Source organism: Hippopotamus amphibius, chromosome 8 (genome assembly GCF_030028045.1).
Source record: "Hippopotamus amphibius kiboko isolate mHipAmp2 chromosome 8, mHipAmp2.hap2, whole genome shotgun sequence".
In the NCBI taxonomy this organism is placed as follows: domain Eukaryota; kingdom Metazoa; phylum Chordata; class Mammalia; order Artiodactyla; family Hippopotamidae; genus Hippopotamus; species Hippopotamus amphibius.
In genome coordinates, this window is record NC_080193.1 from 77,997,519 (window position 1) to 78,123,099 (window position 125,581).

Here is a 125,581-nt window from a genome sequence, read left to right on the forward strand (position 1 = left end):
CAAGACAGTATGGTAGTGGCACAAAAACAGAAATATAGATCAGTGGAACAGAATAGAGAGCCCAGAGATAAACCCACGCAGATATGGGCACCTTATCTTTGACAAAGGAGGCAAGAATATACAATGGAAAAAAGGCAGCCTCTTCAATAAGTGGTGCTGGGAAAATTGGACAGCTACATGTAAAAGAATGAAATTAGAACACTTCCTAACACCATACACAAAAATAAACTCAAAATGGATTAAAGACCTAAATGTAAGTCCAGACACTATAAAACTAGAGGAAAACAAAGGCAGAACACTCTATGACATGTATCAAAGTAAGATCCTTTTTGACCCACCTCCTAGAATAATGGAAATAAAATCAAGAATAAACAAATGGGAACTAATGAAACTTAAAAGCTTTTGCACAGCAAAAGAAACCATAAACAAGACAAGAAGACAACCCTCAGAATGGGAGAAAATATTTGCCAACGAAGCAACAGACAAAGGATTAATCTCCAAAATATACAAGCAGCTCATGCAGCTCAATATCAAAAAAGCAAATAACCCAATCCAAAAATGGACAGAAGACCTAAATAGACATTTCTCCAAAGAAGACATGCAGATGGCTAACAAACACATGAAAAGATGCTCAACATCACTAATCATTAGAGAAATGCAAGTCAAAGCCACAATGAGGTATCACCTCACACCGGTCAGAATGGCCATCACCACAAAATCTAGAAACAAAAAATGTTGGTGAGTGTGTGGGGAAAAGGGAACCCTCTTGCACTGTTGGTGGGAATGTAAATTGATACAGCCACTATGGAGACCAGTATGGAGGTTCCTTAAAAAACTAGAAATAGAACTACTGTATGACCCAGCAATCCCACTCCTGGGCATTTATCTGTAGAAAACCATAATCCAAAAAGAAACATGTACCATAATGTTCATTGCAGCACTATTTACAATAGCCAGGACATGGAAGCAACCTAAATGCCCATCAACAGATGAATGGATAAAGATGTGGCACATATATACAATGGACTATTACTCAGCCATAAAAAGGAATGAAATTGAGTTATTTGTAGTGAGGTGGATGGACCTAGAGTCTGTCATACAGAGCGAAGTAAGCCAGAAAGAGAAAAACAAATACAGTATGCTAACTCACATATATGGAATCTAAAAAAATGGTACTGATGAACCCAGTGCCAGGGCAAGAATAAAGATGCAGATGTAGAGGATGGACTTGAGGACGTGGTGGGGGCGAAGGGGAAGCTGGGACAAAGTGAGAGAGTAGCACTGACATATATACACTACCAAACGTAAAATAGATAGCTAGTGGGAAGCTGCTGCATAACACAGGGAGATCAACTCGATGATGGGTGATGACTTAGAGGGCTGGGATAGAGAGGGCGGGACGGAGTAGTGGGAGGGAGGGTATATGGGGATATATGTATAAATACAGCTGATTCACTTCCTTGTACAGCAAAAACTGGCACAACAGTGTGAAGCAATTATATTCCAATAAAGAGTTAAAAAAAAAAAGAGTCACTAAGGAGTAGGCAGAATAACTGTCATTATCCTTGTTTTATAGATGAGGAAACTTACACACTTAACTATTTAAGAATCTTTCACAAAGTCATATGGAGAATTAAAGGCAGAGCCAGGACCAGATATCTGACTAGATGCCAGATCTCAATTCAGCAGACATCTGTTTCCTTTAGAAGGAAGAAAGAGAAACAATAATCAAACACATCTTCAAGTGTTAGTTGTTACAGGATTTATAACTTTTATTAAGCAGCTACGGTTTCTCTTCTACGGATTTTATGAACAAAATTAATTTGGAAATACACATTAAGTATCACAGCAAATAAGAAAACTCAATGTCAAAGTGTACATTTTTTCTACAAAAGATTCATTTGAATTTTTTGCTTTATTTTTCATAAGCAAAAAACTAAATTTATATTTTAGGGAGTTCCCACCATCTGTTTTGGACAAATGTATAATGGCTTAAACACTAGAAATCTATTTGTTACTCATGGAAACAGGTTCTGGGTTGGCAAGGGAGGTTGAGTGGGCAAGTAAGGAAGAAGGGGAGAGGGCTCTGATCCACACACTCATTCAGGGATCCATGTTCTGATGTTGCCCTGGGCAAGAAACAGAGGTAGAGGACTGGATGGATAAAATGGGAAGGATAAGACACAGAAAAGTGGTGTGTCACAAAAGGCAGAACAAGACATAGCAAAACTGCCCATCTTCAGTGAATTTTCTAGGCTTCTGCTGATTGTGACTAAAACAACATTAACCTAGGGGGTCAGTGGGATTAGAAGAACAGATGAGAGTGCAGGGAGTTACATGATTTTCCCTGGTCTTTCATAGTTTTCTTAGTAAGCAGTTTCCTCCTATGTTGGCTTCTTGGCTGCACACTGAGACTTCCAAGGGGTCTGATTGCTTTGTATAGAGAGTAGCAATGACTGGAAAGGAGGGCTTCAGAGGAGACCAGGAGCCTCTAGGTCACCACCTAGAATTAGCAACAGGAAGATCAAGAGCTGACTTGACAGCCTTAAGGAACAGAAAAATATACAGTTGGTAAAAAGGAATGTCCAACTAAGATGCTAAATTAGGTACATAACTGGTTAACTTTCTACAGAGGAAATAAAGAGCCATCTTCTGGGCTAATTTCTCTACCAGGCTGTGAAGTGCTAGCAAAGTATCAATTTCTGTAGTTTACTGCTAACTTTACCAGGCTGTTAACTGTTTGAGCCTTTATAAGTTGCAAATTATTGATCAAATATATTGTAATATTCTCCAAGAGCGGCAGATTAAGTCAATCAGACTATTAAGAAAAATTATCCATCCTTTGCAATGAGGCAAAAAGATGACTGCATGTCCTGATTTATTTACTATTAATTAGGGTCCAACTTTGTGAAATTACGTGTTTTATCTTACAGATATGTGTCCAGCAGAGATGCAAATCTTTGGTAGAAAAGATAACCCCAAAGATTATGGTTTTATTGCCTTGTAGACATCAGCCAGTTTGGGCTTTAATTTGGGGACATTGTTTCAGTCAGCCTGCCTTTCCTGGCTAACTTTATAAACCTTTGTTCCTTGAACTGTGTTGGTGGGTCACACACATTGCAATTAACAAGGAAATTCATTCATTTATTCTGAGAATATTAGTCACGACTATTTGAAAACAAATGTAGGAAAAGAGAACCAGGAAGCTTGTAGCTCATCCTCCAAAATTGGGTCAAACAAGGCAGGCAAGTCTTGGGTTTGAGGATTCCAGGAGTGTGAATTCAGAGCTACTTTTTCCTGATGCTTTTTACTCTGAGTGCCAAATACATGAAAATTAATCAGTGATATCAAAATCCCATTCTCTGTGTTTCCTTTACTACATGTGCAAAGAAATCATTATACATTCATTTTAACAGTACAAGCACTATTGACTGAATAGATGTACTCATATTTTGATGTTGTAGAAATAGGCTCATAATTGAGATCTCTTTGATTACCTGTTGTCATGCCTAAGCATTCAATACATACAGTAAATACTGAATTTACACAGTAATTTTCACCCAATATCTTCCACTTCTTTATCTTTTATGGAGCACAGAAGGCTAAGTATTGCTTTCTAGGGTAATAATATTGTTATTATTTGGTCAAAAATTTGGAAAATCTCAGAAGTTCCGTTATCTAATTACTTTCTTTAAAAATATTTTATTTATTTATTTATTTCTGGCTGCATTGGGTCTTTGTTGCTGCACAGAGGCTTCCTCTAGCTGCCACTAGCGGGGGCTACTCTTTGTTGTGGTGCTTGGACTGCTCACTGTGGTGGCTTCTCTTGCTGCAGAGCATGGGCTCTAGGTGCGTGGGCTTCAGTAGTTGTGGCTCGCGGGCTTTAGAGCGCAGGTTCAGTAGTTGTGGGGCTCCGGGGATCTTCCTGGACCAGGACTCGTACCCATGTCCCCTGCATTGGCAGGCGGATTCTTAACCACTGGGCCACCAGGGAAGTCCTCTAATTACTTTCAGAGATACAGGGTTCAGATCAACCCCTGGCAAACTCAAGTTTTAGATTTTGATGGATGGCTTCCAGCAAGTTGTCTTACTTCACTGAGTTGAAGTTCACCAGGGACAAACACGCCTGGATAGTCCAACAGTCATGTTTATTGGCTCATTGCAACACAGAAAGGAATACACACCAGAAGACCCGTGGGATGCTTGGCCAAACCAAGATAGATAGAGGTTTTTTGTTTGTTTGTTTGTTTGTTAAGCTCTTTATTGGAATATAATTGCTTTACACTGTTGTGCCAATTTTTTTCTGTACACCAAAGTGAATCAGCTGCCTTTATACATATATGCCCATATGCCCTCCCTCTCCCGACTCCCTCCCACCCTCCCTATCCCAGCCCTCTAAGTCATCACCCATCATCGAGTTGATCTCCCTGTGTTATGCAGCAGCTTCCCACTAGCTATTTTACATTTGATAGTGTATATATGTCAGTGCTACTCTCTCACTTTGTCCCAGCTTCTCCTTCACCCCCTGCCCACCCTGTGTCCTCAAGTCCATTCTCTACATCTCCAATATATAGAGTTTTTATAGCTTTTGGGGGAGGGTGAAGTTGTCATAAAATTTATAGAAAGCAGTGATTTGATAGGTTCAAAGCAAGCCAGAGCTGTGCACAAAGAGGTTAAGATCAGGTCTGGATTGTGAGATGGATCCAGGGGTCCTGTTATTAGCAAACCACAAAGTTAAGAAAATGTGGAGGGACTTCCCTGGTGGCGCAGCGGTTAAGAATCTGCCTGCCAATGCATGGGACACAGGTTCTTTCCATAGTCTGGGAAGATCCTACATGCTGCAACTACTGAAGCCCGAGGGCCTAGAGCCTGTGCTCCGCAACAAGAGGAACCCGTGCGCTGCAACAAAGACCCAACACAGCCAATAAAATAAAATTAAAAAAAAAAAGAAATAGAAAATGTAGAATGTTATATTCAGAAACCCCATATTGGAAGCTCCACACCTGGACTGGAAATCAAGATTCGATCTCTTTCAAAACAACTTAGATCCTCTAAGCTTTATTCTTGCTGATATCATTTCAAACAGCAAGTTTCTGACAGCGTGAGAATTTTGACAACAAAGTTTCTAAGTGAGTAAGAAAGCAGTAGTCATTCAAAGAAAGGTTGTTATGACAGGTCCCAGCAGCTGTAAGTTCTTAGGAGAAATATTGTTTCCTAGTAAATCTGCAGTTGGCTTTCTCCGTATCTGTTATTAGAGCCCCATGAATGTCAGGGCAGTTTTTTGCTTTCTCAGACTGAGCTGATTTCTACTTTCTCAGTGTCATTGAGTATGTACTGATTTATCAAAGGGCTTTGCTAAAAAAGTCTTATTTTAACTTTACAGCAATCATGAGATCTCCTGGTTTGTACATGAGGAAACCAAAGCACATAAATGTTTAAGGTTCTCCACTTCTCTGTTCATATGCCAAATAGAGAATGAAAGGAAGGGCTAGAATTTCTACTCTTGGTTTCTAGAGCTCAGTCCCACAGCTATTTTCTTTAGAAAGGGAGGGGGAGAGAGAAATGATAACCAATACACCTCAATTCCGACTGTGAAAATTACTGTTTTTTTCTCTCATTTCTTTCAGATCCCATGGTATTGGAAACACTTCTACTTGGGACATATATTTTAGGAAAAGATATACATGCAAATCCAGAATTCTTAGTATACAAATTAATCTTTTAAAAATCTACAAAACATTAAATCCAGTTGTTTTCTAGACCATTTGAAAGTAATAACACATATATGTGGAATCTAGAACATTGGTACAGATGAACCTGTTTGCAAGACAGAAATAGAGACACAGATGTAGAGAACAAATGTATGGACACGAATGGGGGAGAGGAGGGGAGGATGAATTGCGAGATTGGGATTGACGTATATACACTAATATGTATAAAATAGATAACTAATGAGAACCTGCTGTATAGTGCAGGGAACTCCATTTCACTGTATGGTAGAAACTAACACAACATTGTAAAACAACTATACCCCAATTAAAAAAAAATAAAATTTAAAGAGTCCAGATTAATTTTTTTTATTAGTTAAGGTAGGTTGTATTATATGAAATAGAACCTAAACATTTGTAATTGCTAAAAGGATAAGTTGTTTCTTGCTTGCAGGAACAATCTACATGTTCCAGGTCATGAGTGGGAGAAGCGGTATTAGAAAGAGGATAGGGTGCCTGTGCCCCATGTAGTCATTCAGAGACCCAGGATACTGGAGGCCATGTCATCTTCAACACTTGTCTTCCAAATTATCCTGGTGAGAGACAATAAGAGCCAGAAGAGATGTATAGAGACAAGTAGGAAAAATGAGAAACAGAATGACAGTGAGGTGTAGGAAAGTGAGACAAAACACAGCTGCCCACTGTAGGTAAAATTTTCTGTCTCTGGCAGTGGTGCCGCAGCAACATTAATTTCTGTAGGTGAGATGCATCTGATAGTCATACCAGGGTACCCTCAGGTGGGCATAGTCCTACTCCTGAGTTGTTGGAGCTTCCCAGGTCATACCTCGTCTTCTCGTTATATGATTTTCTATTGTATTGGCTCCTTGGTCACACATTAAGCCTTCTAAGGGATTTCATTTCTCCATTTAGAAGTCAGTAGAGATAACTCTCTGAAATTGAGTAATAGAGAAAAGCCCCAGGAAGCCTCTAGCTTAGCACTGAGAAGCGGTCCAGGTAAGGAAGATGCCAAATGTCCATCAATGGAAGCTTAAAATCAGACGTGCGCAGGGATGCACACACACACACACACACAATTTGTAATTATTTGAAGTGATGGATAACAATTATTTGAAGTGTTAACTAACCTTATTTTGGTAATAATTTTGCAATACATACAGTAAATAAGAAAAATAATCTATTGTCATGGTCACATGGTATTCAGAGTCTCTTTTTCACTGTCAGCCTGAACCCTCTATTAAGTAGCCCATGAATGGGCTGACATTCCCCTTTTCCAACTGCACTGGTCCTCTGGCAAAAGGCTTCAGGTCCTTTTGGGGGAAAGATTGGGGATTATTTGTTGTACATACTTGTGGAATGCAGAGTCTTTCGGTGAATGGGCTCCAAGTGTGTGAACTAGCTTAGATATAAAATCTGGGTGAGTAATCTCAGTTTCCCTTTGTGGTAGTGGACATAAGCTTTCTTTCTTGGAATACTGTGGTTGTGTTTCTATAGACCCTCATGAATCAAGGTGTCCCAGTTGCCACTCTGCCTTTGCTGCCCATTATTGTAATTGCATCCACCTTGCCCCTGTTGGTTGTGTGGCACTGTCATTTCCCTTCTGGAATCCCATCAGTCCCATTCATACTAGGAAGTTTCATTGCATGGTACCATATCCTAGTGTCAACTCCAGTTTACAGAGGACCAACAAAAGTGCGCTTCTCAAAAATAACAGCACTCCCACACAATGCATTTCTTGTTGCTTTAATAAAGGGAATGTTCTTTGGCTCATATAGGTAGCAAAATTGTATGGCATGTTTTCTGGTCTCAGACGATATACTCATTTTAATATTCCTACTTCCCTGAACCTCCTGACCTCTTTTTCAATGCTATGTCAAAGCTTTGGGGGCATCTCCACCTCTTTTATTAAATGCCATTCTTTTCTCCTGGCTTCAAGGAGCCAACACAATCATAGAAAGTACCACCTCCAGGTTCTCTTGTTAGTAACTTATGTCCTGATTCAGAGGAGAGGGCCTCCATGCCAATGGACTCTCCATTATTCAATCTTATATTCTACCCTTCCTAGTCCTGCACCATAAAAATCCACTCCTACAGGCAATTCTCTGTCATTTCCAACTCATATGAGCCAGATCTTGCTAGGTTATGTTGTGGCAATAAACAACCCTCAAGTTCCAATACTGTAGCTTACACAACAAAGTTTACTTCTTGTTTAATCAAAGCAGCCCCCAGTGTATCTGGGAGCCTCTGTGGGGTGGTAATGAATACATGTACCAGGCTGTGTCAACCTTTAGGCTCTGTCATCTCCATAATCAGTGTAGTAGAGAAGGTGCATGAAGAATTCTTAGGGCTCTTCTATTAATCAGCTTGCAAATGACACGTACCACTTCTGATTATAGCCCATTGGTCATATTAGTCATTTGGCCCTGCCTAATGCAAGGAGCTGGAACATTTAGGGGGATAAATGTGATATTTGGTCAACATTACTATCTCTGCCAAAAATAAAAATGGTAGACTGGAAAAGGGCCAATTTTAGATAATAATGAAATAATGAAGTTGCACTACTAAATCCCCCTAATCCAACAAAACAAACAAAAAGGAGTTAAAAAGAAAAGAAGGTCAAAATTTAAACAGTAAGTTTAAATGGAAAATATAACTATTACAGGGAAAAGGGTTGAAAATAGAAGACAGAAGATGCTACAAAAGAGAGCTTCAAAGGTAAAATACTTTGCTTGGTCTGTGATGGAATTTATTCAGTTGTGCTAGATAACTGTAGTCCTAGAAAGGTTATTTTCTTGCAGGATGCCTGAACTTTTTACCAGTTTAGGAGACCATTCTTCTTTCATTGATAAGTTCAGCAAAGGTATACAGAACTTTGCTCACATTTATTTATGAATTGTCCCTAAATAATTTCAACTATAATAAGAAACTTTTTTTGACTAGAAGCTATGAGATCGAAACTGCATTTATTACCTAAACCTCTTCTATTACATATGTCATCATGATATTTTAGGACCCCAGGATTAGCTGAGGGTCAGAGTTCAATAATCCTTTAAGGACATGGGAATTTTCCTTCTTCCAGAGCATTGTTATACCTTTGAAAATAGACATAGATCTCTTTGGGAAGGGCTAGGAATGATATCAATACTGGTTTTTATGGCCTCCATTTATCTCCATTTCTACCAGCTAGCTAAGTAGATAACTAGAATTGCTCCCTTTTGCTTGAATTAGCATTTTGAATACAGAATCCCTACTACATGTAGCCACAAGGATACATTCATGTGTTTCAGACATGATTTTAAACACTTCACATTCATAAATTAATTTCCTCTTCAAAGTTATCCACTCCAACAAAATTTCATTGTTGAATGGTGAAAAGATGTGTTGGAGATTCAACTTTGGAACCAGCTGGAGACAATAATTCCTGAGGTTGAGACACTTCCTTGAAGGTTGTAGTGTATGCTCTGAACTAAGTACCAATATATGATGCCCTTTCCTATAATTGGAACATATGGGGTCTGGGGAACTGTCAAGAAAGGCTGACTTGTTTGGCTAGTAAAGAAATAATACTTCCTTTTTGCTAAAGGAACTTCTTTAGATGGGAAAGAGATCAGCAACTTAAAACAGTCTTATATATATATAAGGGAATAGCAAACCCAAAAACTACAATAGATACACACACATGAAAGTAAAAGCAACCCAAACACAACACTAAAGATGGTCATCAAAGCACAAGAGAAGAGAACAAAAGAGGAAGGGAAGAAAAAAGACCTACAAAAACAAACCCAAAACAATTAAGAAAATGGCAATAGGGACATACATATCGATAATTACCTTAAATGTAAGTGGATTAAATGCACCAAGCAAAAGACATAGACTGGCTGAGTGGATACAAAAACAAGACTTGTATATATGCTGTCTACAAGAGACCCACCTCAGACCTAGGGACACATACAGACTGAAAGTGAAGTGTTGGAAGAAGGTATTCCACCCAAATGGAAACCAAAAGAAAGCTGAAGTAGCAATACTCATATCAGACAAAATAGACTATTTACAGACTATTTACTTGTGAGAAGATGAACCTTCATGCCTTGTTTACCATTGATCCCCAGTTCTTTGAAGGGTGTCTGATGTATGACAGGTGTTCAAAAAAACACTTGTTTAAAAATGACTTGTTTAATCATTTTGCTATTGCTGAACTCAGAAGTTAGAATGTTTATAAACTCTATTATAAGATTATAATAAGCACTGCTCTGATAAAAATATTTGCACATAAATAAATTTGTGCATATTAAAAAAAAGAAATAAAACTTCCTTTTAAGATTTAGACAGTTTATTACTTACATAGATAGCAACAGCAAGACGAGCATAGGTGCCAACTCCCCATGTCCTTTGTCCCGTCGGGTAGCACCAACACCAAAAGGGATGTGGATGAAATATGACGAAACATGAGGGATGCTACACATTCATGTTACAGCTAAGCAATCTTACAGCCTGCAGCTGTGCCCTAAAAGGAGGCAGACAGCCTCATACCTTATCAGAAATTGGAACGTGAGGACAGTGTGTCATGATAGCCTCTGGAAGATAAGGTTGTGAGTAGGAAATGGCCTTGTGGCAGCTCCTCACAAGCTTCCCAGGCTGTTATGTTCTGGAAAGATCATAAGGCATTCTCAAGACTTAGAGCAGCTATAGGTAAGTCTTGCCTATATGGCCTATGTGGAAACATGCAAGGTCCCCAGGATGCCACGGCAGGATCTATTCCCCAGTGGAACCAAGAATTGTCAGAGGTGAGGAATGCTTCCATCAGCTGTACCAATTATGACTGTGCGAACTGAAAATTAGAAATGCTGTGCATCTACTACAGGCTTCCTGATGCCACTGGGTATGAAGCCAAAAAGGGTACTATCCAGTATTCAGTAAGGTAATCAATGACCAAAATATATGTCACTGTAGCTTTCCATAATAGGCAATAATCAGCAATAAAATGCATTGGGAAAAATGTCACTTTCACAATAACAAAATAACATTAAATACCCGAGAGTAAAATAAGAAATGACTAAGACCTGTGTGGGGAGGAGAAAAGAAGAGAAAACTTTACTTAAGAACCTAATAGAAGATTCAAGTAAATGAAAGCACATAATATGATCCTTTATAGAAAGACCTGATATTTTCTTTTGTGAATTTCACCCCAAATTACTCAATAAGAGGATCTGAAATTTAAAAATTTTATTTAGAAAAATAAATGATCAGGAATGTCAACAAAAAAAGTTTGAAAAAGAAGTGTGTTATTTGCACAGCAACAAGCAGATGGTCAGTGGGGCCACAGGCACAGTATCATATAGCTCTGGAGACTCTGAAGGGGGAACTAGAAATGGGCTATACTATGAAAGATTGGGCTCAGACTGAATGCTGTTTGTACTTATTTCCTGGATGCCAAAAATGTTTCTGAAATCATTCTCAAATTCAGCCTCTAGTTGAAATCCCAGATTGATGAATTTCTTGTTGTTCTGAAAAAGCAAAGACAAAAACAGTAATAGCCATAGATTGCTAATGAGCTTACACTCCCAATGTTTCAGTTAATCCAGAGCTTTATTTTAGACTATCCCAAATGTTAAGTGAGAATTAATCCAGTTGAGTGTAGTTTATGTTCTCTGATAACTGGATCATTTCTCTTATCTGGAGGACAGAGGAACAAAAGTGGCACTATACTGAAGTCTAATTCTTCATCAGAAATGTATTGATTAATTTTAAAAAATTCTAGTTATTTGATTTTGAACACAGCTCATATTCCCTGTGACGCCATGATAGTACAGAAATGTCTAAGGCAAGTTCATGGTGTCTTCCTTTATCCTTCATTCCCAACCCTTGAGTTAATCCTTGTTAACTTTTTGATACAACACTAGGAAATTCGAATGTATGGAAATTCAAGATTTTGAAATTTGAGAAATGTGATTTGGTATCTTCCTTTAGAGATGAGAAACATGAGTAGCCTTTAAAATGTGCTTCTAGCAAATGAGAGACCTGGCCCCACTTCTCTGAAAGCACCAAGGCCATGAGGGTTCTGCCTATAAGAAGCTTTCCATGCTCTGAATCCCGAGTGCAGGGCTGGAACCGCTGGAAATAGGGAGATGCCCAGGTGTGGGGGGAGGCCCCTGTCCACACATTCCTGAGGACCCCAGAGGGCAGGTGCGCAGCAGCAAACTGCACATGGACATACTCTGTGCCTCGGCATCCAGTCTCCCCAGGATAGTCCCTAAATCGGGGCTGAGGAAGGATAGGAGCCTGGGACAATGGCAGGGACTTCTGAGGCACACACAGAGCTGCCAGGTGCAGTAAACAAATAAAAAGCACTTCCATTTCCCTGGAAGGGAATACGTTTGCAGTCCACTGTTCTCTATGGGCAAACTGACTATCTAGAAGGAGTAAACTCTGATGTCCTGGGGTAATGCTCCCAATGATACGTCCTGGTCTGTTATTATTTCCCCCACCATAGTCCACAGGGCTTGGAGAACACTGCCAGAATTCTTACTTGTGTGGGCTTGCCACATGATGAGGGAAATTGTAACATTTACCTGATATAAGAAGATGAAAGGCAAAATGACATAACTGAAAGAAAAACAGAGGCAGGGAGAACCACTTACCTTGTAAAATGCCCTGTAGTTCTGGAAGATGAGACACATGTCCTGCACAAATCCCTGCACTTGGTGGTACATGTCCTTCGTCAGCTTTTCCTTGATTTTGTTTAACCGCATGGGCTCCTTCATGCCCTGAGATGTCTCTTTACTCTGTTGACAAAAGTGCCAAAGGGCAGGCTATTAGCATGGTTCCAAGTCTACCTCTTATAGGTTCCCACTGTTATGGACTGAGTGCTTGTGTCCCCCAAATTCATATGCTGAAATCCTCACCCCGACTGTGATGGTCTTAGAAGGTGGGACCATTGGGAGATACTTAGGTCGTGAGAGTGGAGCCCTTCTGAATAGGATTAGCACCCTTATTAAAGGGACCCCAGAGACCTCTCTTCCTCCCTTTCTACCATGTGAGGACAAAAAGAGAAGTTGGCTGCCTGCAACCTGGAAGAAAGCCCTCATTAGGACCTGACTGTGTTGGCATCCTGATCTTGGACTTCCCGTCTCCAGAACTGTGAGAAATAAATTCCTACCATCCCAGTCTATGGTAGTTTGTTGTAACAGCCTAAGCTTCAAAGGGCTGACTGAGGCATCCATCAACAAGGCAAAGATAATGGCAACGTGTACCCTTTGGGTTCATATCACAAATTTGACAAATGCCAGTTTGGGGTGTTGCTGCTGTTACTTACATAGTATGGTTCTGAGGCAAAAAAGGGGCTTTTTGGAGAGCAATAGACCTTCAAGAGGAGGAACGCACACTTCTGCAAAAAATAGAGGAGATTTTAAGTGAAAAGCAGCTTGAAAAAAAAAATGAGCTCTTACATATGCTTGGATAAATGCACAACTCCCAAACCTGTAGACCGCTGAAACAGACATGGAATGGGAATTTCCTGTGGCATACAAATTTTGGTGTCAGATGATGTGATCAGAGCACAGCAAGGGGCAGCAGTTTGCCTTGGGCACCATTCCTCCTGCCCCTTGCAAGGTGGTGCTTCTTCTCATGTGTAAACAGAAAGGAGGCAGCTTAGGTTTGCATTTCAACTCACCAACTTCTCTTTAGGCAGCATCATCTTCTTCAGGACCTCAGATTCCTGATGACATGGCTGGCTTTCTGGGCACCTTTCCTGAAGAGCCTTTATCTTGCAGAAGATGCAACTCCATGGGTTCCTGAGAGGTCGGATATAAGGTCAGCAAAGGCGGGTTCTCTGTGAACCCACCACTGTTTCTATAGCTGCTAACGTCCTCTGTTCAGGAATGACTGGTAGTCTCTACCTGTACCCAACTTCTCTCTGACACCCCTCTGCACTAGAATCCCATTTGGGCTCAACTGCCAAAGACAGTCCTCCCATCAATTGCTGTAGAAGGCTGACAGTCTACGTGACACACCATGGTGGGTAAGGACGCTCATTCACCTCAAAACTTAGGGTTCCCATCTGAGCCACTGTGAGTTTGGTGATGATTTCTGCCTGCCAGAAACAAAAACTGGAAATCAGTACCTGAAGCACTGGAGTCTTGGGCCTCCATGAGCCATCAACTCACAGTAAAAATCAGGAAACCAGCCCTCCTTCTCAACTTTGCTGAATAAGCACAGAGCATAAGCCATAGGTATTCTTTTTTCTGGCATTGTCATTTCTGTGTCTAGAATCTGTGCTGCAGAAACTTCTTGGAAAGGAAATCTACCTATGCGTGCCAGCTACCTTCCATTTGCCCCTAGATCTCCACTACCAGGTACTCTGTGCTGGGGAGCTCTCAATAACCTGAGAGGTGGCTACAATGATCCATCTGTTGCCGTAGAATCCATCTAGGGAGTGGATTCGTGATCTCCGAAGGAAAAGAATTTCTCCTCGGGATCAATAACAAGCCGTCGCTCAGGTTTAAGCCACAGAATAACAGTTTCTTAAGAGGAGAGTACAGCAGCTTCTGGCACAGACATCAGAAGGGGGTGGAGAGACCTGAGAGGGGGTCTTACATGAGTAGGTTTTATAGCATCAGCCTTTGCCTATAGTTTGGCGTTTCCTTAGGAATTTACAATCATGGATAATTATCAGAATAAAGACTTTCGTTACTCAGTGATCTGTGACATCCCAGGCAACCACCACCCTCGTTGTTAATCGAGATCACAAGGGAGAGTCCTAAGAATCAGTCTTAAAGAACGAATGGGGTTAAGTCACGTTTTTCCAGGTCTTCCACCCCTCCCCCAGCCAAGTCAGCCCCTGGAACTCTCACATCCTAGAGATGTCATGTAGCCTCTCTCCTTGGCCACCCCAGTGCTTGCTCAAAGGGCCCATTACAGTGTCCATGGTGCAGGGGTGGGGACTACACATGAGCTCAATGAAACAGTGAATCTTTCTGCCTCTGCAGATGGCCCAACTGCAGAGGTTGATGCGGACTCCCGAGGTGGCACATTCTCTAGGACCTACATGGGAGCAGAGGAAGCACATCAGACTCCTCCCGTTATGGAGATGCAAGGCTCTATCCTCGTAGCGACAGACATAATCCTGGTACAGATCATCCTGCTTGGCCACAGCAATTCTACCACTTCCAGAATGCCTTATCAATCTATGTGTCATCTCACATGTCATCACCTCTGACCAAAGATAAACTTTACAACAAAGGAAATGCAGCAGTGGACTCATACCCACAGAGTTCAGGGGTCTTATCATGTAGTCTGTGACTCAGGGTCAGCTGACTTGATAAGCTGTTGTGATCACTGTATGAAGGCTCATCACAGTCCCAGCTTTGTCCGTGTTGTGATGTTCCCATAGCAGGTGGTATATGTTTTAAACCAGCAGCTAACATGTGGCATTATCATCCCGTCACAGTGTATGGGTCTGGGAACCAAGTGAGGGAGGTGGGAATTACTCCTCTGTCTATTATACCTAATCACCACTTGAAGAGTTTTCTTCTTACTGCTGCCAGCACTGCTAAACAACTCTGTATCTTATTTCTGGATCCTGATACTCAAGGACTCTGCTTCTGAATCAAGACACATACAACCAGAGACAACTTTGCAGGCTGAGTGCGCATGGTGGGAGGAGCTGTATCACAAGAAGGAAGGCAGAAGGGGGCCAGGTCTCACTAACCTGTCAGCACCTTTAGGTGGGATGTGGCATTTCTCATGAAAGAACCTTGAACAAGTATTACAGGAGAATAGCTTGGTCTTCCCATGGCATACCTTGCATTCCTTTGAGTTTTCTGGCTAGAAGGGGAGATAATGTAGAAATTATTGGGATCAGTAAGACCCTGGAAGGTCGACACATTGGCACTCTAGAACACAAAGCCTTTGTTTGTACCATAGTGACACTTGTAAACCTTTCTCCTTAACCTAGTAAGGAACAATATTAAGTGGAGATTTCAGAAGAAGACATTCTGGCTTGCAGTGACATTCAGGAGGAAGTGGCTGTGTGTTAGACCTTTAAAGTTTTCTTTATAAAGACAGAGATTCTGACACAGAAAGGCTTTGCAACAACAATGAAAAAGAATGAATTAAAGATAATCTGAGAAACTTATTATTCTGCAGGCAAACCCTGACTCAGGAATACAGTGTCTCATCTAGTTGTCTACATTGTGTCATCTAAAATTTTTTTATGTGTATTTATTTATTTAAAATTTAATTTATTATTTTATTGTTTATTTTTTTGCACCAGGTCTTAGTTGCAGCATGTGTGCTCCTTAGTTGAGGCTGGTGGGCTCCTTAGTTGTGGCATGTGAACTCTTAATTGTGGCATGCACGTGGGATCTAATTCCCTGACCAAGGATCGAACTGGCATTCCCTGCATTGGAAGATGGTTTCTTAACTACTGCACCAGCAGGGAAGTCCCATGTGCCATCTAAACTGACTCATTGAAGAGTGATTTACTGAGAATTTAATATGATAGAATAAACATCCAAGATAGCACTGCATCCCATTTTCTTGGCCATAAATTCTCCATGGGTTGAAGGGCCTGGGGAGGAGTTTCTGGACTATGGATTTTGTGCCTAGAGGGCCCCTGAGCCTGTGACAGTGCCTCTGGTTGAAAAGACCATGGGCACGGATAACCAGGTGGATGCCAGGGAGGACAGAGCTCTTTGGCTCTAGGAGCATAGGGAAAGCTGTCCCATGACTTAGCTTGGCAAGTAAGGTGTGGAGATGCCATCCCTCAATGGCTAGGGAGTGTGGTAATGGCAACCACTGCAGTTGAAGGCCAAGGCTTTACCCTAACTTTCTGAGCCCGTGGAAGACCTGGTGTCCTATATAAGGAAGATGGAGGGGGCCACAAAATTGACTGGTGCTGGATTTTTCATCAATCTCAATATGTGGGACCTTTAGCCAGATTTTATTTCATTTAGTGAAGTTCAAAATTTGACAGTTTTGCATCTAAGTATTGTGGAGTAACAAACACATGTTAAAACAACAGAATTTATAGGCCAAAATAAGAATTGGTCAAGGAATGAGCCCATTGGTGGGCAAGGGGAATTACATTTTTTCTATCTTTTTTGGTGATAATGTATATGGCAGTAACATGTGAATCCCTATATACTACAATTTCTATGTATAAGAGTCATGTGTCTGTGCTGGAGAAATGGCCAGAGGATGGGTATCTGGCCCCTCTCCAGGGCCACCTGAGTGGAAAGAGAACCATATGGTGGGGAAACATTTCATCCAATGGGTAGCAGCTCTTCATCTAGATGAATCTATCCTTTCTACACCATGCGTTGGAAGAAGGAATTCACATCCTTGTGTGACAATCTAAGTACAAAACAATGCACACATTTGGGGACTGGCCCAGCCGGTGATGGGTAGCTGGGACTCTGGTGGGTGGTGAGGAAGTGGGGAGGTGGCAGGGAGTGCCATTCCACCTCTTCCTTGTAGAAATAATCTTTATGCTTTCTTCCATGACACTCAGTTCTCTTAGATATTTTTCTAACATTTTGCTTCTTTTTTTCAGCTTCCTCACTTGGAATGTTGAAATTCTGTAGGGCTCTGTCCCTTGTCCCCTGCTCATTTTACTCTTCTAGATGACCACAACTACTCCCATGGCCACACCTACCACATTTGTCCCTAGGCTTTAAGACCTGTGTCTCTGGTCTCTCTTTGAGTCCCCGAGCATCCAAATGCTAATTTCCATCATCTCCAATTAGTTGTCTTTCATCACCTCTAAAACCACCTTCCCCCAAACAACAGTCCTTGTCTTCCTGTCTTGAATCTGCTCCTCTTTTGGTGTCCCCTCATCTCACTAAGCACCCCACCATCCACCCAGGAGCCTGGAAGTGGACGCGGATTCCTCCCTTTCCCCATCCCAGACAGCCAACCCATCACCAGTCCTGCTGATCTCAATTTTTAAATATCTCATTTCATTCTCACTGCTTCTGTGAGGTCCACTGCTACAAGAGTGCAGAGCCCCTACTTATAATACAATATTATGAGCCAAAGCAAAACGGCCTTCTATTTCCAAATCATAACACTCAGAATATCATCCCTGAGCCCTATGAGCTGAGGTGAACTGGAACACACCTCAATTTGTAAATTCTTTTCATCTATAAATTCAGTATAAGAAGAGACACAAAATTCACACATGGGAGGAAATTCTGGGCTGTAAGATGTATCTTGTCCATGTGCTCCCTTTCAATAGCAGGACTTGAGGAATGGCCTGTTAGGGACATCCTTGGGGACATCCCCACATGTGCTTGAGTGGCCCTGGCATGGGGCCATGTAACTGCTTTTCCTTTTTCTCATCTTCATGGATACTTACCACTGTTTTTAGGCTACTTGGTCAGAGTTTCTTATGCCATTTGGTGCTGAGAGGACACAAACGGCAGAGGCCAAGAGGCTGGGAAAGCAAGGGATGCTCTGGAGAGACCCTCTGAGAACTGAGGTGGTCACATCTTAAGAGCTATAAGCCCAGAGGGAATGGAGAGAGGGCACCTGTGATGAAGGGTGGGCGATGGCCAACTCAATTGATGAACCCAGACTGAATTACCCTCGACTTGACTCCTGGTTTGATAGAGATGACCAAGGTCACCACTGTCAGAGGTTAGGAAAATGGAAGTTTTTCTATTTCCTTTTTTCACTTCACATGTTCTCTCTCACATCCAGTCTTGGAGAGGAAGGCATCAACCATCTGACTGCCTTCCCTGAAATCCACTGGTCCATGAACTTCACATGCTATTTTGAAGGAGAGAAAATTTGTCTTCATAGACAGAACTGAGGTCTGCAAAGCCCCTCTGTTGGGGCCAAAGGGCCTCTCCAGAAAGGAAAGAATTTTCCAGGCCAGCAGCCTCTCCCACAGGGCACATTTTCTTCCCAATCACTCTGTTCTCTAAAGGATCATCTCCATAAAGGAAATAAAATTTCCCTTGAAAAAGGATCCTTTGAAGAAGGACTTAGCGTGAGTGTGTGTGCATGTGAAGGAGTGGTTTGTTTGTTTGTTTTGCTTTACCAGGTGACATATGGCTATATATGCATTCCACAGGGGGATTCTACATTAGGTCTATATTAGGTCAGCTAGAGTGACCAAGAGATATTTCTATTTTGCTCAATTCTTATTTCATTAAAGCTCGAACCCAGAAAACCAATGAAAACACAATCAGTGTTGCAAAAGCAATAGTCATTAAATGCACTTTTTTGTGCCTTTCAAAATCATGCCTTTCCAGCTCCAGTTCCATCTTTTATGTCTAATTTTAAGACATTGTGCCCTCTGTAATGGCCTACATGGAAAAAGATTCTAAAAAAAGAGTGGATATATGTATATGTATAACTGATTCACTTTGCTGTACACCTGAAACTGACACAACATTGTACATCAACTATACTCCAAAAAAAGTTTTTTAAAAAAAGGCAGTACAGTAAGTTCCCTACATATCAATGAGTTCTGTTCTAAGAACATGTTTGCAGCTCCAATTTGTTTGTAAGTCCAACAAATTTAGCCGAGGTACCCAACTAACACAATCAGCTGTACGGTACTGCACTGTAATAGGTTTATAATACTTTTCACACAAATAATACATAAAAAACAAACACAAAAAAGTAAAGAAAACCTTTTTAATCTCACAGTATGGTACCTTGAAAAGTCCAGTAGTATAGTACAACAGCTGGCATACAGGGGCTGGCATCGAGTGAACAGGCAAGAAGAGTTATTGACTGGAGGAGGGAGAGGAGGTGAGAGAGGGTAGAGCTGAAGGATGATCAGCAACAGGAGACGGAGGGTGAGCTGCAGTTTCCCTCACGCCTGACGCTGATGGCACAAGTTCTGGTTCCTTGCTGGATTCAATTCTATCTACCCTCTTGAAAAAATGATCTAGTGTTGTCTGGATGGTAGCTCTTTTTTTCTTCTCATAGATGACACGGTAGCTCTGGATTGCATTCTGAACAGCTGCTGCAAACTTCAGGTCCTGTGTCTCAAAAACTAACCGTGCCTCCTCAAACAAAGAAAATCCCCTTGCCATTTCCTGCATCATGAATCTCTTTGGTTCTTCAGTTACTCCTTCCTCTTGTTTCTCTTCATCCTTTCTCAGGGCCTCCCATTGCTGGCTCTTCTTAGCTATACCAGCCACATCACCGCTGCTTGTACCCTTGCTTCCGGACATCGTTGGCTTGAAATGAAGATATTGTACTATTGTACTCTATACAGTGCTGTACAGTAAAGTACACAAAAGCACAATCACTTGTAAAGGATGCATGCACATGACAATGTACAGCAGACATGGGAACTAACTTATGTGATTGGAGATTGGACTTGTGAATGTACATTTGCATCTTTGAAAGCTCTCAACTTGAAGGTTCTTATGTAGGGGACTTATTGTATGCCATGCATATATTTTTCTAAAACAAATGTACAAGTTCAGTTCTACCTTATATCTATTTTAAAGGATTACTTCACCCCTTCCCCCCGCATCTCAAATGTTTTCATGCTCAAAGAAGTCCTGGCCTCACACATTGAAATGTTTGGAAGTAGCAAGTACAAAAGCACCATATTATAAAATCAAGTTTCATCATAATTGGTTAATTTAGAAACTATAAAATAAAGCTAGAGAGATGGAAAATCAACAATATGGTAGATGAGACATGGCCAGAAGGTCATGTGATAATTACCATTTTTCTTTTTCTTGAAGGGTCTGGTAGAAATGCTCTCTGAAAGAAAAATGAGATTCATGATGTGATGGGTCCTTGTTTCTACTTTGTGAAATCAGTAATTCCACTGCTTTCCACTCATATCCCATGGCCAACACAAACTCAAGGGGTCTGCATGGAAAATAACCTCCCTCTGCAAGTCTGTAACATGCTGCTCTCTGTTATCCAGACAGCTTTAAAGTCAGCTTTGAAAACTGCATGCTCTCTCTTGCTTTCCTTATAAAGTCTTGCCAGATTTTCCTTTACAACTACTTCTACACCCACCACTTTCCATACCCCCAGTACCCCTCTAGCTTTTGTCTTTATGCTTTGCATACTACAGCTACTCTGTTGGCACACACCTGGTGAGTGATTGACAGGTGGCAGGCCTTGAACACACAAAGGTATCCTGGCCTTTTGGGAGACAAGCGGGAAAAGCTGGCACAAAGTGGGTAAGGATGATAAAGTGTAAACTGTGCTCTCATAGTGTATTTTGGGATCCAGAGATAGGTGAGTATAATAGACTAAATAATGCCCCCCCCCCCCCAAGATGTTCATGTTCTAGCCCCCAGATCCGTGAATGTGTTAACTTATGTGGTAAAAGGAACTTTACCAGTGTAATTACATGAAGGGGCTTGAAATGGGAAGATGCTTCTGATTATCTGCATGGGACCAATGTAATTACAAAGCTCCATACAAGAGGGGGCAGGAGGGTCAGAGTGAGTACAGGAGATGTGATGACAGAACAAGAGTTTGGAGTGATGTGAGGAAGGGGCCAGGAGCCAAGGAATGAAGGCTGCTTCCAGAAACTGAGAAAGGCGAGGAACAGATTCTCCCGGGAAGGCTCCAGAAGGAACCAGCCCTGCTGACACGTTGACTTGAGTCCAGTGAAATTGATTTCATACTTCTGGTCTCCAGAACTATAAGATAATAGATTTACATTGTTTCAAGGCACTAAGTTTGTGGGAAATTGTTACAGCAGCAGCAGGAAACAAATTCAGTGAATTTTAAGGGACTTCAGCAGAGAGAGTGCTGCTTGAGCCAGGCCTTGCAGGCTGAGTAGGGTGGAGCCCGCAGAAGGGTGGTAAAGGTCGCTTGAGGTCTCCATGGGTTAAAGCACTCCACCCTCTAATCCATCCTGCATTCCTTGATTGGATTTATACCTCTCAAATACTCTTTCAACTTTGTCAGTCAGTCCCTAACGAAAACTCCTACGATTCCCCCGTGATTAAATGAAGGGTTCAGCCTCCTTCCTGGGGGCTCCAGACCTCTACAACCAGCCCAGCTCATGTATTGAGCCTTATTACCCACAACCTCTTGACAATCATGGGGAGGATTTTCATGCCGTCCTTTCTATGTAGAATTCCTCATTCTGACATTTCTGCTGTCAGAACTATTCTTCTTTTAAGACCCAACTCAGTGCAAACTGTTCCATGAAACTCTTCTCAACCTCAAAGACAGAAACGACCTTCTCTCCCCTGAGCGATGGCACCCCTTCCTGCCAGAGAATCTCATTACGGCATCTATGAGCTGTGCAGTTCTGTGCTTATAAACGTGCAGCCTTCCTCCTGATGAGGGGCTGGGGGGTCACATCTTACAGTCCCTGTAGCTTTAGATGTATTCGATAAATATTTGCTCCTTATTGAAGTGGCACAAGGAAGGGCCATCTGGGACATACAACAGAAAGAATCAGAAGGCATGGGTTCATCTGTGACAGAGACCTGGCCTGTTTTGTCCACATCAGGGGGCTGATATGAGGACCAAAGGGATATTTTTAAGTGCATTTGAAGATATTCTTTTTCAGGAATGAATTTCAGAATTTCAGATGAATTTCAGAAGACACTCATTCTGATGTATTATTTTCAGATACATAGTTCTATTATTGTTACAAAAAAGTCTAATACCCTCCCCCGCCAAATTTAATTTACTTTCCTATGACCAAATTACACAGTGGCAATTATTAGTGGTAGCACCAAGGCCACAATTTACTGTCCTATCTTAAAAAATGTAAGTGTTTGAATACTACTCAGCCATAAAAAAAAATGAAATTTTGCCATTTGCAGCAACGTGGATGGACTTGAGGGCATTGTGTTAAGAGAAATAAGTCTGAGAGAGAAAGATAAATATTGTATGATATCACTTATATGTGGAATCTAAAAAATATAGCAAACTAATGATTATAGCATAAAAGAAGCAGACTCACAGATATAGAGAACACATGAGTGGTTACCAGTGGTGGTGATGGTGGGGCAACATAGAGGTGGAGAGAGGGAGATACAAACTCTTGGGTGTAAGATGGGCTCAAGGATGTATTGTACAACATGGGGAATATAGCCAATATTTTGTAATAACTATAAGTGGAAAGTAACCCTTAAAAGTTATATAAAAATTAAACACTTTTTTTAAAGTGTAAGAGTTTATGCACTTAAAGGATTAAGCTGTAACATAAGCCAGCAAGGTTAACACCTACATGGAATGTTAGAGACAATATACACATTGCGACCCAGGCAAGGGGTGTCATGATGGTTTTCTGGAAATTCTGCTAAAGCTTGAAGTTAGTAACTTGTGGCACTAAATCCTTGACTGCAGCGTTTTGTTGCTAGAATACCTGAATCAAGGTTTTCAGGGGCCATCCACCGCAGCGCACACTCAGCTTCCAGTTCTTGGATGGTTCGTGGTCTCCTTCAATTTCAAATTCCCTGAGGGTGAACCACGTTCCGTGTTCATCCTGTACACACTTCTCCGAGGTGCCTGTGAGACCAAGACAAGCTGAGCTCCCTTTTTGGCCAGGGCGTGCCTCCAACTGTGAAAACCCCAGAACTTGACTTCCCACCACGTGGATCTGGGCCACTCATTTTGGGTTCAGAGTCTGCAGCCTGATAGCTGAGTCCCCTCTCCAGGGCCCCACAGCAGGCTGAAGGGCGAGGGCAGAAGCCGACTTCCTGCCCTGTATGCACACCTTGACCTTCATGCAGTGAGAAGGACAGTAGGTACTACCAATAGTTACTTTAAAAAATATTTCACTATATTCAAAAGAGAAAAAAATGGATGACTCTAAAGAAGAATAGGCAAGATTCTCTCCCTTCCCTTCTCTGAGACCCGGGATAGAGCTGGGCTGAGCTTCTGAGGGGGCAGATGAGGTCACACAGGGAGCTATGTGGCCACTGTCACCACAGCCACATCTGCCTTGTCTTGTACAAAAGCTGCTCATCCAGTGAATGGCAATCAATTATTTATCATGTTTTGGACTCATAGCTATTTTATGTTAAAAGCAATTATGGAAATGTTATTAAGTGGGAAAAGTTAAATTACACATATGCTATATAGTCATTGGGCAAACATTTACACTAGTTGCTGCCTAAAGAACCATATTTTGGGAAGGGGCAATCGATGATGGTAGGTGAACTTTTGTACTGTACTTTAACAATTATAATTTGCAAGGTATTTTATATCTGTTATCTCCTTTTTCTCATAAGAAAGTTTTATTATTATTCCCATTTCATAGCGGACTCAGTTCAGGATGAGAGAGACTTAATAACTTGGCCCATATGAAATAGACACTCTTGGTATAGCTGAAACTTGAATCCAGGTCTTTTGAGTCTAAATCCTGTGTGTCTCCCAGTTAGTACAAGGCCATACAGATGTTATAAGGAATGTGTATGTGACGGTTGCTGTTGGGTTTCTCAAATGCTTACATCTTCCATCCTGTTATTGAAGCACTTGCTCTTGTATTGGGTGCTGGATGGACACCTGTGGACCTTTCCCATGGGGAAAAGGGAGACAGCCTGATAGGCTAATGTTTATTAATTTTAAAAGTGTGGAAATGCCATCTTTCCTCCAGCCTATCTGGGATGCTGCGCGGAAAAGAGCTAACAGAGTAGAACTGAGGCTGCTTTCTTTAGAAAGTCTGCTTGTGAGGTTGGTCCTTGGCTGGCGTCTGGGAACTTGGATTTGGGGAGGGGGGTCTCACCATTCTCAGAACTTAAGAGTGGCTCGCTGTGTCTGAACTGTTTATACAAACAATATGGCTTATGTGGAACACCTGCTTTTCTTCTGGGAGTTTGGAATTTTGGCATGTGCTAGACAGAGGGTACTTATGTAACTAACCCCTGATAAAAACCCTGGGCTCTTAGGCTCAGGGCAGCTTCCCCAGCAGACAACATTTCCCGTGTGTTGTTACAATTCGCTGCTGGAGAATTGAGTCCTGGTGACCCCACTTGGAGGGGACTCTTGGAAATTGATACCTGTACCATGTGCCTTTTCCCTTTGCTGATTTTGCTTTGTATTCTTTCAATTTAATAAATCACAGCCATGAGTTCAACTATATGCTGAGTCCTTTCAGTCCTCCTAGTGAAGCACCAGACCTGGGGATGATCTTAAAGACCCCCAACACAAGTGTCTACCCGCTGTACAATATATTATTCACATGGGAGTTTCCCAGTTGAAAAGGGTAGAAGACCATGAAGCCCACCTTTTATCATTTTCTCCTTATATAAAATCCCCTTTGCCTCGCCACAAGTAACAGGAAGTTGAGGAAGTCGAAAATTCACATCTGTTGCTTTGGGAATTCTTGGACCTGCAAGGAAGCATTGGTTTCTTCATTCCAGCTTGCTCTAAAACTCTGCATTGTCTCTCCTCACCCATCTTGAGATCCTTCTTTATAACTTAAAAAGTAATGGAAAGATTTCCCCCATGTATTAGGTACGTTTCTAGGTCTTTCTTTTATGGCAGGTTAGGCACATAAAGATAATGTCACCCTCCACCCCCAACCTCTAGACCTAGAGTCTGTCATACAGAGCGAAGTAAGCCAGAAAGAGAAAAACAAATACCGTATGCTAACTCACATATATGGAATCTAAAAAAATGGTACTGATGAACCCAGTGACAGGGCAAGAATAAAGATGCAGATGTAGAGAATGGACTTGAGGACATGGGGTGGAAGGGGGCAAAGTGGAAGCTGGGACGAAGTGAGAGAGTAGCATTGACGTATATACACTACCAAATGTAAAATAGATAGCTAGTGGGAAGTTGCTGTATAACAAAGGGAGATCAACTTGATGATGGGTGATGACTTAGAGGGCCAGGACAGGGAGGGTGGGAGGGAGTCGTGAGAGACAGAGGATATGGGGATAGATATATAAATACAGCTGACTCACTTTGTTGTACAGCAAAAACTGGCACAACAGTGTAAAGAAATTATATTCTAATAAAGAGCTTAAAAAATCCTACATACAAACCTCGTGTGGAAGGATCTAAATTCCCAAGCTTGCTGGCCCCAACTAGCTAATGCTTGATAATTTCCCCCCGCTGCTTTGAAGGAAGATTTATAGTCATATTATTGCTTTGAAGTTATGCAGATAGAGAAAAAACCCTCAACTTTTAATTTTTCCTCCCCATTTGAGGGCCCCACTGGGGAAAAAAAACAGGATTGTAATCGGGCCCGCAGCAGGGTCAGCCTCTGCCTTTCCATCTTGCTCTCTGCTCTGTCTCAATTTCTTTCATGTGAGCTTTCCCTGTGGCTAGAAGGTAATTTGCTCTAGAAGAAAGCACAAATTGCTCAGGGAGAGCAGCTCTGCACATCCTTGGGTGAGGGTGCTGGGATCTGATTCCTCAGAAGCAGGTGTTGAAAGTCTTAGAAAGAATGTCAGTAGCGGGGGCACCTTCTCTTGCCCTTTGGGCCAACGTTAAGGAGGATCCTTTAAAGACAGATATTGGGGCTTCTTTCTGGATGGAGAGGGTAGGCCGTCCACAGTCCTTCCAGAGTCAGTTAGAGCTGGGGTTGGCAGAGGAGGCCATTCAGTCTAATTCACCTGCCACCCACCAATTTACAGAGGAGGAAATTGAAGCAAAAAAAAAAAAAAAAAAAAAACACCAGTTGACAAGCCAAAGTTACATAGTCAAAGGAATTTCAGGAGTTAGGACCCAGGTCTGGTGTTACCACCCAGAGTCCCCCCTTGGTGGAGAGCCTATGGCTCTCTGTATGGGCAAGAGAAGGGTGAGCTAAATATCATGTGAGTCATAACTTTACATATTTTTCTTTATATTTCCCTCCGCAGAAGTTATCAGTGCAGTGAGGGGAGCCCTGCACAGGCCCAAGGAGGCCTGGGGGTCTCTCACAATCAACTGACTAATCAGTGGAGTGGGTGACATCACCATCCTGTCACGTTGTTGAAATTGATCAAGACCGAGGACTAGCCTCACATTTGTTATTGGCTCTCAAAGCCAATGAAGAAAACTGATTGATCACTAAAAACATGGATTATAAGATAAAAATTTAGATGTTTGATGATTAAAAGTGCATTAATCATTTATTTTTACCTCTTTTTCTGCTTTTTTTCAAAGGCCCAGTGTCGACAGCTTTTCTCCCTGAGAATGTAGAAAAATATCATAAATGTCTCTTTTCATAATATTGCATTGCAAATAGTAGTGTTTTGCAAAAATACCATTCAAATGTCACTTTTTAGGAGTCTATCTAGTCTATCAAGAAAAATATCAAAAGTTTAGATCAGGAGTTAGGAACTTTTCCTGTAAAGGGTCAGATAGTAAATACTTAAAGTGTTGTGGACCACAATCTCTTTTGTGACTACTCAACTCTACTGTTTCATTGTGAAAGCATCCATAGACAATTCATAAATGGAAAGATGTGGCAGTGGCTGCATTCTGATAAAAATTTATTTACGAAAGAGTTCATGGGCTGAATTTGCCCTGTGGGCCATCATTTGTGGAACCCTGGTCTGGACCCAGTTAACAGAGATGATGCTTAACTGAGATATATCCTGTATTTCTTTTACTAACATTTCCAAGTCATGCCAAATAAGACTGAAACTGTGTTTTAGGTATTTACCAAGCAACAGAGCAGCAAGGTGAGAAGAGTAATGAAGCTGGACACCTGTTGAGTCCTTGTTGTATGCCAGAAACTATCCTTAGACCTTGCCTCTATTACTGTAAACTTAGAGCAAATTTACCAAATAGCCACTAATACTATCCTCCTCTTACAGGTGAGGAAATTAATATGCACAGATATTAATACAAAATAAAAGTATTGAAGATTTACTTTGATAAAGAGGCAGAAATATTAGGTCTCAAGGGAGACTTCATGCTCAGCTCTATAGGTCAGATAGCTGCCAAAAACCTAAACTTGAAAGATTTTTGTACCAACAATAGTGGCAAAAATGAGCAAGGATTTAGAAACTAGCCCAATGGCCCAATGGAGGGGAGCTTTTAAAATTGATGCCCAAGTTCTAAAAGTTGTAGGGTTAGAGACAGCACAAAAGGTTGACTTAACAGATGTTTCAGGAAAATGTGGTATCTAATTTAATTGTTGATTGTGTCCAAAAAGATTAATCATGTCCATGTACATGTTTAGGCCTGAATGTTGAAGTCAGGGATGCTTTCTTGCTAAAGGTCTATGCCCATCATTCTGTTCCCATGGCTGGAATCCTGGGGTACTAATTTGGGCAATCCAGGAGAAAATCCCCTCCAGAAAGTCAATCATGACTAATCTTTCCTTTAAGCAGATTATGACCAGATGAGACTGGAAAGGAATCTTTCCTTCAACCAGACATAAAAAGCCTTCAGGTTGATGATGTCATCTCATATTCTGGGGCTTTGCCATAACAATTACTCAAGTTTAAAAAAAAATTCTCACCAAAATAAAAATGGCCCCATGAGACATTTATTGGTGATTTTCATCCCAAGAGAAATCACACCCCAAGATCAAGCATGTTCTACCTTACAAAATGTTATCCTTAGGAAGTTTATCAAGGTATTATGGAGGTACACTGAGAGGGGAGATTACTAAACCTGCATAAGAGAATCATAAGCATGGCTATGATCTTGAAGATGTAAGAGGAAGAAGTGAATGAGGAAAATGTAGACCTCAAAGTAGATGAAGATTTCTTTAAAAATTGCTCTGGATGGATTGGTTTCAAAGAACATTATGGTGCCAAATATGGTAGTTAGTAGTTGCCACGTATTAAAGCTTATCCACACAGGTGTTGCTTTTGGTGGAATAGTCTTCTCCTGTCACTAATGATGCTGAAGTGGAAAAAGGCCAGTTCTGATTCTCTCTCTCTGTCTCTCTCTCTTTTCCCGCAAGGAACAAGGCCCACTGTCCCACAAGAAGACACTTGTGTTCTCTTGGCTTCCTCCTTGCTCTTCTATCCCATATGGTGACGAAATTGAAATCCCAGCCCTGGCTATAACTTGAGTCTGTCCAACAGTAGCCCTTATTGGCATGTTCTTGCTCTCAGTTTCTCTCTGTTTAAATATTTCTGGGACTAGTTGGTGAGCTAGACTTCTATTTCATCAAAGCCTGTTGAGGACAAACAGCTTCATGGCAAACAAACAAAAACTCATTGTACTCCAGCTCAGTTCTCAGAAATTTGGTCTGGGGACCAGACCGTATGGAACAAAATGCTGCTAAACTTTACAGGGGTTATTTGTGTTAGCTAGCCCCAGCACTTTATTATCTTTTAGATCCAGAAGGTAAAATGCCTGGACAAAGTAGGATTTAATTATTCTTGGGTCTACCATCTTAATAAACAACTACTAACACTACATTAAAACCCTACATTAACTCTTACAAATGATAATGTGGTCAGAAAAATTAAAAGTATTTAAAAATAATTTTCTTAATACTTGGAACTAGTCATTAGGGGCAAAAAAAAAATATCAGGATGTTTAGGTGAGCTTTTGGTTGCCTCGGAGTATCAGAGAGTCCTCAACGTTTAAGAAAAATGGAATAGGAGCCCAGTATGCCTAGACTCTAAAGCAAGGTGCTAGTCTAGCCCCGCTGCACAGAACGTGGTAAGGGATAGTGAGCCTGGTTTTGCCAGCACAGTCCTTCCCCACCTCTAGGCCGTATGAGGGAGGCTACATTTCTTATGAGAGAATCATCAGATACCTCCCCTCAAGTCAAGAGAAAATATGTTAAAAGATCCACACAGGAGATGAACTCAGTTCTTGGGACATCAGGGAAGCAGAGGCTATCAGACTCATCCTTAGCAGTATAAAGGTGAAGGTCATGGCCAGAGTGTTCTCTGGTGGGAGAAGGGCAGAGCCAGGAGCCAGCAAGGGAATCAATGAAGGAGGATGATTCCCTTGGCCTGGTGGGGGGCCCTGTGGATGGGAGTTGAACTGGGTATTTTTGAAAGATACTCCTCCCAAAAGAACCACATAGGGCAATGAGGTAACTGCAGCAAAGTTGCTAACCTTCCAGAAAGACCGTCCAATGTCTTCATTCCCAAGCAAGTTGGCCACCACTCATTACTGAGAGGTGGTAAAATATATTGCTTCTGCTATACCAGTGGGAAATTTCTAGCCAAATCTTTTTTTCTTTCCTGATAAAGAGTTATAGATTGTAATTTGTCTGTAATCTGACAAACTTGTAGATTTGATTCAGGGACTGGCTGAGCAGTGAGCAGGGGCAGCCTACCAAGAGAAGGTGTCTATCTTGTTTGCTTGCCTCATTTCTCCTTTACAGCATCTTTCTCCTGGCTGGAAAGAAGCTCAGTAGTGTTCTATGGTCATCTGAAAATTGCCTAGAGTGGAAGGAAGGTCTACCTCTACATGTTGTGGGGAGTGGGGTGAGGTGGGGAACTGAAAGTATGGCTCCACAGAAACAGATGAAAGGTCTGAAGATGAACTTCAGAATGATTAGCTGCTGTTTCTGCCCTTCCAGCCAGCAATGTTGTGAATCCTTTAAAAGGCACTCCATGGGTTCCCTGTTTTTGTTGCAGATAAGAGAGCTGTCCAGGTTCCTTCCTGAGTCCAGTGGTAGATCCACAAGATGTGAAGCTGTATATGAAGCTGGGATGGGCCTTGGTGGACAGTCAGTCTCTATTATTATTTCACTTTACAGAGGAGTAAACTGAGGCAGAAGAGGTGAAGTGACAGACCCAAGTCCACAGGACTACTTCAGGGTGGAGGCACACGAGGAAGGACAGCTTTGTCACTTGTGAGTTACACTGTGTTTTATGGCTACAACTATTTCCAGCCTCAAAAGTTATCAGTTCAGCAGAGGCAGCACTGCAGTGGCCCTTGGGCGCTGGGTTCTGGTTGCAGATTCCTCATCATGTCACTTGTTTGTGATATCATCTTTCTCCCCCTGTCATGTTTTAGAAGTTGACTAAATCTGACATATTTCTCAGTGTTGAGTAGTTACAGAAAGTATTAGACAAATGGGTCTATTAATAAAAGCATTGAATAAAGCATGAGAATTTAGATGTTTAGTTATTAAAAATTATGTATTTATTTCCTCTTGGTTTGCCTCTTTTCTTTGGGGCTCTGTTACTCAGAATTTCAATTCTACCTCTGCCCCTCTGTCTGAGAAAATACAAAAAAATGTAAACAGATGCTGTTGAAAAGTTGCATTGCATATAATAGTGCTTTTCAAAAATTCCATTTTACTGTAAATTTTCAGATCCTACTGCATAAAGAAAAATGTATAATCCACAGCCTTGCACTTACCAAGCTTTTGATGGTTAACCTGGGTTCACCCTAGATTTCATGTTATTTACCCTCATATTAATCCAGATTCATTTATGTCCACATTAATAAAAAAAGAATTTAAGACAGAGTTTTATTCCTTCATCTCAAGGAACACTGTGAGAATAATAATAATGAGAGCTAACTGTTGTTAAGTGCTTATTATATGCTAGACATGAACATAAGAACTTTACACCTACTAATTTATTTGGAGGATTTTTACTGTCCCCATTACCAATGAAGAAACTAAAGCATCCTGAAATTAAAAAATTAAGTGGAGCAATGCAGATTTCCTTTGGTTGAGAGGCTGAATTAATGGCAGTAGTGCAAGAATTTGGATTGTCTAGGGAGATGTGATGGTGAGCTACACAAATAAAACACTGGCCACCATTTTAGACCTGAATGAAGGCTTTTAGGCTGAAAATATCATGAAAGTGGCCAAAGACCTTGTTCACATGGGTTTGGACGAAAAAATAGGTTCTAAAGAACTAACCCAGAGAATATTGCCTAAGGGGAATTTGTAGAAATAGAACTTCAAGTCCTAGAAAAATTTAGGGTTAGAGATATCAAAAAAAGGTTGATTTAAACCCTATCTCAACACGGGGATATGTGTATAAAAACAGATGATTGAACTTGGTGTACCCCCCCCCCAATAATAAATAAATAAATAAATAATATAAATAAACCCTATCTCAGGGGAATATGCTCTTAGATTTAAGAGGTGATGGGGTGTGGGTGGGAAGATGTTAGGGCTTAGGCAGGTGAACCTCCCAAGTGCCATGTTCAAACGTGTTGATCTCCAAAGCAGGGCCATGAAGTGCACACCTTTCCTTTCCTCTTTCCTTTCCTTTCCTTTCCTTTCCTTTCCTTTCCTTTCCTTTCCTTTCCTTTCCTTTCCTTTCCTTTGCTTTCCTTCCTTTCCCTTCCCTTCCCTTCCCTCTCTTCTCCTCTTTGTTTTTTTTTTTTTTTTACTTTCCTTCCTCCCTCCTCTTTTTCTCCCTCCCTTCCTCCCTACTTTCTTTTTTTCTTTTTCTTTCTTTGTTTCTTTCTTTCAATACCTGGACTACAATTTGGGCCTCTTCAACCGCAGATGTCTTAGACAAACAAATAATATTTTCTGTCCTTCTATGTCTTTCTCTGGCACTGTTTGATTCACCTTTCATCAAACCTGTTGAGACCAAATAAAGATACAAAAGCAGTCTGGCTCAGCTTACCAGAGTTCTCCTTACTGGGAGACTTGGGGTTTAATACCTGCTAATAATTGTTCTTTGTGGATTTTCTCGCTCACATACCCCACAGGAAGTAGAGTGGCTCTTCCTGGGTTTCCTATCCAAATACTGTCTATTGACACAGAGACTTTCTATACAAGTGAGTTAAGTGCTCCCCTCCCCTCAAGGCAAGTGAGAAGGCTTCAGTCTCAAGGTAATTAATCTGTGTCTCCAAGAGTTTGAGGGAGGCAAAGATGTTTAAAGACTCATGCCTGGAAAATCTAGAGAGAGTGACATCTACTGGTAGTAGGACCATGAAGAGGCATGGTTCTCATGAGCCTGCCTGGGGAAGGGAGAGGCTAGGTATTTCTTGAGAGATACTGTGTCCAGGAGGATCATTTGGGTGAAAGAGGGGGCCCCAGCAGGTGTGTGGACCTCCTAGAAGCTGGAAAATAAGAAGGAAGTGGTAAGCCATCAGTTCGATTTCCTGCATCAGGGGAATTCAGTTGAGAGACTCTTCCTAAAGAGAGGGGGGAATCTCTGAAGAACCTACAAATGTGGCTCACTCATCCACTATTTCTGGGAAACATGAAGGATCTATCCTAAGAGGGCCATTTCTGCTCCTTACCACTTTCTTCTCTCCTTTCTCCCCTACTTGAATTAGCTGAAAGCAACAGATACTGAATGGCGTTAGAGAGGAAGTGTGGATGAGAGAAGAGGCTGGCCCTACCCAAATTCCTCACTACATATTTTACAGTTTTAATATTATATCAGCTCAGTCTTTTTAACACTTAATGAGAATATCACTGCTGCTGAAAAGGGTTAGCACAGCTCTGGGGCTTATCTAGGACTTCATCCTGGGGCATGGAAAGAACTATTTGAAAGAACAGGTTTGACAAGGTAGTAAGTAGGAGAAGGAACAAATGTGATTTGTACTTAGACTACCCATTCCAAATATTATAAAAAATCAAGCATGGCAGTGAGATTGCACAAAAACTCAGAGGACAAAAGGCTTAGTTCTGGGTAAGTATAACCTGGGAAATAAACAAGATGATAAAGATAAGTATGGAGAAAAAAATTATATAGATGCTAAAAATATATGTATATATTTATTTACATTTACTTATATTTTAAAATGTACTTAATATGTAATAATATGTTTTGTATGTTATTTTATATATATATAGTGTTAGAAATAATCAGAAGAAATGGAAAGGAAGCAAAATATACCCAAATATGTTTCAACTCCAGAAGAAAAAGCTTGCCACCTCTACAGTGCTGTATACACCCAACAGCAGTATTTCATATGATATGATGTAAAAGAATGAACAAAAGTATACAAGAAAAGTATTAGTAGAATGAGAGAGGGGCAGAAAGAAGGAGACAGAAGAGAAAGAAAATGAGGAATGAAATAGAAATGAGAGTTACAGAACTCAATTCAGAGAATGGAGGGTCACTTATCTCTCTACTGCACCAACACAGTGCAGTGTGTGCTCCGAGTTTGGTTTAAATAACTGTGTTTACTGGGCTTAGATCTGATATGATACCAGGAGTCTGACTTCTGCTTAATTAAGTTCTCTCTTGTCTGTTTCCCCTCATTCTGTTGAGAGATGTGTTCATCAGTCACAACAAACTTTTCTAATGCTTTCTCCCTTATCCCCACTCAGGGCTGGCTTGTCTCAGGCCACAAAGCTCTGTGTTGCATCCAAGTACCAGCTCTTTTTATTGCCAAAGGGCCTCAGGTGACAATAAGGCCAGGTTTGAACCAACAGAGAGTCGGAATTTTCCTCTTTATTTGAGGAAATTAGTGACTTTGGATGAAAACATGGAGTACAGGAAGCAGATTGCTATTTGTCACCCATAATCATCCCCTCTTTTCTTCCATAGGAATAGAGTTACAGCTGGACCCTTAGCTGCCTGTCTAAAGATTATATTTCTTGGCCTCACCTCACAGCTAGCTCTGGCCATGTGACTGTATCGGCCAATGGGATGTGAGCAAAAGACTCTGAGTCTTTCCATTAAAAGAAATATGTGAGGGACTTCCCTGGTGGTGCAGTGGTTACAAATTGCCTGCCAATGCAGGGATCGGATGGGTTCGATCCCTGGTCCAGGAAGATCCCACATGCCACGGAGTAACTAAGACCATGCACCACAACTACTGAGCCTGCTCTCTAGAGCCCACATGCTGCAACTACTGAAGCCCCCGTGCTCTAGGGCCCGTGCTCCTCAACGAGAGAAGCCACTGCAATGAGAAGCCCTTGCACTGCAATAAAGAGTAGCCCCCACTTGCCACAACTAGAGAAAGCCTGCGTGCAGCAATGAAGACCCACCACAGCTAAAAATAAATAAATAAATATAAAAAAGAAATACGTGAGTGCTATCTCTGTCAACAAAAGACTGTAAACAAATCATCTGAGTTCTTGAAAAAGAAAGCCAAAATAACAGAAGAAATAATCAAAGATAAGTTCAAATGTTTTTCTGAAATTATAAAAAAATTGAATATACGTATCATCAGTACATGTATTTTCACTCTGTAGCAGAGAAAATTGACTCCAGTCAACCTTGAAATATATTCCAGCAAACTTACGGGACTTTAAAGATAAAGAATTGAATGGGCAGCCTGGGCAAAAAGACCAAGTTATTTTTAAGGGAGAGGGATCTCATTGGCTGTAGAATTTTCCATGGCAACAATTAATGCCACAGAAAGTGGGGGAAAAAACTACAAGATACATCTAGAAGTAAAGAGTGCGCACATTATTTTCAGGTATAAACAATAAAAGCAAATACTTTTGAATAGGGAAATTCTGGAGATATTGTTCCCATGAGTACTTACTGAGAGAACTACTAGAGGATCTGCTTCAGCAAACTTTTGGTAAAAGGATTAGAATAAAAATGGAAATGAGGTGATAGACCAGAATGACAAAAGTATATGCCCTGACAATATAGAAATGATATAATAACAAAAAAAAATGGGACAAAGGGAGAAATATGGGTGGTAGAGAAAGATCATTTGTCTGTTTTATAGCTAGGAGTCAAAGGGTATTATTTGGATAAATAAAGGGTAAATACAAAGCACATTTAATAGCTGAGAGGTAAACATAATGGGAATATCATGGCCTAAACAGGAAGGAGACTGGACGGAGAAACAGGACATATGCTAATTTTATAAACCTCTTGGGTAGGAAATTAAAGGATTCTGTCTAAAGAGAGGACCAAAGCTATCATATAAAGGTAATTCTAAGAGTAATCACTATGGCAAAAGTATAAACCTTTGTATATATCAGAAGTATATACTCCTAACCAACGGGAATATGGGAAATGAGCAGGAGCTCAACCATTCATTTCTTTTAAAGGAAAGGCCCCAAAGGGGCTCACATTTCTTCTGCTCAGAATCCATGGTCACGTGGCAGGGCCAACTGCAGGGAAAGTTGGGAGGGTTAGTTTCAGCTAAGCAGTCACATGCCCAGCTGTAACCACTACAACAAAAATGCAAACCTTCCTAAGTATCACAAGTACACACTTGCACATAAATGCATTGAAGACAGAATGCAGTGTTGAAAATTTTAATATCCCAGACACTAGGACACGATGAATCAACAACATAAATTAATATGACAGAAACAAGTTCAAACATTTTGGTCCTAACAATAAAAGTAAATGGACTTAACTCACTTATTTAAATAAAATATTTTGAGGTTAAATTACAAAGTAGATCCCAACTTTTAACCATGTACAAAAGACTCCAGTAAAAACATATTTTTAAATGTTGAAAATAAATGTATAGACAAAGGTATATTCAGCATACATCAACAACAACAACAACAAAGTCAGGGAGTCATGATCTGAACATCAAAGAAAACGTTAATTCAGGCCAAAAAGTTTTAAGCAAGTAGAAATTACAGGAAATACCATGCGAGGTAAAAACACTCTACTAGTAGACAATTTTATTTTTATGTTCCTCAGTCCACAGGTGACCAAGTGGACAAGATGAGGAGCCTATGAAAAACCCAAGTTATATGTTTTAACAGGGTTGGTATTATTGATGCATACTCAACTCCATACCCAGAAAATAGAAACAGAGAATGTACATTTTCTCCCACCCTCTCTTAAGCAACACTCTTGGGTCAAAGAGTAAATATAAATCCAAATTGCAGGTTATCTGGCAAACAATAATAAAATGTTGCCTATGAGAACCTATGTAAAAAACTAATTCCAGGAAGAATGAAAATATGTACACATACAGCCAATCTTCATTATTCGCAGATTTCATATTTATGAAGTCACCCACTCCCTAAAATTTATTTGTAACTCCCAAATCAGTACTCATGGCACTTTCATGGTCATTCATGGTAATGTGCAGAGCAGTGAAAAATTTGAGTTGACGTACACACGAGTTCCCAGCTGAGGTTGAACAAGGCAATGCTCTGCCTCCTTGTTTCAGCTCATTCTGTAAACGTGTCCTTTTGCCATCTATTTAAGTCCATGTTTTTCTCATTTTTGTTGGTGATTTTGCTGCTTAAAATGGCCCCCAAGCCCAGTGCTGAAGTGCTGCCTAGTGTTGCTAAGACTATAATGTCCTCATGGAGAAAATCTGTGTGTTAGATGAGCACCCATCAGCAAGTGTTATAATGCTGTCAGATGTGAGTTCAACATTAATGAATCAACATATATGTTAAATTAGGTGTCTTTAAACAGAGCACTCATAAAGCAAGCGTATATATTTATTGGTTTACAGGAACAAAATCCTGTATTTCTCTTGGGAGAAAATGTACAATATTAGCTACTTCTGTGTTTGGGGTGACTTCATAGAACCTATATACCATGAAAAATGAGAATTGGCTGTATATGTATACACACACACACAATGTATTTTCAGAGTCCACCAACTTTTTCCATTTTTTATAAATTTCAGTTATTATACTTTTCAATCTCAGAATTTCTATTTGGATCTTTATATATATATATATCTTTATAGTTTTGAAACTTGATGAATGAATGTGGGGGGTGGTTAAGAAAAAGGGAGGAATCAAGTACATCTTCTACACTTTTGGCTCAAGCAACTGAGTAGAAATAGTGCCATTTACTGAGATAAGGGTGACTGGTGGTGGATGACAGGTTTGGGAGTGAAATAAAGGAATCTGTTTCATGTGTCAAATTTGAGACTCCAAGTGGAAGTTTGGAGTAAGAAGTTGACCTTATGACTTGGCAGGTCAATAGAGGGATTGAAGGAGGTGAAATATAATTGGCAGTTGTTAACATATTGATGGAATTTACAGCTACCAGACTGGATGAAGTTCCTAGGGATGAAATCTCTGGTACATGCCAACATGTAGATATCAGGAAGCCATGAAGGGACCATCACCACCAACAGCACCACCACTATCAACACCATCAGCAACATCACCAACAAATGATCAGGAAGGATCTACTAGCAAGTAGGAGACCATGATGCTCCAGAAGACAAGAGAGTGCATTAGGGTCTCCCAGCTTACTCACCTGATCACAGTGATGCCAAGGCCTGCCAGGTGTTAGGGGGCAAGAGGCAGCCAACAACCTCCCAGGCAGAAAGACCATGATCAGGCCACCCTCCGATAAGCTGCACCAGCTTCATCCTCTTGCCTGGAGAAACCAGCTTGCTAGGCTCAGATCCCGTCAGGTCTAAAGCCCAGGCTCCTGGGAAGAGGTCTGCCACCCCATCCACACTGCTCTCCACACTTGCTGCTTACCCCTGCCTCACCCGTGAGGTCAGCAGGCCGCTCATCTACGGTCAATCTGTACAGTCCCCTTGGGAGCATGCGTTGTAAAGGCAGCCTCACCCTCACAATGAGATCTACAGAGAATCCTCATCAGCCAGAAACATTGATTACTACACCACTATGTATGACAAAGAACTAAAAACAAAAAATCACCAACCTTCTAATTTGTGCTTTCCTGACATTTCTTTGTCCGTCCCTTTACTTTAACATCTTTTTTTTGGCTTTAAGTATGCAATCATATATTTGGATTAAACTTTCCACAAATGGGTAGAATTAATTTATCCATTTAAATTACTCATCCAACACATTCTTGGATGCATCAATATGCAGAAACTTAACTATTTGTAATGCAGAGTCTCTTCTCACCTGCCACACAGCAGGAGGAAGGATTTCCTGTGATGCTAGTACCTGTAACCTGGGGCAAGGACAGCTGGAGGAGGAAATCACTCCAAGTGTTTGGGGTATGACACTGGTCTAACCTTACAGAATTAGTCCTCAGTTTCATCATGGTGGAAAAATACAGAGGTTCCCACCTTACATTTAGCGTCTAGGGTAGCTAGATTGTGGGGTTGTGTCAACAAGCGTACGTGTCGCTGGGAACCATTGTTATGACCAGACCTTGGGCTATGTTGCAAATGAGACAGTTGACTCTCTGCCTCTGAGAGACACTCAGAGTTTTTTAAAAAGGGAAGCTCTGGGTTTGCTTATTTCTTCTGTGGAAGTTGGGGTCACTGTGAATTACCCTGCCATGTTCTATAGGACGAGCTATGGGAACGTCATCTGTAGGCAGCAGGGTTCTACCCAGTCTTCAGCATGAGCACAAGCTTGGCCAAATTCTTTCAAAATCTTGGCCTGTCTGCTGAAGCCTTCTATACCTCTTTTGTGGGGGATACCCCAAATCTGGTGTTTCCTTCCGTTATGCCAAATTTCCTTGCTATACCAGTAATAATGCTAAGTTTTGAAGTCTGTTTGTATGTCTTCACCCAAAATGGGTACCATGAAGGAAGACTGAGTTTTAGCAGCCATTACTATGGATGTGGTCTGATTTTCCAGGAAAGAGAAGTTGTAGAAGTGTTGACAGTGTGAAATGGGTAAATGGAGCTGTGAAAATTGAAGTGGGATGAAGCCCGTAAGGATGAGGTCTGGTAAACAGAGGTGTATAAAGAAGAGTCCTTAGTATTTGGAGATCAAAGAAAAACTGTAGAATGTGTTTTAATGATTCTGGGAATAATAATTAGCCTATAAGTAGTAATGCTTATTAAATATAAGATGTAGTTTAAAAAAAAGATATTGTAAACACCTTCACCTAAATACTGAACAAATCATTCACATTATGCATTTAGATGAAGACAAGAAAGGAAATTTGAAAATAAAAAGGGAAAGGGTCTCAAGTGATTCCGATTTAGCAACAAGATGGGAGGCTGTAGTAAGAAAATCTACATACATCTTATTTTACTGTTTTTAGGTAAAATACTTTCCAGGCCCTTTCTCTATTTCTGCCAACAAAATCCAGCTCTATGGACCGCTTTTCTTATAAGGCTAACTAATCAAATTCCAGAGACTAGATCTTAAAAATTAGGTCTTTATAACTAACAAAGGACTGCAGAAACAGAAGGAAGGAAAGTCCCCCCAACCCATAGCTGTGGAAGGAGAGAGAGCATTCTGTACCACAAAACTAACATAAAGAATTGATTTGACAGTATTAAATGGTGAAATTTCATAAAAAGATGAGTCTTGTAAAATAGGGAGACATGTCTGTTTGTAACCATTACCAATTTTTTCTGTTCTCTGTAATACAAACTTGTCCTTGAAAGAGTTATTTGAAGAGGTCTTTGTTTATACTCCCCCCATGAGAAATTATTGCCACTTGTTAAGAAGCTAGTTTCTTAAGAAACTTAATTGTCATCGATTGTCTTGATCATTCAGGGGCCTGGCCGTCATATTTTAAGTGACATCCAGATCCTTAAACTATACAGATGTTTGTAAGATTTTATACTGAATCAGAAAAAGATCCTTGGCATTCTGATTTCCTCATATGCAAATGGGTAATAAAATGATCATAGATTTCCTATTTAAATAAAGATTTTGAGAGTCTTGTCTCATTTAAATTTATTCCAGCTATTTTGTAATGGGAAAAAAAGATATTGATAGAGAGAAACAAATGGCTACAGCATACACATTTTGTAAAGTGTATGAAAATTCTTAGTGGAAGAAGATTAAATAAGATGTGAATAGATGGGTGTAAGTCTGTTCTCAAATTAATCTGCAAATTCAATGCATTTCTAATTAGAGGGTCTAAGGAACTTGGGAAGGGGATGGGGAGAATATTCTTGAGTTAATTTTAAAATTCACCCCCAATGAACCAACAGTCTAGTGCTACTTCCGTGCTCTCCTTTCTCTTCTGCTGTTTTCTTGTAAAAGAAAAACTAATATATAGACAAGCAAAGGCACTGTGTGATCAAAGTGGTGATTGCAATCATAATGTAGTAGTGTAAGGAATATTTTTAAAATTCTCACCTCACATATACACAAACAGGCAAAACTCATGGGGTTTTGGATATACATATTAAAATGATAAGGTACTTCAAATATTCTAGAATCAAATATAGAACAATATTTTAAAAATCTTTAGCTAGAAATGGTTGTTGTAAATATGATAGGAAACCAAAGAACTAGAGAGAAAAAAGCTAGCAAATTTGACTTCCTAAAATTTATAACTTCTCTAGGACAAAATATTCCATTAACAAACCTAAAAGAAAAACAACAAATGGGACAAAATGTTAGGAACATATAAAATCAAGATTTAATGTATATGTATATCATATAAAGATTTCTATATCCATTCATTATGGTAAGAAAAATACAAACACCACAACAGGAAACACTGACAGTACTCGATGAGAAAGAGTTCTACGAAGAAGAAAAACAAACGACCAATAACAAATAAAAAATACTCAACCACACTAAAAATGACAGTGCATGTTAAAGCATCCCTTAAAAAAGACTTTTTGTAGTTCAATTTAAAATGTTAAATACTTTAATTTTCTAGGTATGATGTAATAATTTTAAGAGGGAAAGATGCATAGAATTATCCTATTTAGATGAATAAAACTACATTGCAAAATGTGTTAACACACGCATAGAAAAATTCTGGAAAGATATGTATCAATGTTTATAAGAAACACTTTAAAATCAGAATAAAAAGCAATGTGAAGATATGAGCATCTTGAAAAAATAGTTACTATTTTTAAAAGGCATTAAATTTTTTGTCTTATTAAAGGTATAGAAAATAATAATAAACTTGAGCATTAAAAAATATTTGGTTTGTAACATGAAAATCGAGTAAATTCTTATGCATTCTTACTTCTTTTCCCACTGTGTTTTCCCAAAGTAGAATTGCTTCCAGTATCCATGGTATCTAGAAAGTAACAGGTGGTGGTCAGAACCTGTAAAATTTTTGAAACTGTAAAAAACTGTAAAACTTTGAAAAATCTCTTCACTACTTATGTGCATCAGTTTCCTCATTTATGAAACAGGGATAACAACAGTTACGCTGTTCAGGTTTTAAATTTCTTATGAAGATTAAATTAGATCTTATTTGCAAAAGCTAATGAGAAATCACTGGGTAAATTAGTAATATGCTAGAGGGCATCCTTCAAAACTATATGGTGAGTTTACAAATAGTTGTCTGAAGTCTTTCATTCTTGAGGTCTTTTATTCCTGACAGGGCAAAGTACCATTTACTTGTCTTTTGAGGCCTTTCCAAGGTTGTGACAAAGTGGCACTATTATCTACCAGCAGAAGACTTTTATTTCTTTGCTCTGTGATACTGCCATTTTTACCAGTGTATTTCAACTACATCATTCATGTATAATCAATAGGACCCATTCTATTAAACAGAATTCTTTTCTCCCTGCAGTTCCACAAACTGTCAGTTCAAGCAAATGCAGCGAATGGGATTCTGATGTGGATTGGATGCACTCCTTGTTAAAGTATGTTTAGAGTCAAGTGCATCAGGAACAAGAGCTCTGATTTCAGACTTCTGACATCCTGCAGCCCAGGCCCTGCGACCTTCACCTTCCATTACTGGCCCATCCCCTGTTGTGAGCTGCTAGAAGTTCTCCTTGAACACTGATCACCTACCACAGCTCCCCCAGGGGCTGTGGTGTTTGCTGAACCACCTCCACCCTGACCTCGGGTGGCCTTACCCATCACATCAATGCTTGGCTACTTTCCATCCTTGCTTCTTGGCTTCTTGGCACACTTTTTGAAAAACACATGACACAGGAACACTTCTCAAGTCCTTGGAGCTCTGCTTCTAAGTTATGATTTGTAAAGAATTTTCATTTGCACCCCTCCCCTCACTTCCGACCAGCCACCTTTCCTCGACTCCTACATCACAGGGTGGCTCTACCTCTGAGCTCGCTTTCTCTTTTGATGCTCTTCATTGTCCTTGTCCCTTCCTTTTTTTTTTTCTTTTTTGTTGGAATATAATTGCTTTACACTCGTCCCTTCCTTTTAATCTGCCTTTCTCTTTTTCTCTTTGCTCAAAATACGTATCTTTATTTTTCTATTTTTTCTTTGTATGCTTCTCCCATCCATTCATTGATGACATTTTTACATACATTTGTACTTACTTTTATGCGACATTATTCTTTCCCGGACATATGGTTTATTACATTTATACATATATACATAATCAATTATTAAAATAACTTTATAGATATTCTCATATAAATACTATAATAAATTAATTTTTGCCAAATTTCCAAATGTTGTAATACAGAAAGTGGATTTTTTTTTTCTATTCACTCAACACGTTTGCCGAGGATCTCTCACGTGCAGGTGCTGAGGTGAGCGGTGATGATGACTCAGGGCACAAGGCTACTGAAGAGTCAGTGCTTGTCAATCTTATGAGCAACATAAGAAGCGAATACACTGAAACATGGAGAATGTTAGGACACAGATAATACAGGATACTCTGGGGATGCAGAAGGCAGGAAGAACTAGCCAAGCTTGAGGCGAGGGACCTCTTCCAGAGGAAGTTTCCTGGAAGCAGGAGTTAAGCAGATTAGGGAGAAAGGTGACTAAGATGATAGTCTGAAATGGATGGAGAAGGATGTGCAAAGCTCTGGATTCAGCAAATGCAAGTAACCAAAAGGAGTTTAGCAAGTCTGAACACAGAGAGAGAATAAGAGGCAATGGTGAGGATGGAGAAAGAAGCAGGAGCCTCAGGTAGGCAGCTTTGGAGGTCACATGAAGAAGAATTCACTTATTTCTAAAGAAAATTAAAGGATATTTGGCTATTATATAGGAAAGCAGTATGAACATAATTGCATTTTTGAAAGATCAATTCAGCTAAATCACTTAGAATGTGTTTGGTGGGAACAATATTAGAAGGAGGACAAACAGGAGCCTGTAGACCTAGTTCAAGTGAGAAGTGGTATAGATATGGATGAAAGTGCTGGTGTGGAGATGGAAATAAATGGACAGGTTGGAGACATTTAAAAGGAATAATTGATGATAGATTTAGGATACAAATGGGGTACACCGGAGGAATAGATGCTGGTTTTAGGGGAAAAGATGATGTGTTGAGTTTTGAAAGTGTTGATTTTGAAGGTCTTTGAGAGACATCTAAGTGGAGAAGTCTAGAACCTTCAGGACCTTTGCCAGAGGTCTTTCTGACACTTGGATAACTGAGTTTGGAAGCTTAGAAGACAGAGCTGGGCTGGAAAAGTGTTTAGGAACCATTAGATTGTAGATAGTGATTGAAGCCATAAGAGTACATGAAATCTCTTTGGCGAGTCTCTTGTAATCTAAGTTACAGGAGCCACTTTGATACCTGGGGACACCTCACCCTGAAAACTCACTGCTACTGTGAACTACCTTGTGCCAGCGTTGCTTTTGTCTCATGGTCATCGCAGATCCCACAATTTCTCTCTCTCTTTTCTTTCTTTTATACTGCCCCCTTCTCTCTCTACCATTTTCCTCTCATCTTCTAACCCTTTATCTCTGTAGTTATCTCTGCACCTCATCTTTATTCCTCTCGATTGATTACTTCCTGTATGTATCTCATTCCATCTAGTTTTCTATGCTTCTGTTTCTGGATCTAGTTTTATTGTTGGAGTAATCCTCTTTACATTGTCACATCACTTCCTCTTTTCTCTTTGCTTTAGTTTGCTTCTCTTAATCTTATTTTGATCTTTTGGCTTTAAAAAAATTACAATCTTTGTGTTTATATTTTCTTCAACAATATTTGGCTTCATTTCACAGTTTACTTCTTTTATTGTCACCATTTGCCTGCTTTTTTTTTGACACTGACCACAGTATTGACCATTATGACTTCTGCCAGTTCTCTATAAGTTTCTACATCACAGGCCTCTCTGTCAGTCACAGACTGTATTATGATGTTTCTGATAAACTTCCTAGAGGTATCTTGAAAATTATCCATCTTCCTCTACAAAACTTCCCAATCTGGTGATATTTGGATCTCATGTCCACTTAGAATAACTTGACACTTACTCAGATATCTTTTAATTTGAAGAAACTTAGATATATTTTCAGCCTAACTTTTTCATTATTTCTCCTTACATTATCCACTTAGTGTCACCTCTCTCCGCCCAGAAGCTGAGCTCTTCTTTCTCTTTTGGCTCCTTCAAACCTGTTGAAAGCAGTCTAAATCCGTGCATAGGCCTGTCTGTATATGAGTATGTGTACTGGTGTGGGCCCATATGGCAATGTTTTGGAGGAGGGGTAGGTAAAGAAGGAAGAGCTTTTCCTCTGTGCAGACAGTAAAACAAAGATAACTGATAACTAGTGTCACAATTGGCTTTTCTATCTCATGCTAGTAGATTGCCATCTCTTCTGATGCTCTTCCTCTATTTATTCTTAGAGCTTTGAATCCACAGGACACTGAAGGGAAATAAGGAAACAGGCTATAGATGGGGGCCAGGAAACACACTTTGATGTGGTCATGCTGATCTATGTTTGCAGCTCAGATGGGCTCAGGAAAAATACATCTGCTCCAATGACTATACCTCATACCCAACAGAGATTTTCCTCTATCTCTTTCTATCTAGCTCCACACCTCATCCTCCTCCTTTTCTTCAATTTTCTGCCTGTTTCTCTTCTTTCACAATTTATCTCCATTGGTTTCCATAGTGTAGTGGGCAGCACGTTCACCTTACACAATTTATCTCCACTGCTTTGATTCTGTGAGCTTCTCTGTCCCTGATTTCTCTTGTCTTCTGTGTTGATTTCTCTTATTTCATCAGTTATACTCAATATCTTCTCCTTTTTATTTCTCTGTTCATCCTTTTTGGCCTTATCCTTCTAGGTGTTTTGTATGTCATACAACTGTTTCCATTCCTACCCTCTTTGTTCCTTTATGGTTTTTTCTTTTTGCCTCTCAATCTGGATATACATTTTAATATCCACAAGAATACTGGTGGTTATATATCCACCAACATATTTACCATATATATGTATATATATATTTGTGTATATGTATACACACACATATATAAATATATGTACTTATTGTTGTTAAATAAGTTTTCTTGCATCAGGCACTAATACGTTCCCCTGTGAATATGCCAGATCCCTCATATCTTCTCTTTGGACTCTGATCATGGAACACAGCTGTTATCTTCCTGCCTGTTACATAAAATAGTCATCTTTTTTTTTTACCCTTATACAATTTGTACATCTATTTCATCATCCCAAAACGGGGAAGCAATAGTTAGCCTGCCTAAGTCTTGACTTAAAGATTTTGTGATGACAGAGTAAGATCTTATTCGCCAAAGGAATTTAAAATATCACGGTACAATCCAATTACAATGTGATGAATATCTGTCACAAGCTATACTAAAGCTTGAGAATGGTTGATCTGAAGCTTTTATTTCTATCTACAATTACACAGCAGGACCAGTTGTCTTTTGAGGCTTTTACAATTACAAACGACATTAATGTCAGCCAGTATATCTCTATAGAGATCTAGGATCTTAGTGTCAGCAGGCATGACAGTAAGTGCTTCGAAACATACCATCATATTTCTGCTAAAATAGGAATATAAAATTACATACGTTTAGTGAATAGGAATTATTCTATCAAACATGAATGTATAATAATTTCCTGCCTTTTTCCATTTTCTAAAATCCAAAAGTAGTTCCCAGGATTAACTGGATACAAGGTAGTCAAGGTGCTCAGAATAAAACGCATCTGGAAACAGTAGCTTTTAATTCAGATTCCTGACATTCTGCAGGCCAAGGCTTGGCATCCTAATCTTCTTTACCTGACCCATTTTTTAGGGCTGGGCTAGATGTCTCCTGAGGCTCGTCTTCGTTACTCAGTTCTGAAGAGTCTCCACTGCTGATCCCTGCAGAAAGAAACAAAATTCCTTTACAATCTCATTCTGTGTCCTAGGACCAATACAACATGGAATTCTTTAAAAAGAAATCTGGAAAGGGGAAGCTTATGTAGAAGAGGTAGGAGTATTCCTTCCACCAGACCACCCTATGGCTCCATCTGACCTGCTGGTCAAGTTTGCTCCAGAACCATCCCCAAGGTTGGGATTGGGCACAACTTTGCCATGGAAGGCACTCCCTTTGGTCACTATTTTTTACCCTTTCCTCTTGTCTGCACATACTTCTGCTTCGACTCTGTTTCTTATCCAAGGGGGACCATGAAAGCAGCATTTTTGAGATATCGGAGCCTGCATCGGCTGGGCCCTCAATGAGCACCCCTCCACCCTGGGAACTACTTTATCCTTTTATGCGAGTGAAGAATAAACTTGTACTACACTTGTGACTCTGAACTTCTTGAGGCCTACATGTAACATCAATTAGCCCAACTCACCTAATTCAAAATGTTTAATGCGAATCATCTAAAATACCAACAAATTTATCGTTTTATTTTAAAGGATACAATCAAAAAGTTGAATGAAGCTTTTGTAGCAAAGATATTTGTTACAGCAGAGTTTTAATTGATCTTACGTCTTTTCCTATTGCTTATGCTGCAAACAGATGTGTTTTCAGTATCCCAAGGATCTAGGAAGGAAAGGAAAATACAATCAGTAATCTACAACTAAAAGAGTTATAAATCTTATGACTACCCACACTGTAGACAGGATTTGGACTATAAAGACACAATGGTGATCATTTCTGTCTCTTCCCATCTATAGGAAGTGACCACTACCAAATGGAGCAAAGACCTCCAATCCTTTAGCCCTAATTACAAAGTCAGAGAAGTTTTGAAAACCAATATTTTTTCATAGGTTTGTGACTAATTTGGCAATGAATCTGGACTTCAGCTGTCATGAGCCCAATAAAATATTTGTTACAGTTGATGTGAATTCACACAATTTGCTGCAGGAACACTAATATAGTCTATTTAAGAATGGAATTCTGTCCCAGACCCTATTGGAGTGTTTTATAACATACAGGATATACACCACTGGATATACACTGTTTTTCTAAAATAATAAAACATTATTTCACATCTAGCTTTAAAAGTTTTGAATAAAGTGTTATGAATGTTTGCTAAGAGTCCAGGTTGTTAGTTCTTCCTCTTCCAGTAATTATCCATATGTGATGTGTAAAAGATCCTTAAATGTTTATGTGTTGGAGTCTCCTCATCTGTGAAATGAGAGAAGAGCAATGTTCTGACCTACCTTTTAGGTTGTTGTAAACATAAAATGATGCCTTATTTGTGAAGATATTTTCGAACATCACTATACAGGCCAATGTCAGGTGATGCTGCATTCCTACCTGGCTCTGCCTTTTACTCTCCATGTGAATTTGTCAAAGACCCTCAGACATTACCAACTCTAGTTTCCTCTTCTGTAAACCTGGGATAACCTGGTTACCCTAACTCCCTGTTAAGATTTTTGTAAAAACGAAATGAAGCTTTGTTTACTAACCCCCTGTGAGAAATCACAGTGTAAGCCAATGATTTAACTACAATTGAGGTTTGACAGTATTTGGTCTAAAGCCATTTTTCCATCAATAATTTAATGGAAGCACAAATTATTCTGTGCAGACTTTCTAAGTTGGGGACTAATGACAATATTAATAACAAATAGAGGAACACTGTGCTCAGTATGCTCTATGGAGTAAAAGCATGCTGGAGAATAAGCACACTATTTCCACTCTTTAACATTAATAGATATGATAGTGTGTTATTAAAAGGTATAATTTTAATAGCATATTTTTGCTACATGTTCAATATATCATTTGATCGGGCTCATCCAGTTAAACAACAGTTTATATAAAATGCTTTCTTGTTTCCTTCCACTTCCCGACAGGGACGGAGAAGTTAAATGTGGAAAACGATATTCTAGAAGGAGTCAAATCAGGGCATATGGAGAATGCTCAGAAGAAGATTCAACAGGAAAAGAGAGCTCTGGATTTACGCTCGGGATATTGGCCATCCATGGCTCCCATCCTTATCTTCCTATGAGAGCCATCTGGGGTCGTGAGCAGGTAGCTTCTTGGGCCTCTCCTCCCTCACTTGACTCTAAAGAGTCAAGGTTATTGGCCACGGCACAAAGGAACAGGATTCTTGAGGGGTCTGGGTACGTGACCAAGGAACCCATTCAGCAGGAAATTCCCTCATAAGAAAACTTGCAAACGTCTTGAAAGACCATGTGAAGCATGGCCTGCAGCCAGGCCACCCTGGGCTGCCCTTCTCAGTCACCTGCCGTGTAGGTTAGTGATGCTCCACCCCCGTCCCCAGAGCAGAGACGAGTCAAATGCGAGGGGCAACTTTGCTCTGCTTGAACCTTACCAGCCTCCCCTTCTCTCTCTTCTGCTTCTGACCCCTTCTGTCTTTTCACACGTCCTTCATCTGCTGTGTCTCACGTAGGGTAACCTTGGAAACCTTGTGTTCAAGACTGTGAGCCTCCTCTCCTCACCTCCTCCCATCCCCTGCTAACCTGGTACCCTCTTGAACTATCTGCAAGCCTGGGAAATAATCTTCTCATGTGTCTGAGCCATAGATACGTTTTGGGACTATTTTCTAGAGCAGTCAGCCTACCTGACTAAGACAAAAGTAGAAGGTGGGCTCCCTAAAAACGGAAGCAAATTTTCATTTTACTTTGATAGATCTAGGGGAGCAATTAGATTGAATGTATTGTTCAAAATATTCATCCTTTGTAGCATCAAGATCAGGTAACATTTTTATTTCTTCTTAGGACTTTTCCTACTGTGTTTCCATGAATAGGTACATTTCTGATAACTTCTAGGTCTAGAAAGTAGAAAGGGAAAAAATCACCAATTTGTACACTACAGAGATACAGATCTTATGACAATTCAGGCACCCATAGGACCGAGGAACTAACATTTTGATAATCATTTCGAGTTTCAGTTTTACAAAGGAAATAATGCAGAATCCAGGATACTAGCCTTGTTATTCCCTTCAATCTCCTGTGAGACTTTGTAGTGACCTTGAAACATTTATGTGATTGTGTTTTCTCATTTAGAAACAAGGGTAGCAATGCCCATCCTGCTTGCCCGTTAAGGCTGTTGTAAGTTATTGTTTGCAAAGGTCATTTGAAAAATACTTTCTGAAGAATTCTGTCAAAAACAATCCTTTGGGTTTCAGAATGCAAAGTCTATTTCTGCTAACACTAGATAGCTGGATGAGTTATGACAATTCAAATTTATGATTAGATGATAATATGACCTTTCCAATAAAGGAATACAGCCTGCCCTTGAACAATACCGGTTTGAACTGCACAGGTCCACTTAAACTCAGATTTTTTTTCCATAGTAAATACTACAGCACTAAATGACCCACTGTTGGTAGAATTCATGGATGCAGACCTGTGTGTATGGAGGGCTGTCTATAGTTATAGACAGATTTTCAACTGCATTGGAGGTTGGTGCCCTTAACCCATGCATTACCAAGTATAATTTAGCTTTCTGTATTTGTAGAAATCACCATATAAATCCAACACTTTATAGGCATAGCAACTAGTAGTTTTAAACACACTCATTACTTTGCTCGCCTATTTCTACTATATAATCAATATATGGTACATATATCGATTAATGGGACCCATCTGTTAATAGGCCTCATCCTCAGATGTAGATTTCACATCTCCCTGCATTTCCCATAAAAGTCCAGTAAAATAAAGACAGACAATGGGATTCCAGGATAAACTGGATCCATGGTGCAGAAGGAGCTCAGAATAAGACGCTCAGGAAACAGTGGCTCTAGATCAGATTCCTGCAGCCCAGGCCTTACTCTCCCACTTCCTTACCAGATGCCCTTCTCAGTGCTGATGTGGAGGGTTCAGGGGATTTGTCTCCATCACTGGATTCTGCGGAGTCCTCGCTGCTGATCACTGCACAGAGGAGCAAAACCCCTTAGGATCTCAGGGTGGAGCCCACGCAGCAGGAAACCCCAGAATGAGCCCACTAGGGATACCTAGAAGCTAAGTTAACTCAGGGCGTCGTGGCCTGTGCTTGAATGTGTGTGACCTGCAGGTTTCTCCAGGTTCTGCACAGAAAGTGATGATATTCACACACAGAGGGCAGCTTTGCCCATCCTGCCAACACGCATCTTCCCCCACCCTCATTCTACCTTCTACCCCCACCCTCATTCTACCTCTTACCATCACCCTCAGTCTACCTCTGACTCCCTACTTCATTCTACCTCTTTCCTTCATTCTCATTTTACTTCTTCACTTTCCTCGTGGTTTGGCCCATTTTCCCTACTTATGCCCCTCTTTCTGGGGATGGTATCTGTTTACACCTCACTTTGTCTTCATGTGTTTCTTTTCCACCTCCTCTCATGAATATCTTGGCTCTCTGATTTTTTCCCCTTTTCTTTCTTTTACTCCCATACCTTCCTCTCTTGCTTTAGAAATAGTCTCTTGGACATCAATACATTTTATCTACCACTACTGTCTTTTGATATTTTTCCAGTTCCTGGGGAATGTCTTCTGCTAAACTCACCGCACAAGGCGCAGGTTCCCTCCCCTTCCTGCCTCTGTCCAAGGCCACCTGGACTGGCGGGATGGACCCTGATGACCTGCCCCAGCCTCTTGCCCTGTTCCTGGGATTCCTGCTCCACAAGCTTTCTGTCAGCCTTACCTATTATGTCAGATGCCTGGTTACGGCCCGTCCTTGTTTGGGTTTGCCGTTCAACTTCTGGGTTAAAAAATGGCTTTTCTTTCTTTATATCCACCAGAAGGACAGAACAGGAATTCATTTGAGATCCATGGTTGGGTAGCTTTGCTTCTGGATCAAATTGCAATGAATGAAGAATTTTAATTTGTCTCCCCCAAAGGCAGGGAGCGCTGCTCCTTAGCATGAACAGCCTTCTCCCCGTAACCTCACGGCAGGGGAAGGCTTCACCCCTTCTCCTTCCTGCTGCTCAACTCTGTCGCTTCCTTTGTGCCTCTCTCAACGCTAAGGTTTTTATTTTATCTTTGTTTTTACTTTCTTTTCATCTACTTTTCTCATCTTTTGATGATTAATTTTTTTGCTTTTCAAAAATAAAAATCATAATTGCAGTATAACCCATAGAAAAAAATGCATAAATCATAAACTTTGAATTATCAGAGAACAAGCATATCTGGGTAACCATCACTTTGGTCAAGTTAATAGGAGATTATTAACACTCCAGATACCTCTTAGTGATGTCCCCACTAACTGTCCCCACGTCTCTTGCTCGAGTTAACCACCATAGATGGTTTTAACACCACATGATTTGATACCATAGATGAATTATTTTGCCAGTTCAAAATTTGTGTAAATTTGTATAAGTGGAATCACTCACTCTTGCTCTCTCTTTCTCTGTCCCTCTGACTTTTCAGGAGTGGGGGTGGATTTGGCTTCTTTAATCAACATGTGTTTGATAGTCATTTGTATTCATTTTGTGTATTTATTTTCACTGCTATATAATATTCCATTATGGAAATTATCCATTAAAAAATAAAACCATAAAATATCCATTTTTGCTGGCTCAAGCTTTAGACTACTATGAATAATGCTATGATGAACATTCTTTTGTATATTTTTTTTTTGTATGTGTTTTGATGAAGATAATATGCATTTCTGTTGCTCTGTTGAGGAATGTAATTGCTGAGTCACAGGCTATGTGTATATTCAACTTTGGAAGATTATATCAAACTCTTTTCCAAAAGCATACATAAAGGCAGAGATATAGTTGAGAGAACTTGGAAAATTCAAGTAACTAAAATGAGTTGATGATGGGAATGTAGTGTGAGGGAGTGAGAGGCAAGTAATGGGGAAATACACTGCTGCATTGTAGGTATCCGTCAATACTCCACACTTGCAGTATTGACTTCATGCTAAAGGGTACAAGAAAGGATTGGGTGTTCAATAGGAAAACCATATGAAATGGTTTGAATTTTTGAAAAGTTCATTGAGCCGAAGTGCAGAGACTGAATCTGGTGGGGAACAAGATAGGAGGGAGGAAGCCAGAAGGAGACTGTTCTTCTGTTTGAAGTGAGAAGTGATAGGGATATGGATTATAGTGAGTGTGCAGAGGATGGAGAAAAATGGACAGGCTGGAAGTATTTCAAAGTTAAAATTGACAGAAGTGACAAATAAAACCATGGTCGGTTTAATCCACTAAGTTTTGAGACTGTTTCTTACACAGCAATAGGTAACTGATAGAGCTTCCAAATAGAGATGTCCATCAGATCTTTGACTACAGATCTTCAGGCATTTGGAGGAAGGAGTCTAGAGATCAGGTCTGGGCTGGAGATGTACATCTAGCAATCAATTCATCATGATGGTACTCAAACCATGGGGAGGGTGAGATACCTGAGGAGAGGCCTATTTTTATCTGAGCAGGTTATAGGGCTATTTTTTTTTTTTTTATCACTGCAGACACCTTACCCTTCTCAATGATATTAGGAACAGCCCCTTGTGCCTTCTTTTCTGGTGACTGTCTCTGCAAACGGGACAATGTCTTAATTTGTGTCCTCTTTCTCTTTGTTTGGTCCACTCTCTACCCTTTTTTAATTCATTGCCTGTTAAGTTATTTTCTTTTTGCCTCGCCTGCCCCCATTTTCCCATTTTTTGGTATTCTTTTTCTTCTGTATCTTTCTCTATTCATCTCTTTTCCTCTACATTTTTTATCACTGTCCCCAGAGCCCAGCAGGGTCTAGGATGAGGCAAAAGAGAAGCCTAGGGCACAAGAAGGTGCCAAGAGTAAGATAATCCTTATATGTGTTCCAGAATCTCACCCTAGACTTGATTTTGCTGTCCCCTACCTGCTTTTTCAATGTATCCATTCTCTGTTATGTTTCCTACTTTCTCCTAATCTATTCCTGTTTCTTAGTTATTACTATGATCTGCATATGCCTCCTCCATATCAATTTTGTCTACTTATATATATTTTCCTCAGTCAAGCATTTAAATCATCACCAAAGTTCTCCACCTGTGCCACTGTCCAACACACCACATGTCTCTGCCTACCACTTCCTTTCTGAAAGGCCCTTCACCTGGGCTTCCTTACTTGCAAATCTGACCTGCAGCATCTTACATGATTTCCATGTTCCTGTTATAACCTCTGAAAAGGAAGTTGCAAGTTATTTTTTTTTCATCAGTTTCATAACATGGCACTATTTGGATTCCATGTCAATTTCTCTAAAACCTCACTCTTGTACTTTGTTATTTGGTGCTCCCAAGTCCACTTTTCCTATTCTTCCTCTTTGCATTCTCTTCCCAGGGACACTCCGTCCTCTAAAGAGCTCAGCTCTCCTTCTCCCTTGCAAGTTACACCTGCTAAAATCAGCCAGAGGTTGTGGACAAAGCTGTGTGTCCTGGATGGTGTTAGGATTGGGAGGGGGTCTGTTAGTATGGGAGAACAAAGGAAAGCTTTTATTCTAAGGAAAACAAAGATGTAATTACAAAATCGGTAAGATAGGTAATAATTACTTTCTTCATCACAAGGGAAGGGCTGGGAGTCTCCTTTTTTTTTTTTTTTAAAGGGAGTCTCCTTTCTTGCATCTCCATTATTTGAATGGATAGATACTGGTTCATAGGACTCTGAAGGTAAAAAAAACCACAGCTGACATCCAACAGGGCCTTGCTTTGCCCTAGCTCCATTTTCTTGCATCTCACCCAAATTCTCTTTCCTTCTTGTTTCTACTTATAGCTTGTCTGCATGCTTTCATACCCCATGAAAGTGCTGTGCTCCATTGATTCTGGAGCCAACCTTTCCCTGCCTTCTTCTGACTTCTGTTTGTCTCTCTTCCTCAGTGGGGCTCTGCAACTCTTCACTGTCTGTCTCTTAGTTTTTCCTTTCTAACTTTCTTCCTCCAGGTCTCTCCCATCAATACATCAGGCTCCATTCCTGCCCTCTGTGTGTCTGTGATTTGCCCCTTCTTTGTTAACAGATGTCTCCTCGAGTGGTGCATTACTTCATTCTGTGCCATCAGTCAGGACCTCTTGACCCCTCCAAACACATGTAAACCCAGCCAGTCTTACCTGCTGGTTCAGACTCTTGGGCACATTGTTCATCTGCTTGTTGGCTTTCCAGTGCAGACTCTTGGGCACATGGTTCATCTGCTTGTTGGCTTTCTAGTGCATCATTTTGGTCACCCGTTGTATCTTTCCTCATTGCATTTATCTGTTCTGTTTCACAGAGGTGATCTGAGAGTCCACTTTCAGGTGAGGCTGTACCTAAACCATGTTTTTATTCATAAATAGTTTATTTTCTACCACATCCACCAGAGTCCAACGGGAAAGTACAGACCACTCTAAGCTTTTAAAGCAGAGGGAATTTAATCCAGGGGATTGGTTACGTGGTTGATGGAAGAGCAGAGATCAAATAGAAGAATGCAGCAACTTAAAGAATAGTCAACAGGAAGCTATGGGAGGGATGGAGGGTGAGTTCATGGGCTCAGGTCACTGGGTAGGCAGAAGCTGGACCATGGCTGGCCTGCCTAGTAGAAGGTGGAGGCAAGGCTGAGATGCAGCCACTGGCAGAATTGCTGCTGGAGGCAGTGATGGGGCAACACCTGGCTTCTCCCTTACTCCCTCTCTGTTGCTAGTGTCTCCCATGTTAGGAATCCAGCAGGGAGCCAGCAGCAAGGGGAGCTGGCAAGCAAGTCTGCAGGGGCCAGAGACAGAGGGCAGAGCAGAGCCAGGGAGGGTAAGGAATGAATCCCTGAGTAAACCACTCAGGACCAGCACACACACCCTTCCCCCATGGCAAACCTCCTCTGCTCAGTATGGATTCCATCGACCCATCCCACTCTGTTCCCACCAGCCTCAATAATGTTTGAATACATAGTTATATTTTTTCAGGGCAGTGTAGATTTTTCTCATTTAATGTTACTTTTCTAAACAAAGTAATTTACATAAAGCATGATTTTAAAATTATTTCCCAAGGTTTTAATACAGAATGTGGGCCCTGGTGCATGCTTTGTGCCACATCCTGGTGGGCATGAGGCACAGCCCTTCCCTCGCATGCGCATGTCACAGGTCACAGCCAGCCATGCTTGCTGGGTCACACTCTTGGACACATGTATTGGAGGCTTGTTGTGTATCATTTGGGTCATGGGTTGAAGTTTCTCTCTTTATAGTCATTGCTCCCCATCAGAGACAAGCTCTGGGATTCCGTTGCTTGGCAGGGTTGCCCCCAGACCACACGGTGAGTTTTAAATAATTTCATTGCCTTCTCCCTACACACCCTGCACACCCTACACACACACACACACACACACACACACACACACACACACACACACACACGGAATCCCTTGTCTTCTGCTCATTACTCGTCACAATTCCATCTACCTACCCCTTCTTCTTCCCATCGGCTGTCCTATTAGATGAATGGCTAATACGTATTCATACATTTTGGGGGTATTTTAAAATGTTAATTTTTGAATAAATGTGATTTGGTAAAAGTATAACTGTGTTTTCAAAAATCACTCTGAAAGTTTTTTATTTTATAAAAATGTATTACTAATTTTGAGTATTCTTTCTTAAATGACACATCCCAACTGGAAGCTACATAATAAGAGCATCTCATATTGCGGGACGTCCCCTGAGACTCTTCCATGTTCCTTACTTCCTAAGGAGAGTCATGGAATAAAGACATCATTTATTATAGACTGGTTTATTAAGCATGGGGAAACTATGACCCTCAATTTATCTTCCTGGGCCAGAAGTTGGTATTGCTTTTATCACTGCTTTTCCAGCCTGGCGAATCAATAAATCCAACGCATGGAACACTGATGGAGCCCCAGGCATGCCTGTGAATGCTTCACATGATGTGACTTGTTTAAAATCCATCACCCTCTGAAGTAAGTACATTTTACAGATGTCCATTTTACGGATGAGGAAACAGGGACAAAGAGGGGTAGTCACTTGCCTAAGATCACGAGGCAGAATTTGAAGCCAGGCCATGGGCACCTGAATTCCTGCTGTGACACTACCCACAGCAGAATTCAGTCCCAATTCTCAGTTTAGTGAACTTGTACAAATAACCAAACTCTCTAAGCTGATCCTTTTTCCTCTGAAAAACGGGAATAATATATACCTCATTTTCAGGTTTGGGGGATGATTAAATAAACTATCGGCTGCATCAGTATAGAGGATTCTGTGATCAGAAAAATCATATCATTGTGATTAATGTTTTACATTAACAATATGTGTTTTGTACCAGTATTTTTTACTCAAGAACAAACACATGCTGAATACCCAGTATCAGTCATTCTGTTAAATGCATTCCCACCATTGTTCCATTTCATAGCCTCATGACAACCTGCCAGATAGGGACGATTATCCCTGCATTACAAATGAGAACACTGAGAGACTCGGGGAAATTGTGTTTCAAATAATAACATTATTAAGAGTGTTATGGGTTAATGGAGGTCAAGAGCTGAAAACCGTGGTTATAGGTTGCTAAAGTACCAAAGGTTTTTTTTCAGAGGCCTGTCTGGTGTTTGGAGGGCAGCTCCTGGCCTCTGTCATAGGGATGACAGGAGAGGGTTTGCACAGGAGGCACGTAGTGTCCATGGTCCTGTGTGAGGGACCCGGTGGGGGAGGTACCCTGTCTCCCGGGGAACGCTCATCACCTGCTTCCCCTACCACTCTCGCTGCAGCACTGGCCTCTGCTGGACATCACGTCAAAGCACCAAGGTTGCTGCCAGACCAAGCAGGACAGAGCAGAAAACTGTGAAGTCTGGGCAAAACGACCAGGACCAGAGCCTTCAGGGATTGGCAGCAAGTGCGTTTAAGGAGTGTGGAACGAGCGACCCTCCCCGGCGACTCGGAGTACTAAGACTCTGTTATCTAAATCCTCAGAGAAATTGCAGATGCAAAGACTGGCAATTTTGTGATACAAAGCAGCAGCCACTCCACCCCCAGCACAGTCCACAATGGGACCCAAGCAGCAAAGGATCACAGAACAGAGTCAAGAACACACCATCGTGAGATGAGGACGCTCTGCAACACCAAGTCAGGCCTCGAAATGAGTTTCCACGAGCTCCTAGGGGGAAAAATTTAAAGTTTATCTCAGAAATTGAAGTATAGGCTGTGCCATCCTCCCCTAATCCCCCCGCCCCCTTTTTTTTTTTAATAAATAAGAAGAGCCCCTGTAGATATCCATACAGAGAGCATCTGGACCTGGTGGATCTCATCCAACTGTTGCAGTTGGACCCCAGTCCATAGACTGGAAGACAGGTCAGCTGCACCCTGGCTGAGAGCACCTCGGCCAGGCCATCCCACTGCGCGATCTCCACCAGCCATTCAGTAACTAGCGATGGCTTATCTTGACTCCCATGGCCATAGTGAACTTGCCTTTGTCCCCAGAGCTGCCCCTGACTAGTGGCCTTCCCTTACGTCCTGCAAAGTCCTGCTGCCTATTCTCCACCCCTTTTTACTCCCCTCCCTCCCTGTGCAGGTCTTGTGAGCCTTTCCATGAGGATTCAGTGCCTGATTCTCCTCCGTTTTCTCCAGCCCTTGGTATTCTTTTTCAGTATCTTTCCCTCTCTGTATGTTTCCCTATTTTTGTTTCATGGTTCTATCTTTTCCATTAGGTTACCAGGTAGTATCCAGGGTTGCAAACACAGGCTCTGGGTTCAGAATGCCTGGGTCCATTCCTGCTCATTTGACCCCAGGGCAACTACATACCTGATCTCTCTAGATTTTTAACTTCTTATCTGCAAAATGGGCACATAAATGATAATAGTGCCCAATGGCACTAAACCCACAGCTCCCAGAATAAACGCTCAATCAAGTGAGTTGTTAACAACCTGGTTGTTTTTTATGGCGTCTCTGACCCCTTTCTCCTTTCATTTCTTCTTTTTCTTCCCCTCTGTCTCTCAAATACACACATCCTCTCCTCCGCGTCTCTACCACTTCCTCACCTCCGTCTCTATGTGACTGCCTTTCTCCTTGAATACTCCTGCTCTTGAACAGCATCCTCCACATTTAAATCAGTCCCTTCTTCTGCCATCAAGGGTCTCCTCTTTGATGTTGACCTTGGGCCCAGAGTCCTTAGCCCTTCACACCTTCACGTTGATCTTTTCCTACAGGAGTCTTTCTAAATCACAATTGGTTCCAGGTAGTCGTTCTCTTTAAATCTGGTTACTGACACCCTGGGTTCCTCTTCCTTTGTCTTGGTATTTGGGCCAAGAGTCTCTTGTCAGAGCTACTCCTCTAGGACTCAGCCTCTGGTTAGATGCTCATATAGACATCCCTCCCCACCTTCTCCGTGGTCCTTCAACATTTCTTCCCTGACTCCCACTGTTTGCTCAGGACTCGAGCCCCCACCTCCCCTTCTTTTTTTCCTCTTAGCAAATGAAAATCGGTTTGTATTTGTCTCAATCACCTTGCTCAAGGCTTAGTGGGAAAGTAGGCCTCTCCTCCCTCTCTTCTTCATTGTTTTCTTCCTGATTAATTTTCTCCTGGATCACTGAAGACAGAGAGAGAGAAGAAAATGATTAGAGACTCCACCAGAGACCAGGAACATCATCTCAAAATTATATATTTAGGAATTCCTAGCCCTCGGGTCACTCAGAGCTCAGTGGGTCCCAATCATCATGGTAAAGTTCCCCCATCACCCTTGGACAGAAAAGAGAAACCCTAGCAAGGGAGCAGTTATGTTCCCTGCACAGAAATGAGCCACTTGAATGTAAGGAGAAGAGAGTTGCAGAAACATCCTGAGCCTGTCAATCATGTAAAATAAACTTCACACTGTGGGGAAAGCACATGTCAAAGTAAATAAGGAAAGTGAAATGTGTTTACTGAACTGTTCAGACTGTAAGGAAGAAACAGAGAGATTTCCTGTGCAGAAGGGCTGGGATCCTAGAGAGATCCGTGTGTATTAAAGAGAAAGCCCAAGAGCTTTAAAGATGGAACTAGGGACTTCCCTGGTAGTCCAGTGGCTAAGACTCCGTGCTCCCAATGCAGGAGGCCCCGGTTTAATCCTTGGTCCGGGAACTAGATCCTACATGCTGCAACTAAAGCTCATGTGCCGCAAGGAATATCCTGCATGCGGCAACGAAGATCCAGTGTGCCTCAACTAAGACCCAGCGCAGCCGCATAAATAAATATTAAAAAATAAAATAAATATGGGACTAGATAAGGTGAGGGTTGGGCTTAATTATGTTGGGGAGGATGAGCGCTTCCCAAAGAGACAAAGCAGAGGGGGTTGGGGAGTGTAGTGGGGTTACTAGACAGAGCTCCCACAGAGGCCCAGATCCCACAAAGAATGGCACTCTCTGAAGCTGCAAGCAGGGAGTGCCTATTGCAGCACTGCAGGATGTCCCCATGACCTCGGGACCAAGGACCCAGGAGGCTGACAACAAGGGGAGGCCAGGACACCAGCCCAGGGCCCGGGCATGTAGGTAACTCAGCAAATGTAAGAGGAAGGAAATAAACCAGGGAGCCTAGGGGCCAGGTCCCTGCTGAGAGTCTGGGGAAGAGACACCATAGAAGGCAGTGGAGCCCGGGCTGCCCCAGAGCTGATGGCAGGAACACCTCCTGGGACAATGCCTGCTAGGAGGTGAGATGGACAGGACTGTGAAAGCCATGCGTGCTTTGTCTTCCCCAGAACACGGCTTCAAGTCCCAGCAAAATCAGGTGAACAATGGCCCAAAGCCCAGAAAAGGTGAAGGAGGCCTGTGGGCAGGCATTCCAATGAGGGGAGGGGGCTTCAGCACATGAGAGGGAGGTGGGAACCTGGCAATGGCAGAGATGTCACACCCTGGCCACGGTTCCCAGACTCTCAGTTTTGGCGGCTGACTTGAGGTCCTGTGGACAGCAGAGTGCAGGAGGCAGCAGGGAGGTGACAGCAAGTGTAGGCGTGAGTCACCCCAGCCTTTAAAAAGTATAAATTATACCTTCTCGGGAAAAAGTCAAGGTTTAGTTTTATATAGCACCAAAAATAGTCCCTGGAAGAGAATAGCTTTTGTGATTATTGGAAGAGAAAAAGTTAATAAAACCATTTTTCCTTTAAAGTCAGATTTGATATTGAGTGAATTTCCTTGCTCATTACTCTGTAAATCGGATGAAAGTGGCCTTTCTTCTGTATTACTAGGCCAACCCTGGGTTTAGGGCTTAAAATGACCTGTGACTGGTAAATTACATGTGGACTGGGAGGGACTATCTATGGACTATTCTTGGGTTGTCCTTCAATGTGGTGATTCTTGTAACTCGGCTTGTCCCTCTGGGGGGTCCCCAAAAGTCATGACTCTGGAGTTGTTGAGATACTGACTCCCATTGATCTGGTGTTGCCAAGCCAGGATAGATCTTGCACCCACAGATAAGCTTGAGGTAGTCAACTTGGCGGACTGCTATGTAAACCACTGCTGCCCTGTCATTTGTCCTTCTATCTAAATCGGATGCCACTGTGGCTCTGGCTGTCCTGTGAGCCTAAATGCTTAGTTAAGCAGATCTTCAGGTGGGTGTTGTACCATAGCTTTTATAACATGAGCTTCGAGAAGGCTCATGGTATGTGTGTTTTTTTAACTACTGTACCCCCACTGCCCAGCAAAATGTACGGCACATGGTAGGAGCTCAATATATACTTGTGGAACAAAATTGGCCTTGAACATCAAAAGGTAGATAATAAGCTGATTACCCTTTGCGAAGCTTTCATAAATGTGATTTAAATCAGGATATTCCTGCCTGTTGACCTCGCTGAACAATGCTTCCAGAATCGACCAGTCAAATGTCTTCTCCAGCTCACTGAGAACATTGTACACCACTCTTGATACAGGGACCAGGTTTCTACAAGAATCTTGACAGTCCTTAAAAATATTGAATGAAAATATAAATACAGATTTCCAAGTTACAGAAGAGCCCTGGAAAGAGATTTTATGGTTAATGTATTCCGATTTCCCTACATAGGTATCTTCAGGTAAAGGTTTAGAATTTCTGTATATTTGTATGGCTACTAAGTGAAACAGTAAATCCTTTCTCCTTAAAAATACCCATTTGTGAATCTGATTTCCTCACCTCATTTATATTAGATGTAAAGAAGGAGGAATTCTGAAGAATAAAATTGGGTTCAAAGTTTATGAATATGTAGCCTTCGAAGAGCTTGGTCAAATGTTTTAGGAATAGAGTTGGTAGGTGATGGGCAGCTATTCTGTTGACTGGACAACTCCTGCCCCTTCACCAAGACCGACTTAGCCTGGAAGGGCTCAAGGAAGCCAGGTGACAGTTTCCCCTTTTGTGAACTTGACCACAGGGGAAGCATATTAGTAGGGTAAGGAGAAGACTTGTATCTTGTATCTCCAACAACACCTATTGCTAACATTAACCCAAATTCCAAGACTCCAGAAATAGCATGAGTAAAATAAGTAAATAAATGCAAAAAAAAAAAAAAGACACCCCCCCAAAAAAACTGTTGGAGAAAGAATAGCAAGCATATACTCCCAAATTTTTCCTCACAAGACATCAATTCCCTGTGGGTTAATGTTCTCAGATCTAACTATTTAAATGGATGTTCATTGAAAAGAAATGCTGTGTCAATTATGATCTCATGAAATCATCTCATTTACGTTATTCATCAATTCATTAAAATTCTTTAAATTCTTAGTTTATGCTATGTTGTGTGCATTCCTATACGGTATTAAACATCTATGGAGCACACCTCTTTCAGATCCAGCCTGCCTCCAGTGCTATCTGCCTTGACTCCAGTGGTCACCACGAGCCCTATTCCTTCAGTGAGAAGCAGGACTGTCTGCAGTGATGCCTGCTTCTGCTCTCTCTCTCCCCTTTTACCTTATCACAATACTTGAATTTTTGCAACAATACTTGAAAAGGTTTTCTACGCATAGGAGATACTCTTCAGTTACCTAGTTGTGCCCTGACGTCTATGTTCAGGGTATCAAAGCATAACTTCGTTTGGGGCTGGTTGACCAGATTGTGACATAATAAATCTCACTTACTTCATACATTCTATTGGTGATGATTTCACGGTCACGAAGGCCCTCAAGGAAAGGAAATGTCTTGGTTATTGCAGTTGAAATCTCCACTTTATGTCTTTTGAAGTGCCTGAATACAGCCTCACGGACAAGCCTGTCCTCTGTGCTCTGAATTTCTGTGGATATCCTAGGGAGGAAGAATACCATGTGAAAACGGTCATCAAGATTCCGAGATGCTTGTGGAGGCTGTAATATTTTATATATAACGGATAGGTTGTGAAGAACCAACATATATAAAATAAATGATTTCTGTAGAGACCAGAATAAATGGAATTGAAGCAACAAACAATGATATAATTGGAAAAAGTGTGGAGGTTAAGAAAAACTGAAGAACAGGAATGAAAAAGTCCATTCCAGTCTGTCCCAGTCAAAACCATTGTAAAGATATCTTCCCTTATCTGGTATATTTTTTAATTAAAAAAATTTAAAATTTGTCCGAAATCAAGGTGGAATAAACAGAGGAATGAAAACAATGGAATAAAAAAAAATCTAACCTTGAAAATGTTTCTTTATTGACAACCAAGAGAAAATAAAACAAGATGTCCCCTCCTCTGACCTATAACTGTTAAGAGAAATACCGTCTTGTATTATAAAACTAGCTCATAAATGATAAAATGTGGTTAATAATGATATGATATGGATAAACTGAGAAATTCACAAGAATAGCAATCATTTCTTCTGGGACTTCTATTTTGTGTTAATATAAATCTTTCTATGTTATTGTTTTATATAGTGAATCTTTCCAGATATATGAATTTCAGAAATTGCTGCTGTGTTCTGTGATAGTAATTTTAAACCTGAGCTTTTATTTCTGGTTCTTAGTTGACTATTTTATTGTTCTGATAATGTTTTAATCTATATTTTGTATTCATAAAAGTTGTGAAGACACTAGATTTCTTTGTCAAACCAGAAGAGAATTATTGTCGCTTACCAGTTTTATCCAAAACCATCAAAGAAACGTCATATTATTGCGTTGAATTCTGCATAAAAAAGTTTCTGATTAAAGATTGCAGATTGAAGAGAATCATTTGTCTGCTCTTTTATTATCCCCTCCTACTAAAATGCTAATAAAGGGATCAGATTCACAATGACAGGGAGAATGGCAAGGGGCAATGAGCAGATGACAGATTTCTACCAAAATCTATAAAACAAAAATGGGTCAGAGGATTGCTAATTACAATACTGCTGTAGGTGGAGGATGCTCCCAGAAGTCAGGAAAGCAATGAGTGTGCCCTGCAGAACCCTGGAGAGGCAGTGGCGATCACAAGGGAGACATGGTGCTGAAAACTGATGTGTTATTTGAAAAAGAAGAACAGAACAGCACACCCTCCACTCCTCAACTTGCATCCTGACCTGTTAACAATAAATAATAAAATAATCAACTAAGAACCAGAATAAAAGGCTCAGGTTTAAAATTACTATCACAGAACACAGCAGCAATTTCTGAAATTCAGATGTCTAGAAAGATTCACTATATAAAACAATAACACAAAGATTTATATTAACACAAAGTAGAAGTTCCAGGCAGCCTCTCAGAGGGAAACACTGGTGTCCTTTCTGTCTCCATGTGTTAATTTTGCCAGGCTTTGTGCCTGACTTTTGTTCATCATCCATGTTGTTGGATGAACATAAATTTGTTCTTTTTTTATTGTTGAAGGTATTTCATTGTGTGGACCTACCACAATCTGTTCATTCATTTTCCTGTTTATGGACATTTGGGTGGATTCTAGTTTGGGACTAGTTTGAATAAAGCTGTTGTTCTCATACAAGCTTTTTGGTGGCAAGATATTTTAATTTCTCTTGGGTAAATAACTAGGAGTGGAATTGTTGGGTCATTGTGTAGGAGTATGTTTAATCATTTCAGAGCCTGTCAAATTGTATTTCAAAGTTCATTAGAAATAGCCTTTCTAGTTTTACCCATTTTAGTCTATAATGTATAATGTGCTATCTCATAGAGTTTTAATTTGTATTTCTTTAGTGACTGATAAAATTGAGCACACTTCTACATGCTTATTGGCAATTCATAATCTTCTGTGGAGTGTCTTTTCAAGTCTTTGGCCCATTTATATTATTAGATTGTCTTTTATTACTTATTGATGTGTAGGAGCTTGTATATACTATGGAAAGAAGTGTTTTGTTTAATATATGTATTATGAACATTTTCTCCCATTCTGTGGTCTGCCTTTCATTTTCTTAACCATGCCTTTTGACAAGGAGAAATGTTTAATTTTGATGACGTTAAAGCTATCATTTTTTCTTCTTTGGCTAATAACTTAAGAAATCTTTGCCTTGCCCAAGTTAATGAAAATATTCAAAAAGTAATTTGCAGCATAAGCGTGGGTCTATTTCTGGAATTTCTATTCTGTATCATTTATCTGTTTTTCTGTCCTGGTGCCAACAGTATACTGATTTGAATACTACAGCTTATAGAAAGTCTTGAAGTCAATTAGGAAAATATTATCTTGGGTTTTCCAGGTCTTTTGTTTTTTCACATATCTTTTAAAATTGATTTGTCAATTTCTACAAGAAAAGCCTTTTTGAGTTTTATAAGGTTTGCATTGAACTTGTAGATAAATTTGGTGAAAAGTGACATCTTAACAATATTGAGCTCTAATCCATTTACTTAGTTTTCCTTAATCTTGCCAGAAGTGTTTACAGCTTTCAGTATAGAAGTCATATACTTCTTTCATTAAACTTATTCTTAGTTATTTTACTCTTTGGGGGGCTACTTTAAGTGATACTGCTTTTTAAATTATTTCTAACAATTGTGTGAATGTAGAATTGATTTTCAGAAACATTAATCATGTATTCATGACCTTCCTAAATTCATGTATTCTAGTAATATATTTGTAGATTTCCTTTGGATTTTATAGAAAAAATAATCATGTCATCAGCAAATAAAACTCTTTTACTTCTTCCTTTTCAATAATTGTTTTTCTTTCTTATTGTACTGGTTAGGAGTTTAAATACAATGTTGAGGAGAAATGGTGAGAATGGAATCCCTTGCCTTGTTTCCAATCTTAGAGAAAATGCATTCAGTATCACCATCAAGTATGATTCATACACACACACACACGCGTGCACACACACACATGCGTGCACACACACACACACAATTTAGGAAGTTTCTGTTTATTACTAGTTTGCTGAGAGTTTATCATGGATAGACGTTGAATATTATCAAATGCATCTATTGAGCTCTTCATTTGGTTTTCCTTCTTTATTCTTTAATTTGGTGAATCACGTTGATTGATTTCCAGAGCCTCCTCTTAAGTAAAAGCAGATAACCACAGGTCAGCAGACATTTGAAGAAATTCTCCAATAGCAGAAAGAAAGAACAACATTAAAAAAGAGAAAAAAGTTATTGCTGAGGAGAAACAGAGATATTGTAGGAAAGAGGAGAAACTTCAAAAACCTCTAACATTTTTAGAGAGACTTGAGAATACACATTGCACCCCTGGTTACAAAGAAAAAGGAACTAACAGAGAAAGAGATAGTGCTATTAGATACTTTTTTAAAAATAGATTTTTGGAACTTTACTAAGATTTACTAAAAGGTTGTAAAATAAAGTTGGAGAAGTTTCCCAGAGAATTAAATAAAGAGATTAAAAGAATAACAACAACAAAAAAAGTAAATTTGAAAGACAATATAGAAGAGTAAGATTAATTTAGGGGGTCTAATAGCAACCTAATTAGAGTCAAGAAAGATGCACAGGGAAATGCAGAGGACCAGATCAAGAGAATTACTTAAGGAGGTATGTACCATGGAGTAGAAGGACATGGGTTTTTTTAAAAGGACTTAGAAAAATGAATTTAAAAGAGCCAAACCAAAGCACATCATTATGAAATGCCAACACCTAAAAAACAGAGAAGAACTTGAAAATCTTTCAGAAAGAATTAAGAGACTGGTCACTTATGGAGGAATGATGACAAGAGAAGCTTGAGACATCTCATCAGTAACAGATCTAGCCCTTCAAAATGCAGAGTGAATCCGGACAACTTCAGACATGCAGGGTTGAGAAATTTTACTTTACAAACATCCATTTTGAGTGTTGCTCCTAAATTTTCTTTATTTCCTTTATACATATGTCAATATATATATTTAAGGTTTAAAAATTCAGTTTATACACGCTCTAAAATTTTTATGCAATCATTTTCCTTTCCAACCACATCATTGTGCCCACCCCTCCTGCACAATCCATTTTAATCACCTTGCATGTGTTCTTTCCTAAATTCTCCATAAGCATATAAATCCATCTACCTATTTCTATAACCTACCCATATCTTGTAGGGGTTTTATTCATCATATTATATTATAATATTATATAATTTCCTTTGTCTGAATTACAAACTGTCTTTTGCATCAAATTTGTCTTCACATCAATACCTTGCAAAATATTCTCTAAGTCATCTAGTATAGTTCTAGTTTGTTTATTTATTTATTTTGTCAATGTATAGCATTGAACAGCACACACCCACTCTTAGGAAAATACAACAGGATGGATTCCACAAAAACAGGGAAGTAATCTGGTAATGAGAAAGATGTAAAAATTAGAAACCAGTGGATACAGTAATGGATCCAAGCTGGCAGTCTGGCAACAGATGGCAAACATGAATATCTCAGTTTGGAACAAGTGATGATTATAGTATATAGATAAGTGCAATGAATGACAACAGTGTCATAAGCGAAAGGAGAAGGGAATTGGGAATACTCTGCTGTAAGATACCTGTGCTTCAGGGGTATAAAATGGTGGTATAAAATGTGTATTGCAATCTCTAGACAACCACTAAAAACATTTAAAAAGACGTATAATTGACATGTTAATAAAAGACTAAGATGGATTCATATAAAATGCTAAATTAAAGCTAGAGAAGGCAGAAAAAGAGGGGGAATAAAGAGACAAAGAACAAATACAGTGAATAAAGAACAGTTACAAGCATGGTAATATAATCCAGAATATCAATAATTACTTTCAGTGTGAATGGCCTAAATACTCCAATTAAAAACAAAGATTGTCAAAGTGACTGAGAAAACAAGACCCAACCTTATATTGTCAATAAGGAAAAAAACAGAAATATGAAGACACAAGTTAAGAATGGAGAAGGAGAAACCATGTCAACACTAATCAAAAGAAAGAGTAGCTACATTATTTCCAGAGGAAAAAAGACTTCAGGACAAGAAAAAAGTATTAATTAAGAGAAAGAGAGCACTACATATGACAAAGGGGTCACTTTTCCAAGAAGACACAACAATCCTTAATGTGGTATTTATACATGATAAACACACAGCATTAAATTGTGTGAGGTAAAAATTGATAGAATAGTAATAGAAGTTGACAAAGCCACTGTTGCAGCTGGAAACATGAACAGCCCTCTTTTAGTAATTTATAGATCAAGCAGGTAGAGAAGCCATAAGAATATATATTTTCTGGACAAGAATGTGGAGAATTGGTATCACTTCTTCCTTAAATATTTGGTAGGATTAACAAGTGAATCCCCTGGGTCTAGTGCTTAATTTTTTCAAAGATATTAATTACTAATTCAATTTTATAATGGATATAGGTTTTCAAATTATCCATTTCTCCTTGTGTGAGTTTTGGTATAAATATTAAATAAGATACAACATTATATGGCCTACCTTTATTTATATAGAAAATCTAGAGTCCTAACAGAAATCCATAAGAACTAGAAAAAGAATTTGTCAATGTGCATGAATATAAAATATACATATAAAATTTATAGATTTTATTTGGAACACTATATATTGAAAATAAATAAAATAATACTTCAAACATAATAACAAATATGTATATATTTATAAACATCTGAAAATTATGAATCTATATGAAGAAAAAACTATAAAATCTTATTGAAGGAAATTAAACAAGATCTAAATATACAGAGATATGTGAGGTGCCCCAAATTAGGAAAGCATAGTAATTTAAAAATGTCAATCCTTCTGAAATTATTGTAAAAGTGTGGTGCACTTGCAACTTGTAATCCCATTGAAAGTGGATAAAGTAATATAAAAACATATATGACAGAATAAATATCCGAGCCAAGCCAAGAAAAAGTGTACAAAGAAAAAGACCTGTATTCAGAAAACCGTTAAGATACTGATGAAAGAAATCATAGATGATACAAGCAGATGGAGAGATAGACCATGTTCTTGGATTGGAAGAATCAATATTGTCAAAATGACTATACTACCCAAAGCAATATACAGACTCAATGCAATACCTACCAAATTATCAATGGCTTTTTCACAGAATTAGAACAAAATTTTTACAATCTCTATGGGAACACAAAAGACATCAAATAGTCAAAGCAATCTTGAGAAAGAAAAACAGAGCTGGAGGAATCAGGCTCCCTGACTCAGACTATAATACACAGTTACAGTAATCAAAACAGTATAGTACTGGCACAAAAAAGAAATAAAGATCAATGGAACAGGACAGAAAGTCCAGAAATAAACCCATGCACCTATGGTCAATTAATCTACAGAAAGGAGGCAAGAATATACAATGGAGAAAAGACAGTCTCTTCAATAAATGATGCTGGGAAAACTGGACAGCTACACGTAAAAGAATGAAATCAAAACATTCTTTAATACCATACACAAAAATAAACTCAAAATAAATTAAAGACCTAATTGTGAGTCCTGACACTATAAAACTCTTAGAGGAAAACATTGGAAGAACACTCTCTGACATAAATCGCAGCAAAATCTTTTTCAATCCATCTCCTAGAGTAATGGAAATAAAAGCAAACATAAAGAAATGGGACCTAATTAAACTTAAAAGCTTCTACACAGCAAAAGAAACCATAAACCAAATGAAAAGACAACCCACAGAATGGAAGAAAATATTTGCAAACAAAGGGACCAACAGGGATTAATCTCCAAAATACACGAACAGCTCATGCAGCTCAATATCAAAACCACAAACAACCCAATCAAAAAATGGGCAGAATATATAAATAGACATTTCTCCAAGGAAGACATACAGATGGCCAAAAAGCACATGAAAAGATGCTCAACATCACTAATTATTAGAGAAATGCAAATCAAAACTACAATGAGGTATCACCTCACACCCGTCAGAATGACCATCATCAAAAAATCTGCAAACAATAAATGCTGGAGAGGATGTGGATAAAAGGGAACCCTCTTGCACTGTTGGTGGGAATGTAAATTGGTACAGCCACTATAGAGAACAGTATGGATGTTTCTTAAAAAACTAAAAATAGAGCTACCATATGATCCAGCAATCCCACTCCTGGGCATTTATCTGGAGAAAACCATAATTCAAAAAGATACATGGCCCCCAGTGTTCATTGCAGCACTATTTACAATAGCCAGGACAGGGAAGCAACCTAAAATGTCCATCAACAGAGGAAGGGATAAAGAACATGTGGCACATCTATACAATGGAATATTATTCAGCCATTAAAAAGAATGAAATAATGCCATTTGTAGCAACATGGATGGACCCAGCGATGATCATACTAAGTGAAGTAAATCAGACAGAGAAAGACAAATATGATGTTGTTTATATGCAGAATCTAAAAAAAAGATAATACAAATGAACTTATTTACAAAACACACTCACAGACTTAGAAAACAAACTTATGGTTACCAAAGGGGAAAGGTGGGAGGAAGGATAATTGCGAGTTTGGGATTGACATATACACACTCCTATATTTAAAATAGATAACCAACAAGGATCTACTGTATAGCACAGGGAACTCTGCTAAATATTCTGTAATAACCTAAATGGGAAAAGAATTTGAAAAATAATAGATACATGGATATGTATAACTGAATCACATTGCTGTGTACCTAAGACTAACTCAACATTGTAAATCAACTATACTCCAATATAAAATAAAAATTAAAAAAAAAATGACAAGCAAGAAAAAGACTCAATAATATTCCATTGTAAGTGTATTCCACATATTTTTTATACATTCATCTGTCAACAAACATTTGGGTTGTCTCCATATTTTGGAGATGGTGAATAATGCTGCAGTGAACATGGAGGTGCAGATATCTCTTGCAGATCCTGATTTCAATTTTTAAAGATAAATACCCAGAAGTGGGATTGCTGGATCATATGGTAGTTCTAGTTTTAATTTTTTTGGAAACTTCATACTGTTTTCCACAGTGGCTGCACCACTCTTTTTCCTCTATCAGTGTACAAGTGTTCTGATTTCTCCATATCTTTGTCAACACTTGTTATCTTTGATTTTTTGATAATAGCCATCCTAACAAGTGTGAAATGATATCTCATTGTGGTTTTGATCTTCATTTCTCTCATGATTAGTGATGTTGAGCATTTTATCACATACCTGGTAGCAATTTGTATGTCTTCTTAGAAAAATGTCTATTCACGTCCTTTGCCCATTTTTTAAAAATTGGTTGGGTTTTTCTTGTTTGTTTCTTGTGTTTTTTTTTGTTGTTGTTGTTGTTTTTGGTTTTGGTTTTTTGCTATTAAGTTGTAAGAGATTTATGTATATTGGATATTAACCCCTTGTGAGGTAGATGGTTTACAAATATTTTCTCCCATTTCATAAGATGTCTTTTCATTCTGTTGATGTTTTCCTTTGCTCTGCAGAGCTTTTTAGTTTGATATACTCCCCTTTGTTTATTTTGGGGTTTGTTGCCTGTGCTTTTGCTGTCAGATCCAACAAATTATTGTCAAAAAAAATGCCAAGAAGTCCCCCCACCCCCCTGCAATGTTTTCTTCAAGAAGTTTTAGTTTCAGGATTTTTTTAAAAAACATGTTTAAAATAGACCTATTAAAAAGAGTAGTGTAGGTTCACAGCAAAATTGAGTAGAAAGTAGATATTTCCCCTATGTCCCCTAAACATGCCTAGAACACTCCATTATCAACGTTCCCCAACAGAGTGGTACATTTTTTTACAATTGTGAGCCTACATTGACACATCATCATCACTCAAAGTCCAGGGATTCCATTAGGATTCATCCTTGTACACTGTGGGCTTAGACAAATATATAATGACATGTATCCACCATTATATAGTATCATACAGAGTAGTTTCTCTGCTCTAAAAATGCTCTGTGCTCTGCCTATTTATCCCTCCCTGGAATCCCTGGCAACATCTGATCTTTTTACTGTCTCCATTGTTTTGTCTTTTCTAGGCTGTCATATGGTTGGAGTCATACTGTATGTAATCTTTTCAGATTGTCTTCTTTTATTTAATAACATGCATTTCCTTTTGGCCTGAATAGTATTCCATTGCTAAATGTACCACAGTTTATTTATCCATTCACTTTTGGAGGACATTTTGGTTGCTTCCAAATTTTGGCAATTATTTACAGATTTTTAAAATTTAGATATAACTGGCATATAACATTATTATTAGTTTCCGGAGTACATCATAACAATTTGATATTTGTATATATTATGAAATGATCACCACAATAAGTCTATCTAACATTCATCACCATACATAGCTACCATTTTTTTTCTTGTGATGAAAACTTTAAGATATACTCTCTTAGCATTTTCAAATACACAATACAGCATTATTAACAAGAGCCCCCAAGCTCTACATTACAATAGTTTCAGGTCTAACATTTAAGTCTTTAATCTATTTTGACTTGATTTTTTAGGTGGTGTAAGACAGGGGTCCAATTAGGTTTCTTATGCTTTCACTCTGTGAAACTGGCTACTGCTTATACATCCACATCTTATCTTCTGCAATGTTTGCTTGACATCTGGTATTTGATGTCCTTCCTTCTGTTCTCTCCTCCTCGGTGCTTTCTGCCACATAACTCTCTGACAGATGATTTAGTGTCAGAAGGAGCACTGATAAATGCAGAGGTGTTCAAACTCTGGGTTTAATCAAAAGCATAGAAAGATTTTTCTAATGTGACCTGTCCTAGAATTCCTCAGATGATACGTATGTGGTCATATCACACTATTTTTTCATCCACCCTTGGACTGGACTCACTAATATCTTATTTGGAGATTGAATATTATGTGTTTATAAGCAACATTAACCTACAATTTTCATTTATCTTGTGTTTATCTGGGTTTAATAGCAGAAATATAGTAATTTCATGATGATTTAGGGTAATCTGAATTTTAACTTATTGGAATGATTTATTTACTACAAATATTTTCTGTTCCTTGAAGGATTGCTGGAAATTGTTCATTAAACTCTTTGAAACTGATGTCTGGGGGTGGGGAGAGGGCAGGGTTAGGGTAGGTCTGGAAGGACATTATACATTTCTTCTGTTACTTTTAGTTGTCTAGTTCTCAAGTTGACTTTGTTTTGATAATTCCTATTTTCCTAAAAAGTAACCATTTTTTCTAGATTGTCATATTTATTGGCAAGAAATTATAAAAGTATTTTAAAAATAAAATTTTAATCTTTTCTTTAATTAGAGACATATCCTTTTCCTTGTTTTTAGCATTGTTCATTCATGTCTTTCCTTTTGTTCTCTTGATCAGTTTCATTTTTTTATTCTCATTCAAGAATGACCTTTTGTTTCTTTTGGTTCTTTTACTCTTATTTTTTGTCTGAGATTTAATTAAATACTGCTTTTAAAAATTATATTTATATATTTTCCCTTTCTTATTCTAGTCTTCAACTTTCTTGGGGGAATTATCTTGATTTCTTTTTCTAATACCTTGATTTAAAGTTTAATTTACTTTTCAATGTTTCCTGTTTCCTGATAAATGCATTTTAGGTTATGAATGCTTTGTGCCACCTTTGGGTATGTCTGTAGTTTTTGTATGCAATGTTTTCATTGGCATTTATCTCTTAATCATCTGTAACTTCTATTTTGATTTTCTCTTTAAACTAACGGCTGTTTGGAAGGAGCTTTGAAAACTTCTCAGTGGATGGATTAGGGAAGGTCTTCCTTTGTCCTGGTTATTTATTCTGATCTTATCATATATGATTAGAAAATGTGCTCTTTCAGATTTTTTTCACTTAAGATTCTATTGTTATGTCTTTTGTAGCCTAATGCATGTCATTTTTGAGGCTTCTCCATGTTTGAAAGGCAATATATTGTAGTGATTAATAGTGTGGTATCTAATGCCAGCTACGAGGAAGGGTGGAAGGTGAGGGGATAGGTAGGAAGCTTGGGGGGATGTTTTGAAGCTCAGATCTGCCATTGCATACCTGTGAGTTTCCTACCTGTAGAATGATGTTGACAATAATGGTATCCATTTCATAGAAAAGCTATGAAGAGGAAATGTGTTAAACCATGTATCAAGTACTTAGAAGAGTATTAGTGGAGAGTGAGCATTCAAAAATACCAGATATTTTAAAATTTGCTGAAACAAATTGTAACCTCTGCTTTTTACATTTATTTAATACAAAGCACTCATTTTATTCAAATCTTTAAAAAAATTTATTATTTTTATTTGTTTATTTTTGGCTGCACTGGGTTTTTGTTGCTGCACCTGGGCTTTCTCTAGTTGTGGTACATGGGGGCTACTCTTCCTTGTGGTGCTTGGGCTTCTCGTTGTGGTGGCTTCTCTTGTTGCGGAGCACGGGCTCTAGGCATGCGGGCTTCAGTAATTGTGGCACATGGGCTCAGTAGTTGTGGCTCATGGGCTCTAGAGCACAGGCTCAGTAGTTATGGTGCACAGGCTTTGTTGCTCCGTGGCATGTGGGATCCTCCCAGACCAGGGCTAGAACCCGTGTCCCCTGCATTGGCAGGTGGATTCTTAACCCCTGCACCACCAGGGAAGCCCTCAAATCTTTTTTAAATTTAATTTTGGTTTACCAGATTTGCTAGTTTCTAACAGAGGTGTGTTAATATTTTGTACTCTAATTGTAGGTTTTGAAGTTTTCCTGAATGTCCATCAAACTTTCCCTTTGATATTCTTAGGATATTTTATCACGGATCATGACTTCTACCATTCAGTCTGGTAGAGTATACATCTTATCAGTATGAAATAACCTGCATTCTTTGTAGGACATGTCAATCTAAATTTTATTTGTTTCTGAGGTTAGTTTTGCTACAGAGTGCTCTTTAACTTTGCAGTTGTTAAATATGTCTTTTCCAATACCTTTATCTTCAATCTCGCTGAATTGTTTTATTTTTAAAAATAGAATATAGCTGAATTTTGTTTCCTGTCCAACATACATATTTCTATATTTTATGTCAGCTTATTACATTAGCATTTATTTTGATCACTAGTGTGTTTGTATTTATTCTTGCTATCTTAGTTATTACTTAGTATTTACAAGGATATCTTCTTCCCTCTTTCTCACCTGTTTTTTGAGTGATCGCACTTCCTTAGCTCCATAATTTTCCACCAATACATTGGAAGCAATACCTTCTCTTTTTTTCAGTTGAATTTTTAATAAACAAACTTAGGTGTATGTTATTCTCTCAATGTCTGAAGTTATTTGGTATCTTTTCTTAAGCTAAAACCTGAAATTTGATCTTATTTCTCTCCTCTCTCTTCCTATTCCCATCATAAACTTTCTGAGTCCTTTTGGTCTGAAAAAATACCTTCATTTTACTTTCATACATGCATGAATACTTGCATATGTTTAGAATTAAGGTTCAAAATTATTTTTCACTTAAAAATTTGGACATTTTCCTTCATTGTCTTCCTGCATCCAGTGTCACATATGAAAACTGCAACTTCCATCAGGTTTTCATTCCTTGTATATCTATTGCTTTTACTTTCTGGAAACTTCATGATTTGTTTGTTATCCATAATGTTCTAGATTTTCACAAGAATGGTAAAATCCTTGGTATGGGATTTAAAAATTCATTCTCTGTAATGATGGGACTTTTAAACCTAAGGTTCTAGCTTCCATTCTGAGGATTTTTTTCTCTCCTTTTATTTGATTTCCTTGTTCTCATTCTTTCTCTTCTTCTGGAATTCAGAATGTTGAAATGTCAGATTATGCAGTATATCTTAATTTTTTCACATTTTCCATTTCTTCTAACTAACCTTGCTTCAACTCTGTCTTACTTCAACCTTTGTTTTAAAAAAAAAACAGTTTTAATGAGGTATAATTTACATACCACAAATTTGCCTGTTTTAAGTTTACAATTCAATGATTTTTAGTAAATGTGTAGAGTTCTGCAATCATAGCCACAATCCAAATTTAGAACATTTTTATTACCCCAGAAAGTTTCTCATGGTTATTTGCTGTTGATCCCTATTTCTATTCCTCAGCCACAGGCAAACAATACTCTACTACCTGTCTCTTTATATTTCCTTTTTCTGGACATTTCATATAGATGAAAGCAAAGATTATGTGGTCTTTTGCATCTAGCTTTTTTTCACTGAGCATAATGTCTTGGGCAGGGTTCATCTACGTTGCCTCCTGTGTTAGTATTTCATTCCTTTTTATTGCTGATTAGTATTCCATTGGGTGGAATTATTACATTTTATTTATTCATTCACCACTTGATGGATATTTGGATTGTTTCCACTTTTGGCTATTATGGAAAATGCTGCCGTGAATATTTGCATACAAGTCTTTGTGTGGACGTATGTTTTTATTTCTATGCAGCTACCTAGGAGTGGAATTATTGGGTCATAAGGTAACATTATTTTAGCTTTTTAAGAAACTGTTTTACAGTGCTTCTAAAGAACCATTTTACATTCCTACCAGCAATCTATCCTCTATCTTGCTAACAATTTATGTCTTTGACTGTAGCCAACCCAGTGGGTATGCATTGGTTGTTTTGATTTTTGTTTTTTTACAATAAACTGCATATATTTAGAGTGTACAATTTGGGTTTTTTTTCTTATTAGTAATATATATATGGCAATCTCAATCTCCCAATTCATTCCCCCCCAATCCTCCCCGCTTTCCCCACTTGGTGTCCATATGTTTGTTCTCTACATCTGTGTCTCTGTTTCTGCCTTGCAAACTGGTTGATTTGTACCATTTTTCTATATTCCACATATATGTGTTAATATACAATATTTGTCTTTCTCCTTCTGACTCACTTCACTCTGTATGACAGTCTCTAGGTCCATCCATGTCTCTACAAATGTCCCAGTTTACCACATCTTTTTTATCCATTCATCTCTTGATGGACATTTAGGTTGCTTCCATGTCCTGGCTATTGTAAATAGTGCTGCAGTGAACATTGGAGTGCATGTGTCTTTTTGAATTATGGTTTTCTCTGGGTATATGCCCAATAGTGGGATTGCTGGGTCATATGGGAACTCTATTTTTAGTTTTGCAAGGAACCTCCATACTGTTCTCCATAGTGGCTGTATCAATTGACATTCCCACTAACAATGCAAGAGCATTCTCTTTTCTCCACATCCTCTCCAGCATTTACTGTTTGTAGATTGTCTGATATGCCCATTCTAACCAGTGTGAGGTGATACCTCATTGCAGTTTTGATTTGCATTTCTCTAATAACTAGCGATGTTGAGCAGCCGTTCGTGTGCCTCTTTGCCACACGTATGTCTGCTTTGGAGAAATGCCTATTAAGGTCTTCTGCCCCTTTCTTTTTTTCCTTTTTTATAAATTTATTTATTTATTTATTTAATTTATTTATTGGCTGCATCGGGTCTTCGTTGCTGCACACAGGCTTTCTCTAGTTGCTGCGAGCAGGGGCTACTCTTCATTGTGGTGTGCAGGCTCCTCATTGTAGTGGCTTCTCTTGTTGTGGAGCACGGGCCCTAGGCTCGTGGGCTTCAATAGTTGTGGCACATGGGCTTCAACAGTTGTGGCACATGGGCTCAATAGTTGTGGCACACGGGCTTTGCAGCACAGGCTCAATAGTTGTGGCACACAGGCTTAGTTGCTCCGTGGCATGTGGAATCTTCCTAGAGCAGGGCTCGAACCCATGTCCCCTGCATTGGCAGGAGGATTCTTAACCATTGCGCCACCTAGGAAGTCCCTTCTGCCCCTTTTTTAATTGGGTTGTTTGTTTTTTTGATATTGAGCTGGATGAACTGTTTATATATTTTGGAGATCAATCCTTCGTCTGTTGATTCATTTGCAAATATTTTCTCCCATTCTGAGGGTTGTCTTGCTTATATTTTCCTTTGCTGTGCAGAAGCTTTGAAGTTTCATTAGGTCTCACATTTATTTTTGTTTTTATTTCCATTACTCTAGGGGGTGGATCAAAAAAGATCTTGCTGTGATTTATGTCGAAGAGTGTTCTTCTTATGTTTTCCTCTAGGAGTTTTATAGTGTCTGGCCTTACATTTAGGTCTTTAATCCATTTTGAGTTTATTTTTGTGTATGGTGTTAGGAAGTGTTCTAATTTCATTCTTTTGCATGTAGCTGTCCAGTTTTCCCAGCACCACTTATTGAAGGGGCAGCCTTTTCTCCATTGTATATCCTTCCCTCCTTTGTCATAGATTAGTTGACCACAGTTTATCTCTTGGCTTTCTGTCCTGTTCCATTGATCTATATTTTTGTTTTTGTGCCAGTACCATAGTGTCTTGATCACTGTAGCCTCTTAGTATAGTTTGAAGTCAGGAAGCCTGATTCCACCAACTCCGTCTTTCCTTCTGAAGATTGCTTTGGCTATTCAGGGTCTTTTGCATTTCCATACATATCGTAAATTTCTTGTTCTAGTTCTGTGAAAAATGCCATTGGTAATTTGATAGGGATTGCATTGAATCTGTAAATTGCTTTGGGTAGTATAGTCATTTTCACAATGTTGATTCTTCCAATCCAAGAACATGGTATATCTCTCCATCTGTTTGTGTTGTTTTTGATTTCTTTCATTAGAGTCTTACAGTTTTCTGAATACAGGTCTTTTACCTCCTTAGTTAGGTTTATTCCTAGGTATTTTATTCTTTTTGGTGCAATGGTGAATGGGATTGTTTCCTTAATTTCTCTTTCTGATCTTTCATTGTTAGTGTATAGGAATGCAAGAGATTTCTGTGTGTTAATTTTGTATCCTGCAACTTTACCAAATTCATTGATTAGCTCAAGTAGTTTCCTGGTGGCATCTTTAGGATTTTCTATATATACTATCATGTCATCTGCAAACAGTGACAGTTTTACTTCTTTTCCAATTTGGATTCCTTTGATTTCTTTTTCTTCCCTGGTTGCTGTGGCAAGGACTTCCAAAACTATGCTGAATAGTAGTGGTGAGAGTGGACATCCTTGTCTTGTTCCTGATCTTAGAGGGAGTGCTTCCAGTTTTTCACCATTGAGAATGATGTTTTCTGTGGGTTTATCATATATGGCCTTTATTATGTTGAGGAAGGCTCCCTCTATGCCCACCTTGTGGAGTGTTTTCATCATAAATGGGTGTTGAATTTTGTCAAAAGCTTTTTCTGCATCTATTGAGATGATCATGTGGTTTTTATCCTTCAATTTGTTAATATAGTGTATCACATTGATTGATTTGTGTATATTGAAGAATCCTTGCATTCCAGGGATAAACCCCACTTGATCATGGTGTATGATCCTTTTAACGTGTTGTTCGATTCTGTTGGCTAGTATTTTGTTGAGGATTTTTGCATCTAAATTCATCAGTGATTTTAGTCTGTAATTTTATTTTATTGTATTATCTTTGTCTGGTTTGGGTATCAGGGTGATGGTGGCTTCATAAAATGAGTTTGGGAGTGTTCCTTCCTCTACAATTTTTTAGAAGAGCTTGAGAAGGATAGGTGTTAGCTCTTCTATAAATATTTGATAAAATTCACCTGTGAATCCATCTGGTCCTTGACTTTTGTTTGCTGGAAGATTTTTAATCACAGTTTCAATTTCATTCCTTGTGATTGGTCTGTTCATATTTTCTAGTTCTTCCTGATTCAGTCTTGGAAGGTTATACCTTTCTAAGAATCTGTCCATTTCATCCAGGTTGTCCATTTTATTGGCATATAGTTGCTTGTAGTAGTCTCTTATGGTGTTTTTTATTTCTGTGGTGTCCATTGTAAATTCCCCTGTTTCATTTCCAATTGTATAGATTTGAGTCCTCTCCCTCTTTTTCTTGATGAATCTTGCTAGAGATTTATCAATTTTTTTTATCTTCTCAAAGAACCAGCTTTTAGTTTTATTGATTTTTGCTATTGTTTTCTTTGTTTCTATTTATTTCTGCTCTGATCTTTATGATTTCTCTCCACCTACTAACTTTGGGTTTTGTTTGCTCTTCTTTCTCTAGTTTCTTTAGGTGTAAGGTTAGATTGTTTATTTGGGATTTTTCTTGTGTCTTGAGGTAGGATTGGTTTGCTATAAACTTCCCTCTTAGAACTGCCTTTGCTGCATCCCACAGGTTTTGGATCATTGTGTTTTCATTGTCATTTGTCTCTAGGTATTTTTTGATTTCCTCTTTGATTTCTTCAGTGATCTCTTGGTTATTTAGCAGTGCATTGTTTAGCCTCCATGTTTTTGTGTTTTTTATAGTTTTTTTTTTTCCTGTAATTGATTTCTAATCTCATAGCATTGTGGTCAGAAAAGATGCTTGATACGACTTCAATTTTTTTGAATTTACCAAGGCTTGATCTGTGACCCAAAATGTGATCTATCCTGGAGAATGTTCCATGTGCACTTGAGAAGAATGTGTAATCTGCTGTTTTGGGATGTAATGTCCTATAGATATCTATTAAATCCAGCTGATTTATTGTGTCATTTAAAGCTTGTGTTTCCTTATTAATTTTCTGTCTGGATGATCTGTCCATTGGTGTAAGTGGGGTGTTAAAGTCCCCCACTATGATTGTGTTACTGTTGATTTCCTCTTTCATAGTTGTTAGCATTTGCTTTCTGTATTGAGATGCTCCTATGTTGGGTGCATATATGTTTATAATTGTTATCTCCTCTTCTTGGATTGATCCCTCGATCTTTATGTAGTGTCCTTTCTTGTCTCTTGTAACATTTTTTATTTTAAAGTCTATTTTATCTGATATGGGTATTGCTACTCCAGCTTTCTTTTGATTTTCATTTGCATGGAATATCTCTTTCCATCCCTGCTTGTTTTGATTTTAATTTGCTTTTTCCCCAGTGGCTAGTGACGTTGAGCGTATCACGTGTTTATTACCTTCCATATGGCTCCATGGAGAAATATCTTTTCAAATCATTGGCCCATTTTTTAATTGGAATGTTTGCCTAATTATTGAGTTGTGAGAATTATTTACATATCCAGATACAGCTGTTCATTAGAAATATGATTGGTTAATATTTTCTTCCAGACTGAAGTTAGTCTTTCTTTTTTCCTAAAAGTGTCTTTTGAAGCACAAAAGATTTGTTTTGTGAACTCTGATTTATCAATGTATTATTTTACGAACCATGCTTTTTGTGTTCTAACTACCTTTTTGTCTAACCCAAAGTCACAAAGATTTTTCTTCCATATTGTCTTCTAAAAGTTTCATCATTTTCTAAGTTTGGAATTTGGGATTAACAGATATACATTACTATATATAAAGTAGATAAACAAAAAGGACCTACTGTATAGCAAAGGGAACTGTATTCAATATCTTGTAATAACCAATAATGGAAAAGAATCTGAAAAAGAATATATATGTATATATATATATTCCAATCCATGAACTGTAATTTTCTATTTATTTTGATATTTAATTTTTCTTACAATGTTTTGCAGTTTTGGCAGTCTTATGTTACATTTATTCCTAAATATTTTATTATTTTTGCCTACTTTTATTTCTGTATCTGAAAAAACAACTTTTAAATTTCTAAGTTTCCCAGTTAACTGTTTTATAGAAGCAACATTATATCATAAGCTGTGGGAGTACTGAATATACTTAGTTTCTACTCCTCCTGTTGGTTCTATTATTTCTGCTTCCTCTGATGTTACCAACAAATGACAAAAGAAGGATCTGAAGGGATCTAGGTGTAACCCGGACACTCTTCACTAAGCCATTGTTAACAGCCTGGTGCGTAGCATTCTATGCCTTTCCTATCATTTATTTCAAAATTTACAAACAAGGAAAATATTTTTATCATTTTGATTTGTATAAAAATAGGGTCATAATATATTAATCTGAACTTGTTTTTATTCATTAATAAAACTATGCCCTTCTATCCAAATTATTAGAAATAAATAGTTATATAATACTCTAACAATATGTATTTACCATAATTTACTCAACCATTCAGCTAGCTCAATGGACAATCAAATTGTTTTCATATTTAGAGGTCAGTGTTATGTAGTGGTTGTTCTATTTTGCTACCAGAAACAATGCTTCAATAAAAACTTTTGTACTTACGGGCATCTAACCAATTTATTCATGCTTGTGCATCAGGTACTTAAGAAAAATCAAGGGACAATACAGACAAAATTCCTATGCTATGGCATATGTATTTTGGGAGAAGACAGTCAATGATTAGGACAATAAACACTAAATAAAATAAGTAATTTAGTATGTCAGGGAGTGGTAAGGACATGGACAATAAAAATATAGCCAGATTAGGAGGTTGGGAGTATGTGGGTTGGATGGGGGGCTGTGATTGTGATTTTGAGTAGGTTGGTCAAAGCAGCCCTCGCTGAGAAGGTGACATGGAGCAAGGATTTGAAGGAGATGAGAAAGTTAGTTCACCACATGGATATCTGAACAAAGAACATATCACACAGAGGTGAGAGCCAGCACCACTTTCCTAGAGCTGTAGTACGCCTGGTGTAGTCAAGAAACAGCAAAGAGGAGAGTGTGGCCAGAGAGAAGTGAGGTAGAGGAGAGAAGAGAAGGGCTTCATCATTTCAGGTCCTCTGAACACTCTAAAGACTTGGCTTTTACTCTGAGGGAAATAGGGAGCCACTGAAAGTTCTGGAGCTTTTGTATATGTATACTGGTGTTTTTATTTTCACAGATTAGGTTCCAAAAGTAGGACTGACTGCTGGGTTAAGCTGTAGTGTATCTTAAAATTTAGTAGATATTGCCAGATCTTTTCTGAAAAGGCCCTAGCAATTCATGCTCATCCCAGAAATAAATGTCTGCTTCTCTGAATCTTCTCCCATACTTCAGTGTCATTTATGAAAAAACTATTGTCTTCAGTAGTAGAAAAACAATATTGGATTCATTTTTCCAAAAAGATGGTATATAAAAAAGAAACTTTTAAAAAGAGTTTTGGAAATTAAAAATATGAAGGCAGAAATTTAAAAATCACTAGAAGGAATGAATGAACTGCGAAAATTTCACAGATGGTAGATTCAAAAGAAAACAATATAAAGGACTGTCCTAAGACACTGAAAATCAGGAAGCTTGTAGAGGATCAACCTAATATCCAACTAACAGGAATTCCAAAAGATAGGAGAAAGCAGAAGGGAGGAAATAATTGAAAAAATATTACAAGCAAAATTGTGTGACTTAAAACAAGTAGGTTTCCATTTGAAAGGGCCCTGGAGTACCCAGACCAAGGAATAAAAGCAACCCTCACACTAAGGCAAACCATCATGAAATTTCAGAAATCAAAGCATGGACGAGAAGAACCAGAGAGTCTCAGAGAGGCAAAATAGGCGAATAAAAAGAGGCTCAAGAATCAGAATGACAGAGAGAAGACGAAGATGGTGGAGTACAGGGATATGGAGCTTACCTCCTCCCTCAAATACATCAAAAATACATCTACATGTATTCCTGCAGCAGATCTCATACAACCAAAGCTGCAAGAAAGATCCCCATGTAACCAGGTAGAACAAAGGAAAAAGAGAGAAGAAGAGGAATCAGGACCGGACCTGTGCCCCTGGGAGGGAGCGTGAAAGAGGAAACATTCTCTCACCCTGGGAAACTCCTCCACCAGCTGGGAGTTCTACCAGGACAGATAGGGAGTTTCAGAGACTTGAGAGGAGAGTGCAGAAGCTGACCTGCTTCTCTGCAAGGCAGAGATAGTCCTTGCCACGTCAACACACTTTCCAGCCTGAGACTCAGGAAGTAGGTGCTGAAACTCTGGTTTCAGTGCACAGACCCAAGAGGAGGACTTGGTTTGGCTGAGAGGAGAGCCCAAAGGGCCCAGAGTCTAGTCCGGGCAGCAACTGGGGGTGTGCCCAGAATGGAGTGCGGGTCTGCCTTAGGAGCCCCATTGTTGACACAGGAAGGGAGAAGCGTGGGCCCGCGGTAGCAGCCACCTTATCAGCTCGAGGACTTGGTGGGCACGCACACATGGAGGTGGGGCTGAGAGCTGAGCTGATTACCAGCACTCCCACTGTGGGCACGGCCCGGCTTTGGCGGGCTTTTGCACAAGCAGCTTTCTGAATGTGCATGCACACCTAAGGGACCTTCAAGCTGATCCCTGGTGCTCCCCGAGTGGAGGCAGCCCCTGAGGGCAGCGCCAGTAACAGTGATCTTTGTGGATGTGCACACTGGGTGAAAGGTGGCATCACAGAGTCACACGTCCCTGCAGACAGCTCCTGGGGAAGAACATACAGTGGCTCCTTTCCCAGAGGGAGCTCTCAGTCCCGCCTCTCTCGCACCACAGCTTAGAACCAGATCTGGGGGCTTCTGCTCAAACAACTGGGGAGCAGACCCTCCTCCCAACAGGGTTGTGACTACCACAGAGCAAAGAGGAGGTCCCACAGCCAGTGCAGGCTCTGGTCACTACAACACCAAACACACCCCCATCAAGGGGACAAGGGCCAGCACACCCTGAGGAAAGATGTAGCATGCATTCGCACCAAAAACAGCCCTCACACCAAAATACTGGGCTCATACAGTCTACATAACTGTGTGACTCCCACATAAAAACTCCCACATAGTAACTCCCACAGAAAAACAGCCCTTCAAGACCACAGGAGATAACTGTTTCTCCTAAATTCATAGAGTCAGAGAAATATAAGTAAAATGAAAAAGCAGAAGAACTACCCCAATTAAAAGAACAAGAGGAATCTCCTGAAAGAATAAACAATGAAACAGACCTCTCCAGTCTACCAGACCCTGAGTTCAAGAAGGAGATAATAAAAATGCTGACAGAATTAAGAAAGATTATCTATGGAAATGCAGATCACTGCCACAAGGAACTAGAAATTATAAAGAGGAGCCGATCAAAATTAGACAACTCAATTGCTGAGATGAAAACTGAGCTAAAGGCAATAAATCTGTTGTATTTCTTTACACTAACAATGAAATATCAGAAAGGGAAAGTTTAAAAAAAAAGTCCCTTTTAAAACTGCATCAAAAAAAAAATACCTAGGAATAAACCTGATCAAGGAGGTGAAAGACTTATATGCTAAAAACTATGAAACATTGATAAAGGAAATAGATTTCTCCAGAAAAATACAAGACAATATGAGAAAGAAATCCACTTAGTAAGATTTCTATCTATAAGATCAACAAACTCAAACCAATAGATTTCCTCTATGCCAGCAATAAAAATTTAGAAAATGTAAAAGAAAAATGAGTTCCCATTTACAAATACAATTGTAAAATGCCTAGCACTAAATTGACCCTATGAGCTTACCACAGGGATCATTAAAAAACAGTAATGGTACTATAAAACTTGGATATATACTTGAATAAATGAAGAGCTATGCCATCTTTCTAGTTGGGACCGTTCAGAATTTTTAAAATTTCAATTTAATTTTTAAATTTAAATTTAATTTTAATTTAAATCTATCTATTCATTCAATGTCTATTAATTAAATCCCATAAAGATGGGTTACAGAACATTAACAATTGGTCATAACATTTATCTAGAAGAGAAAAAACTCAAGAATAGTTATGAATATTTTGAAAATAGAAATTATAAAGAGTTTACCTATAAAGCCATAGTAACTAAAATATTTCAGTGTTGAAAGAGGAATAAAAAAATAGAATCCTGGATCGGAACAGGGATCACCTCTATGAAAGGTAATCTAGCATATGTTTAAAATGTTATTTCAAATCAGTAGTTAAAGGATAAACTACTAAGTTAATGTTATTGCATAAGTGGTCCTTTTTTTGAAGGAAAAAAACAATAGTTCTCTATCTCATTCCATGTTCAAAAATAAATTTTCCACGGAATTAAGCAAGAAATATAAACCAATCAGCAAACCAACTAAGCAAAGTATAAAACATTTTATCTTTCCTTTTTTCTTTCCTTTCCATCTGTCATTCTGCTGGCCACTTCCCCTTATTCAATGAAGATTTTTGCAAATACCTTACCAGGACTCCTCATAAAATTCATGATTATTTCAATATCCACAGAGATTCCATTAAATACCCTGATCTTTCAACTTACTGAACTTCTTATCTCTAATAATCTTGTCTTCCACTCGATTTCTGCAACCTTCTTCCATAGCCATGCTTTACACTTCATCATTCCTCCAATTTGTGCAGGCTATGAAATCTCAGATTCAAATACGACCACTGCTTCATCTATTGCAGGTCACGTCTTCCAGTACCTGCAGTCCAATGAATCTGTGATCCCCTACCCTCAGGCTCCCAATTCTGCTTTTTATTTTTTTTTTATTTTCCATAATCATTTCTATGTCTTCACTTTTCTTACCCACCTAAATTCATGGTATATTGTTACATTCCAACGTTCTTAACCTTGGCTATACATTAGAATCAACTAAGGAGTTTTAAAACATCCTAATACCCAGGTACAACTGGGAAGGGGGTCAGTAAGTTCAAAGCTCCCCTCATGCAGTCAAGTTCTAGAACTGCTAAAAATCCACTTCTTAAATTTGCCCTTAACTTCCTTGTTCACATCTCCCTCCAGTGGATTTATCTAATAAATCGCTAACCCTGGATAAAATCAGATTAGCCCCTCTTCCACTCGTCGGCACCCAAGCTGTCTGGGAAAAAAAAACGAGCAAGCTAATTGTTCTCTCTGTGAGTTTATAATCATTAAGCTGAAATGGATTCTCAGTGCTGTTCAGTAATCCTACATCATGCTACTCATTTCGCTTTTTCCTTCATTGAATGACTGTTTTACAGCTTTTCTATCCTCTCACCATGGAATACATCAGCCTACCTACATGGGCACCCATTGGCCTTTCCTTCTGTTACAGGGCACAGAATGCCTCATTTCAGCCCAAGGACAATCTGCCCACTTGGGCACTGTTTTCCATTACCTCTCCCTGACTCAGGCACAGTCAATACAGAATCATTCTCTCTCACTTCTGCCTCATCAACTTTCCCTTCTCTATTGGACTATTACTATCAACATACAGTATGCTTGAATATTACCCATTTAAAAATCTTCCTACATCCCACTCCCCACTCATATTACCTCTCCTATTCTGTTTCTTGTTTGAAATTGTTGTCCGTATTCACTGTCTCCACTTTTCCACTTCTCAATCTCTCTTGAACTCATTCAAGTTTTATCCCTACCAATATCCTATACATACTATCCTGGGTTTATGTTTTCCCTGACCTCCACACTGCCAAATCCAAAGGCCATTTCTCAGTCCTCCTCTTACTTCATCTCTCAATCTCATTGACGTTGTTTACTTCTTTCTTCTGGAAATGCTTTCTTCATCTCGCTTCTGAGAACCCTGCCTTTGTGGCTTTTCAACGATCTCCTTGGCTCTTGCTGCTCTTCCGGCACGTACTGGACTCCTCAGGGCCAGTCCTCTTACCTCTTTTCTATCTGCACTCCTTCGCTGTGTTATCATCTATTCCCATAGCTTTGGGTACCAGCCACACATGGACAATTCCCAAATGTGCATCTCTACCTTATATATCTCCCCTGGACTCTAGATTTATATTCAACCATCTTCACTTTGATGACACTGGTAGGCTTTTTACAATTAGCCAGGCAGCAACTAACCTCTGATCTTCTGAGTCACCTCTTGAAACCTGCTTATTTTCTCATTTTTCCATATATAGGATTTAGTAAATACATATAACTGCACCCATGAGGTATATGCTCTTATTATCCCATTTTACAGATGAAGAAACAGAGGTACAGAGATGTTAAGCAATAACACCAAGGCCACATAATTATGAAAGCACAGAATGAGGCTTTGGTCCAGAGACCAGGCCCTTTAATCACTACACAATGTTGCCATCTAGGCAAATGACAACTCTCTCCTTTAATTTCTTCGGCCAAAACATTTGCAGTCTTCTATGACACTTTTCTTCCTCTCATACCTAATGTTTTATCCATCTTCAACTGTTCTTGGCTTTACCACAGAAATATATCCAGTATCCCACCCCTTTTCTTTATATCCATTGCACTAACCTTGTCCCAACCCCCATCATCTCTTGCTGGGCTACTATAATATCTACCAACTAGTCTTCTTGATTCCACTAATGTCATATTGCAGCTGTTCTCCAAACATCAAACATAAGCAAAAGAGATCTTTTAAAAACTGAAATCAGATTATTTCACTCCATTGAAAACCCTCCAATGACTCCCCAATCTATTTTGGATAAAATAGATCATGACCTATGAGAAACAACATGACCTATCTCTTAGTACAGCTCCAACCTCATTTTCTGCTACTCCTTTTTTAGGTCACTGACCTTTCGCACCTTAACCTCCAAGCCTTCTTCAGACATTCTATGCCTGACATGTTTCTATGCATGACTTTTCGTTGGCTGTTTCCTCTACTTAGAACATTTCTTCAGGAATTTGCATGGTACATTTCCTCAATTCATTCATGACTCTCCTCAAACACTAACTTCTCAGAAAGCCCTCCCAGGACATCTATCCATGTACCCCATAGGTTTTTTTTCTTTATACTCTTACCACTTTCTGTCATTAAATTATACATTTACTTGTTCATCTGTTTATTGCTTGCTTGTCTCTCACTGGAATGTCATTTCCATTAGGGCAGGGACTTGGTCTGCTTTGTTCACCATTATATTCCAGCATCTAATTAAGTTCTGGTAACATGGTATCGGTAAAAATATTTGTGAATGAATGAATAAAGTATTAGTATAACACATAGGAGAATACAGTTAGAATTCTGAGTATATGAAAGCATTTTAAGAAAGACACAAGGAGGATAACACTGGTAAACTTGAGTATAAAAATGGATATGGAGGGCTTCCGTGGTGGTGCAGTGGTTAAGAATCCGCCTGCCAATACAGGGGACACGGGTTTGATACCTGGTCCCGGAAGATCTCACATGCCATGGAGCAACTAAGCCTGTGCACCACAACTGCTGAGCCTGCGCTCTAGAGCCCGTGAGCCACAACATTGACGCCTACGTGCCTAGAGCCTGTGCTTCGCAACAAGAGAAGCCACTGCAATGAGAAGCCCGAGCACCGCAACAAAGATTAGCCCCCCGCTTGTTGCAACTAGAGAAAGCCCGCGTGCAGCAATGAAGCCCCAACACAGCCAATAAATAAATAAATAAATATATTAAAAAAATGGACATGGATACATGCACACCAACATTAATAGCATCCTTATTTACAATTGCCAAGATATGGAAGCAAATTAAGTGCCCATCAGCAGATGAATGGATAAATAAGGTGTGATACACACAGACACACACACAGACATATACACTGGAATATTATTCAGTCATTAAAAAAATAAAATTTTGCCATTTCCAACAATGTGAATGGACCTAGAGAGTATTATGCTTAGTGAGACAAGTCAGACAGAAAATGACAAATACTCTATGTTATCACTTATATGTGGAATCTAAAAGAAACAAATCAATGTATATAACACAACAGTAACAGACTCACAGATATAGAGAACAAGCTAGTGGTTACAGTGAAGAGAGGGAAGTGGGGAGGGGCAAGCTAGTGGTATGGGATTATTAAAAGACACAAACTACTATGTATAAAATAAATAAGCAACAGGAATATATTGTACAGCACAAGGAAAAATAGCCATTGTTTTGTAATAACTTAAATAGAGTATAATCAAAAAATATCAAATCAGTGTTGTACACCTAAAACTAATATAATATTGTAAATCAACTCTACTTCAATTAAAAAAAATTAAAACAAAGTGTGAGAAGAAAGATGGTGGGGAAGTAGCAGGACATGGAATGCATCCCTCTCCACAGATGCATCAGGAATACATCAAAAGATGCAATAATTCCCGCAGAGAACCAGCTGAACACCAGCAGATGACCTCAGATACCACAAAGGACTGCAAAGATCCTGACATAACTGGGTAGGTCAGAGGGGAAAAACAAAAAAAAAAAAAAAAAAAAAAAGGAGAAAGAGGAGGAGAAGAAAGGAAAGGGATGGGTCCCACACCCTGGGATGGGGGGATCTAAAACAGAGGGGAGATTGCCAAATTCGGGGAAACATCCCTTATCTGACAGGGAAACCCCTTCTCCAGTGCGGAATTTCCCTGGGTCAGAAGGGAGGCATTTGGGACTGTTCAAAGAGGGTGAAGCGGCTGATCTGTGGCAGATGGGAAAGAGTGAGAAACACACAGATGGTCCACACCATGGCTCAGTGTGTCCAGACTGAGATGTCAGTTCACAGCTGAACGGGGGTCTGGGAGCTGGAACATGGGAACTGGAGAACTGGTTCAGGGTGAGAAACATTGTTGGCAGTGGGGAGACGGACTGAGAGGACAGGAGGGAAGAAATCCACAGCAGAGAGTGCCTACTGCGTAAATCTGGGTGGCCATGGCAGCAGCTCAATACTGCTGACTCACAAGCAGAGGGGAGGAGCTGCAGGTGTAGCCTCTCTCTCAGCACCTGTGACGGACAAAGGAAGGACCCCTTTGGGCCTGGCTAATGCAGTCAGGGATAACAAATGCCCCCTTGTGGGGCTGGCCTAGAGTGCCTGCAGCTGAAAGACAAAAGTCTGCAGAGTGGCACAGCTCTGGAGACATTCTGTTTACACCTGAGCTGCTGGTGTCCCTCTGCAACAGACACTGCCACGGCTGACTGAGCTGCCGTGACCCAGGCAAGGCACCACAGTGGAGTCATAGCAGGGGGGAGGAGCCGTGGCTGTAGTCACTCCCTCAGCTTGATCTGCTGGTGTCCCTCTGCAACAGGCACTGCCCGAGCCACCTGAGTCGCTGCGACCCAGGCAGGGAGCAACTGCTCACTCACTCCTTGGGGAAGAAGCCAATATTGTACCCTCTCCCTCCCCACACACCAGCACTTACAGACCAACAATAAAGGAAGCTCTGCTGGTCACAGAGTAATACAAAAAGCCCAAGGCAGGTAGAAGGAAACTTACAGCTGAGATGCCAAGGAAACAGAAATATTATTATTAATTCTATTGTTCTGATCCATTCTGGGGTCAGTTCTAGCTTTCTTTTTCTTTTTTTAAAATTAATTACGATCTTAGTCCTAAGGGATTTACATGTTTTATAACATATTTTTATTCTATTTTTTATTCTATTTTTATTTTTGGCCTTTTTATATGTTTCTATTTCTAGCTAAGTTTTTTGTAGTGCTGACTGTATCTCTCCTACCTCTTTTTCATCTCTTTCTTTTATACATTTCTATTTTTTCTTTTTCTTTTCATATTTCCAGTCACACTATGCTCTTCTGTTGCCCTGTCTTCTATCCTTTTTGTTTCTTTTATCTTAATATACTTATAATCAATATTATTGCTCGGCTCTGTTTCCTTGCTTTATTCTCCAGATGACACACTACTTTGGTTTTCATTATTAGGTTTGGTCTTTATCTTAGTGCTGATTATAATTGTCTGATTTTGTTTTGGGAATCTTCAGTCCGTCTGATTGTACTCTCGCTCTTTACTGTATTTGATCCTAGCTTTCAGAATCTCCCTGGATATGTGTTTGTGTGTGTGTGGTTTTTTTTTTTTAATTAATTACAATCTTAGTCCTAAGGGATCTACATGTATTATAACACATTTTTTTATTCTTTTATTCTATTTTTCTTCTATTTTTATTTTTAGACTTTTTACATATTTCTATTTCTAGCTAAGTTTTTTGTAGTGCTAACTTTATCTCTCCTACTTTCTTTCCTTCTCTATCTTTTATACATTTCTACTTTTTTCTTTTTTCTCTCTTTTCTTTTTCTTTTCATATTTCCAGTCACACTACACTCTTCTGTTGCCCTGTCTTCTATCCTTTTTTAGTTTATTTTATCTTAATATACTTATAAGCAATATTATTGGTCTGCGCAGTTTCCTTGCTTTATTCTCCAGATGACACACTACTTTAGTTTGCATTATTAGGTTTTGTCTTTACCATAGTTCTAAGTATAATTGTCTGGTTTCATTCTGAGAATCTTTACTTGGTCTGGCGGTACTCTCACTCTTTATTATATTTGATCCTATCTTTCAAAATCTCCCTGGATTTGTGTTTGTGTGTGTGTGGTTTTTTGTTGTTGTTGTTGTTGTTTCAATTTCTGTTGGTTTTCTCTTTGATTGTCTGATTGCATACTGGGGTACTTCTGTGAGGTCTTTCTAGTGCCTTATGTTCTATTGGATTCAGTATTTGTGTGTCTTACACATGTATGTGTTTCCTTGATTTAGTATTTGTTTGACTCAACACTCTGCCATTAGTCTGGGGCTTGGACAGTCTTCTTTAAATCCCTTTATTGCCAGGACAAGCAACCTCTGAAGTCTGGACTACTCCATCAGAAGTCAACTAGGAGGCTCTGGGGAGGGAGCACTGAATCCAGGATGCTAGATTACTAGGGAGTCCTCAGACACAGGGAAGATTAACGACAGAGAACTCTCACAAAGCCCTGCATCAGAGTCTAAGACCCAGCTTCATCTGACTGTCTGCAACTGCCAGTGCTGGACACCTCACACCAAACTACAAACAAGACAGGAACACAAATCCACCCATCAGTACACAGACTACCTAAAGCCATATTAACCTCACTGATACCTTAAAACACACCTCCTGACATGGTCCTACTCATCAGAGAGAAAAGACACAGAGCCACACACGGGAAAGCAGAGACCAGACCCCCCCACCCCCCACAGGAAACCTACTCAAGACACTGGACAAACCCCACCACAGGGGGCAGAGGGCAGAAACAAGAGGAATTACTACTAGGCAGCATAGGGAAAGGAGACAGAAAATCCTATAAATCAGACAAAATGAGAAAACAAAGAAACACCATGCAGGCAAAGGAGAAGGAAAAAACCCCACAAGACCAAACAAAAGAAGAGGAAATAGGAAAATTGCTTGAAAAAGAATTCAGAGTAATGATAGTAAAGATGATCCAAAATCTTGATAATAAAATACAGAAAATACAAGAAACAGTTAGTAAGGACTCAGAAGAATTAAAGAACAAACAAACAGTAAAGGACAACAAAATAACTGAAATTAATAATATTCTAGATGGTATAAACAGCAGAATAACTGAGGCAGAAGAACAAATGAGTGAGTTGGAAGGTAGAATGGGGGAAATAACTGCCACAGAGCAGGAAAGAGAAAAAAGAATAAAAAGAATGGAAGACAGTCTCAGAGACCTTGGTGACAACATTAAGTGTGCCAATATTCAAATCATAGGCATCCCAGAAGAAGAAGAAAAAAAGAAAGGGTCTGAGAAAATATTTGAAAGGTTATAGTGGAAAACTACCCCAACATGGGAAAAGAAATAATTAACCAAGTCCAAGAAGCACAGAGAGTCCCACACAGAATAAACCCAAGGAGAAATACACAAAGGCACATATTAATCAAACTAACGACAATTAAACACAAAACAAAATATTAAAAGCAGCAAGAGAAAAGCAACAAATAACACATAAGGGAAAACCCATAAGGATAACAGCTGACCTTGCTACAGAAATTCTGCAGGCCAGAAGGAAATGGCAGGATATACTGAAAGTCCTGAAAGAGAAAAACTTACAGCCAAGAATACTCTACCCAGCAAGAATCTCATTCAGATTCGATGGAGAAATCAGAAGCTTTACAGACAAGCAAAAGTTAAGAGAATTCAGCTTCACCAAATCAGCCTTACAACAATTGCTTAAGGAACTTCTCTAAGTAGGAAACACAAGAAAAGGAAAACACCTACAAATGCAAACCCAAAACAATAAAGAAAATGGTCATAGGAACACGCATGTCAATAATCACCTTAAATGTAAATGGATTAAATGCTCCAACCAAAAGACACAGACTGGCTGAATGGATACAAAAACAAGACCCTTCTATATGCTGCCTACAAGAAACCCACTTCAGACCAAGGGATACATACAGACTGAAAGTAAAAGGATGGAAAAAGATATTCCATGCAAATAGAAGTCAAAAGAAAGCTGGAGTAGCAATGCGCATATCAGACAAATTAGACTTTAAAGTAAAGACTATTACAAGAGACAAGGAAGAACACTCCATAATGATCAAGGGATCCATCCAAGAAGAACATATAACAATTGTAAATACCTATGCACCCAACATAGGAGCACCTCAATACATAAGGCAAATGCTAACAGCCATAAAAAGGGAAATCGACAGTAACACAATAATAGTAGGAGATTTTAACACCCCACTTACATCAATGGACAGATCATCCAAACAGAAAATAAAGACACACAAGCTTTAAAGGACACATTAGACCATCTCTACTTGATTGATATTTATAGGACATTCTATCCAAAAACAACAGAATACACTTTCTTCTTGAGTGCACATGGAACATTTTCCAGGATAGATCACATCTTGGGTCACAAATCAAACCTCAGTAAATTCAAGAAAATTGAAATCATATCAAGCATCTTCTCTGACCACAACACCATGAGACTAGATATCAATTACCAGAAAAAAACTGTAAAAAGTCAAACACATGTAGGCTAAACAATACGCTATTAAACAACCAAGAAATCACTAAAGAAATCAAAGAGGAAAACAAAAAATATCTAGAAACAAACAACAATGAAAACACAACAACCCAAAATCTATGGGATGCAGCAAAAGCAGTTCTAAGAGGGAAGTTTATAGCAACACAGTCCTACCTTAAGAAACAAGAAAAATATTGAATAAACAACCTAGCCTTACACCTACAACAATTAGAGAAAGAAGAACAAAGAAACCCCAAAGTGAGCAGAAGGAAAGAAATCATAAAGATCAGATCAGAAATAAATGAAAAAGAAAGGAAGGAAACAATAGCAAAGATCAACGAAACTAAAAGCTGGTTCTTTGAGAAGATAAACAAAATTGATAAACCATTAGCCAGACTCATCAGGAAAAAATGGGAGAAGGCACAAATCAACAGAATTAAAAATGAAAAAGGAGAAGTAACAACGGACACCACAGAAATACAAAAGATCATGAGAGACTACTACAAGCAACTATATGCCAATAAATTGGATAACCTGGAAGAAATGGATACATTCTTAGAAAAATACAATCTTCCAAGACTGAACCAGGAAGAAATAGAAATATGAACAGACCAATCAGAAGTACGGAAATTGAGACTGTGATTAAAAGTCTCCCAACAAACAAAAGCCCAGGGCCAGATGGCTTCACAGGCGAATTCTATCAAATATTTGGAGAAGAGCTAACACCTATCCTTCTCAAACTCTTCCAAAATATAGCAGAAGGAGGAACACTCCCAAACTCATTCTGGTATCAGGGTGGTGGTGATGAGGCCACCATCACCCTGATACCAAAACCAGGCAAAGATGTCACACAAAAAAAGAAAATTACAGGCCAATATCACTGATGAATATAGATGCAAAAATCCTTAACAAAATACTAGCTAACGGAATCCAACTGCACATTAAAAAGATCATACATCATGATCCAGTGGGGTTTATCCCTGGGATGCAAAGATTCTTCAATATACACAAATCAATCAATGTGGTACATCATATCAACAAATTGAAGGATAAAAACCACATGATACTCTCAATAGATGCAGAAAAAGCTTTTGACAAAATTCAGCATCCATTTATGATAAAAACTCTCCAGAAAATGGGCATAGAAGGAAATTACCTCAACACCAACAGCCAATATCGTTCTAAATGGGGAAAAACTGAAAGAATTCCCTCTTAGAACAGGAACAAGACAAGGGTGTACACTCTCACCATTATTATTCAACATAGTTTTGGAAGTTTTAGCCACAGCAATCAAAGAAGAAAAATGAAATAAAAGGAATTCAAATTGGAAAAGAAGTAAAATTGTCACTCTTTGCAGATGACATGATATTATACATAGAAAACCCTAAAGACTCTACCAGAAAACTGCTAGCACTAATCGATGAATTTAGTAAAGTAGTAGGATACAAAATTAATGCACAGAAATCTCTTGCATTCTTATACACTAACAATGAAAAAAGCAGAAAGAGAAATTAAGGAAACTCCCATTTACCATTGCAACAAAAAGAATAAAATATCCAGGAATAAACCTGCCTAAGGAGGCAAAAGACCTGTATGCAGAAAACTATAAGACACTGATGAAAGAAATCAAAGATGATACAAACAGATGGAGGGACATACCATGTTCTTGGATTGGAAGAATCAACATGGTGAAAATGACTGTACTACCCAAAGCAATTTACAGATTCAACTCAATTCCTATCAAATTACCAATGGCAATTTCATAGAACTAGAACAAGAAATCTCACGATTTGTATGGAAATGCAAAAGACCCTGAATAGCCAAAGCAATCTTGAGAAGGAAAGATGGAGTTGGTGGAATTAAGCTTCCTGACTTCAAACTATACTACAAGGCCACAGTGATCAAGACAGTATGGTACTGCCACAAAAATAGAAAGGAAGATCAATGGAACAGAATAGAGGACTCAGAGGTAAACCCACACACATTTGGGCACCTTATCTTTGACAAAGGAGGCACGAATATACAATGGAAAAAAGACAGCCTCTTCAATAAGTGGTGCTGGGAAAATTGGACAGCAACATGTCAAAGAATGAAATTAGAACACTTCCTAACACCATACACAAGAATAAACTCAAAATGAATTAAAGACCTAAATGTAAGGCCAGATACTCTAAAACTCCTAGAGGAAAACATAGGCAGAACACTCTATGACATGTATCAAAGTAAGATCCTTTTTGACCCACCTCCTAGAATCATGGAAATAAAATCAAGAATAAACAAATGGGAACTAATGAAACTTAAAACCTTTTGCACAGTGAAAGAAACCATAAACAAGACAAGAAGACAACCCTCAGAATGGGAGAAAATATTTACCAAAGAAGCAACGGACAAAGGATTAATCTCCAATATATACAAGCAGCTCATGCAGCTTAACACCAAAAAAAGCAAATAACCCAATCCACAAATGGGCAGAAGACCTAAATAGACATTTCTCCAAAGAAGACATACAGATGGCCAACAAACACATGAAAAGATGCTCAACATCACTAATCATTAGAGAAATGCAAGTCAAAGCCACAATGAGGTATAACCTCACACTGGTCAGAATGGCCATCATCAAAAAATCCAGAAACAATAAATGTTGGAGAGGTTGTGCACTGTTGGTGGGAATGTAAGTTGGTATAGCCACTATGCAAAACAGTTTGGAGGTTCCTTAAGAAACTAAAAATAGAACTACCATATGATCCAGTAATCCCACTCCTGGGCATATACCCAGAGAAAACCATAATCCAAAAAGGGACATGTACCATAATGTTTATTGCAGCACTATTTACAATAGCCAGGACATGGAAGCAACCTAAATGCCCATCAACAGATGAATGGATAAAGAAGATGTGGCACATACATACAATGGAATATTACTCAGCCATAAAAAGGAATGAGATGGCGCTATATGCAATGAGATGGATAGACTTCGAGTCTGTCATACAGAGTGAAGTAAACCAGAAAGAGAAAAACAAATACTGTATGCTAACTCATATATACAGAATCTAAAAAAAAAAAAAATGTACCCTGTGACAGGGCAAGAATAAGGATGCAGATGCAGAGAATGGACTGGAGGACACGGGGTTGGGGGGGTGAGGGGCAAAGGGGAAGCTGGAATGAAGTGAGAGAGTAGCATAAACATATTTACACTTCCAAATGTAAAATACATCGCTAGTGGGAAATTGCTGTATAACAAAAGGAGATCAACTCGATGATGGGTGATGCCTTAGAGGGCCAGGACAGGGAATGTGGGAGGGAGTAGCGGGAGGGAGGGGATATGGGGATATGTGTATAAATACAGCTGATTCACTTTGGTGTACCTCAAAAGCTGGTACAAGAGTTTAAAGCAATTATATTCAAATAAAGAGCTTAAAATAAAAAAAAAAAAGTTCTAGCCCACATAGCAAGGCAAGAAAAAGAAGTAGGAAGTATAAAGATTATACTGGAATTAACAAAACAGTCATCATGTATACATTAAGTAAATTTATATCTATATACAAAATGTATATCTCCATATGTTATTAGAGTTTTTTAAAGTTTGGCAAAGTTTCAATTTATTTTTATATCTTAGTAGCAAGCAGCTAGAAAGTTGATTTTTAATTGATTACATAGATATATTAGCACAAATATCTCAAGTATCTATGAATAAATCTAGCAGAAGTATGACTTCTCGGTAGAAAAGTTTAAATTTCATAAGGAAATATTTTGAAATTAATATACATATACCATATTAATGAGATAGAAGACAATATTGTAAAGATGTCATTTCTCTTCAAACTGACCTTTAGATTCAAAGCAATCCCAAACAAAATCTCGACAAGATTTTGACAAGCTGATTTGGAGACGCAAAGCTCCAAGTCACTTTGGAAGAAGAAAAGAACATGAGAAGATTTATTCTACCAGTGTTCAAGAGTTCACGTTGTTACGATGACAGTGTGGAGACACGTAAGGGGAGGCTGTCATAGGTCAATGGCAGAGAAGAGAACACGGAAACAGACTCTGCACATATGGCCACTTGGTTAATGGGAAAGGAAGCACTGCAGGTCCGTGGGGAAAGCGATGGTTTTAACGGGGTAAAGGATTCTCAGACAAAAATTGATAAGAATTAAAGTAGAAGCTTTAACTGTAGATCAGACGGAAAGTAATTTGGTCTCAGATAAGACGGGAAATGTGGGGGAAAAAAAAACAAAACCTTCACTCAGCTTAAGACTGTGGGTGATGGGAGAGCTGCCCAGGTCAAGATGGAGTGAAATGGGCTGTAAAATCATGGCAGGCATGTGAACAAGAAAGTAAAGCAACACTTGAAACCAAACTGCAAAAGAATCAATCTGGAGGGATAACCCAGAGGATGAAGGAAACATTCCCAAAGCACTGAACATTACACAAAAACCTAAATAATAAAGCAAGACCATAACGATGGGATGATAAAATAACAAAATGTGGTTCAAATAGGAGTTGCAAGAGCTATAGAAACAAATTAAGATCCCCCCCTCAAATAAACAAATCAACTTAAAAAAAAAAACCAAGAAACCAAAAACTACTAAAATTAATAATTGTCATGAAGAAAAGTTTGAGACAACCTTTATAAGCAGAAAGTAAAAAGGTGAAGTGAGGAAAGTTTAGGGACAGATAAAAGCTGTGAAGGCTAAAGTTGCTCCAATGGAAGGATAATTTTGCCCCAAAACTGAAAAAGAAAATCATTTTGGAGATTCCAGAGAAGAAACTTACCCTGAAGTAAAGGTAGAATTGAATCTATCACCTTAAGAACACAAGGGGTCTAGTTAAAGACTGCGCGCACGGAATTTATCAGTAACTTTCTGCATCACTTTATGTATTCATAATAACAAGGGTACATCTATTTTATAAAATCAATACAATAAGTCTATACTTCAAAGTTTAAGCTTTAATAAGATAAAGTCACCATAAGCAAAGTTTAAAAGACAAGGAAAGTATATTTATAACTTTCAGAATATTTAGCAAATTCTCCTTATTGTTAAAGAACAATCACCTTGGACTTCCTAGGTGGCGCAGTGGCTAAGAATCCGCCTGCCAGTGCAGGGGACACGGGTTCGATCCCTGCCCCAGGAAGATACCACATGCCGCGGAGCAACTAAACCCGTGAGCCGCAACTATTCAGCCTGTGATTTAGAGCCTGTGAGCCACACCTGTTGAGCCCATGTGCTGCAACTACTGAAGCCCACGTGCTTGGAGCCCGTGCTCTGCAACAAGAGAGGCCACTGCAATGAGAAGCCCACGCACCACAAGGAAGAGTATCCCCCGCTCACTGCAACTAGAAAAAGCCCGTGTGCAGCAATGAAGACCCAACACAGCCAACAAAATAAATTTATAAAAAAAAAAAATCACCTTAACTAACTAACATTGGCAATAAATCAATCAGCAATTCATAGAAGAGACCAATATACAAAAACTGTTCAACCTCTCATGTAATCGGGAGAGTAAGATTAACAAGATGCAGCTGTTTATCCACCACCTCTGCAAAGTTTGGGTGTGGGGAGTTGGCTCTTGCAGGTGGATACATTGGTTCAGCTACTTAGAAAGGCAGTTTGGCAGAATCTATAAACAATTATATAATAGAACCCTTTGCTTCAGCAATTCCACTTTTTTGGTTATTGACACAAGCCAAACACTGCATATGTGCAAAAATATAAAGAAATATATAATTGTTATTATCACAGCTTTTTGGTAAAAGTGAACAATTGAAAATGACCTAAATGTCTGTCAGTAGGGTGGGGAGGGGGGATGGTGTAAAAACTATGGTGTAAGTCAGAATGGGCATCATCAAAACATCTACAAACAATAAATGCTGGAGAGGGTGTGGAGAAAAGGGAGGGAGCCCTCCTACACTGTTGGTGAGAATGTCACTTGGTACAGCCACTATGGAGAAGAGTATGGAGGTTCCTTAAAAAACTAAAAATAGAGCTACCATATGATCCAGCAATCCTATTCCTGGGCATATATCTGGAGAAAACCATTCTTTGAAAAATACATGCACCCCAATGTTCATAGCAGCACTATTCACTATAGCCAAGACGTGGAAGCAACCTAAATGTCCATCAACAGATGACTGGAGAAAGAAGATTGGTATATTTATACAATGGAATATTACTCAGCCATGAAAAATGAACAAAATAATGCCATTTGCAGCAACATGGATGGACCTAGAAATTATCATAAGAGAAGTAAGTCAGACAGAGAAAGATAAATATATGATATCACTTATATGTGGAATCTAAAAAATGATACAAATGAACTTATTTACAAAACAGAAACAGGCTCACAGACATAGGAAACAACTTATGGTGGGGAGGGATAAATTAGGAATTTTAGAGTAAGATATATACACTACTATATAAAATAGACAAACAACAAGGACCTACTGTATAGCACAGAGAACTATACTCAATATTTTGTAATAACCTATATGGGAAAAGAATCTGAAAAAGAATATATATTTTTATATGTATATATGTGTATCTATATCTATACCTATCTGAATCACTTTGCACTGTACCTGAAACTAAAACAATATTGCAAATCAACCATACTTCAATTAAACAAACAAACAAACAATAAAGACGATGGTGTATTCATTCTATGGGACAGTACTGGGTTGGCCAAAAAGTCCATTTGGGTTTTTCCGTAACATCTTATGGAACTTTTTGGCCAACCCAATATATAACTGTTAAAAAGAATGAGGAGATCCTATGGCTATTAAAGTAAGTGAAAATGCAAAGTAGCATTCACAATATAAACCCATTTTTTTAAAAACAGGACTCAAATTATGTATTTAAGAAAATGAGTTACATATGCAAATGCAGAGAAAAGATCTGGAAGGTTATGCCTGCGACTCCAACAGGACCAGGATTGGAATCTGCAAGGGGTGAGTGGTGAACAGGACTTTTCCCCTCTATGTACTTCCGTATCGTTTGAAAATTTATGAGCAATAATGCATAATGTATTTCTTTTGTGTTAAAAAATCAAAAAATTTAAAATATTAAGTAATGGTATTTCTGACCCAATATTTCTCTATCTACAAGAGAAAAAGATAGGATTTCCACTCTTTTCCTTGTTGAGGTATAACCTATTCCAGAACAGAAAACGAAAGCAAACATAAAATTACTCAGCCTGTGCTAGCCCTTTGCAGTTTGGGGCCTTTCTCTTCCTTTTAATGTCTTGGCTCAGGATTGCTGGAGGAAGAACCCAGGCCCCCAGCCAGAGGTGGGAATACCGCCCGAGCTGACAGCGGTCCGGTCCACAGGACAGGTACGAGACAGACTGCATCACCCTGCGTTTCCCAATACATCAGGGGTTTCCCCTGAATTTCCTATTTTCTAAGCTACCTTCTTTGAAATGACATATGTGAAGGCAGAACTGACCCGAGGGACACGAGAGTGATCTGGGGTCACCAGGAAATAAATCCTTGCTGCGAAGCCTTGTGAAGGACCGCTGCCTTCAAACAGGGCTGCCAGCTGAGCCGTAGTTGCAAAACAAGGAGTCATGTGCCTTGTGGCTGCAGGACTCAACCAGCAGGCGCCCTGCTGCAATTTAAAATCCAGTTTCCTCTTTACAGTGTTCCCCCACACCAGGTGCAGAGTCAAAAAGACAGCACGGAAGTGGCCCGAGGGAAGAGGTGGAAGGAAGGGGGAGAGACTGACCTGGTGCTGACCTCGCTGCCACCACCAGACATCTTCCTGCCCGGCCCGGCCTGGGCCTGAGCTTGGCGTCCGACCCCTCCAGTCTCCCCAGCCTGGGTCCGGGGAGGCTGCCGTAGCCCTGAGCCCTGAGCAGGAAGTCTGCTCTGGGACTCACCCAGAGATGGCTCCGCCCACGTGGGGAAAAGGGAAGTGAAAGTATGTCAGTGAGCTGTGCTGTACACACGCCCTCCCTCTTCTCACAGCTCCACAGGGCTTCCAGCAATCCTGACATGTGGTCCCAGGGACGGAAGACAAGGAGTGACAGTCAGAGCCTGCAGGGCCAGAGGAGGAGCAGGGCCAGGCCCCAGGGGTCCACCTGTTTGTGCAAAGACAGCATCAACTTCTTTGTAATCCCAACTGTCCTCAGCCTCCTGTCTTCTCAGAGTGGTTCAGAGCTTAGCACAGGGTCAGGGGCAAACTCCACATGTGCCCCTTCTCCTTGCCGAGATGACTGTCAGGGCAAGAAAGAAAGACAGAGACTTCCAATCTCTCTCCAGGCTGTGGGAGAGCCTGGACCGACACAGTTAGGTCCCAGTGTATGGACACGGAGCAGGAGAGAGCCCAAATGCTCTGCTTTATAAAGTGGGGAGAATGTTTGTAGCATTCCTAGAAATTAGCCAGAGGTAGGAGAAAAATCTCCAAGGACTTGGGGCCAGAGGCTGGAGCCAAGTTGATGACAAGGGTTGACATCTTAGGTGCAAGGGTCTAAGGTGCCCTGACTATGGGGTTGCTTCAAAACTGCAGCCAGGGGCTTCCTAGGTGGCGCAGTGGTTGAGAATCCGCCTGCCAATGCAGGGGACACAGGTTCGATCCCTGCTCCAGGGAGCAACTAAGCCCGTGTGCCACAACTATTCAGCCTGCGATTTAGAGCCTGTGAGCCACACCTATTGAGCCCGTGTGCTGCAATTGCTGAAGCCCACGCGCCTGGAGCCCGAGCCCCGCAACAAGAGAAGCCACGGCAATGAGGAGCCCATACACCACTCACCGCAACTAAAAAGAAAGCCTGGGCACAGCAAGAAAGACCCAATGCAGCCAATAAAATAATAAATAAATTTGTTTAAACAAACAAACAAATAAAAAAACAAAACAAAACCTGGGAAGCAGTCACGGGAATGCTGAGGGGCAGAGGCTTCCCTTTGCATGGAGATGGAGGCTGGAACCCAGATAACCTAGAAATGAAAGGGCAGGTGACCCCAGCTGAGAGGGTGACCCTTGGCCCAGCTGAGAAGTTGTGTCTGTCTATAGGTTTTTCACTCAGATTCTGAGTCATCATTCCACAAAGAATGAGAAGTGACCAGAAGACTCACTTAACTGAGCATAAAAGCAAATCACATTTGAAGATGAGTGGGAGGGTTTCTACCTTCTCTCCACTTCTATTCTTTCTTTTCCCCAAAGGAGTGAGCATCATATCACAGCAGCTGGAACAGATGCCAGGACACTGATGAGGGCACCTTTACCAGCAGGCAGGGTCTCAGTGGTACCAGGTGCGTCACACGTGTGGACCCCTCTCCCCCTCCCTCACTTTGGGGATTGAAGGACTGGTAAGCTGAGCCTCTGTTGGGCATGGCTGTCCTCTGCTCCTGACTCCATGGGGCACGGGGTCCAGACAAGGCTGGTACACACCACATCTGCCTTTTCTAGTGTCCCCATCTCCTTCTTCTCTCTGTCCCTGGGCAGCTGGTGGACCAGGCCACTGCCGTGCTGGGTGTTGACATAAATGTGCCCACTTTTCTGTTGTCTGTTTAGGACCTCCAAGATGAGCACCCGGAATTAGAGGCCACCTAACAGGCAATCCACAGAGTGGACACTCCCACGCAGGGGCTTCTCCTGGCCCCTGGAGGAGACCTTCCTGTGGATCCAAGAAAGCTAGGCCCACACCGCACTCTGTGAGACCAGTGGGGGTTTCTGAAGCATCCCCAGGCCTCTGTGGAGAATGCAGTGTCTTTGATCCAGGAACTTGGGTTCAGAAAAGGACAGGACCAACTTAAGAAGCAGGTTGATCCTATGATAAACCATAATGGAAAAGAAAAAAATATATATATATATATACATATATATATAAGAGAACATATATTTATCTATAACTGCATTACTTTGCTGTACAGCAGAAATTAACACAACATTGTAAATCAACTCTTACTTCAATTTAAAAAAAAAAAAGGAGATTGAACCCCTCCTACAAAACCTGCTGGAGTGATTGAAGGAAAGAAGGGGGTGCCTGAGGCATTTTCCGTGGCTGTGAGGAGCACTGACAACGGGGAGCATTTCTGCTGTCCCAGGCTCAGAAACCCAGGGAGCAGGGGAGGCCGTAGTTAAGGAAGGACCTGGGGCAGAGGACCCGCCAAGCTGACGGGCTTCTCAAGCTTCACCAGGAGCAGCTTTTGCTCAGACTTCAGTAGTGGGGCTGAGTCTCCAAGCTGGGAGACCCCAGTGGGGACCAGAGGCTTGTCCCCAAGATGACACAGTAGGATCTGGGATCTGAGCTTGAAAGGCAGGAGGAGGCAGCAGCCGCAGCCACAGTGGCCACTGGGGCCAGAGGATCAAGACTGTGGCTCCTCTGTGGGTGTAAAGTGGAGGGGAGCGGGTGCCTGGGACCTACGTGGTTACACTCAGGCCCTTCTCCAGTATCCCCTTCCAGGGGCAGCGCGTCAGTCAGCAGGACTGGCCCGGACCCCCTGCTCCTCCCTCCTCCTGGGAGACGCTCTGGTCGGGGGTTGGATGGAAAGGGTGAGTCTGCTCTTTGTTGGGTTTTCCTGGGCTCGTCCTGCCTGCAGAGGCCAGGGCTCTGTCGGTCCCTCCAAGATCAAGTGCACAAGGACAGCGGCCTGGGGAGTGGGATGGGGGTGGAGGTGTGTGACTGATTGGAGCTGTCTGAGGCTGTGTGGATGAGACCAATTTTGAGGTTCAGTTTTCAGGATCTCTCTCTCTCTTTTTTTTTTTTTTGCCACACACTAAGGTACAACACTAAGCCCAATCCAGTTCTTATCATGTAGAAAGCTGTTTTTTTTTTTTTGTTTTTTTTTAATGTGGACCATTTTTAAAATCTTTTCTGAATTTGTTACAATATTGCTTCTGTTTTATGTTTTGGTTTTTTGGCCCGAAGGCATATGGGATCTTAGCTCCCCAACCAGGGATTGAACCCCTACCGCCTGCATTGGAAAGCGAAATCTTAATGACTGGACTGGCAGGGAAGTTTCCAGAAAGATGCTATTTTGAATTCCATCTCTCACTTTTTTTGCCTGTCTGCTGGTTTGGAACTCAGGTGAGAAAATGATATGTGCTTTTGGGGGGTCCACTCACACCCTAAATTGAGTCCAGCTCATGGATATATGTCTCCCTCCTTGAATTCCTGTTCACCTGTGCCCCAGATGGGTAGAGAGGCCAGGAGTGATGCCCCCTTGCAACTCTGTGGTCATGAAGCAGTTATCCTTACATTGGGCTCTGTGGCCGTTTGGTGGCAATATTTCAGCTTTTAGGAACTGGTGTGAGGCAGAGCCCCCTTCTCTCCCTGAGTAGAACCTCAGTGACTGTGCTAAGGGGTAGTAGAGCTGTGAACTTGTGAGGCTGCAAAGTTTTTAAGAAGCCAGAGGGACTGTTGGGCTGGACATGTGATCATTTCTAGAAGGGAAGACAGTGAACCCTTGGGAAAGGGGATGGGAGGAGGCATCTGGGCAGAAGAAGAAAGGGTTACAGGGTGAGGCTTGTGGGGAGTGAGGCAGGGAAGGGGCCCACTGGGCAGCACAGGAAGCCCATCTGGGCCACTTTCACCAGGTCTTGGGGCCACCTGCAAGAATTGCCCCTTAGGAAGCCCAACGTTCTTGTGCAGCCCAAGGAGGGAAGAGGCTGGCCCAGGGCACCGTCCCAGTCCCCATGTGCAGTCAGCACCATCACCCACGGCCCTTCAGCTGGAGCCCTTGGCTTGGCCTCAGGGAAGGTTGTGGACCTCTCATCCACACCTCAACCAGAACTGCTTTCCTCTATACCTTGGTCACCTCTGGGCAGCACCACGCTCCCTGCGACCCACTGAAACCACCTCATGCCCCTCTGCCGTGGCCAGCCAGCCCCAGACACACCGTGTGGACACAAAGCAAGGAAGGAGCCTGTTACTGCCATCACATTTCTTATTTTAGCACCCAGTGTCTCATCCTCTGGGGTTTGAGTACACCCTTTCCTCCCGGACTTGGGCTCCGGTAAAGTCTTCACTCCCCTCTAGTGGTCTTGCCTGGTATTACAGTCTTCTTAGAACAGTTCTGTTGCCTGTTCAGAGAATCTGAAGTAGAAAATCCTCCTCATCTCAGATTGTAACTGTCTAAATCCCTAAAAATAAGTAGTAGAAGTGCCATTATTTCCTTCCAAATAAAGGTGAACTGACTTAAGAATTGGGTTCTGAGATGAGTTTGATATTTGACCGTTCATGAGCACACAAACAAGCTTATGGTCTGGACAGGAAAGTCTTGGTTTAGATGGTGAGAGAGGTCCTGAGACTTCAGCCCCTTCCATCCCCTCGCAGCCTCTGTCTTCCCAGAGAGCTGCCTTTGGTCTGAGCCTCAAGAGGACCATGCCCTCTCTACCTTCTGGAGCAGACCTGCTCAAAGCTGCCCCTCCTCACCCGAGGCCCCGTTCCCATGGCCTGCAATCTCTGCAGAAGCTTCCTGAGGTCTCTCCCAGACATGTGGATCTCACTCCATGGTGAGCAATTGAAAGCAATTAAAATTATTAAACAAGCTGCAAAATTGGATGGCATAGAATGAATTGTTAAGAGATGATGTGACACTTCAAAGAAGTTGTGCATTTCATGCGGACAACTTCACACCCCGGACCCTTGGTGGTAGGGAGGTTGTCTTCATCTGCCTCTGTCGTTAGGGTTCTCCGCCATCAGGAGAACTGGAACCCAAGTGTCTTAGCTTCACTCAACTCTTGCTGACTAGAAGCCCAACTGCTTAACTGAAAAAGATTGATCTTTCACAGAGTTCGTTCGCCGTGTCTGATATTCTGGGAAATCCTGATGGAATCTCCACGTTTCCCGAGTCAGTCCCCATTGGCCCTGGCTGCCATTGCTGGCAGGTCTGGGACCAGGCAGTTCCACACTGGACTCACCCCACATGGAATAAACTAAGGCTGTAAGGTCAGCCCTGCCCTTGGGAAGGTGGAGAAAAGTTTCTTGGGAGTTACCTTGACCTGGGGTCTCCCAGGAAGCCCCAGAGTGCCAGCTGGGCAGGGCACCACAAGGAGCAGGGATGGACCAGAGAAGGAAGCCGCTGAATGAACAGTGAAGCTTTTGCAGAGTCCCCTCTCCTAATATTTCTGCAAATCCCTCCACACATCCTTTGTTAATTATGGTGACCTGGAATGGGCCCTGGACTGTCCTGGATCTTAGGACAGCCAGGTGATGCATGTGAGGCAGGAGAAGGCATGTACCAGGTGGCTCATCCAGGTGACCTCCACCCAACACACAGAAGGAGCCCACTGGGCGGCAGCCTTTGCTTCTTTTGGCTTGTAAGTGGGTACTTCTGTCAAGCCAAGGATCCATGGCAGGGTCCTCAGTGCTGCTAAACAGAATAGAAACAGCAGGGATGGAAAGGGCCGCTTCATGAAGACTCAGTGGTTATAAGACAGGAGGTGGGTTGTAAGGAGGCTCCACCATGGGAAAAGGATCAGTTCAATTGTCCCTGCACAGAGGGACTCAGAGGGAAGCACACGCAGAGGGATACTGGAACCTTGGGGAGGGTTTCTGTACAGAATTGGGGGTTCTTCTCTGTGACTTTCTCCTTCCTGGAATTTTCCCCTCTCTCCGCAGAAAGCCTGGGCTTCTTCCCTGGCTCTGCTGGCCAGAGAGAAGGTGGACTTCCTACCAAAGTTTTGGCCACCCCATGTAAGGCTGGGGCTGCTCTCAGAGTCAGTGGACAATAAACAGGAAACGTTTTGCTCTGGCTGCTTCCCCTGAGTTTTGACTTTCCTCCAAAGCCAGCCTACCTCTGTTCACTTTCCAGAAGCCTCTGGCAGTTGTCTTCTGAAGGTTGTCCAGAGTTTCTAGCTGTTATCTACAAGAAACTGGTTGGTTGCAGCTCGCTCTTGCTGATCTAAAGCAGAACTCTCACTGTCTTCCTGGCAGACCAGCCCTGCCCACTCCCAGGCCCAGGCCTGCTTCTGGAGATGCCAGTGGTTTCAGTGCCCCCGGAGCCCCTCGCCCACCTGAGGAAGAGACACTGTTGTGCCATACATCAAACAGAAGCCGGAACTATGCACACTTTGTACTTCTGTGCTCATGGGAGCAAAAACACACACCTACTTAGAGTGTGCTTGTGTCAATAAACAAAATAACAGCAAATAATATGCCTGGGGGAAAGACATAGATTATTCTAGGATTTCAGTTGGAGTTAGTACTCGCCTATACAGATGAGACACACAGGTTCTTGCCAAGAAGACTAAGAGTACTTTCTATGCCTGGGGAAAAGACATAGATTATTCCAGGATTTCAGTTGGAGTTAGTACTCGCCTATACAGATGAGACACACAGGTTCTTGCCAAGAAGACTAAGAGTACTTTCTATGCCTGGGGAAAAGACATAGATTATTCCAGGATTTCAGTTGGAGTTAGTACTCGCCTATACAGATGAAACACACAGGCTGTTGCCAAGAAGACTAAGAGTACTTTCTATGCCTGGGGAAAAGACATAGATTATTCCAGGATTTCAGTTGGAGTTAGTACTCGCCTATATAGATGAGGCACACAGGTTATTGCCAAGAAGACTAAGAGTATCTTTTGTTGTTGTTAAAGGAGGAGATTGAGTGATCGTTATCCAATCTGGGTTTGTTCCAAGGACTTATTTACACAACCATCTTTTTCCAAGGGATTTGGGCCACAGCCTTCCCTCTGCCTCCTTCCTGCTGTAACTTCCCTGTGCGTGTAACTAAGGAAAGAAGAACACCTAACCTATGTGTGTATAAGTAAGAGTTTGGCCTAATAGGAAACACAGCCAGACAGTTCAGTCCCTAAGCTCTGATCCGGGCCTTGTGAGGACTCACAGGGACATTTTTCCACCTAGTTTACAGAGAGAGAGCTGGGGGATGCCCCATCCCCTCCTCCCAGACAGAAGGTGCGTCTCTCCAGCATAGTGGAGCACAGTGTGTGCTGTTACCCTGGGATCTGCACTGGGAGCGGAAACACATAGACTGACAGTGAAGGGTTGGAAAAAGCTATTACAAGCAAATGGTAATCAAAAGAAAGCAGAGGAGGCTATACTAACAAAAAAGGTCATCATATAATGATAAAGGGATTCGTACTGGGAGGTTCAGGCTGACGGGTCATTACCATGGCCCAGGACCTCAGGAGCACCAGTCCTCCTGCAGCTACCAGAGACCACAGGCATACTCCCTCCAGGTAAGGCCACAGCCAGGCTCCTTTGTGGCCAAACAGCTCAAGAAAAGCTAAAGTGAATCTCTTGTAGGCAGCATACACTTGGATCATTTTTTAAAATCCATTCACCTATTCTATGTCTTTTGATTGGAGAATTTAATCCATTTAAGTTGAAAGTAACTATGATAGGTAAAAATTCACCATTGCCGTTTTGTTAATTCTTCCTGACTGTTTTGTACATACTTTATTCCTTGCTTCTTATCTTGCTGCCTTCCTTTGCAGTTTGATGACATAGCAGTATGCTTTGACTCCTTTATCATAATATTTTGTATATCTACTGTAGACTTTTCCTCTGTGGTTACCATGAGGCTTACATAAAATATCTTATAATTCTTATTTTCAGCTGATAACAACTTAACTTTGAAACATTAAGAAACTTTATGATTTTACCTCTTTCCCCTCACATTTAAGGTTGTTGATGTTAAAATTTGCACGTTTTAAAATATTCTGTATCCAATCACACATTGGTGTGGTTATGGCTATTCTTAATACATTTGTTTTTTAACTTTTTAAGGGGAGCTATAGTGAATTATGTTCCACCATTACAATATCAGAGAATCTGACTTTGTACATTTACCCTCACCAGTATTACACATTCATGTTTCTGTGATGTTAATTAGTATCCTTTCATCTTAACTTTGAAGAGTGCCCTGTAGCATGTCTTACAAAGCAGGTATTCTGATGATGAGCTCCCTCAGCTTTTGTTTGTTTGGGAATGTCTACTTCTCCTTCATTTCTGAAGGACAGCTTTGCTGGTTACTGTTCTTTGTTGATAGTTTTTTCTTTCAATATTTTGAATATGTCATGTCACTCTCTCCCGGCCTGTAAAGCTTCTGTTGAGAAATCCACTGATAAACTTCATATGTAACAAGTCACATTTCTCTTGCTGCTTTCACAATTCTCTTTTTCTTTGACTTTTGACAATTTAGCTATGAAGTGCCCTTTGCAGTTTGAACTTATTGGGTCCTTTGGGATTTAGGAATTTGGATGACCATTTCCCCAGATTTGGGACGTTTTCAAGCATTATTGCTTTAAGTAGATTTTCTGTCCCTTTCTTTTTCTTTTGTCCTTCTGAAATTCCCATAATGCATATATTTTTATCTTAATGATGTCTCATAAATCCCATAGGCATTCACTCTTTGATTCTTTGACTGAATAATTTTAAATAACATCTTTTATTTCACTGATTCTTTTTTTTCTTCTTGATTGAATCTGTTGTTGAAAATCTATATTGAATTCTTCAGTTCATTGTAGTCTTTATCTCTGAGGGTTTTTTGGGTTTTTTTTTTTTTTTTTTTTTGATAATTTCTTTTTCTTTGTTGAACTTCTCATTTTGTTCATGCATTGTTTTCCTCATTTAATTTAGTTGTCTGTGTGTTCTTGTAGTTCACTGACCTTCTTTAAGCATATTGTTTTGAATTCTTTGTCAGACATTTCAGAGATCTCCATTCCTTTAGGGACAGTTATTAGTGTTTTTTAGTTTCCTTTGGTGGTGTCATGTTTATCTGATTCTTCATGATTCTTAATTCCTTGTGTTGATATCTGCACTTTTGATTAAGTGGTCTCCTCTTCCAGACATTACAGCTTTGCTTCAGCAGAGAAAAACCTCATCAGCCAGCTCAGCTTGGGGTATGGATGGGACAGCTGGTAGCATCGTGGGGTGGCGATGGGGCATACTATCAGGGTCTCTAGTTGGGCAAGCCCTCTGCCCATGCTCTGAGCTTAGGGCGTGAGCTCCATACTTGGGTGGGCCTGCTGGTTGGGCTCTCTGATTAGACCAGGCTGCTGGATGTGTGCCACAGTTGGGTGGGGCCACTTGCTGGGGTCTGCAATCACCTTTGGGTGGTTGAGGTTTAGGCTGTGTTTTCTGACAGGGTGGTGCAACTGGTTGGACTCCACAATTAGGTAAGGCTACAGGATGGGCTCTGCAATAGCTCCTGGTTGGATGAAATTTCAGGCTATGCTCCCCAGCCTGATGGTGCCACTGGCTGGACTCCATAGTTAGAAGGGGCCACAGACAGGCCTTAATTGGACTGGGCCTCAGGCTGTGCTTTGTGGTTAGGTGGGGCTGAAAGCTGTTCTCTGCCGTTGGCAGGGCCACAGGTTTGGCTTTACAATCAGTTATACTGCTGGCTGTGCTCTGCTGTTGGGGATGATTTCTCACCATCTCTCAAGTTGAGAGGGGCCTCTAGCAGTATCCTGCAGTTGGATGGGGCTAGAAACTGATCTACATTTGGGGAGTGTTGCTCTCTGGGCTCCCTCATTGGGTGGAGCCACAAGTTATGCTCCATGATTGAGTGGGCTCACTGGTTAGGCTCCCTGCATGGGTGAGATCACAGGCTGTGTTTGACAATTGGACAGGGTTATAGGTGGGGCTCTGTTGCTGGACAGGGCTGTGGGTCAGTGGTATCACAGACTTGTCTCTGGTGCTACTTGGGTTGTCTGGCCAGAATTTCTGAATGGCCAAACCTGGACGCTACACTCAGCTTCTCACCTGGGCTGGGCAGTAGAATGGACTGTGTTGCATGACTGGGGACCCAAATCAAACAGAACTGCCAACCAAGTTCTCTGGCCAGATGGGACCACTGGCTCAGCTTTGCAGAAGGGCAGAGCCACTAGCTGGGATCTCTATTTCGGCACCACAGCAAGCAGGAATATGACCCACCAAGGTCTGAGTGTTGGTTTCTGTAAACTCCAACCTTGTTTAAGTTTCTAATAGTCATCCAGTAGTTTTTGCAGAAGTCAGACTACTGATCAAACAGAGATGTGATGGGGATTATAACCCCTACATCCTTAAATCTCTGCATGAGGCATTAATCTATGTTATTTCCTCAATCCCCAGGAATAAATATTGCTTCCAACTTACTGTTTTCTCCTTGAGAAACTTCATTTTCAGGGCCTTCTACTTGGCCTTTCCTAAGATGTCATTGTTATTTCATAGATAAGAACTATAGGTTAAAGAACCAGTTAGGCAACTACTGTGTATGTCCTGATTATACATTTAGAAACTGGGGTAATGGCTTCTGGGTGACGGCATGTATTGTGTGGACCTACTGATAGATGGACATTACCTTACTCCTATATATGCTACTCTTTTTTTTTTTCTACTGTTCTCTTTATTTTTATTTATTTTCTGTCATGAGAACATTTAACATGAGATCTACCCTCTTAGCAAACTTTCAGGTATACAATGCAGTATTGTTAGCTATAGCTCTATGATGTAGAGTAGATTTGTACAACATAATCATCTTGTATAACTGAAACTTTGTACCCTTTGACTAATAACTCCCCATTTCCCTTCCCCACCACCAGTTCTTGACAGTCACCAATGTACTCTCTGCTTCTACGAGTTTGTTTAGATTCCTCATGTAAATATAGTAACATGTAGTATTTATCCTTTTGTGTCTAGCTTATTTCACATAGCATAACATCTTCCAGTTTCATTCATGTTGTCACAAATGGCAGGGTTTCCATCTTTGTTAAGGCTGAGTAATATTTCATTCTACAAAGGGTACAAAGTGTCACATTTTTAAAATCCATTCATTCATTGATCAACACTTAGCCTGTGCCTACATCTTAATGGTTGTGAATAATGCTGCAATGAACTTGGGAGTACAGATACCTCTTTGATTTGGTCCTTTCAATTCCTTTGGATATGTACCCAAAAGTGGTATTGTTGGACATATGGAAGTTCTATTTTTCATTTTTTGAGGAAACTTCATACTCTTTCTCATAGTGGCTGTAGCTGTTTATATTCCACCAGCAGTGTACAAGTATTCCTTTTTCTCTTCATTCTCACAAGCATTTTTTATTTCTTGTCTTTTTGATAATAGTCATCCTAACAGGTATGAGGTGCTATTTCATTCTGGTTTTGACTTGCATTCCCCTGATGATTAGTAATGTTGAGCATCTTTTAATGTATCTGTTGGCCATTTGTATATCTTCTTTGGAGAAATATCTATTCAGTTCCTTTGCCCATTTTTAAATTGGACTTTTTGTGTGGTTTTTTTTTTTTTTTTTTTTTTTTGGTTATTGAGTTATAGGAGTTCCTTATATTTTGAATATCAAGACTTTATCATGCTGATATGTGGTTTGAAAATATTTTTGCCCATTCTGTAGGTTCCCTTTTCATTTTGTTGATTGTTTCTTTTGCTGTGCAGAAGCTTTTTGGTTTTATATAATCCTACTTGTCTATTTTTGCTTTTGTTGCTTGTGCATTTGGTGACATATCCAACATATTGCCAAGGCCAATGTCAAGAAGTTTTCACCTATTATTTTCTTCTAGGAGTTTTATGATGCTAAGTCTTACATGTAAGTTTTTAATCCATTTTGAGTTGATTTTTTTTTTTCTGGAGGGATATGGTGTAAGATGATGGTCCAATTTCATACTTTTGCATGTGGATGTTTAGTTTTCTCATTACCATTTGTTGGAGAGACTATCATTTCCTCATTGTGTGTTTTTGGCACCTTTGTCAAGGATCAGTTGACTGTTTATGTGTGGGTTTATTTCTGGGCTCTCTATTCTAATCCACTGGTGTATGTGTCTGTTTTTATGCCAGTATATATTGTTTTGAATACTGTAGCTTTGTAATATATTTTGAAATCAAGAAGTGTGTTACTTTCAACTTCGTTCTTTTTGCTCCAAATTGCATTGGGTGTTCAGGGTCTTTTATGATTTTGTATGAACTTTAGAATTTTTTTATTTCTATGTAAAATGCCTTTGGGGTTTTGATAGGGATTGCATCAAATCTGTAGATCATTTTGAGTAGTATGGACATTTTAACAATATTAATTCTTCCAAACTGTGGACACGGCTGTTATTGCATTTATTGGTGTTTGCTTCAATTTCTTTCAGTGTTTTATAGTTTTCAGTGTATAAGCCTTTTACCTCCTTGGTTAAGTTTATTCCTAAGTATTTTATTTTTCTGATGCTATTATAAAGGAGGATATTGATAATTTTCTTTGTGGATAGTTCATTGCTAGTATACAGAAGTACACTGATTTTTGTATGTTGATTTTGTATTCTGCAACTTTTCTGACTTTGTTTATTAGTTTTAACTTTCAAAAAATTCTTTAGAGGTTTTTAAAATTGAAGTATAGTTGAGTTACAATATTATATTAATTTCAGGTGTGCAACATAATGATTCAATATATTTATAGACTTTACAGTTTTTATAAAATATTGGCTATATTTTCTGTGCTGTACAATATACATAATAGTTTATATCTCTTAATCCCCTACCCATATCTACATAACATTATGTCATCTGCATTTTATTTTTTATTTTTATTGTTTTTTTTATTTTTGTTTTTAAGCTCTTTTTTGGAATATAATTGGTTTACACCCTTGTACCAGTTTTTGAGGTACACCAAAGTGAATCAGCTGTATTTATACATATATCCCCATATCCCCTCCCTTCCGTGACTCCCTCCTACCCTCCCTGTCCTGGCCCTCTAAAGCATCACCCATCATCAAGTTGATCTCCCTTTGTTATACGGCAACTTCCCACTAGCTATATTACAGTTGGTAATGTATCTATGTCTATGTTACTCTCTCACTTGGTCCCACTCCCCCTTCACAGCCTGCCCCTCAGCTCTGTGTCTTCAAGTCCATTCCCTACATCTGCATCTTTATTCTTGCCCTGGCACTGGGTTCATCAGTACCATTTTTTCAGATTCCATATATATGAGTTAGCATATGGTATTTGTTTTTCTCTTTCTGTATGACAGTCTCTAGGTCTATCTACATCATTACATATAGTTCAATTTCATTCCTTTTTATGGCTGAGTAATATTCCATTGTATATGTGTGTCACATCTTCTCTATTCATTCATCTGTTGATGGGCATTTAGATTGCTTCCATGTCCTGGCTATTGTAAATAGTGCTGCAATAAACATTATGGTACATGTTCCTTTTTGGATTATGGTTTTCTCTGGGTATATGCCCAGTAGTGAGATTACTGGATCATATGGTAGTTCAATTTTTAGTGTTTTAAGGAACCTGCACACTGTTTTCCATAGTGGCTGTACCAACTTACATTCCCACCAGCAGTGCAGGAGAGGTCCCTTTTCTCCATACCCTCTCCAACATTTATTGTTTCTAGATTTTTTGATGATGGCCATTCTGACCAGTGTGAGGTGATACCTCATTGTGGCTTTGACTTGCATTTCTCTGATGATTAGTGATGTTGAGCATCTTTTCATGTGTTTGTTAGCCATCTGCATGTCTTCATTGGAGAAATGTCTATTTAGGTCTTCTGCCCATTTGTAGATTGGGTTGTTTGCTTTTTTGGTATTAAGCTGCATGAGCTGCTTATATATTTTGGAGATTAAGCCTTTGTCTGTTGCTTTTTGGCAAATATTTTCTCCCATTCTGAGGGTTGTCTTCTTGTCTTGCTTATGGTTTCTTTAGCTGTGCTAAAGCTTTGAAGTTTCATGAGGTCCCATTTGTTTATTCTTGATTTTATTTCCATTATTCTAGGAGGTGGGCCAAAAAGGATCTTGCTTTGATGTACGTATCTGCATTTTAGATAATTTTACTTCTTCATTTCCAATTTGAGTGTATTTTATTGATTTATTTATTTTTTCTTAATTGCTCTGGCCATGAGTACTATATTGAATAGTAGTGGTCAGAGTGGCGTCCTTATCTTGCTCCATGTCTTAGAGGAAGAGTTTTCCATTTTTCACCATTGAAAAATTGTTCACCTACGTATTAACTGTAGGTTTTTCATATATGGCCTTTCTTGTTAAGGTAAGTTTCTTTTATATCTAATTTCTTGAGAGTTTTCCCCCCCTGAAAAGATGTTGAATTTTGCCAAGTGGTTTTTCTGCATTTATTGAAATGATCATGTAATTTTTACCCTTCATTCCTTTAATATGGTGTATCTGATTGATTGATTTGGATATGTTGAATCATCCTTGTATCCCAGGAAAAAAAAAATCCAGCTTGATTATAGTATATGATCCTTTTAATGTTTTGTTGAATTATGTTTGATAATATCTTGATGAAGATTTTTACATCCATGTTCATCAGGGATATTGGACTGTGGTTTTCTTTTTTTGGGGTGTCTTTGTCTGGCTTTGTGATCAGGGTGATGCTGGCCTTATAAAATGAGTTTGTAAGTGTTCCTTTTGTTGTTGTCATTGGGAGGATATTTTAAGAAGGTTTGGTAGAATTTACTTATGAAGCAATCTGATCTTGGGCTTTTCTTTGTTGGAAGTTCTTTTGTTATTGATTCAATCTCCCCATTTGTTATTGGCCTGTTCAGGCTTGCTTTTTCTTCCTGATTCAGTCTTTGTCAGTCATTTGTTTCTTGGAATTTATCCATTTGTTCTTGGTTTTCCAGTTTGTTGACATATAATTGCGCATAGTAGTCCCTTATGATCTTTTTTATTCCTGTGATATCAGTTGTAATATTTCTTTTTCCATTTCAGATTTTATTTAATTGAGACTTCTCTTTTTTTTTTCTTTGCTAAAGATACGTTGATTTTAAAAATCTTTCCATGAAACTAATTTGGTTTTGTCAAATTTTCAATTGTTTTTCTATTCTTTTTTTTTTTTAATTAAATGCTGCCCTAAATGTTATTGTTTCCTTCCTTCTACCAACTTTGGGCTTAGTTTTTTTTCTTTTTGTTTTTCTAGTTCCTTAAGCTGTAATGCAACATTGTTTAAGAGCTTTCTTCTTTTTTAATAGAGACACATCACTATAAACCTCCCTCTTACTGCTGCTTTTGCTTCATTCCACAAGTTTTGATATGTTGTGTTTTCATTTGTCTTGAGACATATTCTAATTTCTCTTTTGCTTTATTCTGTGACCCATTGGTTGTTTAAATGTGTATTGTTTAATTTTCTTGTATTTGTGAATTTTTCAGCTTTCCTTTTGTTATTGATTTCTAGTTTCATTCCATTGTTGTAGGGTGGAATGTTCTATGTATGTCTGTTAGGTTCATTTGGTCTGTAGTATAGTTCAAGTCTGCTGTTTTGTTATTGATTTTGTCTGGATAATCTATCAATTATTGAAAGTGGGGTATTGAAATTGCATCCTATTTTTGTGCTACTATTTATCCATTCAGACCTGTTCATGTTGCTTTATATATTTAGGTGCCCTGATGTTGAGTGTATACATGTTTATAATTTTTATGTATATATGCTATACTAACAGGGACCATGATGGTGCTTTGGGCCCCCAGGTATTAGCATCATCTCAGATCCTGTATCAAAAACTATTAAGAGATATGTGTATTTTCATTTGGCATATGGTTACTTGAATAAATGTCCATAGGTGCCTTTGGTGAAGAAATCAGGGAATCACCTTTTATGAGACCTGCCCTCATTTCTGTGAGCAGGTCCAAGATTTGGCTCAGGTCTGGAAACTGGGCAAATGGTCTTGACTTTTTATTGGGGTAGCTGAATCTCAGCCATCTGTTCATCTATTTTTAATCTCTTTTGATTAAAAATATATATGAAGCAATATCTTTGTTGGCTGCCCATCTGTCTTCCTGGACACCATGTCCTATTACCTATCTACATGGACATCTATGGGCCAGAGCTCTGGCTGTCATTCTAAACTTGCTGTGCATTACAAAAACTACTTCCTCTTGTTCTGACAGTTAAATGCTGCCACCTGGCTTCTATTATTCTGGAATCTTATCATTTCCATTGCTACAAGGGAATCTAGTTCTATGAAACATTCCTCCATTATGCCAACCTGCACAGGATAGCCCCCACTGAGCATCTCAAGGATGCTGGTGCCCCTCAGCTGTGTGCTCCTTATCACCTTGTTAAGTTAGTGTCTCTGAGGCCTCTGGAGGAGCACACTCACCTGGTGGATAGGATTTCCAGAAAGTAGAACCGTGCCAGCCTCCCTAGGCTTTTGAATCCCCCTTTGGCCACAGTCTGCCCTGGAAGGTCTGGTATCTCTGCTTCCATGTCATCTCGTGTGTGGAAGCCTGTAAGAGCCACCCAGGAGCATATTTGAACCATCCCCTTTGGCCGTTGCCAGGCTAATTAAACTTCTTGGTGCAGGAGGGTGCTTCTGTATTAACAATTTTCCCTTTTCTAGTTTCATATTCCCATTCTTTGTCTGCAACCCGCTCCCAGACACAATCTCCAGATACCGGCTGGTACATGTTGGCCAGTCCTGGAGCTCCATTGGGGTAAATCCTCTCTTCAGCTGGCAGAACAACCCAGGACTTTCCCAGTGGGATCAGGCTGGGAGGACTCAGCAGAGTCTTCATTCAAATAAGATTAGAATGAGGTAGTGTAGGGTTTCTGCCTCCCAGCAAAGGGTGGGGAATTCTTTTGCAGGCCCAATGGGTTGGGGGAGACCTGGTGTTCAAGGTTATCATCTACATCTACCTAAAAAGCCTGATTCTGATTCAGGGGAGGGGTGGCATCAGCAGCCCACCCTCCATGCAGCTGGGGGATGAGAAGTCCACCCAAAAGGGGAATTATCAGGACCTCCGCTATACCAGTGAACTGTCCTCATTTGTTTCCTGAATACCAAGTACTTTCTTAAAATTCTTCTCAATTTCAGCCTGATAGGCCAAAGTCATTTGCTGAGGGGGAAATAAAAGACAAATATAGTGATACTTCTTATCAGTATTTAGACACATTGCAATATAGGATAATCAAGACTCTGTTTTTAACTTTATCTATGTCCCAGAAAATTTTTTTAATTGAAGTATAGTTGATTTACATTTTTATGTTAGTTTCAGGTGTACAACATAGTTATTTAATATTTTTATAGATTGCACTCCATTTAAAGTTATTACAAAATATGGACTTCCCTGGTGGTCCAGTGGTTAATATTTCACCTTCCAATGCAGAGGGTGCAGGTTCCATCTCTGGTTGGCTAGCTAAGATGCCACATGCCTCAGGACCAAAAAACCAAAGCATAAAACAGAAGCAATATGTAACAAATTCAATAAAAACTTTAAAAATATTCTGCATCAAAAATAATCTTAAAAAAAATAAAGTTATTACAAAATAATGACTATGGGTTCAAGATAGCAGAGTAGAAGCACATGCACTCACTCCCTCTTGCAAGAGCACTGGAATCACAATTAACAGCTGAACAATCATTGACAGGAAGATGCTGGAACTCACCAAAAAACACACCCCACATGCAGAGACAAAGGAGAAGCCACAATTAGTTGGTAGGAGGGAGCACAATCGCAACAAAATTAAATCCCATAACCACTGGGTGGGCAACTCACAAACTGGAGAACAGTTATACCACAGAAGTCCACCCACTGGAGTGAGGGTTGTGAGCCCCATGTCATGCTTCCCAACCTGGGGTCCAGCAACTGGAGGTGGAATCCCCAGAGAAACAGATTTTGAAGGCCAGTGGGATTTGATTGCAGGACTTCCACAGGAATGGGGAAAACAGAGACTCCACTCTTGGAGGGCACACAAAAAGTAGTGTGTGCACCAGGACCCGGGGGAAGGGGCAGTGACCCCATAGGAGACTGAACCAGACCTACCTGCTGGTGTTGGAGAGTCACCTGCAAAGGTGCGGGGGTGTCTGTGGCTCACCGTGGGCATGGGGATGCTGGCTGTGGGGGTCTTGGGAAGTGCTCACTGGCATGAGCCCTCCTGGAGTCCACCATTAGCCCCACCAAAGAGCCTGTAAGCACCAGGGCTGGGTAGCCCCAGGCCAAACATCCAACAAGGTGGAAACACAGCCCCACCCATTGGCAGACAAGCAGATTAAAGTGTCACTGAGCTCCTCCCACCAAATCAAATTAAAGCTTTACTGAGCTCCATCCACCCAGCCCAACCCACCATCAGTCCCTCCCACCAGGAAGCACCCACGAACCTCCTAGATAGCTTCCTCCACAAGAGGGCAGACAGCAGAATCAAGCAGTATCAGCAGTATTTCTTCTTGTGGAAATGAAAACCACAGCCACAGAAAGATAGAGAAAATGAAAAGCAAATACTTTGTACCAGATGAAGGGACAAGATAAAACGCCAGAAAAACAACTAAATGAAGAGGAGATAGGCACCCTTTCAGAAAAAGTATTCAGAATAATGATGGTGAAGATGATCCAGGACTTTGAAAAAAGATTGGATGCAAAAATCGAAAAGTTGCAAGAAAAGTTTATCAAAGACCTAGAAGAATTAAAGAGCAAACAAACAGAGATATGCAACACAATACCTGAAATGAAAAATACACTAGAAGGAACCAATAGCAGATTAACAGAGGCAGAAGGGCGAATAAGTGACCTGGAAGACAGAATGGTGATAATCACTGATGTGGAAAAGAATAAAGAAAAAAGAATGAAAAGAACTGAAGATAGCCTAAGAGGGACAATGTTACACACACCAACATTCACATTATAGGGGTCCCAGAAGGAGAAGAGAGAAAGAAGGGACCTGGGAAAATATTGGAGGAGATTATAGATGAAAACTTCCCTAACATGGGAAAGGAAATAGCTACCCAAGTCCAGGAAGCGCAGAGAGTGCCAGTCAGGATAAACCCAAGGAGAAACATGCCAAGACATATAGTAATCAAATTGACAAAAATTAAAAACAGAGAAAAGTTATTAAAAGCAACAAGGGGAAAATGACAAGTAACATACAAGGGAATTCCCATCAGGTTAACAGCTGATTTCTCAGCAACAACTCTGCAAGCCAGAAGGGAGTAGCATGATATATTTCAAGTGATGAAAGGGAAGAATCTACAACAAAGGATACTCTACCCAGCAAGGATCTCATTCAGATTTGACAGAGAAATCAAAAGCTTTACAGACAAGCAACAGCTAAGAGAATTCAGCACCACCAAACCAGCCCTACAACAAATGCTAAAGGAACTTCTCTAAGTGGGAAACATAAGAGAAGAAAAGGACCTACAAAAACAAAAACAAAACAATTAAGAAAATGGTAATAGGAACATACATATTGATAATTACCTTGAATGTAAATGGACTAAATGCACCAACCAAAACATGCAGACTAGCTGGATGGATACAAAAACAAGACCCATATATATGCTGTCTCCAAGGGACTCATTTCAGACCTAGGGACACATACAGACTAAAAGTGAGGGGATGGAAAAAGATATTCCATGCAAATGGAAATCAAAAGAAAGCTGGAGTAATGATATTCATATCAGATAAAATAGACTTTAAAATAAAAAATGTTACAAGAGACAAGAAAGGACACTACATAAAGATTGAGGGATCAATCCAAGAAGAGGAGATAACAATTATAAATATATATGCACCCAATATATGAGCACCTGAATACATAAGGCAAATGCTAACAACTATGAAAGAGGAAATCAACAGTAACACAATCATAGTGGGGGACTTTAACACCCCACTTACACCAATGGACAGATCATCCAGACAGAAAATTAATAAGGAAACACAAGCTTTAAATGACACAATAAATCAGCTGGATTTAATAGATATCTATAGGACATTACATCCCAAAACAGCAGATTACACATTCTTCTCAAGTGCACATGGAACATTCTCCAAGATAGATCACATTTTGGGTCATAAATCAAGCCTTGGTAATTTCAAGAAAACTGAAATCACATCAGGCATCTTTTCTGACCACAACGCTATGAGATTAGAAATCAATTACAGGAAAAAAACTATAAAAAATACAAACACATGGAGGCTAAACAATACACTACTAAATAACCAAGAGATCACTGAAGAAATCAAAGAGGAAATCAAAAAATACCTAGAGACAAATGACAATGAAAACACAATAATCCAAAACCTGTGGGATGCAGCAAAGGCAGTTCTAAGAGGGAAGTTTATAGCGATACAATCCTACCTCAAGACACAAGAAAAATCCCAAATAAACAATCTAACCTTACACCTAAAGAAACTAGAGAAAGAAGAGCAAACAAAACCCAAAGTTAGTAGGTGGAGAGAAATCATAAAGATCAGAGCAGAAATAAATGAAATAGAAACAAAGAAAACAATAGCAAAAATCAATAAAACTAAAAGCTGGTTCTTTGAGAAGATAAAAAAAATTGATAAGTCTCTAGCAAGACTCATCAAGAAAAAGAGGGAGAGGACTGAAATCAATAAAATTAGAAGTGAAACAGGAGAAGTTACAATTGACACCATGGAAATAAAAAGCACCATAAGAGACTATTACAAGCAACTATATGCCAATAAAATGGACAACCTGGATGAAATGGACAGATTCTTAGAAAGGTATAATCTTCCAAGACTGAATCAGGAGGAAATAGAAAACATGAACAGGCCAATCACAAGGAATGAAATTGAAACTGTGATTAAAAATCTTCCAGCAAACAAAAGTCGAGGACCAGATGGATTCACAGGTGAATATTATCAAACATTTAGAGAAGAGCTAACACCCATCCTTCTCAAGCTCTTCCAAAAAATTGTAGAGGAAGGAACACTCCCAAACTCATTTATGAAGCCACCATCACCCTGATACCCAAACCAGACAAAGATAATACAATAAAAGAAAACTATAGACCAATATCACTGATGAATTTAGATGCAAAAATCCTCAACAAAATACTAGCCAACAGAATCGAACAACATGTTAAAAGGATCATACACCATGATCAAGTGGGGTTTATGCAAGGAATGCAAGAATTCTCCAATATATGCAAATCAATCAATGTGATACACCATATTAACAAACTGAAGGATAAAAACCACATGATCATCTCAATAGATGCAGAAAAAGCTTTTGACAAAATTCAACACCCATTTATGATGAAAACACTTCGCAAGGTGGGCATAGAGGGAGCCTTCCTCAACATAATAAAGGCCATATATGATAAACCCACAGAAAACATCATTCTCAATGGTGAAAAACTGGAAGCACTCCCTCTAAGATCAGGAACAAGACAAGGATGTCCACTCTCACCACTACTATTCAACATAGTTTTGGAAGTCCTTGCCACAGCAATCAGAGAAGAAAAAGAAATGAAAGGAATCCAAATTGGAGAAGAAGAAGTAAAACTGTCACTGTTCACAGATGACATGATAGTATACATAGAAAATCCTAAAGATGCCACCAGGAAACTACTTGAGCTAATCAATGAATTCGGTAAAGTTGCAGGATACAAAATTAACACACAGAAATCCCTTGCATTTCTATACACTAACAATGAAAGATCAGAACAAGAAATTAAGGAAACAATCCCATTCACCATTGCACCAAAAAGAATAAAATACCTAGGAATAAACCTAACTAAGGAGGTAAAAGACCTGTACTCAGAAAACTATAAGACACTAATGGAAGAAATCAAAGACAACACAAACAGATGGAGGGACATACCATGTTCTTGGATTTGAAGAATCAACATTGTGAAAATGACTATACTACCCAAAGCAATTTACAGATTCAATGCAATCCCTATCAAATTACCAATGGCATTTTTCACAGAACTAGAACAAGAAATTTTATGATTTGTATGGAAATGCAAAAGACCCTGAATAGCCAAAGCAATCTTGAGAAGGAAAGACGGAGTTGGTGGAATCAGGCTTCCTAACTTCAAACTATACTACAAGGCTCCAGTCATCAAGACAGTATGGTACTGGCACAAAAACAGACATATACATCAATGGAACAGGATAGAAAGCCCAGAGATAAACTACCGTCAACTAATCTATGTCAAAGGAGACAAGGATATACAATGGAGAAAAGACAGCCTCTTCAATAAGTGGTGCTGGGAAAACTGGTTAGCTACATGTAAAAAAATGAAATTAGAACACTTCTTAACACCATACACAAAAATAAACTCAAAATGGATTAAAGACCTAAATGTAAGGCCAGACACTATAAAACTTCTAGAGGAAAACATGGGAAGAACACTCTTTGATATAAATCACAGCAAGATCTTTTTTGACCCACCTCCTAGAGTAATGGAAATAAAAACAAAAATAAACGTGAGACCTAATGAAACTTGAAAGGTTTTGCACAGCAAAGGAAACTATAAACAAGACGAAAAGACAACCCTCAGAATGGGAGAAAATATTTGCAAATGAATCAACAGACAAAGGATTGATCTCCAAAATATATAAACAATTAATCCAGCTCAATATCAGAAAAACAAACAACCTGATCAAAAAATGGGCAGAAGACCTAAATAGGCATTTCTCCAAAGAAGACATATGGATGGCCAAGAGGCACATGAAAAGATGCTCAACATCACTAATTATTAGAGAAATGCATATGAAAACTACAATGAGGTATCACCTCACACAGGTTAGAATGGGCATCATCAGAAAATCTACAAACAGTAAATGCTGCAGCGGGTGTGGAGAAAAGGGAACACTCTTGCACTGTTGGTGGGAATGTAAATTGATACAGCCACTATGGAGAAGTATGGATGTTCCTTAAAAAACTAAAAATAGAATTACCATATGACCCAGCAATCCCGTTACTAGGCATACCCCTAGAGAACACCATAATTCAAAAAGACACATGCACCCCAACGTTCATTGCAGCACTATTTACAATAGCCAAGTCATGGAAGCAACCTAAATGTCCATCAACAGATGAATGGATAAAGAAGATGTGGTACATATACGCAATGGAATACTACTCAGGTATAAAAAGGAACAAAATTGGGACATTTGCAGAAACATGGATGGACTTAGAGACTGTCATACAGAGTGAAGTAAGTGGAAAGGGAAAAACAAATATCCTATATTAACACATATATGTTGAATCTAGAAAAATGATACAGATCAAGCGGTTTGCAAGGCAGAAATAGAGACACAGATGTAGAGAACAAACATATGGATACCAAGGAGGAGAAGTGAGTGGGGAGGGGTGGAGGGGGGATGAATTGGAAGATTGGGATTGCCATATATGTGTTACTAATAAGAAAAAAATATAAAATTGTACACTTTAAATATACACAGTTTATTGTATGTCAGTTATATATTAATAAAAAGTTCTTTTAGAAAAAGATCATTAGATCTGACTCAAGCATAGCAAAATAAACAACTCTCCCAGCCTGAAAAAAACAAAAAATACAAAAAACCAAAAAACAAAATAATGACTATGTTTCCTTGTTCTGTATAATATATAATTGTTGCTTATTTATTTTATAAATAGTAGTTTTTGTCTCTTAATCTCATACCTCTGTCTAGTCCATCCCCCTTCCCTCTCCCCACTGGTAACCACTAGTTGTTCTCTATATTGTGATTCTGTTTCTGTTTTGTTGTACACATTTTTGTTATATATATTTGTTATTTCATTTTTCAGATTTCACACATAAGTGATAATATAGAATATTCATCTTTCTCTGTCTTACTGATTTCACTTAGCTTAATACGCTCTAGGTCCATCCACATTGTTGCAAAGGGCAGAATTTCATTCTTTTTTGTTGTTGTTGTTGAGTAATATTATATATATGTATATGTATATCTATCTATCTATCTATCTATCTATCTATCTATCTATCTATCATCTATCTCACATCTTTATCCATTCATCTATTGGTAGGCACTTAGGAAGATCAGGACTCTTGTCTTAAACATCCCAAACAACCCCCAAATCAAGCTTAAAAATCCATGCATAAGAGCACAATTTATATTAACTAGACAGATTTATGATAAATCATTACCAT

At 39.7% G+C, this 125,581-nt stretch overlaps 1 protein-coding gene across 6 annotated transcripts; it reads right to left on the reverse strand.

Annotated features, from left to right (window-relative positions):
* Positions 1-10,003: 10,003 nt before the first annotated feature.
* Positions 10,004-101,693, reverse strand: LOC130858737 (nuclear body protein SP140-like protein). Of its 6 annotated transcripts, none has more exons than XM_057745685.1 (20): positions 101,540-101,693; positions 62,285-62,447; positions 60,970-61,138; positions 58,717-58,800; positions 57,310-57,372; positions 54,360-54,554; positions 50,988-51,131; positions 50,153-50,236; positions 46,884-46,937; positions 46,184-46,267; positions 41,255-41,308; positions 26,757-26,804; positions 24,910-25,014; positions 23,047-23,189; positions 20,421-20,459; positions 15,433-15,548; positions 13,396-13,516; positions 13,039-13,110; positions 12,365-12,508; positions 10,004-11,230 (listed from the first exon to the last, which is right to left on the reverse strand). In XM_057745685.1, the coding sequence occupies exons 1-20, from the start codon at positions 101,569-101,571 to the stop codon at positions 11,105-11,107; spliced, it is 2,040 nt and encodes a 679-aa protein (XP_057601668.1). In that variant the 5' UTR covers positions 101,572-101,693; the 3' UTR covers positions 10,004-11,104. The 6 variants fall into 6 exon arrangements, with proteins under 6 accessions (XP_057601668.1, XP_057601671.1, XP_057601672.1 ...); XM_057745686.1 differs by having other exon boundaries at positions 10,005-11,230; positions 50,988-51,134; positions 54,360-54,506; XM_057745684.1 differs by having other exon boundaries at positions 10,007-11,230; positions 50,988-51,134.
* Positions 101,694-125,581: the final 23,888 nt, after the last annotated feature.

What these genes read in the sequence shown, in the direction of transcription:
- LOC130858737 (XM_057745684.1), bottom strand. Translation starts at nt 101,571, where the DNA reads ATGTCTGGTGGTGGCAGCGAGGTCAGCACCAG. An exon ending in AAAACACAGTGGGAAAAGAA is followed by an intron (nt 26,805 to 41,254) that starts GTAAGAATGCAT and finishes CTACATTCTCAG; the next exon opens with GGAGAAAAGCTGTCGACACT. An exon ending in TGCTGCCTAAAGAGAAGTTG is followed by an intron (nt 13,111 to 13,395) that starts GTGAGTTGAAAT and finishes TATTTTTTGCAG; the next exon opens with AAGTGTGCGTTCCTCCTCTT.